We start from the raw sequence: 144,179 nt of genomic DNA on the forward strand, positions 1-144,179 counted from the left end.
AATAAGAGTAAAATAAAAGAACAACTGGCATGGGTTGTTAATATGACTAGGATTGTGTCTTTGGCTGCTGGACAATGAAAATAAGTTCATTTGAAATCCAACAGAATATGAGAGAAATGTTGGTTTCAATGGCAAAAGGGTCTGATTTTGCATAGGCTACTTTAAAACAAGACATGCCTCATAAAATTGCATAACACCTCCAGGTTTTAAACAATTAAATTTATGATTAAATAGTTTCAAAATGCTGACTGCTTCTGCTCAGATTGCAAGGTGGGTGATGTGTGCTGGCCTTTCTCCCCACTCTTGTGACCATTTGATCTGAACAAACTGTTCCTCGAGTATGTCAACAAAATCAAGCCTTTAGTCGTTAATGTTAATATAATCCTACATTATATTTGTCAAACTGGACTGGCGTTTAGGCAAAATTTATGTAATTAAAAGTTTGGCTACATTTTCTGGTGCCTCCCTCATATCAGAATCAATGTGTACATAAATCCTAGGCTACACTTTGAAATGTAGGCTAATTATTTATGTACAGGTAGGCCTAACTGACAAAATAAAGGGAACACCAATATAGTGTCATAATAGGGCATTGTGCCACAACAAGCAGCCAGAACAGCTTCAATTTGCCTTGACATAGATTCTACAAGTGTCTGTATTTCTATTGGAGGGATTGCAACACCATTCTTCCATGAGAAATTCCATAATTTGGTGTTTTGTTGATGGTGGTTGTCTCAGGCGCTGCTACAGAATCTCCAATAAGTGTTCAATTGGGTTGAGATCTGGTGACTGAGACGCCCGCCCGCCCGCATGCTCGCCCTTTAAACCCCCTATGCTCCTTTGAGACCCCTGAGCTCTCTTCTTTTGCCATGGTAGACAAAATAATGGGCAACCTGGCATTTTTATATCCTACACGTACAAAACCCTAAGCATTATGGGATGTTAGTTGCTTAATTAACTCAGGAACCACACTTGTGTGGAAGTACATGCTTTCAATATATTTTGTATACCTCATTTATGCAAGTGTTCCCTTTATTTTGTAAGTTACCTGGACATTTATGCAAAATAGACTTGAATATTATTCCAATGTTGGCCTTTTTAGAGGTGAATTTCTGGCTTAGAATTTCTGGACAGCCCCGTTTATTCATTTCAGTAGTACTCTTATTAGCCTTTAAAATCACTGTGAATGACCTACTGTAGGTCCTACGGTAGACATATGTTGGCATATCAAACAAAAATAAATGAAGTATTTTATTTTGGGAAGGTTAACATTGCACTTTGGGATGGTGATAAAAATGGTGATTGGGGTATATTGACAAAATTATCAGGACATTTTTGGATGTATTTTGCCTTCAAATTCTACAGAAACAGCTATTTAAAACAACAAATCTCACGGGGCACGCTCCAAACCCCCCTGGAGGGTTTTTTGACACTGGAACCCATTGACCCTGACCCCCCAATATCCAAAACAAAGTTATGTCCTTGACATCACTAGTCTAATGGGGGAATGAACGGTAGCTAACTGGGCTAGACAGGAGACTCGTTATTCATCGTTGCCTCCTATGCCCAGACAGACCTACTGATTCAGCACCGACAGTTTTTGTAAATGTTTGTGATGTTACTAGCGTGCAGGCTAAAATGTAAACATCAAATAATATTGTTAAGAAGTTACATTATATTGCCGACCTGTAGGCCAGGCATACCAAACCCCACATCTGTGTGTGGACAGGCAACGGGATCGCGCTGGGTGGTCACGTCCACATATCCAGCAGCAGGTGCGCGCGCTTTGTAATTAGAATGTTCTATGTTTAGGTGTGTATTCTTATTTTAGTCCTCAAATTTTAATGTGATATTATATCCCCATTTGTTGTAATGTATTATTTATTGGCTATTGATTTTGAAACTAGTGATACGTATTGATTATTGATTGATATATTAATTTAAATTCATGAAATAGCCTACCTGTTTAGGTGCATTTTGGATTATCCCAGTGTTTGGTATTGGATTTTATTTGGCTCCCGGAAAGCATGTTCAATTGACACCCTGCGTCCTACCTGAAAGGTAAGGAGGAGCTGTAGTGTAGGCCTATTGATAGTTTTCGATTTTTATGCCATTGCTCTATGCGTCTCTGAATATGGTCTCAATGTATTTAGATGCAAACTATTCTATCCCATCAGTATAATGGGCGAAGCCTTTATCAGGGAGCTTCTCTCTCTGTGCCTTCAACGGATTGCTGTGGAGGAAAATGCAATGAACAACACTGAACTTGGTAAGAATGCAATCTGAATAGCCGTTGTGAATTTGTTGCAGAATGCAGGTTTTTGTTTCTGGCTCTACACTATACATTTTGGTTTTGGCCAGAGTGTCTGTTTCACAGAATTAGAAGTCCTTTCTGCAATACCATATTCCTGTTCAGATGTTTACATTCCATGAGTTTACCTGGGACTTAAATAAGTGAATGTCCAGTCAAATCCATTTTTGTGTGTACATGCTATTTAGCTTTTTTTCAGCTCGGGAAGCGTCACGGCTCCTAAAATGTGAACAGACAATGTTGAATGGTACACTACAGTATAGTCTCAGACATGTGACTTGAGAACATTTAAGGTGTATTCCACTAGAAGATATGTTCATGTGGGATGTTATGGCCAGACTTGGCATGTACTCATTTCTTGTTATGGTATATCCTTTTTGTTCTGGCGTTATATACACACGGAACAGGCAATTCTTGCTGCCTATGGTGTTCAAATTGGTATCTGACCCAAGCCTCATCACTTGTCTTCTCTTTCCGCCAGAGTTTATTGAGGTAGTGAATAACTATGATGCCACAAGGAAGAAATGGCTACATACAGAGCTGGAGCTGAAGAGGCACAAGGCGCTACTGTTGAAGTCCGACATAGCCCAGGCTGCCCTGGAGGTCAAACTAAAACACTGTCGCAACCAGGTCGATGTGGAGATTAAGAAGCGCTATAAGGCTGAGGCAGACTTTCAGTACCTGGTATGGCTCCTTTTAACCTCGTTGCACTGTCCTATTGGAACTCATGATTTACACTGTTAGAAGTCCATGTCTTTCACAATGTCATGGCCGGTGTCCTATTCATGGAAAATGTAGTAGCTCCATTGTAAAGTATGTATGAAGACAGGACATGTCCTCCTTTAACTGTCTGTCATGTTGTATTCCTACACAGCAGCGGCAGATGCAACTGATGTGTGACATACTGGTCCACGACAGCAAGTCCAATGCGTGTCTGAATGACGAGCAGAGATCTCTGCTGGCCAACTTCAACCACAGGGGAGCCAACGTCACCCAGCACAAGAGCAAACGGTATCACACGTATAGCCATTACTTTTTAGATTACTTCATATTTCCTTTATTTATTTTTTTTGTATTTTGTTTCTTCTGCTTTCTCATTAGATTATCTGTCATCGATGAGTCTTCATTCCTGTCTCACTCTGATATTAGTTATGATAGAACTGATGATGACATGGTAGGTGTTTGTCGGTATTTACGACTGAACATCCACATAATTAAATGTCAAAGCTGGATGTGGCTTGTCCGTGTGTCACCTTTCGCCGTGAACACTTTATTTCAATATGAACAGGACCTGGATGTGACAGCTGTGAAACCACTTAAGTCGAGAGCAAGGGAAAAAAGGGTAAGTGTGGACCTCTTGAGGTTGAAGCTGTGGTTACGATGAAGCTTTGACCCATGTTCTGCACTCTTGGGCATTACCAGCGCTCCTCCATGGGACCGACTGTAGGGGCGCACGCAGGGAAGAGGGGAAGAGTAGGTGGCCGATCAGACGATCTCCTTGAAAGAAGACCAATGGAAAAGGTACGCAAAGGCTCAATATGAGTGATTTGACCAAACATTCTTTTCATAAACATAACGCTGCACCATTGAGGTTCGTGGATTTGTTAACTTTCATAATAAGAAAAATTCACTGGGGTTTTGGTTTCAACCACAAAAAAATGGACTCTGAATTGTTCATGTTGCAAATTGATGCTTATTCCTTTGTTTAAAAATGGATGCCCTCTGGTTTTACACAATCATCTGCTAAAACGTATTTGGCTTCACAATGCAATGGCAGTCTAGTTTTCGGGAAAGTTATTTGAATCAGCTGGAGTGGAACTAAGGCCTTTTCAGCGGGGAGATGGTGACTTGGTTCAGCCAGTCTATCTTAAGCCCTAAGCACAAAAATGTGAAAAGGTTTTTTAGTTCAAACGTATACATTCATTTTATCAGCAGGTCATTAGAGCTTGTGTCTTTTTGAAAATAAATCATTGAACATTTTGTGGGATAGAAAGAACCTTGCTGGATTAACAGAATTGTTAATTTGCACCCATGATGGTTTAGAATAGAGTTAAAACATTATCAGTTCCTGGTTAGACGTGTATTCTGCGGCATCATCTGTGTTCCTGGCCATTGGGTCCCTGGACCTACCCACTCTGCAAAAACTGTCTGAATCAATGTTGTTTCCATGTCATTTCAACCAGATATCTGTGACTGAATCCACATGGAAAACGGCTTGGATTTGAAATGGTCAACGCAATTTCATATTTTTAACTTAAATCCAATGACATGGTGACATTTGTTTGTTGCATTCGCGTTAGTTGACAACTCGGTCACCTAGCCGTTGAACTGACGTCTGTGCCCAGTGGGTTGTCACTTGCTATTAGGTGGTTCATTCAGTCTCCAGGCCCTCTGCTCGGTGTCATCCTTTCAGTGCACAGGTGGAAATGTCACCCTATTTCCTATAGTGTACTACTTCAGTATGTAAGAAATAGTGCCGTTTGGGATGCAGTCTTTGTCTACCTTGGTCACATTCCTTCTTCCACATGCGCTGTAGAGACCACTTCACTCTGAGGGAACAAACAATTCAGCACTGACTAACTCCGTTAGCATGGAAAGATCAGGTTAGTTAATGAAATACGAATCGTGACAATGGCAAGTGTTTCGCACTCTTATTCAGGAAGTTGAGACTACGATTGTGACCGCGTCCGTCACAACCCCAGAGAGCGGAGGTCAAATTCACATGGTGATCGACATCACCCAGGAAACACCTGAGAAACCACCCAGGACTTACCTGAAGGAGCACCAGATTTCATCTGTTGGCGGTAAGGGAGATGTACTCCACAGTCGCTGTGGCTCAAGTGGTGTTTCCCAATTCCCATTCAATAAAATTGTCAACATTTCTTCAGAGCAAACGTCCGTGTGGACTCCCAATGATGAAACCGCTGTTGATCATGAAACTACCGTGGAGCCTGAAACTACCATGGAGACTGACACCATGACAGAAATGGAGTCCACCACAGAGCCTAGATTTAACCAGGTGTTCACTCCCACTGTTAGCAAAACTTTGAGACACTACTTCCTGTCTAAAACGGTAAGAACTGTTTCATGGATTCCCGTCTCATGTTACACAACATATGGACTATTGAATAGGAATTGTTAGTACTATTTATAATGTGAATGCAACTTCTAACCATCTGGGCCCTTTCCAGGTGATTCGTCCAGAAACGTGTGTTCCATGTGGGAAGAGGATCCGGTTTGGGAAGATGGCTGTGAAGTGCAGGGACTGCCGTGTGGTAGCTCATCCCGAATGTAAACCGAAGTGCCTGGAAAGCTGCTCTGCCTCATGTGGAGCTCATGGATCTGAGGTACCTCAACTCAATATTTCCTAAGGTTCCAACCTTGCTTTGTTCTGTTTGAGAGAGATATATATATATATATATATATATATATATATATATATATATATATATATATATATATATATATATATATATATATATATATATATATATAATTTTTTTTTTTCTTTACATTCACTTGCAGGACACGTTAGAGAGCTTTGCCCCACCTACCCAGCCTAGGATCCCTCAGATTATTGTTCAGTGCGTGAATGAAATTGAGAAAAGAGGATTAGAGGAGGTATGTTCTCAATATGGAATACTTTCCATTCAGATGTTTTATATTTGCCTAGTTATCAACATAAGTTTGACTTCCTCCTCCCTCTGTTGCAGAAAGGCATCTACCGTGTTCCTGGGGGTGAGCGTATGGTGAAGGCGCTGAGGGAGAGATATATTAATGGGAAAAGGCCGCTCATGCTCAGTAGAGTGGGTGAGATCCACGTTGTCTGTGGACTTCTCAAGGACTTCCTGAGGAAACTGAAGGAGCCTCTCATCACCTTCAGGCTGCATAGAACCTTCATGGAGGCCTGTGGTATGTGTTCCCACACAGTTCCAAATGGCACACGGGCCCTGGTCAACAGTAGTACAGCAGTGCACTATATATAGGGTGCCATTTGGGACTCCTCCACTGTCACTAAGATGTCACACCACCAAATGGAAAGGACACTTGGCCTGCGTCGACAGACAAATTCAGATTTTTTTTCACAAATTTTGACCAAACGGATAAGCTCTGAAAGAGTTGATGTGAAGAGCTGACATGATTGGTCAAAAGACCAGTTAGTGGAAAAAATATCAGAATTGGGTTGCCTGTCTAAACGCAGCCATAGTTTTTCAAGTGGAGGGTATACAATAGTCAACCTCTCTTGCGGTGGTCTTAATTGCCTGTTGAGCAGCTGTGATTACAATTGTATTGGATTATTAACACCGAAGAGCACTAGGTTATAACCACTGTGCAGAACCAATACAGTAGTAGTCTGTCCACAAGATTTTTTTCAGACTACCTAAATGGTACCGTAGAGCTGTCATGATACAACGGGATGCATTAGTTCCGGTGCTTTGTATAAATCATGATTTCTGCAGGTGTTGGCATCTTTAAAATTTCAGAAGGGACATTTTGGCCCATAGACTTCCCCGTAACTTGAGAAGGTGGAATTCTTCATTCCACATTTTCTCTTCTCTTAACATGTATCGACCCAGAACTTAAAAGCAGGATTTGAGTGTTGAACTCACTTTGTGATTTGGCTTCTGGTTTTAAGCCGCACTAGAGTATCTGATTTATGTAATCTACATAAATGGAATGCATTTGCCAGTAACTCATGGATGGACTTTTAATGATCTCAATATCGCCTTGGAAAGCTTTAGGTATAAAGTGCTGGAGACATGGAATGCGTTTACTTAAGCTCATCCATTTAGGGCAGATGGTTATTTCGTTGTAATTCCTGACAAACTCCCTGATGACTGTAAAAACAATCAACGCTCAATATTTCTCCCAGCCCAGTATGTCTACTTTCAGCATATTCACTTCAATCTTGTATATGATCTTGAGTGAAGGGTAAGTGGTAATTTGCACCGTGCCGGGAATTATCCAATCTAAATCAGTCTTTCTCGCTGCCTCTTAGAAAAGCCGATTTGACTTTAGGACATAGCACCTCTCTTTTGTCAATTGCGTTGACGTCTGAGGGAGCTGAGGGTTGCTTTGTCTAACTTCCTTGGCAGCCAATAATAGATATATGCTAATGCTACAGAGAACTATAATTTCTACACTCTCCAGAGGCCTTCTCGGTCATAATGAAGTGAGCGAATCAACTGAAAGATTACAATCTGCTGAGTGAGTATAGATTTGAGGTGTACTGTATCTCTCAGCTTTGTTACGATGTTCTCTATGCTATGGTGTCCCAAGGGCCTCGCTGATGGGATGTGTATCAATTACAGAGATTCCAGATGATGACAACAGCGCAGCAATAATGTACCGGGCCATAGGGGATCTACCTAAGCCCAACAGAGACACACTGGCTTTCCTCATGCTTCATCTGCAGAGGTAACGCCTAATGGGTGATGGGATACCTCTGGCTTTAGTAGTGATTGGTTTCTCGCCATGATCGGGCACTGATTTGTGACGTTGAACCATTTTCTCAACTTGCAGTTCCATAACGTTTCACGATAATTGTAGTTAAGCAAAATTGGACCACTCGGGTGCAGTTTATTGCATGAGTAAACAGGAAGTCTATATTCAATAAGAGGTTGTCTTAATAAAAAATACTGCACACTGCCTTCCCCTCTCACCGTAGAGTCATGCAGAGCCCCCTCTGTCAGATGGACAAAAACAATTTGTCCAGAGTGTTTGGACCAACCATTGTTGGACATGGAATGGCAGAGCCCTCCCCGATGACCATTATGAGGGACACAAACATTCAGCCAATGGTGGGCACTGTCTTGTGCATGAATGTAATGCAATTGAGGTCACTATTCCAGTATTTAGCAGTGTTCCTGAAGTGCCACAGTATTTCCAATGATTCGGTGCTGAAACACTTGCACTGTCAATGTCACCCATTGAGATGGTAATACAATTTGAATTTGGTGTGATTTGTGAAACCGGTTTGTTGATTTAATCCTTCTTAGGTCATAGGCAGAATGCTGTCGTTCCCTGCTGAGTACTGGAAACGCCTCATCATGGTGGCGAGGGACCAAGTTATATCATCAGTTGTCGACGCCAACATCAATAGCGAGAGCCACAGTACAGACAAAGGTAAACGCACAACTTGTCAGTAACACTAAGCTGCTGTGCTGTTACATTTTTCCATCAATGGTGACTCAACAGCCCTCACCCAAATGTCACCGGAGTTACTTGTGTACATGATGCTGGACTATGACAAATGCTAAATCATCATGGTGCCTCTAACATGCTTCTCCCATCTCTTCAGATCGTCTGTTTAAACCGCTGACTTCCCCAGAGCTGAGTAAATACCCCAAGACTCCAACCAGTGGTTCCCTGAAGGGCAGAATGAAGAATGCCTTCAACAATACGTAAGACCACTTTTGATTTTTTTCTTAAATTAAAACATTTTTGTAATTTGCTCAAGTAGTTTTGTGGATGGTATGACAATGATTTGCTGGCTCTTATTTTTCCAGAACCAATCTTGTCACTTGTGGGTTTTGTTTTTTGCAGTAACAGGGCAAAGACTGACCCGGGCAAAAACAAGTTCTTCACATCCCCCAACTGATATCATTGGCTTCCAGACTAAGTTGGATTAGTTCTGTGGCATAGACTGTTGGTATATTCATGAGTAACTAAAGCACTTCACATTTTCACATCTTTTCAGTGTAAAAATGTTTCATATAACATGGAGTATAAGGGTTAGAACGGTGTACATTTTAGGAACCACACTAATGCATGAGAAACTTTAAATAAACTATGTTATGAAACTGTTGTAATACTGTTTCTAAATGGAGAGATCTGTGAAATGAGACTTCTGCATGAATGTGACAATCAACACCTTTTCTCCTATACTTGGCACAGACTGTTGTAATTTAGTTACAAATGGTGGTTTTGTATTTTTTAAACCAGGAACGCTTGATTTGAAGCAAATTAGGCATGCAGCAACAATTTTATACTGGGTAACAATTTCCCATTTGATTGTCACATGTACAGAATCAAAGGCAACTCATTAAAGTAAATCTCTCCTACAGCCCCAAATCTTTAGGTTCCCTGCCATGTTAAAATTGAAGGCAAACATTTCTTGATTGCAATTGGTACATTCATTTTTGGACAAACACTAGCCTCAAGGTTAAACTTTCTCATGGTTGGTCAGTCCTTGCATCCCTAGCGTTGTCTATTTGAAGTGGTACAGTTCAACAGCCCCATCCCTCAGCTATTTACCAAAACAGGCAGGGTTGCCGCTTTGTTATTTCGAACTGCTGCTTGCCCCTTTAACCAAAATAAACGAGTCATTTCTTTCAAAGAAGAATGTAAACGCTTGCAATTAATGGTCATATTTTAATCAAAGTAAAAGGCCCCCAAATTACCCCTCACAATTAAACAAACCAATTCTTTTAATTTTGCAATCTGACTAAATCAGCTGCAGACTTCAAGATTACATTTCAGTAACTAGGTTGACACCAACAAATGGTAAGTAATGCTAGCAAACCCTATGCCAAAATAACCATTGTTTTAATTTGCCTTACATGGTAGAGCTAATCATAGGGATAGTGCAGAAATGTAAAACTAGAATCCTTAGTTGCTACATCCATTTGACTTAATTGTGTGAACACACCCATTTTGATTCTTGAAGATTAATTTATGCATGTGCTTAGTTCAACTGTCGTACCCCATCAGAACCCAAAATAAAAGCTTGTTTTACTCGAATGTTTAAACACTGTCTAGCCTCAACATGGTTGCATCCATAGCTCTGAAATTGAGTGGTTACATTTCTCCAGGCTCATTCCTCAGCTTTACCGAAACACAGGCGGGTGTCCGCTTTGTTAGTGTTAGGTTACGGGATGACATTCACGTTGAGGTAAATAACCAACCCACTATCATCCTCCAAACATCCGTTAATTCATAAAGGCTAAAACCTACAATCTTTCCAAACACCTAGTGTCATCTTATATACAATAACCCAGAGGCAGTGACATTGTTCTTCAAGCTACAATCCTTAGTTTGACACTAAATGAACACAGAACGCAGCAAATTATCTACAGTATAATTTGGTTTTTGAAGCTCCTGTTGAGGTCTTTGTGTGGCAGAACAATTGAGTTGAGTATGATCACCTCAGATGGGATAGTCACATTACAACCTGGGGGGGGGGAAAAAGAGCAATATTAAAACCTTGTCAAGTGGAAATCAGCCAATCCTGTCGTACACACTAAATATTGAAAAAGCGTGGACGACAAACAAAATGGTGCAGTTTGAGACCATGTGGCAGAAAGTGATGAGTGGGCCTGGGCAGCTGATGTATGTAGTTTAACATGATCTAAACACATCCAATATCTTTTTCACTAACGTTGGACTGTGCTAGCTCTATTGTAGTCCTTTCCAGCACGGTTTCAGAAACTATGGTGTATGCGTAACCAAGCCAGCACAGCTCAACTCGGTGTTAAATGTAAAAGTATTTGAAACTTACCAAGAATGGTGATTGATGGTGTGAGTTTTCCATCTCTGAAGAGTGTTTCACTGTCTATTTTTGCATAGGGGTCATTTGGATTTGGGTCACTGGGAGTTCCTTCAACTCTGGCCCACTTGCCAATAGTGCTGTCCCACCCGACTATACAGTTCAACACACAACTGTGATCCTAAAAGAACCATATGACAATGGAATTGGGTCACTCAATTATCAATCCTACTTTAAAACACGGACATGATCATAGCTCACATTTGTATATTTATCATGGGAAGAGCCAGTTCAGCATTTGTTTTTCTCCTGGGGAACTGGCAAATTTAAACAATGACATTTGCTACTGGTAACTGCTTGCCTGTAGGGTAGCCCCGTGGAGGATGATGGACTCTCTCACACGCACCCCAGCCCCGATGGTCACTCCTGTGCCTATGGAGACGTTGGGACCTAACTATAGAAAAACATTATTAGGAAAATGTTTTTGTTGTCTTGTGCTGTGTAAGTAATACCGAGGAATAAGCACTTACCACTGCCGTAGTGTCAATGTTGGCTGTTGGGTGAATGTAAACATTTCCTGGGACACAAAACCAAATCACTGGTGTGTAAACAAAACAGAAACTGCAAAGCTAACAAAAGTACTGGATTAGTTTACCAGTTATTCTAGGCCCTCCATCCTCAGTTGTAGCCAGTCTTTCAGGATGTGTTTTATGGTACTGGTTAAGGTATAACCGACTGGCGTATATTGCAGACCTGTTAACAAAAATGAGACGAAGGAGATTCATGACAGTACACTACGTCTTCAGGTTTCACTGACTACACAAGTTTCACAGATGCAGACGACTTACTCACCCTGCAGATTTGATCTGGCTCCAGAAGGCAGGTGTTTTGTAGACATAGAGCTTGCCCAGCCCAGCCAAGGCTGTGAAAATGTCCTGTTCTAACCGAATGGCCTCAGCCCGATGCCAGCCGTTGCCATTGGTCTGCTCATCTCTGAGGAAGAGATCAATGTATGAGACTATTCTGTTGTAAAAAGTGTTTACCAAAGGTAGATCACAACTATTTCTGATTGAATTTTGAAAGGCTGTAAACAAGAGTAGAGGATTCACCAAGTGCTTAAGGATACATGGAGAGTGTTAAGTTGACAAGCACAGTAGTATTAAAATGGATTGTGACAGGAACATTTATTTGACAGAAGAATCAGAGACAAAATGTTTGACTTGAGTAATGGTACACATACTCAAAGAATCTTAATATACAAATATCACAACCCCTTTGAATGTGTCCAAATGTTATTGAAATGATTGTACATGTGATTAATAACCAATTGTATAAATCTATGCCAACTTATATTGAAAAGTGATGAGGATGTGCAAAGTTTGACAAAACAAGCAATGTAGAGGATAGATAATCATTGTACATCTAAATCGCTGTGAAATATTTTCAATAACCAAAAATATTGTGTTTGAAGCTGGTGTACAAAACACTTAAACACAGGAGGCATAGAAACAGTGCACATAGAACATCTACCGCTTCTTAGACTTGCTTTCCATGAGGATGACAGATCTATTAAACTCAATTCTGTGAATTGTCAGGTCGCCCAAAAAGTGCTATATTGCAGCTTTAAGAATCATCTACTGTATCACCCCATGTGCTGGTATTGACTCCATGAAGAAACACACTTTCTAGATACATATTTTTGTGTGATGTATTTTACTAATGCCCAGCTCTACAACCACACTGTGCAGCCTAGCTGTACCGACTTACCCCTCATATGGATATCTGGTGATGGGAAACGGAATGATGGCAGGAAAGGGGAAAGGGAAAATAAAGACATGAGGACAACCAAGGATAGGAATTGATAAAATGCACATGCACCACTCCCACACATAGAAATCCTAGGATCTTAATAGGATCTCTATGCTCCCGCGATAGGGTCCCCGAGGGATCCCTCCCACTCACAACAGCATGTCCTGCTGGTTCTTCTGGAAGACTGCCCCAATGTGTTGGAATATCTCTGGGGTAAACAGGTAGATTCCACAGTTGATGATGTCACTAACAAAAGTGCTAGGCTTCTCCACATAATGTAAAACCTGAAATAAGAGCAGGAGATTACTTTCTGAATCAAGTAAGAACTGTCAAATCTTCGTATAAGAGCAGGAGATTACTTTCTGAATCAAGTAAGAACTGTCAAATGTTTGTAGAAAAGCATGTAAAAGCACCAACATGAAGTAGATGGCAAGTAATCTAGCAATTAAGAGCGTTGGGCCAGTAACCAAAAGGTTGTTGGTTGAAATCCCTGAGCTAACTAGAGGAAAAATCTGTCGATGTGCCCTTGACACGTAACCCTAATTGTTCTGGATAAGTATGTCTGCTAAATGACAAAAATGTCAAATAAAAGGTAAGTCTACTTCAGAAAGAAATGGAGGCAGACATTTTTCAACCATTTTCCATCCTAAAAATTACAAATAAGCAAAGGCTTTGATTTTAGGTCAAATAGATGGATAAGGGGTCATAGAAAACATCTAGGAGAAAAAGTCTGAAGGTATTTACATCAAAACACAATAATGAAGTAAAGACCCCTGCCAACTAATATCAACACATGTTTAGTTTTGTTAGAATTTGCTCTGCCTTCTGTAAGTTTAAGAAACATTGCCTTAAAATTCCATGACCAAAAACCCATATCTTTAAGATACTTTCACATTTCTCTCCCTAATGAAAGTTCAGAAGGTAGACCTATCAATTAGTTAGTGTTTGTAATGATATCAATTTTGTTTATGAATTATTACATGATTAACGCAATTCCGTTACCAAACCAGTAACAGAATTTCTGGAGAGAGCAAGAGGACAAGTACATTAGAGTGTCTAGTTTAAGAAACAGACGCCTCAGAAGTCCTCAACTGGCAGCTTCATTAAATAGTACCCGCAAAACACTAATCTCAACATCAACAGTGAAGAGGCGACTCCGGGATGCTGGCCTTCTAGAGTTCCTCTGTCTGTGATCCTTTGCCCATCTTTTCTTTTTATTGGCCAGTCTGAGATATGGCTTTTTCTTTGCAGCTCTGATTAGAAGTCCAGCATCCCGGAGTCGCCGCGTCACTGTTGACGTTGAGACTGGTGTTTTGCGGGTACTATTTAATGAAGCTGCCAGTTGAGGACTTGTGAGGTGTCTGTTTCTCAAACTAGACACTCTAATGTACTACTCCCACTCCTCTTTTTATTCTGGTTAGAGCCAGTTTGCACTGTTTCATCGAAGGGAGTTGTACGAGATCTTCAGTTTCTTGGCATTTTCTCGCATGGAATAGCCTTCATTTCTCAGAACAAGAATAGACTGATGAGTTTCAGGAGAAAGTTATTTTGTTTCTGGCCAGTGAGCCTGTAATCGAACCCACAAATGCTGATGCTCCAGATACTCAACTAGTCTAAAGGCCAGTTTTATTGCTTCTTAAATCAGAACAACAGTTTTCAGCTGTGCTAACATAATTGCAAAAGGGTTTTCTAATGATCAATTAGCCTTTTAAAATGATAAACTTGGATTAGCTAACACAACTTGCCATTGGAACACAGGAGTGATGGTTGCTGATAATAGGCCTCTGTAGTCTGTACGCCTTGTATATATTCCATAAAAATACATATATATATTTTTTTTTAAATCTGCCGTTTCCAGCTACCATAGTCATTTACAACATTAACAATGTCTAGACTGTATTTATGATCAATTTGATGTTATTTTAATGGGAAAAATAAATACATTCTAAGTGACCCCAAACTTTTGAACGGTAGTGTGTATATAAATAAAAATTAATAACAGAATTTCTGCAATTGAATTGGCTACAATGGGAAATCATAGTAGTCACAGACCAGTTGGGTTCACAGTTGGGACAGCCCAGTACAGTAAAGAAAAGTATAGTAGAGTTCAGTACAATACACAGTAGAGCACACTAATGTACTGTATTTTAAAGTACTCTTCTGAACTATAGTGTACAAAACATTAGGAACACCCTCCTAATATTGAGTTGCACCCCCGTTTGCCCCCAGAACAGCCTCAAGTCATCGGGGCATGAACTCTACAAGGTGTCGAAAGTGTTCCAACAGGGATGCTGGCTCATGTTAACTAATGCTTCCCACAGTTGTGTCAAGCTGGCTGGATGTCCTTTTGGGTGGTGGACCATTCTTGATACACACAGGAAACTGTTGAGCGTGAAAAACCTAGCAGCGTTGCAGTTCTTGACACACACAAAACGATGCGCCTGGCACTTACTACCATACTCCGTTTAAAGGCACTTAAAATTTTGTCTTGGCCATTCACCCTCCGAATGGCACACATAAACGATCAATTGTCTCAAGGCTTAAAAGTCCTTCTTCAACATGTCTTCTCCCCTTCATCTACACTTATTGAGTGTAGATGAAGGGTATTTAACAAGTGACATCAATAAGGGATCATAGCTTTCACCCGGTCAGTCTAATGTTCCTAATATATTGTTCATCAGTGTATATTTTACTGAACTGTACTGAATTCTACTGTGTTGTACTTTGATGTCCAAACTTGTGAAACAGATGTCTATAATTGGTTCAGATTTCGCCAGTTTGAAGGCAGAGCTCATTAAAAGAATAACCAGTGTGTTGAATAATACCCAAATATGCTAAGGGGATATTGCCTATTTAAACCTTTGTGTACCTATTTAGGATACATCACCATGACGAGAATGACATTCATATCCTTAATTATGCATTTCTGTGTAGTAAAGATCAAGGACCCATGATAAAATTCAGTTACCGGGTGTAAATCCACTTCACTTACTGTAGTTCAATAACAAAGTAGATTTTTTTCAAAGTCAACGTATCATGTCATAGCTGACACCCCATTCTTTATGCAGACTTTGTTGAATCTAAATTTGGAGCAGATGTGAGTTTTGAAGACATGGCAATTTTACAGAAATTCCGTAACCTAACTTTGCATCTGCAAAATGTCCAGTGTAAATTGTTAAAAGTAGTCCTTGTGCATAGAGTTGTATGGTTTGTTAAACTTTGAAATCAATGGTTTTTGTTTGGCATACATAAAGTGAAAGATTGAGTCTCAGCTCAAATTCTGTTACTGTGAAATTGCCCATGACTAAAATGTGCTGCATCATCACCTCATTTGTTTGCTGGTTTTCCACAATACAGCCATAATTCATGGACTGCTTTCTGTTTGCCTGCAAAACAAAGAAACAAATGAAAGTCAAAGGAATTATACCCCAATGTCCCCATCAAACATACTCCCAACAGTTCATTGGCCAACTTTCCCTGTATTGGGCCACAGAAATCATAGATGTCTCCTCACAGTTGTCCCCAGGATGACGAAACTGCTTGGCTCTCCGTGTTCTTTCTGGAAGTTGAGCATCTCTGGTAGAGGAAACTCAGAGCACACGTCAGCATTCATGATGAAGAATGCCTCTGGGCCACCAGATAGAATCTGATCTCTGAAGTGGTAGATTCCACCCCCAGTGCCCAAAGCAGCATACTCCTGCAAATACCTACAGATGTTCAACAAGTTTATCAATGATCCATCCATTCTGAATGTGTTCTATGTTCTTTTTAGGACATTTCTGTAATATCCTCTTGTTTACCTGATTGAGATTTTGAATTCCTGCTGTGCGCTACAAATGAATCTGGTAAGTTCTTCATTTGGCTGGTAAAAGCCAATAAGCAAAATCTCCTTCATATTTGGCACCTATAGGGAAAATTAAAAACATGTTTCTTTCTACCAATGAAGATGTAGAAATTGATAATTTTATCAGTGCTAACTGACCTTGGCACATGCTTCAATGTGATGCTGTAGCATGGGCACACCAGCAACTGGAAACAAGGGTTTTGGGACCTCAAATGACAACGGTCGAAACCGTGTCCCTGTATGACAATGAAAGTCACCTGCTCAGTTGATCACATAACATTTTCAGAAGTTACCTTAGGAAAAGGAAAAACGTATTATTCCATTCTAGATTCTGATGTAGTAAAAAGCACTCCAACCTATTATATTCTACGGAGTTGAACGCACCCACCTCGTTCAATTAATGCCAATGCAAGTACTGGTAGTTAGCACAGAATGTTTATGCCAGGCTATCAACTATCTTGATGGTAAGCTGTCAGCCCATGTAATCGTTTGTTTGCTTGCTTTTTCGACAAAATGCTTATTGCTGGAATGTTTAGATATGCAATATGCACCTGAGGTTTTCCATGATCACTCCACGTCATTCATTACAACTAGCTAGCTAACGTTAGCCCTTTAGAGCAAGGCTGGCTAGCTAGCTAATGTTAGCAAGATACATGGCTATATAGTAGTACTGGAGAATGAACATGTAGGCATTGGTAAAATAGTGATTTATTTAACACGTACCTTTCTGCGGGCCTCCAATGAGAATCACAGCCTTCAGCATTTTGAATGTGTAGGTAGCTGTCTAACCTGGATCAAATATGCTCTTCCTGGGTTGTTTGTTATGCTCGATACGTCACCGCGTATAACTGAGGACTATGGGAATTTGAGTTATTTTGTGTGTCAGAAAGAGAACCTTATACCTCAGTCATAGAACAATAAGCCAGATATTTCAACGGATGTATAAATGTGAAGCATCCGGTTGTCGTTTCCACTTCCTACCAAATGGGAGAAGATGGAGAGGGGTGGATTTTGGCCGACATTCTGCAAATTTTCTAACCATGAAGCATTTGATCTCCATACCTGCAACAAACAGAGAGGAATCCGTTTTTGTAGACTTTACCCTTCGTCAAAGTTTCCCAAAATTGTGTTGTTCAGGAGCACTTCAAAGAGCAGGTATTCCCTAACGGAAATATGCAAATAATTGCTAGAACGAGCCCATTGGTTCTCCCTAGCTTCTGCTTGGCTCTGCCCACTGTGAGTCATTTGCTACTATTCAAAACGACAGGTGCTGCTCTATCTTGCATTAGTTATAAAAAATATTTGCCACAGTGGCGTGAATTAATCGGGATGAATGGGTTGTGACTGGATAGAGTACAGCTACGACCGGAAGTGACTTTTCGTAGCAGGTTAACAGAAAATGTTAGGTAACCCTAACCCTTTTTCTAACCCTAGCCTAATTATCCCTAACTGCTACGTTATGTATTCTAACCCGCTGCTTAAGACATCCATGTTCACGGTTTTCCCTCCAAATTGTGTTACTTTGAAAACAATGCTAGTGAAAATGTATTGGTCACAGGTGGTGGGTTTTTGAGCTACTTCAAAATTGCACTGCAATTGGCATTTCTATTTTTTTTAAAGGGTTTTCTTTATTTGTACTATTTTCTACATTGTAGAATAATAGTGAAGACATCAAACCTATGAAATAACACATATGGAATCATGTAGTAACCAAAAAAAGTGTTAAACAAATCTAAATATATTTTATATTCTTCAAAGTAGCCACCCGTTGCCTTTGACAGCTTTGCACACTCTTGGCCTTCTCTCAACCAGCTTCATGAGGGACGCTTTTCCAACATTCTTGAAGGAGTTCCCACATATGCTGAGCATTTGTTGGCTGCTTTTCCTTCACTCTGCAGTCCAACTCATCCCAAACCATCTCAATTGGGTTGAGGTCGAGTGATTGTGGAGGCCAGGTCATCTGATGCAGCACTCCATCATTATCCTTCTTGGTTGAATAGCATTTACACAGCCTGGGGGTGTTTTTGGTCATTGTCCAGGTGAAAAACAAATGATAGTCCCACTAAGTGCAAACCAGATGGGATGGCGTAACGCTGCAGAATGCTGTGGTATCCATAATGGTTAAGTTTACCTTGAATTGTAAATAAATCACAGACAATGACACCAGCAAAGCACCCCCACACCATCACACCTCCTCCTCCATGCTTCACGGTGGGAACCACAGATGCGGAGATCATCAGTTCACCTACTCTGCGTCTCACAAAGACACAGCGGTTGGAACCAAAAACCTCACATTTGGACTCAACAGACCAAAGGACAGATTTCCACCGGTCTAATGTCATTGCTCGCGTTTCTTGGCCCAAGCAAGTCTCTTCTTATTATTGGTGTCTTTTAGTAGTGGTTTCTTTGCAGAAGTTCGACCATGAATTGCTGCAATGTCTCCTCTGAACAGTTGATGTTGAGATGTGTCTGTTACAATGAACTCTGGAGCATTTATTTTGGCTGCAATTTATGAGGCTGGTAACTCTAATGAACTGATCATCTACAGCAGAGGTAACTCTGGGTCTTCCTTTCCTGTGGCGGTCCTCATGAGAGCCAGTTTCATCATAGCGTTTGATGATTTTTGCGACTGCACTTGAAGAATGTTTCAACGTTCTTAAAATGTTAATTGAAATGCATTCCAGGTGACTACCTCATAAAGCTTTTTGAGAGAATGCCAAGAGTGTGCAAAGCTGTCATATATTTTTGATTTGTTTAACACTTTTCTGGTTACTACATGATTCCAAATGTGTTATTTCATAGTTTTGATGTCTAAACTATTATTCTACAATGTAGAAAATAGTCAAAATATAGAAAAGCACTTGAATAAGTAGGTGTGTCCAAACTTTGACTGGTACTGTATATATACAGCTCTGGAAAAAATTAAGAGACCACTGCAAAATTATCAGTTTCTCTGGTTCTACTATTTATAGGTATGTGTTTGGGTAAAATTAACATTTTTGTTTCTATAAACTACTGACATTTCTCCCAAATTCCTAATAAAAATATTGTCATTTAGAGCATGTATTTGCAGAAAATGACATCTGGTCAAAATAACAAAAAATGATGCAGTGAAAATAATGCAAAGAAAATAAGTTAATATTCATTTTTAAACAAACCAATACTAATGCTTTAGTTCAGAAATCAATATTTGGTGGAATAACCCTGATTTTCAATCACAGCTTTCATGCGTCTTGGCATGTTCTCCACCAGTCTTTCACATTGATGTTGGGTGACTTTATACCACTCCTGGCGCAAAAATCCAAGCAGCTCGGCTTTATTTGATGGCTTGTGACCATCCATCTTCCTCTTGATCACATTCCAGAGGTTTTCAGTGGGGTTCAGGTCTGGGGATTGGGCTGGCCATGACAGGGTCTTGATCTGATGGTCCTCCATCCACACCTTGATTGACCTGGCTGTGTGGCATGGAGCATTGTCCTCCTGGAAAAACCAATCCTTGGAGTTGAGGAACATTGTCAGAGCAGAAGGAAGCAAGTTTTCTTCCAGGACAACCTTGTATGTGGCTTGATTCATGCGTCCTTCACAAAGACAAATCTGCCCGATTCCAGCCTTGCTGAAGAACCCCCCGGTCATCACCGATCCTCCACCAAATGGCACAGTGGGTGCGAGACACTGTGGCTTGTAGGCCTCTCCAGGTCTCGCACCCACTGTGAAATTTGGTGGAGGATCGGTGATGATCTGGGGGTGCTTCAGCAAGGCTGGAGTCAGGCAGATTTTTCCAGAGCTGTATATGGCACATAATAACAGCACAATTGCCAAAACATTGCCTAACATTCTGTTCTTTATATTCTTCCAAGTGTTGCTTGCACAGAGATTTCGAGATCCTCTGTCCACTCTTCTCTCTACTACCGCATAGCAAGCGGTACCGGAGTGCCAAGTCTAGGACAAAAAGGCTTCTCAACAGTTTTTACTCCCAAGCCATAAGACTCCTGAACAGGTAATCAAATGGCTACCCGGACTATTTGCATTGTGTGCCACCCCCAACCCCTCTTTTTACACTGCTGCTACTCTCTGTTTATCATATATGCATAGTCACTTTAACTATACATTCATGTACATACTACCTCAATTGGGCCGACCAACCAGTGCTCCCGCACATTGGCTAACCGGGCTATCTGCATTGTGTCCCGCCACCCACCACCCGCTCTTTTACGCTACTGCTACTCTGTTCGTCATATATGCATAGTCACTTTAACCATATCTATATGTACATACTACCTCAATCAGCCTGACTAACCGGTGTCTGTACTTAGCCTCACTACTTTTATAGCCTCGCTAATGTACTGTATATAGCCTCTCTTTTACTCGTTTTTATTTCTTTAGTTACCTATTTCTCACCGAACACCTTTTTTGCACTATTGATAAGTAAGCATTTCACTGTAAGGTCTACACCTGTTGTATTCGGCGCATGTGACAAATAAACTTTGATTTGAAAATCTTTATTGCAATAAAATCCAATTCATTTTCATCAAATAACCAGTGCTCTCAATCTTCTACCAAATATCAAACTTATTATTGATGATGACTTGTAATCGTCTCCTTCAATGCAATATAAAGGATATCTAACTTTTGTAAGTAACACGTTCAAGAAAAGTAGTTATAAAAAATATTTAACTTTTCAGAAGTCAGCCGTCACCTATAAAGAATATTGTAATTATTATAAACTAGAGGGTTTCTTGAATTCATTTCTGCACATAACAATAATAACTTAATCTACAGCCATTTGAAAAAAATCATAAAATGGCAACAATTCTTAATAATTATCACAGCATACAATGTCGAGATACAGTATCAATTCAGCCAAAATACAAGATAGAAACATGTGCCCATTGACTGAAGTGGTATCAATATGGTCCAGTAAAAACTGAGTTAACACGCATGTACCTGCCTGAAGTTTGTAATTGAACCGTAAAAAATATAATGCAGTTTTTCCAATATCAATCTGTTTACTCCTATTACACCGCGCGTCGAAAAAAATATATATAATAGCAGCTAATTAACAGTACCTATCCCTTGATCTTCATAGTTCAATATTAATGAAATTTGACAACAAATAACATGAATGTGCAAACAAGTCTTTTAGACACAGAGTCTAGTTTGAGTACCAGAAATGGTACAATTGTTTGAAAAGACTGCTGCATTACAGTAATACATTTGTTGGCCATGTCAACTTTTAGAATCACACACACAAGATCAACTTTACAGTGAGATACTACAACTAGTGTCCTGAACTAAACTTTTCTGTGTGCATATTTCAAGCAATAGGTTTCATATTTGTCACCTGCAATATTAGAGCTGGAAGGTAAAGAACAACCAACATGGAATGGAACGGAAGATGGCATTCTTTAAAAAAAAAAAGCCATCTGCCTATATTTGTTTTGAACCTCACATTACATCAATATAGAGCTCCCTATTGGCTTAATTCACCTAAAGGCATTTTGTTCAAATGTATTCTCATCTCTATCTGCCCTTGTAAATATCCTTGCGCCTTCGCAGCTCCTCCAAGACCCGAGCCCGGAACAGTGTCCAGTCCTCATCCTGGTCCTGCTGGAGGCCCAAAGCCTGGTGCAGCTCAGTGGAGTGGATACGCAGGAATGGGTTGTACTCCTTTTCCTCTCTAATGGTGGAGGGACTCTGAAACCACATGATTACGTAAACAATGTATGAAGAACAAAGAGTAATAGTAATTCTCTCAATTCAACATACTATAGGTTGTTTTTGCCTTAGCTTTTCCAAGTAGAGGTCTGAAATGTTTCTTCAATGAATGGTTTGATAGAAATGATCTGCATGCAATGTATGTATGTAAAGACAGAGAGGTATGCTCGTGTAGCACATGGGAATGTGGAAAATGTACTCCTCAGCCTGAAGGGTCACCACGTGCGGTAGCGGATAGCTAGCTTTACACCTGGCCCGATTGGTAAGACGCTTCAGGAGGGTGGCCACGTGTGCTGGCAAAGGCAGAGGTCCTGGGTTCGAGCCTCACTGTGAGCCGAATCAGGAGGAAGCGGTACTCGCGAAGCAAGCAGCGTGACGTCCTTTACACTAGCTGGTAGTCACAATAGGTTTCTGCCTGGGGGGTGACTTGTTAGCCGGCTTTTGGCCGTCAACTAAATAGAAAAGCCGATAAAATTGGAACAGGGCAACAAAAACAAAAAATCTGCCAAATAATCCCATTGCGAAATAACGCTTTTTAGCCTGTTCATTGATGGAAATACATTTGAGCCGTCATGCCGTAAATGTGCATATTTTAGTGGAATTAAAATATTCGTCATGTATCTCATCTATCACACGAGCACAGCATACAGACACAGAGCTTTTGAACGGAAAATCTGTCAAACAGTGATTTTATAAGCCCAATCATTGCATAACCATTCTAAATGCAATTGCGTGTTAAAAATTGTTTTTGGGCCACAATTAAAGAGAGCTACTAGTTTTATTTCTCAACTGGTAATTGAAGCGCGTCACAACACTTTGCAATGAGCTGGAGGCCGTATGCATTTTGAAAACATTTAGCTACTGCACACTGCCCTCGTCATTAAGCTCCAGACCCTGGGTCTCGACCCCGCCCTGTGCAACTGGGTCCTGGACTTTGACGGGCCGCCCCCAGGTGGTGCGGATAGGAAACAACATCTCCACCCCGCTGATCCTGAACACTGGGGCCCCACAAGGGTGCGTTCTCAGCCCTCTCCTGTACTCCCTGTTCACCCATGACTACGTGGCCATGCACACCTCCAACTCAATCATCAAGTTTGGAGACGACACTACAGTGGTAGGTTTGATTACCAACAACGACGAGACAGCCTACAGGGAGGAGATGAGGGCCCTCGGAGTGTGGTGTCAGGAAAACAACCTCACACTCAACGTCAACAAAACAAAGGAGATGATCGTGGACTTCAGGAAACAGCAGAGGGAGCAACCCCCCTATCCACATCCACGGGACAGTAGTGGAGAAGGTGGACAGTTTTAAGTTCCTCGGCATACACACCACGGACAAACTGAAATGGTCCACCAACACGCCTCTTCAACCTCAGGAGGCTGAAGAAATTTGGCTTGTCACCAAAAACACTCACAAACTTTTACAGATGCACAATCAAGAGCATCCTGTCGGACTATATCACAGCCTTGTACTGCAACTGCTCCACCCTCAACCGCAAGGCTCTCCAGAGGGTAGTGAGGTCTGCACAACGCATCACCGGGGGCAAACTACCTGCCCTCCAAGACACCTACACCACCTGATGTCACAGGAAGGCCAAAAAGATCATCAAGGACAACAACCACCCGAGTCACTGCCTGTTCACCCCGCTATCATCCAGAAGGCGAGGTCAGTACAGGTGCATGAAAGCTGGGACCGAGAGACTGAAAAACAGCAACAATGAGTGGCTGTTGCCAACATACTGACTCAAATCTCTAGCCACTTTAATAATAAAAAATTGGATGTAATAAATGTATCACTAGTTACTTTAAACAATGCCACTTTATATAATGTTTACATACATTACTCATCTCATATGTATATACTGTACTCTATACCATCTACTGCATCTTGCCTATGCCATTCGGCCCTCATCCATATATTTATATGTACATATTCTTATTCATTCCTTTACACTTGTGTGTATAAGGTAGTTGTTGTGAAATTGTTAGATTACTTGTTAGATATTACTGCATGGTCGGAACTAGAAGCACAAGCATTTCGCTACGCTCGCATTAACATCTGCATGTGACCAATAAAATTTGATTTGCTTCTTAACAATTTTTTTATGTAGCCTAAACCTACTGGTTTTATGAATTTGGGATCTATCGTCCCACAACTGTCCCAGAGTCTGTTGTTTGGGCTATTTCTTTCTCGAAAAGCTGACCAATAGAACAGGTAAACTTTTCTACTATGGGGGATAGTAGATTGACATAGCCTTATGAACATGCCACCTATGAACCTACGTAAATTGAATGAAATTGCCAAAATGATATAGCCTAATTAGCCTACTCCTGTCAATACAGAAATAAATAAAATCATTCAAAATAGGCTACTAAAGTATGACTTGGCAACAGAGGATTATTAGCTTCCCCTAGCCTTACAAAAAACAAGTTGTTGATTGTTTTATAATCGTATTGCCTACAGTTTATTTTTGTTTAACCTTTATTTAACAGTTGGAAGGAAAGACAGAGCGCTATTTATGCAGTGCGCCCGGAAAATACCAAATGCATGATTGTTGAGTAATGAGGCCCAGACAGGCATATCGCAATTCTTCAAAATTCAATTGACGCAAAACATTGTTCGTAAAGCAAATGGCTATTGCTGTAAAGAGAAGGCAATAAAAAGACTATTCTGTCTTTTAGTTATCAAAAGTCTCAACTTAATTGACCGAACAGCAGAAGGCCTATAGCCTACCGTATTGGCACCAGCGAAGAGCATTGGCCATATCGCCGGTAAGTGCGCACTACACATATTCACTCTATCATTGTTGGCTCAGTGCTACTTAAACGTTTGTTTTTGGACAATCATTTCCTCCTCCAGTTTAGACAGAAGTCATATTCTATTTGTGTCTCCCCTTCTCATAGGACAACTTCGTTTTGATTGATCTGCTTGTCAGTGTCAGCAGAGTAGGCTAACCTGGAAATGTGTCGTATTAAAAAAGATTCCGCTAATGTCTCCAGTCATATAAAGTGCAGTAGAATTGCATGAAATGTGTTTTTCCCGTGCAAAGAAACGTACCTCTAAGTCGGCAAATACAATGATGCATGGAATGCTTTATTATTATGGTGAAAATGCGCTTCCCCAAACTTGAAACTCACGCACCGTCCATACATAGACTAGTGACTTGACTGTCCGTTACTCGTCTTGTTGGCTGAGGATGTGGACCGTTACTCGAACATTTTCAAAGTGCGCGGTAAGGACACACGTCATTGCATCCTCAACTTGCATGTTATGTTTAACTACCATAATCTAAATGCGATTTCTATCATTCTGAGCACCGTTAGTGGACGCCTTAATTAGGTTACGCACCCAATGCATATGGGTCCAGTAAATTTCTCAAACGTCCGGTCAATTTAAAAAAATGTAAATAATGCAGGTCAAATGTTCAGCGCCACATTTTCATAACAGACACCCTGCTTGTTAGTAAAGCTTCCCCTGAGGGAAGAGGCATCAGACCCACACCCTGATCCCAGCAGCTCAGATTAGTCAAATACACAGCAAAAACTGAGTATTATCCTCCTGACCAAATGAAAACCCCACCCACAGCTCAAGTCTGGCATGCATTCCACCGTTGGAATCTGCATCCACTAACATCAAAGACACTAGGAGGATGGGGTCACTAATGGTAGGGCTATTTTTAGTCTCCTACATATAAAAGTTTCATAGACATGAGGTTATGAGAATTGATTCGCGCTGTTTAACACGTTCGGCATAGATACAGTAGTACTGTTGTACCACCAAAGATGGGAGCATTCAGTGAGAGGAGGGAGTGCAAAGGCATTCAGACAAAGACTGCCCTGTGGGCCGCTGACAAGCCTCTCTTCCACACAGCCCGGGATAGTGAATACCTTTGGGATTTGATGCCAGTAAGGAATAACAATGAGGATGGATTATTCTCCGTACCGTACACAGCTTTTGACCTCTCTGTTGTAGGACCCACTGATATTTGTTTTCCCTGGCAGCGTTGTGGGGCTCCACCTCGGCAGCAAACATCAGGTTGTCCTCTGCATACTCATGGCCTGGGAAATACAAGTCCGTACACACGGAACACAGACATCAATACAACTCTTACAGAAGACTGGTGCTGAAATATTTTGTCTGTAATTCTAATGCATACATTTGCACTTAATGCAAACAAAAAGGAGGAGCTCATTCCCCTACCAGGCCATAAGAGGGTTTCATCACTTAAGGAGCCGACCGTGTCTAGTGATGACAGCATAGTTAAGGCACTGCCTTCAAACATCCTCCCTGCAGACAAAGTAGATCATCTACCGCAATTACCAAGTTATATACACACACACGACACAATGGATGAAACTCAAAGCAAACATAGTGCATTACAGCTACAGAAGCCGAACAACTGTGAACCTGCTTTTCAATACGTGCACATTGCTCACTAAATGCTTCAAAATAACTAAACTACAGAGCTGATTTGGAGCTGGGCTTACCACATCCAGAGAGGAACACCAGGTCACCTGAGAACAGGCTGGAGGGGGCTCCTATGGTACGACCAACCAGGAGGTAGATCATATGACCCACTGTGTGTCCAGGTGTGAACAGTGCCTTGAAGTGCATACGGCCCACGTCTATGGAGTCTTTGTCTGTCAGTGGGCTGGAAACCAAGCAGAAGACAAAAGGCTTCATGCATGTGGTCATCAGATAAGTTCACGTGACCACCTGGCCAGTTGATGTGCATATTCGAGTCACATACCACTGCTTACCTCTTCACACCACTCAGATAACAGTGAGATGCTTCAAAGTACAAATAAGTCGCCTTGCACAAGCCTTGGTTTGTGTGAATTGGAACGGCTTAAAGGAGCAGGAGCCTGTCTTCTGTTTCTGTAGCGTGAGTCAGCTGGATGTACAAGTACATCCCCTGGACAGGACGCTAGTCTACCACAGTGCTGTACCCCCAATGTATTATATAAAGTGCTTGACTTGGGCTGGAGCTGTCCAGGAACACTGTACCGGCACTTCAGATTTTGTGTGATTTGCGTACTGACTCCTCTATAAAAACAAAGTAGCCTATCGCTGGCCCAGATTCACACACAGAGGCAATCAAGTTTGATCAAGGCGGAATGAAGGCGGGATCTTCATTGAATAGCAATGGAGATTGGGCATTCATTTCCTGATTCCGCTTTGTTGAAGTTTATTTGCCGCTAGTCTGTGAATCTGAGAGTGACAGTAGGCTGTTCAAGATTGCGCAGATTGAAAATGTGCCAGCCTGTATGGCATGATGCGCTGCTTCAAGTTGTCAAATGAGGGTTTGTAAGGTCATGAAAAGTCATGGAAATTAGGTTCCTAATTGTTGTTAATGTAGTTAATGAAAGCACACTTAAATATGATCAATCAATTAAAAAACGACATATCTGCCATTATCGGATTGACCTTTCAGTGCGTGTCTGTGGTGCTGCGTGTGCCAGTGCGAGTGGGCCGTTGCCCAAGGAGGGAGAGCGTGACATTTCAGCAGCAGGTATAAAATAATGACAGAGTAAATAGATCACCAATTCAAACACAACTAGCGAGATAACTGCTATACATTAACTATAGCTAACTAAGCATTCATTTTGTTGTTGCCTTTCCACCGGCACGGTGTAGCTTAAATAAATCTGCCACGTTGGAAAGCTGGAATTCCCCTCTATTAAACAGTAGCCATGTAATTGCAATGTTAAAAATATTCAAAAAAATTGCCTAATTGACAAAACTTGCGGCGCATAGATCTTCCCCAAAACAGGAATATTTTAGCCTTATAAAACTATGCAAAAAAAGAAACGTCCTCTCACTGTCAACTGCGTTTATTTTCAGCAAACTTAACGTGTAAATATTTGTATGAACATAAGATTCAACAACTGAGACATAAACTGAACAAGTTCCACAGACATCTGACTAACAGAAATGGAATAATGTGTCCCTGAACAAAGGGGAGGGTCAAAATCAAAAGTAACAGTCAGTATCTGGTGTGGCCACCAGCTGCATTAAGTACTGCAGTGCATCTCCTCCTCATGTATTGCACCAGATTTGCCAGTTCTTGCTGTGAGATGTTACCCCACTCTTCCACCAAGGCACCTGCAAGTTCCCTGACATTTCTGGGGGGAACGGCCCTAGCCCTCACCATCCAATCCAACAGTTCCCAGACGTGCTCAATGGGATTGAGATCTGGGCTCTTCACTGGCCATGGCAGAACACTGACATTCCTGTCTTGCAGGAAATCACGCACAGAACGAGCAGTTTGGCTGATGGCATTGTCATGCTGGAGGGTCATGTCAGGAAGAGCTTGCAGGAAGGGTACCACATGAGGGAGGAGGACGTCTTCCCTGTAACGCACAGCGTTGAGATTGCCTACAATGACAACAAGCTCAGTCGGATGATGCTGTGACACACCGCCCCAGACCATGACGGATCGTCCACCTCCAAATTGATCCCGCTCCAGAGTACAGGCCTCAGTGTAGTGTTCATTCCTTCAACGATAAACACGAATCCGACCATCACCCTTGGTGAGACAAAACCGTGACTCATCAGAGAAGAGCACTTTTTGACAGTCCTGTCTAGTCCAGCGACGGTGAGTTTGTGCCCATAGGCGACGATGTTGCCAGTGATGTCTGGTGAGGACCTGCCTTACAACAGGCCTACAAGCTCTCAGTCCAGCCTCTCTCAGTCTATTGCGGACAGTCTGAGCACTGATGGAGGGATTGTGCATTCCTGGTGTAACTCGGGCAGTTGTTGTTGCCATCCTGTACCTGTCCTGCAGGTGTGATGTACCGATCCTGTGTAGGTGTTGTTACACGTGGTCTGCCACTGCGAGGACGATCAGCTGCCCGTCCTGTCTCCCTGTAGTGCTGTCTTAGGCATCTCACAGTACATACATTGCAATTTATTGCCCTGGATTGCCCTGCAGTCCACATGTCTCCTTGCAGCATGCCTAAGGCACGTTCACGCAAATGAGCAGGGACCCTGGGCATCTTTCTTTTGATGTTTTTCAGAGTCAGTAGAAAGACCTCTTTACGGTCCTAAGTTTTCATAACTGAACTTAATTGCCTACCGTCTGTAAGCTGTTAGTGTCTTAACGACCGCATGTCTAGTTAGATACCTTGCTTCGCAGTAGCCTACCTTATCCATTTGATCCCTGATTTATTGAATGAGGGAATCATTTTATAAAGACAAAAGTATTTGGTTGTAATGTTGAAAAAGACAAGCCTGCACACCCAGGAGCTCTCCAGATGGAAGGTTGACCACTTGCGACTAACAGTGCAGTTCTATATGGGGGGGATAAGTGCCTTGATCAAGGGCACAACGGCAGGAGGTGGTAGGTTTACATGGGATCAGACACAGTAGCTTTCCAGTGTCAATAATGTTTACTTTTTCATGTAGGCTATAATAGTCGTCATGAAAATGTGGTTAAAAGTCACGGAGAAGTCATGGAAAATGTGTAAGAACTGTTAACAGAGACTACTCAGATCTCTTTCGCATAATGGAAAAAGACAGCTCCAGTACTTCTTCCATCCCAAGTCAAGCACTGATGATATATGAATATATGAATTACTGATGAACATGCTAAATACAAGCCAATACTAGTGAGAAGCTGTGATGTCACAGTGAATCCTTTGACCTTTTCTGATTTGATGTAATCTGAGACTGAGGATATAATTCTCCACAAATCCATAGTAGACATATTAAAGGACAGGACCATGGGAACTACTGGTGACATTCTGTTTAGCAAGTGAAATGCATGTTTGCCCTCTCGATCAATATCTTCAATGATACATACCAACCTCCTCTATGACTTTGAATCACAGAATTGGACAAATAACATGCAATTTCCCATATCATGTTGCCATAACTACAATTTTCACTAGAACATAATGACGTAAGATGAAGGCTGAAACTCCAAATAGAACGGAAAAGCTGTCAAAGATAGGATCGTGACTCACTAAGCAGCTGTAGCCTAGACTTACTGTGTGAGGCCAGGAATGTTATCAGTTGCATTTCCATAAACACGACATGAGCTGTACAGTTTTTTAAGTCCTTTGTTCCCCCCACTGTGGTCCCTAGGGATAAAACAAAATATGTCTATTAAAAATATTTAAAAAAAACAGCTACTTAATATCACATTATAAAATGTGTGTAGATGAACAACACAGAACATGGGTCACATTATGCAATGTGACCCATAACACTTGAATGTAGCGTCAACAACAAAATATTGAACAGGTCCATTGATATGTATGACATCTACAACCCAGTTCATCTAATACTCTATCTACAAGTATTTTTGCATTAAAAGTAATGACGCTCTCGGTTCTCACCAGTGTTTGTGTGTGCAGAGGATCGCTTCTAACATCACCCCTTCTTCCTCAAGGACTGCCTAAAGGATTACAGACAGAGGCATCAATTATCATCGACAGGGTATAAACATTCATATCACGACCGTGGCTAAAACCCACCACTTTAAAGCACTAGATAGATATAGGCTACACTAGATTGACGTAAAACACAGACTGGAACTGAAAAGTGCTGTTGTATTATATATAATAACTAGAGATGATATGAAATGTTTGAAGTCATTTGGGCAAAAATGTTATATGAAACATGCAGTTTTATATGAAACATGCTGTGGATATATCTAGGACACCATAAACCACAGTGTGGCCTACTCCAGACTCAGCAATCATTGTATGTGTATGGGACAGAGGCCAGACTGGCACCAGAGCCGGCTACATCCGATCAAAGAGGATCTTATTGAGGCCAAGAGGAAGTGCCACAGATGAGATGAGGCATTATGACAGTCAGCCCTTTCAGAGGCTCATCCATATTTACATTTAATAGTGTAGTGTTCTGGGTTTCAATCACTCAATGCCCCAAATGATTTTGTGAACTCTGACTTATATACTGAATATCCACTGTAGCATAGGCCTATGAAATGCTAAGCTCACCAGATGCTTTGTTAAGTTTACATGACATAGTCTTCATAGTGTCCCAACTATTTCAAGAGAGAGTATTAAAATGGTCAGAAAGAGTATCTTCAAAGAAGGCATAACCATGACCCGTCACCCACCTGAACTGTCTGTGGGTCTGCAGGGTCTACCACCACCGCAACGCTCGAGGCCATGTCAATGACAAGGTAGCTGTAGTTATCAGACAGTACTGAAATGGGCATGATTTTAATACCTGTAGATAGATGAGTGACAGGAGACGTGTAAGTGATGCACTGATCTTTATGCTAACTCACATTATTAAATGACTAAACAGGAGTAGCCAGTTGGAACCACAGCCAACGTTACCATTTAATTCCATGGGCTGTGCTCTGGAATGTCCAGTCGGGAACTGCTCGCGTGCCTTCCTCATCTGCCTCTTGTAGTACATATAACCAAGTTTGGTTCTTGTGTACAATGTATACCTAAAATGTAACAGCCTGTGTTATTTCAGTTATATTCATAGCTACATTATTTGCAGGCAAAAAGTATGACAGATGTAACTACTTCGCTAGCTAACAGAAGCATCGCTTCATTTTGTAAGAAGTGAGAAACGACAATGGAAAAAATACATTTTGATTCGGAAATACTGAAGCTTCAACCAACTTACGCGATCCGAAACAGGGGTTTGTCTGTGCGTGCCATTATTTTACCAAAAAAGCTTTTCCAAATGGTACGTCCTGTGCGCCTAAACCGAAGGCATAAACATAACACACTGCAAAATGATGCAGTTGCAATGAGGGTTACCGACCAGTCAGGAGGCGCCATATTGCGTGGGCGGTGCAACATATGACTCAATTTTCGTCACATTTCTCGGAAGTTTTTCACCAGTGTGTTGTGGCGTGAGCGTGAGCGTGAGCAACAATAGTGGAATCGTCGAGTCGCCTTCAAAATAAAAGTATCCAATTGAAACTAAAACTGTTGAAAACATGCAACAATTTGACAAGATAAACAAGGTTGAAATGTTGTTATATAAATTTAACAACAATGCAATTATTAGTTCATTTGACCCCCACATTTTAAAAATCTGTTGAAACCGCACTGTGGATGTATTCGACTTCAGAATAGCATTGGGGGCATACTTACAGTATGCACTGTATAGCCTAACCTATTGTGCACCCATGAAATGGGGTATCAGCCTACTCCAGTGACACCCAGAACACAGCTATGTAGAGTTTCCCCAAATATTAGCATCTTAGCTCTTATTGGGGGACTTTGACTGTGGGAAATCACCATAACAGTCAGTCTATTGTGTGTTTTGGACATTCATATTGCACTGTACAGCCTAACATATGGATTATGCACCCATGAAATTAGGTGTCAGCCTACTCAGTGACACCCACAGAACACAACTATGTAGCTATGTAGACACTAATAATTGTGTAAACTCTACATAGTTGTGTTCTGTGGGTGTCACTGAGTAGGCTGACACCTAATTTCATAGTTGCACAATCAGTGCTTGATGGTGAGGTGAGTACCAGCACTTCAAATGTTCTACTGCTACCTATTACCATACCCAGTTCAAAGGCACTTAAATCTTTTGTCTTGCCCATTCACCCTCTGAATGGCACACAATCCATGTCTCAATTGTCTCAAGGCTTAAAAATATATATTTTTACCTGTCTCCTCCCCTTCATCTACACTGATTGAAGTGACATCAATATGGGATCATAGCTTTCACCTGGATTCACCTGGACAGTCTATCTATGTCATGGAAAGAGCGGGTGTTTTGTAAACTCAGTGTATTTCAGTCCAAGTCAAGCACTGTGCATAATACATAGGATAGGCTGTACAGTGCATATAAGTATGCCCCCAATGCAATTCTGAATTAAAATACATCCACAAATCAAATCAAAATCAAATAAAAGTTTATTGGTCACGTACACAGTTTAGCAGGTATTATAGCGGTGCAGCGAAATGCTTATGTCATTAGCTTCTAACAATGCAAGTGAATGTCAAACAAACATTTTAAGAAAATCTAATAAAAAAGAATAGGGATACAATATTTAAATACAGTTTGAAACATTTTTGGGGGGGTCAAATTAACTAATAAATATATTTTGTTGAATGTATGTAACACCATTCAAACCGTGTTCAGCATTATCTAGTCACATTGTGGGATGTTTTCACTATTTGTATCCGTTTGAGGTGGTTTCAATTTGGGACTTTTATTTTGAAGGCGAATCGCCGATTCCACTATTGTTGCTCACGCTAATGTTTTTCACGACACACGTGTAGCCTACGTTTCTCCTCGTCTTCCAGTGTGTTGTGGGAGAGACTATTGCCGCGTTCAAAAAAACGGGGAGCTCGGAATTGAGAAATCTCTGACTTCCAAATTCAGTGCGTTCACGACAACTAGGATCTTGGGGGGGGAAAACGAGTTCCGACTAGAAAAAATCGTTTGACCGGTCATCAAACTCTGAATTCAAGTTCGGAACTGGCGCCTCTTACTAGAGCTGCGACTTTCCGACCTGAAAATCACTAACGTCATGATTTGACCCCGTTTTCCCAGTTTCTTTGAAAGCACAATTAGGACACCGCTGACGCTTAAACCGACTAGCAAAAACCTTAAACGGACCCTTATCTAAACCAAACCCTTAAACATAACCCTAACCTATACATTCTGAAATGAAATATAGGGTTGGGCGTCAGGCGTGTCCTTATAGGCGTTTTCATGTATTGTCCATGTCATTGCGAACCATATAGCCAAGTCTGAATGTAGTTTCTAGTCAGTTATATTAATTGAATATTGATAACACATACAGTTTACACCCGACAGGTCAAGAGCCTACAAACAAGTAAAGAAACTGACAACTAAACCCAAAGGTCTCTAGTCTAGACATCCGCGTTCCCACAATTTTCAAATGCTTCGGGTCTGTTTTTCGAGACTCGTGGTGTTGGGTGATTATGGGCCCAGTCACTTTTCGGTCACTATCGCCTAATTGTTATTTTCCACTTCTGCAGTAAGTATCTGAAACGATTTGGATGCAATACATATTGTGATGTTTACAAGACTACCAGTTAATAGAACATAGTGGAACTTTGGCCAAAATTGTGTACATTGTTTTCCTTTCAAATATATAAACATGAGAGTAGGAACTCGCGACAGGAATTGGGCCTGTGTCGCACTTTGTTTCCAAACAGCGATACTTAGTGACGCCTAAGTTACTAGTATGACATGTAACTAATATTGTATCGAACTATGAAACATTGTTGACACATTGTTACAGTGTAACTTCAGCGGAAATGTTGCTATTTGGTAGTGCCTATTGGAATGTATCTAGTAATCCTGCGTTATTCGGATAGGTATTAAAATAATTTATCCAGCAAATGGTCTCAAAATGTCTTAATAAAGGTGAATAAATAGTGGTTTTAATGACAGGCCTTAAAACTTAAATAATTGTTCATTTGGAACAAAACAAAAATAACCACACTTTTTTTCTTACAAATTTAGAATGCATCAGCAGGGGGCATGTTGGGTAAAGATCTCATTACAACTCCGTGAAATGTAGGCGACACAGGAACAGTGTCCTAGACTTGACCAAGCTAAATGATCAAACCATTTAACCGTTAGGTGTTTTACATCGCAGATCGATATCTCATCAGAATCCACTTGGTGAGTATACATGCGTCTTTATGTTTTTGCTAAGTTTTAGTCGAAACTACGTTATGAAATTTAATTTAGACTTTGTTATAACAATCTGGATGGCTATTTTGGACTCACATTTTGTACGATTATTATGGTGTTATACGCATTTATACAGTTGATGCTAGAAGGCTTGTCATGCCAGACAGTGTGGTCTGCTGGGTATTTGTGGTAAATGTGATGTCATCATTAACATCAAACTTGTCATCTGAATCATGCAGGAGTCCCTATCTGAAGTTACTGAGGCTGTATATGTTAAATCTTAAATACCCTGCTAGTCATAGTGTATTTCCAAAACGCAATATCCCCCAAAAATGTAACATTTGTGTTTTTTCATCAGAAATTATTGCTTATGGGTACCTTCATGTGTATGTAAAATATTACTGTTCTCAGATTTTTCATTCATAGATTTTAGATGTGTATGAACGTGTTTTTTTTTGCACAATATAGGCCTATCCATAGTTTAGCTGGAATGGAATGTTCTTATCCTGTACATTTGACTGTGATGTGTGGTTGTCTTACCTAGCTATCTTAAGATGAATGCACTTACTGTAAGTCGCTCTGGGAGAGCATCTGCTAAATGACTAAAATGTAAATGTTTTACGTACAGATATGACTGTATACAATATTGAAAACATTTTTATTTTTTGTATTGATGTCACAAATGTATCATCTGTACAGTTCTTTATAAAAAAAAAGTCGTTATTTGTTTCATTGGACTGTGCAAAATCTAGTAGGAGGCTACTACCTATTTCTCTGAGTGAGGCGGACATATAGCATTTAGCAAAAAAACTGGATTATTGGTCTCTGAGAAATGAACCCATCAAGTGATAGATTCTTAACAAATACAGCACATAGGCTATATGTCATTGAACATCATGTCATGATTAGATAGTGAGAAAACACACCTCTTTCATAGTTTATTTAAACAAGAAAAGCTAATTTACCAACATTTCTGAAAATGGATATATAGCGTTGTGGGAAGAAAATATGTGATGTCATTGGCATGGTCTAATGGTGCTTTCAAGACAACTGGGAACTCTGAAAAAAACGAGGTCAAATCTTTCTGAGTTGGATCACCCGTCAAAACGATTTTTCCCAGTCTGAGCTCTTTTTTCCCCCGCCAGTTGTCTTGAACGCACTGAAGTCGGAGATAGTTCGGAGTTGTTTTGAACGCGGCATAATGTTTCCCTCTTACCCCCTCTTACCCCCTCTTAAGGTGCCCATATCGCATGTCATAATGTCAAAGTCGGATTTCCCTCCAGCCTATGACGATGCACTACATGGGCCCAGGCCCCGGCATGGGAACTACCCACAGCCCCCACCAGCATATGGACCATACCCTGCTCAGTCCTCAGCACAATACCCAGGACAAGCAGGGTACCCTCTGGGCTACCCTCCATCTGGGATGCCTTATTCCATTCCTCTAGGAATGCCCACCTCCAACACAGGTTCTGGAGCTATTTACTGTACAGTATAATATATGACATATTATGTAACAGAATATAAAAAATATATACTGTTAATATCTGAAGTTTGTCAAAATAGTTTTACTTGGTCATTATTGACTTCATGTCTTTAATGCAGTGGAAGACGATGAATTTGCATATTCTACAGCATGGGAAAGCATTTCTACTCGACATGCATTCATCCGAAAAGTATGAGATCTTATACCTTTTACACATCGACTTCCTAATCACTCAGTCTACTTATACTGGCTGTGATCATGACAGAATTCACCCCCCTTTTTTTGTGTTGGAACAGGTGTACTTAATATTGGCTGCTCAGCTCATCGTCACTGTATCAATCGTGGCCGTGTTTACATTTGTGTAAGTGTCAACAGTGTGACATTGTATTATCTCTGTCATACCATGTAATATCAATGTGAGCTCTTTTCTGTTTTAGTTTTCTGTTTGTGTAATGCTAACGTTTCAGCATTTTATCTGTATTACAGTGAGGAAGTCCGTGCGTTTGTCATTAGGAACCCAGCCGTGTATTGGGCATCTTTGTAAGTACTTCATATTCCATTAAGGTTCCTAACTATATGTATTACTCATTCATTATTTTTGAATTATATATTATAATAAAACATGAGCAATATTTTTGACCTATCATAATAATGGCATCTTTTTCTTCCAGCGCTGTTTATTTTGTCACTTACTGCCTTCTTGTCTGCTGCAAAGGGCCAGGGTAAGATTATCCATGCCCTCTTTATACTCTGCATACAACAGTACACCGTTAAACATCAGATAATGATATTTATCTTTTGATCTTAATGATCTTTGTTTAGGAGACGCTTTCCTTGGAACTTTGTGCTGCTGGCCATTCTTGTAAGTAATGCTTGCAAAAAATAATCTCTATATCATGTCTTAACACATAATGGAACTAAACCTCAGCAAAAAAAGAAACGGCCCATTTTCAGGACCCTGTCTTTCACAGATAATACGTAAAAATCCAAATAACTTCACAGATCTTCATTGTAAAAGGTTTAAACACTGTTTCCTATGCTTGTTCAATGAACCGTAAACAATTAATGAACATGCATTTGTGGAACGGTCGTTAAAACACTAACAGCTTACAGACGGTAGGCAATTAAGGTTACAGTTGGGAAAACTTAGGATACTAAAGAGGCCTTTCTACTGACTCTGGAAAAACACCAAAAGAAATATGCCCAGGATCTCTGCTCATCTGCGTGAACGTGTCTTAGGCATGAGGACTGCGGATGTGGCCAGGGCAATAAATTGCAATGTCCGTACTGTGACGCCTAAGACTTCGCTACAGGGAGACAGGACGGACAGCTGATCGTCCTCGCAGTGGCAGAACACAGCAACACCTACACAGGATCGGTACATTCGAACATCACACCTGCAGGACAGGTACAGCATGGCAACAACAACTTCCCGAGTTACACCGGGAACGCACAATCCCTCCATCTGTGCTCAGACTATCTGCAAAAGGCTAAGAGAGGCTGGACTGAGGGCTTGTAAGCCTGTTGTAAGACAGGTCCTCACCAGACATCACCGGCAACAACGTCGCCTATGGGCACAAACCCACCGTTGCTGTACCAGACAGGACTGGCAAAAAGTGCTCTTCACTGACGAGTCGCGGTTTTGTCTCACCAGGGTTGATGATTTGATTCGTGTTTATCGTCAAAGGAATGAGCGTTACACCGAGGCCTGTTCTCTGGAGCGGGATAGATTTGGAGGTGGAGGCTCCGTCATGGTCTGGGGCGGTGTGTCACAGCATCATCGGACTGAGCTTGTTGTCATTGCAGGCAATCTCAACGCTGTGCGTTACAGGGAAGACATCCTCCTCCCTCATGTGGTACCCTTCCTGGAGGCTCATCCTGACATGACCCTCCAGCATGACAATGCCACCACGCAGGAAATCAGCCATACTGCTTGTTCTGTGCAAGACAGGAATGTCAGTGTACTGCCATGGCCAGCGAAGAGCCCGGATCTCAATCCCATTGAGCACTTCTGGGACCTGTTGGATCGGAGGGTGAGGGCTAGGGCCATTCCCCCCAGAAATGTCAAGGAACTTGCAGGTGCCTTGGTGGAAGAGTGGGGTAACATCTCACAGCAAGAACTGGCAAATCTGGTGCAGTCCATGAGGAGGAGATGCACTGCAGTACTTCATGCAGCTGGTGGGCACACCAGATACTGACTGTTACTTTTGATTTTGACCCCCCTTTGTTCAGGGACACATTATTCCATTTCTGTTAGTCAGATGTCTGTGGAACTTGTTCAGTTTATGTCTCAGTTATTGAATCTTTTGTTCATACAAATATTTGCACATGTTCAGTTTGCTGAAAATAAACGCAGTTGACAGTGAGAGGACGTTTCTTTTTTTGCTGACTTTACATTACTGTATAGATATGTTATGATTTTATTGTTTTATATGTCATATTTTAGACACTGGCCATGTCCTACATGACAGGAACAATATCAAGGTTTGTTATAGAATTTTCATATATTTTTTTATTTTCTTTTACATAATACTACTAGAAATACTAATGTAAGGTGAAGTAGTAATGTTTGTTTTGTGACTCAATATACTTTGCATTTCTTGCAGCTACTATGACACAAAAGCAGTGTTTCTGACCATTGGAATAACAGCAATAGTGTGCATAATTGTCACCATCTTCTGCTTTCAAACTAAGGTACGTATATAAAAAACTGCCTCTTTAGAACCTACAGCCTGTAGCTTGTGAGAGTGTCTTTGTTGTCAGTGTCAAATGACTCTTTTGTCTAGGATTACAATGGGCGACTGTCTTTTAAATATTCATGACATTTTGGGTAAGATCTTGTGCAATTCCTCCTTATGTAATCGATTGTCTAAATAAATAGCATACATTGATTCCCTGGGTTTATTGTGCACATTCCATGGTTGTTAATTTTTGTAGACCTTTCATATGAAGTTATTGGGGCGGCAGGTAGCCTAGTGGTTAGAGCGTTGGGCCGGTAACCGAAAGGTTGCTGGATCGAATCCCAGAGCTGACAAGGTAAAAATCTGGCAGTTAACCCACTGTTCCCTGGTAGGCCGTCATTCATGTGCCGTCCTATGAAACATTCCAACTATTGGGTCATTTGTGTACCTTAATGATTGTCGTTTGACCAATGTTGTGAAGAACATGTACAGTTGAAGTCAGAAGTTTACATACACTTAGGTTGGAGTCATTAAAACTTGTTTTTCAACCACTCCACAAATTTCTTGTTAACAAACTATAGTTTTGGCAAGTCGGTTAGGACATCTTCTTTGTGCATGACACAAGTAATTTTTCCAACGATTGTTTACAGACAGATTATTTAATTTATAATTCACTGGATCACAATTCCAGTGGGTGATAGAGGAATTTTATTCTTTCGTTTTAGGATTTTCATCATAATCTTCATGAAATAAACAGCCTTTAATTAAACATTGAAAACAGTCTCATCTACCATTGGCTCCTCATAATTAAAATACACAGAGTCTTCCCCTAGGCCTGGAAGTCTGCATTCTTCATCAAAAAATAGTCTAAACATAAAAACAATAAACAACCTAAAAAACCTAAACATTAAAAATTGTCTCATCCAGCTTAGGCTCCTCGTATGTGAGGGAGCCGGGTCCATCTACTAGGTCTGGGGACATGTATTCATCTTTCCACTGGTCAGAGCTCGGAATCGGTCCATATCTCATCATCTGTAGTGTCATTGATTTCTCCATAGTCCTGGAAATGAGACCTTTCACACCCAGAATCAAACAAAAACACTCATACAGGTGAAAGTGGCCCACAACACAGTGATTATGACAATTTTCCATTTCCCAAACATACTGTCAAATCAATTTGTAAGAGAATTATCCACCTGATAGTTCTCTGCCAGAGCCTTGGTCGCTGATCCGTCTGGAGCTGTGTTATTTCAAAAATAAACGTACAGCAATGAATCCCAATCATTCGACATACCCCACCCTTTTCTGCCAATTTACATATTGAGAGTCAGTCTATTTTACCAGGCCACCAGGGAGGTGGCGGATAATTGGTCAGAGAACCCTTCACTGCATCCCCAGTCTCATTCACGAATCTCTGTTGCTTATCATAGATGTCATTATTCCAATCCACATTTGTATTTATTGTATTTATTTGTATTATAATGTAGTTGTTAAGTCTTCACCTATTTGATCCATAGCTTTGTATTAATCTGTAACTTCCCTGAGGATGCCAATAGCATCCATCTAGACTCCCATCCTGGTCAAAACTCCTCCTGTACCTACTTTAGCCTCCTATTACTGGCCTCTGATGACTAACTCGAACTGGTTGGACCAATAACCCCTGGTCGCAATTTCCTAACCACCCTTCTGGTAGTTTCTGTCGTATGCGTCCTTTGCTGGTACGAGCCCACCCTACATCAGTTATAGGTGCTGTGAGGTTAAGAATTGTCTCCTGTCCTTCCAAACCTAAGTCTGTCACATTAACGATTACCTTTCAGCCATTCAAATCATCTAAGTTCTCGGTGCCATCCTTGTATCTTTAACACTGGCACTCATCAGAAGTTAAAGTGAACCGAGGTGGGTTGGCCGAGTACTTCAATCTGGCCATCCCAATCCCTGTACCGTTATTTGCTTTCCTAGGGAATTGTTTAATGTTTACCTTAAATCCTACATCTTGATCTTCTTATTTTGTTAGTAACTCGTTGGTGAATTATATAGTTTATCTTTTCCTTCTTATCAATGACAATGGCGTCATATAATTAGTACCTACAGGTGGTGGATTTGGATAATCAGAAAGGTTTCAAAGACTAGGATGCAGCTCAGAGCCCCTACTCTTCCCAAAAACAGCCAACCCCCTCCTGCCCTTAGTTGGTCTGCTAGGTACCACCCCATACTCACACTTCTAGGAGCGCACACAGTGAGGAACTGTCGGGGTAGGAAATCTTCGTTTAAGGAGGTAACCCCCGGACCCTGTTGGTTCTCGGTTCTTCTCCTAACTCTGTGTGATCAGCAGTGCTTATATGGGTACATACCTTCTTGCAGTGGGTAACGTGGACCCAAGTGACTCTCTCAGCTATTCTAATGGCAAAGCGGTGGTTTAACAGAACCTGGTATGTGCCTTCCCAACGGGGCTGCTTCCCGTATATTCTCCTCAGGGACTGGACCCCCCCCCCCCCCCCCCCCCCAGTCTCCTGGTTGGATTGAGTGAATCACCTTCTCCTGTCATTCCCCTGTTGGACACAAAATCTTGGGCATACGGGTTTGGTTACCAGAAAGTCTTCTCATGGGTTCTGCTAGTGTATCTTCAACTTCTATGTCTACGTGTTCTGGTCCCTAACTCTGGCATTTTATTTGTTCTACCTGATTAGCTAAAATGTCATCCATTATTTAAAGACATATATCCTAGTAAACCACTCTAGGGATAATATCTTGACCTAATATTGTAGCTTATTTATTACAATTTTATTTTGTATTTTTTTAATAAGTAGTTCATTATCACATAGGCCACTAGGCCACGACATCTTTCCTATCCTGCCTAGGCCACTGGGCCATCAATAGGCCACTAGGCCCTCATCCCTCCGTTGATACCTGGCTCCGCCCATGTATCAATCTTGATCACATCTAAACATTGACTTAGGTAAAAATAGAGAGGTTCCCTTTGTGCCAATCTAGTAACTTCCTTAACTGTGGCTCGAAGCTGACTTTCCTGCAGTAATTCTTTGTCTATACTAACTTCCTCCTTCAAGTGAGAATCTGTGTGTGTGGGTGTGGCTTTCTGACAGCCCTTTTTGCTTCCTCTTCTGTCTGTCAATTATATGGGCTGTTGCCAAATCTTGACTAAGTGTCTTACTGTCTGAACTCATAGATTTTGGAAAGATTACCTGTCTATGGTGGCCATCTCTAAAGTAATTACATTGATTAAGGTTATCTCTGTGTTCTCAATAATTCGGAATCAACACAACTGTAATTTATCCCTGTCCTGTTGGCCTGGATTATGTTCTAAATACTTAACATAAATCTACCATTAATCCAAGGCTGTGCCATTTCTTTCTTCTCATTGGTTCAAATTACACTATGTAAAAGAACTATAAACTTATTCATAATTATCAATTACTCAATTTACCTTAAAATCAGTATCACAAATTACCTCTAATTCTCCATCCAAATGGCCCTGCCATGAGGCTGATCAGACCACAAGGGAAAGCCATGATAGAGATCAAGTCATACCACCCTTTTACATTCATTTTCCATACTATATTAGACAAATTGAAGAAAAACCATCAAACAATTTCTTACATGTTGTATCCCAGGTTCCCAGTACATTCCCTTATCAAAAGAATTCACGTGTTTTAAAACTCAGAAAATAAAACTTCTCATATTTCACATGTGTGTACCCCTTTTAGATATCGTTTCTCTAGGAAAATGGAAACATCCTCAAACCCAAAGGCTAAAAACAAACATATCCAGGCCTTTGCAATTTTGGTAGAAACATGCCTCTGTCTCACTCGCTCCCTTCAAGATAACAGCCCCGGAAAACATTTCCAAAGAAAAACAATGAAGCATTCCTTTTCCCAGAAAAACCACTTTGTCAGACTACCCGGACTCAGAAATCCAACCTTTGACTACAAACAAAACCTAATAATCATTCCTTTTAAATTATTCTCCTCACTGGTCATATGTGAAACCCATTCAATCCGTTTGCAGACAGTCTCCCAAAATTCTTAATAGGAATATCCTTCCATTAGATACCCACAACTGTGATTAACGTGCACTGTCCCTTTAAAATAATATTAACTAACCTGCAATACCCTTTACTGACCGGACATGGTTCCACGTAATAGAAACAGATTATAATGTTTAGAATACGTTAACTTCCTCTTCAAATACACTGGTGTTACCTAAACAATCAAACCAAAAAGTTCTCTCTCTTCCTTTCTTCTCTTGACTTTTTTTTACTCGTCACAATGTTTACAGGGAGCCTTACACTCCCGGGCAACATGTCCTGTCTCATCGCAATTTAAACCTTTTCTATCCTTCTTGGTTAGACACTCTTGGTTATTATGTCCTGTTTTGTTACAATATTTACACGGTGCCTCACAATCCCTGGCAAAGTGCCCGCTCTGGCTACAATTATAACATTTCTCATTATTTCTATCTGTCCCCTTTCCTCCCTTGCTGGAAGGTTTCTGTTTACAATCGCGGTGATTATGGCCCTTTTTATCACAATGTCAACAAGGTTCATTACATTCTCTAGCGAAATGTACGTCTTTATTACAATTGAAACATTTTCTCTCTCCCTTTCTCCCTCCCTCTGACTTTCCCTTTCTGTCTGCCCTAGTCCTGTTCTCACTGTCTCTATCTCTAGTGGCTCTGTGTTCTAGCACTTCCATTAGGAACTCATCTTTCCTGGGCTTATGTCTATTCTTCTCTCCTACATCAGAGGTTTTTTCTGAATAGTCCTGATTGGTTCTGATTGGGTAAATGTGTCTGATATTTCCCCCTCCACGCTTGGTCTACTAAAGAAGGATCTAGTTTTTGACTCCCACCCCCGCCCAATTGGCTATCTTTTTCGGCTGCTGACCATCATTATGTTTGGAGGAAAAAGGGGGAGGCTTGCAAGCCGAAGAACAACATCCCAACCGTGAAGCACGGGGGTGGCAGCATCATGTTGTGGGGGTGCTTTTCTGCAGGAGGGCCTGGTGCACTTCACAAAATAGATGGCATCATGAGGGAGGAAAATCATGTGGATATATTGAAGCAACATCTCAAGACATCAGTCAGGAAGTTAAAGCTTGGTCGCAAATGGGTCTTCCAAATGGACAATGACCCCAAGCATACTTCCAAAGTTGTGGCAAAATAGCGTAAGGACAACAAAGTCAAGGTATTGGAGTGGCCATTACAAAGCCCTGACCTCAATCCTATAGAAAAATTGTGGGCAGAACTGAAAAAGTGTGTGCGAGCAAGGAGGCCTCCAAACCTGACTCAGTTACACTAGCTCTGTCAGGAGGAATGGACCAAAATTCACCCAACTTATTATGGGAAGCTTGTGGAAGGCTACCTGAAACATTTGGCCCAAGTTAAACAATTTAAAGGCAATGCTACCAAATACTAATTGAGTGTATGTAAACTTCTGATCCACTGGGAATGTGACAAAAGAAATAAAAGCTGAAATAAATCACTCTACTATTATTCTGACATTTGACATTCATAAAATGAAGTGGTGATCCTACCTGACCTAAGACAGGGAATATTTACTAGTATTAAATGTCAGGAATTGTGATGAATGTATTTGGCTAAGGTGTATGTAAACTTCCGACTTCAACTGTATGTCTATGCTTATGACAGGTGGATTTTACATCGTGTGGGGGACTTTTCAGTATTCTTGCCATCGTAGTCTTGGTTACTGGGATCATCACAGCCATCGTACTATCCTTTAAATATGTAAGTGCCTCAGTTTGGTCAAAAGTTGAACTGCATTAATAGTAATATGCATGCATCTTTCACGTTTGAATGCACTTTGATTGTCTCTATTTGCACGAATCTGAGATGAAGGCCTATACATACAAAATGTCCTGTGTTTTCTTTCACTCACAGGTCCCATGGCTTCATATGCTCTATGCTGCAATTGGAGCTGTCGTTTACACCCTGGTGAGTTTGTTTTTTCTTGAAAAGCCTCAGTATATCAAAGGGAATAGAATGGTGACTTTCTTAATTTCTCTTGAACCAAACCTGTATGTATGAAATTAACCATTTTTATTTTGTAGTTTTTAGCATACAACACCCAGCTTCTCATCGGAAACCGCAAGCTTTCCATCAGCCCAGAGGAGTATGTTTTTGGAGCACTTTCACTTTATGTTGATATTGTCCAGATCTTCATTTTCCTCCTGCAACTAGTTGGGGCTTCCACAGATTAAAGGCAGGAGGATGACATACGACCTAGTGTGGATAGATCCTACTTATATTGTATTTTTTCACCTCAAACTGTTGCTGCTCATACAGGACTGTAAATTATACTTATTTTTTTGGTCTTTTAATTCCATTAACATAACCCTATGAGAGTGCTGCAAACTTTCAATTAAGATTGTTATATATTTATAGTATATTTACTTATTATTCCCAGAATGGATGTTGGTTATGTGATGATTTGGTAAGTTATGAATGCAATATGCATACATGATTGTCTGAATCGCATTTGATTTGACCTACATATGTTTAAAATACATTTCTTGTCCTTGTTGCCTTTTTCCTTCAACTGTAAGAATGTAAAACTTAATTGTCAAAATGGCTCAATAAACTGTCTTTGTATGCATCCCTTGGTGGTGTTATAGTTAAACAAGGCCAGAGGGGGTGTGGTATATGTCCAATATACCACGGCTAAGGGCTGTTAGCGTTACGTAGAGTGCCTGGACAGAGCCCTTAGCCGTGGTGTTGGCCATATCATAAACCACCAAGGTGCCTTATTTCTATTATAAACTTGTTACCGATGTAATTAGAGCAGTAAAAATGTTTTAGCATACACGTCTGTCAGCCAATCAGAGCTCGAACCACCCAGTTTATAAAACAAATAACAGTATATTCTAACATCGCTTCCATTTTCCTCAATTGGAAATGTGATAACTGTAGAAAAGTTAACTTTTCTTGGTATACATTTCTGATTATCAGAACAAATAATTAAAGACAATATCACATAAGGTTCTGTTTGTCATGCAGTTTTTGTGTGAGAAAGCAATTATTGCATGGGGACTTTTTCAACCCAACTGGATCAGGATGGCATAGAGATGGGAAGTAATGAAAAAGGCATTTTATCTTATACAGATTATTAGTGTGTGAACTTTTCTAATTATGAGCCTACTGAGAAGGAGTCCTTCCATTGAGTTGATTTCATACACTATTCTTTTCAGGTGCCAGTTCAATATGGCCCTTTTCCTTACAAAAAGCACTTAATGTCCACCAATTTCAAAATGTAACAAACCCTGAAATGTTTCAAACATGACAGCATTCCTCCTGAAAGGTAATCAAAAGACTTCTACATGAATGTTTCTCAAGTGACAGGATTTATAGTGATGAACAAAGCAAGCTCCTTAGCACATTACCCATAGCAAAGAATGTGTAGAATATGATGGGGATTGTTTTCAATGACTTGGTTAGTGGCTCCTTGAGCGATCGAGATATCAGAGGGACTCCAGTAACCCAATACAGATGTATGCACCCCGAAACTAAGGATGGTCTTTGAAATAAGAGAGCAGAGATGGAAAGCGAAACAAGCTTTTGGAAGTACTTTTATTTATTTTTTCCTCCAATTACTTTAAAAACTGCAATAATTAAAAATTATGTCACCAGACCAAGACTATTTATTAGTCATACCTCTGTACTCTGACAAAGACTGGTATCAAAGTTGATAAACCCTATAGAAAAGTGTTATAAAACACAGATTTATTAAAACACAGATTTATTATCCCTATTGGTGAGCCTAGGGAAGCCTGGAAACTGTTTGTACTTTTGCCTACTCCATTGTCAAGCCAAACATGGCATAAGCAGTTGGCAAGATAGCAGAAACAGACAGGCACTCAAGCTAATTCTAAGTTATTACATCTCTAAATCATATTCCACTTCTATAATGTCTTCAAATTATTTATCCCTTATATTATGGTTCTATTTCTTCCCGTGTCATTTTCTATAACTGAATACTGGTAACTGTTGTAGCCTGGCTTGATTATCTATTATTCTCTTGTTAATCACAACACTTCAGTGTTGTGCCACTAATGTCTCCTCTGTCTGGTGTGTTGGAGATTAAAATGTAGTTTCCCCATGTCCTGCATCTGTGTCCAATGGCCATCGATGGCCGCTCAGGGGGTCAGGCGTTTGGGATCACGGGGAAACATGGAGGTCTGGCGGACGTTGTGAAGACCCAGGTAGAGCATGCAGACTCTCTCAAGTCCTGAGGGAAACAATTCACATGTCAGCATTACAGTATACTTACAATGAGTATATTTAGAGTACCTTGACAACATCTTCCATGCCGAGTATACTTACAATGAGTATATTTAGAGTACCTTGACAACGTCTTTCAGGCCGAGTATATTTACAATGAGTATATTTAGAATAGATGTACAATGGATTTCTTATTGAATATATTTACAATGAGTGCATTTAGATTAGATTGACAATGGTCTTTCTTATTGAGAGGGTATGGGCCAAGGTTTAGAGTCAATATTTTATTTCTTACCAATGCCACCACCTCCATGTGGGGGAGCTCCGTATCGGAAGGAGTCAATGTAGGACTTGATCTTCTCCAGGTCTGCAGCAACACAAATCATTGTAATATTTGATACTAGCATCACCACTTTACATATTAGCACCAGCCACCAGTATATTGGTAACACAGTAATAATATGCAGATTCTCTAGCAATCGCTTAAGAGAAGAAAAGAAGCTTGAGTTACTGATTGCCTTGTTATTCAGGGCAGCCATATTGGTCAGAGTTGTTTCATTACCAATGTTGTGGTGCATGGCCCTCTCAGTGAGCAGCTGGGCATCGTGGATCCTCTGGGCTCCAGAGAGGATCTCCTCTCCTCTCATGAACATGTCGTATGAGTTGGAGTATTTCTGGGAGGAAACATCAGTCAAGTCATTTACACCTCCGGTATAACATTGCCAATGTCCTGCCACAATGGTGTCATGACACCTTGCTGTCCCCAGTCCGCCCGGCCTTGCTGCTATTCCAGTTTCAACTGTTTCTGCCTGCGGTTACGAAACCCCTACCTGTCCCAGACCTGCTGTTTTCAACTCTTAATGATCGGCTATGAAAAGCCAACTGAGATTTATTCCTGATTATTATTTGACCATGCTTGTCATTTATGAACATTTTGAAAATCTTGGCTCTCTCTAATTTTCTCCTTCTCTCTTTCTCTCGGAGGACCTGAGCCCTAGGACCATACGTCGGGACTACCGGCCGTGGTGACTCCTTGCTGCCCCCAGTCCGCCTGGCCTTGCTGCTATTCCAGTTTCAACTCTTCTGCCTGCGGTTATGGAACCCCTACCTGTCCCAGACCTGCTGTTTTCAACTCTTAATGATCGGCTATGAAAAGCCAACTGAGATTTATTCCTGATTATTATTTGACCATGCTTGTCATTTATGAACATTTTGAAAATCTTGGCTCTCTCTAATTTTCTCCTTCTCTCTTTCTCTCGGAGGACCTGAGCCCTAGGACCATACGTCGGGACTACCGGCCGTGGTGACTCCTTGCTGTCCCCAGTCCGCCTGGCCTTGCTGCTATTCCAGTTTCAGCTGTTCTGCCTGCGGTTATGGAACCGCAACCTGTCCCAGACCTGTTGTTTTTCAACTCTTAATGATCAGCTATGAAAAGCCAACTGAAAATTATTCATGATTATTATTTGACCATGCTTGTCACTTATGAACATTTTTGAACATCTTGGCATAGTTCTGTTATAATCTCCACCCGGCACAGCCAGAAGAGGACTGGCCACCCCTCATAGCCTGGTTCCTCTCTAGGTTTCTTCCTAGGTTTTGGCCTTTCTAGGGAGTTTTTCCTAGCCACCGTGCTTCTACACCTGCATTCTAGCTGTTTGGGGTTTTAGGCTGGGTTTCTGTACAGCACTTCGAGATATTATCTGATGTACGAAGGGCTATATAAAATAAAATTGATTGATTGATTGATTGATGATCAACCTGGTGAAGTGTGGTGTGTGTATGTCTGTGTTTAGTGACTTGCATACTTTATCGTTAGGGTCAGGCATGGTGTAGAAGGGCCTCACTGCCAGGGGGTACTTGTCCAGCACGTAGAAGTCAGTGTCATACTAACAGAAAGGCAATAAAGAGATGAGTTAGTCTGCTTTGCTGCCTAAAATGCTCAGCACGTACCATCTACAATAATATAAAATCTGTTGACAAAGAAACTGAACATAACATACCTTTTCTTTCACCAGACGACCAAGCAACTTCTCATTGGGAGTGCTATGAAAAACGTTTTAAAATATGTTATTTTCAGTAGGTAAAAAAAAAAGGTATTTATTTGCTCTTTACATGTTTTTATTTTTCACATTTTAGTCATGAAGCAGACACTCTTATCCAGAGCGATTTACAGCAGCAATTAGGGTTAAGTGCCTTGCTTAAGGGCACATTGTCAGATTTTTCACCTGGTCGGCTCTGGGATTCGTTACTGGCCCAATGCTCTTAACCGCTGTGCTACTTGCCGACCCATTTTAATGTCTTATGTTGACCTGCTACTGACCTGAGGTCCTCCTCGTCTCCCATCTCCACCCCCGCTTCCCGGAGCATGGCCACGCCTTCCGAATACTCCAGCCTAAGAGTGGGCTCCAGGAACTTGAATGGCTCGCTGGGGTACTGCTTCCCCACCGTCTGGATCTCTGTCTGGAAACTGGCCAACACACACACGACACAGACACACGTGAAAAAGGTCATTCAGCAACTCTTGGAGGACAGTAGAAGTTGATAAAGTGCCTCTATTGTTAAAAGGAAAACTTTCCCTTAAAACACACAAGCGCAGACACAACTGGGTCACTCAAATACTAATCTTGGTTAACCCAGAACTAAAGTCTTGCGTAATTGGTCAGATACTCAATCAATTTCTGGGTCCATACGCGTTAAGAGAAGAGATCGAATGAGAATTGGGAACTGGAACGAAGCGCTCTACCCTATATTTGTAAATTACTGGCAAGTCGATGAGCCAAATGTCCCCTCCCCTTCCGAAATTCAAAAGATGCTAACACCTGCGAAATCGGGATTTGTCCAATGCGCCGGAATGAAAGCTGCTCGTTATCTCACGCATCCCGTTGTATCATGACAGATCTACGGCACCACTTATGTTTAAGTAGTATGTCCACGAGAGATTACCCAAATACCACCTGCTCCCTCAGCACAGATGCAATGCCATTTCATACCAGTAGATGGCGGTGGAGGCACGCATTTACTTTATATGGAGCTCATCCACTTGCTCAGTTGCAGCCCTGAAATAGGCCCACGAAAGTTTAAACCATACTAACTCACTTTGTTTGCAAATATGGGTTCAAAGTGAATCCCAGCTTACTTGTCTCGGAGTCCTTTGAAGATCTGAACCATGGTGTCAGTGATGGACTCGATCACTTCATGATAGTGGTAGTTGAACGCCAACTCAATATCCAGGCCCACAAACTCTGTCAGATGACGGTGGGTGTTGGAGTCTTCTGCTCTGAACACTGGAACGGAGAATATCTTCAGTTAGTATCAGCGACGTCATATTTCAGTATGAAGATTAGATCCATCACCCCAGAGATAAACTAGAGGCACCCTATTCCCTTTATAGTGCACTACTTTTGACCAGGGAATAGGGCACCATTTGGGACACAACCTAGACATGTGAGACTGCGGGGGGGGGGGGGGGGGGGGGGGGTCAATACTCCTCTGGTTACATGTGGATCCGGCCAGGTGAGGCCGTGTTGACCTAACTCACAAAGAGACATTGTACAACCAAGCACAAGCCAGTCAGATACATTATGTTTCCTATTGCTCAACATGAGCCCTATCACAACACCGTCTATGTGTAAAAATGTGTTGTGTTTGCAGTTATCTGCCCAGGTTTAATATTGTGTAAGCCACTGTTTGTTTGTTGACTACATAACTAGAGTGACTGATGTATTTAACCCAATATTCTAAATTAATTCCCATTATTGGATACAGGGAAGATAGGTGAACGGCTTAGAGATGTGGTATTATATATAGATTAATATTTTTTTATTTTTTATTACTTTATCCAGACAGTTGGAAACAAAGGGGGAGACAGACCAGATGGAACACATAAGTAAGGGTGGTCACAGGGATTGAACCGCGGTCTCCGGTGGTGAGTAGCGTACACGTGCCTGGTTAGTAGCATTCCCGCTAGACCATTGGTTCTTCACAAGGTGCTGCCTTACCTGGTCCCACACAGAACACCTTGTCAAAGTCAGCACAGATACACATCTGCTTGTAGAGCTGGGGAGACTGGGCCAGGTAGGCGCTGGTTTTGAAGTAGGACACAGTGAAGACGTTCGCCCCACCCTCACTGGCAGCTAGAGAGGAGAAAGACACCTTTTAGTCAACTATCCCAGGAGAGAAGCAACACATGGCACAAAAATCATCTGTCTGTAGTGAACGGCCTTTTTTCAAGTCGTCTATGTGATGACACCATTTCCTAACAATGCCATTAACTTATTTACGCACATGTTAGACGTTCATATCATATAGTAGATTGTCTGATGTGTTTTCCTTTACAGAAGGGTGGTCACATAGAACATTTTGTACAGGGTACGTGTGATGGGTGTTGGCAGAGGTGAATGCGGTTTTTAGATTAGCGCACACTGTTGATCCGCAGCTGCTCTCACCGAAAAGGCGGCAATTTTAAATGCGTCAATGCCAGGCTGGGTTGAATGCCATTGGCTCCTACCAAAGACGAGGAAGTGAAAGCAACACTTGTTTCACCACAGCTCAGTTAAAAAAAAACACATTTGGGGTTGTGGTAGCAAGTACTGTAGTAAACAACACTGTTGTGTTACACATTTCTATGGCTACAAAATGTGACACATGGTCACACATTGTCTATGTGCTCACGCTTGTGAAGTGCAATTGAGAGTCAGCTCATCAAAGAGCACAAATGGCCAGGTAGTCAGAGTCGAGCCTGCGCTGCTTTATATGAGCTCAGTGCTGGTACCTGAAATGATTTTGGGGGTCTGGATCTCCACAAAGCCCTTGTTGGTCAGGGTGTCTCTAAAGAGCTGGCACACTCCGGATTGCAGGCGGAAGATGGCCTGGCTGGTCGTTGTCTACCAAAGGAGAAACAAGCAGAAACACACACAATGCCAAAAAAAGCGAAAAAAAAGCAGTCAATTAAATTCAACTTCCTGAGAGGGAACTTCATGTGTGGTGACGGATTGCTACACAAGACACATAACATAAAACATGTACAGTATTAAGGATTGGAAGCATTCTATGCAATCGCAGGAGATATAAATATACAGTACCAGTCAAATGTTTGGACACACATACTCATTCAAAGGGTTTTTTGTATTTATTTTTTTACATTGTAGAATAAAAGTGAAGACATCAAAACTATGAAATAACACATATGGAATGTAACCAAAAGGGTGTTAAACAAATCTAAATAGATTTGAGATTCTTCAAAGTAGACACCATTTGCATTGATGACAGCTTTGCACACTCTAGGCACTCTCAACCAGCTTCACCTGGAATGCCTTTTCAAGTCTTGAAGGAGTTCCCACATATACTGAGCACTTGGCTGCTTTTCCCTTCACTCTGTGGTCCAACTCATCCCAAACCATCTCAATTGGGTTGAGGTCGGGTGATTGTGGAGGCCAGGTCATCTGATGCAGCACTCCATCACTCTCCTTCTTGGTCAAATAGCCCTTACACAGCCTGGAGTCATTGTCCTGTTTTAAAACAAATGATAGTCCCACTAGGCGCAAACCAGATGGGATGGCGTATCGCTGCAGAATGCTGTGGTAGCCATGCTGGTTAAGTGGCCCTTGGATTCTAAATAAATCACAGTGTCACCAGCAAAGCACACCCACACCTCTTCCTCCATGCTTCACGGTGGGAACCACACACGCCGAGATCATCCGTTCACCTACAATGCGGCTCACAAAGCCACTGCGGTTGGAACCAAAAATCGCAAATTTGGACTCATCAGACCAAAGGAAAAATGTTCACTGGTCTAATGTCCATTGCTTGTGTTTCTTAGCCCAAGCAAGTCTCTTCTTCTTATTGGTGTCCTTTAGTAGTGGTTTCCATGCAGCAATTCGACCATGAAGGCCTGATTGAGATGTGAGATGTGTCTGTTACTTGAACTCTGAAGCATTTATTTGGGCTGCAATTTCTGAGGCTGGTAACTCTAATGAACTTATCCTCTGCAGCAGAGGTAACTCTGGGTCTTCCTTTCCTGTGGCGGTCCTCATGAGAGACAGTTTCATAATAGTGCTTGATGGTTTTTGCGACTGCACTTTTTTTCCCAGATTGACTGACCTTCATGTCTTAAAGTAAGGATGGCCTGTCGTTTCTCTTTGCTTATTTGAGCTGTTAACATAATATGGACTTGGTCTTTTACCAAATAGGGCTATCTTCTGTACACCACCCCTACCTTGTCACAACCCAACTGATTGGTTCAAATGCATTAAGGAAAGAAATTCCAAAAATTCACTTAAGGCACACCTGTTAATTGAAAAGCATTCCAGGTGACTACCTCGTGAAGCTGGTTGAGAATATGCCAAGAGTGTGCAAACTCGTCATCAAGACAAAGGGTGGCTACTTTGACAAATCAAAAATATATTTGATTTGTTTAACACTTTTTTGGTTACTACATGATTTCATGTGTGTTATTTCATATAGTTATGTCTACTCTATTATTCTACAATGTAGAAAACAGTAAAAAATAAAGAAAACCCCTGGAATGAGTAGGTGTGTTCAAACCTGTATATACAATTGAAGTCGGATGTTTACATACACCTTAGTCAAATACATTTAAACTCAGTTTTTCACAATTCCATACATTAAATCCTAGTAAAAATTCCCTGTCTTAGGTCAGTTAGGATCACCACTTTATTTTAAGAATGTGAAATGTCAGATCAATAGCAGAGAGAATGATTTACTTCAGCTTTTATTTCTTTCATCGCATTCCCAGTGGGTCAGAAGTTTACATACACTCAATTAGTATTTGGTAGCATTGCCTTTACATTGTTTAACTTGGGTCAAACGTTTCGGGTAGCCTTCCACAAGCGTCCCACAATAAGTTGGGTGAATTTTGGCCCATTCCTCCTGACAGAGCTGGTGTAACTGGGTCAGGTTTGTAGGCCTCCTTGCTCTCTCACACTTTCTCAGTTCTGCCCACACATTTTCTATAGGATTGAGGTCAAGGCTTTGTGATGGCCACTCCAATACCTTGACTTTGTTGTCCTTAAGCCATTTTGCCACAACTTTGGAAGTATGCTTGGGGTCATTGTCCATTTGGAAGACCCATTTGCGACCAAGCTTTAACTTCCTGACTGATGTCTTGAGATGTTGCTTCAATATATCCACATGATTTTCCTCCCTCATGATGCCATCTATTTTGTGAAGTGCACCAGGCCCTCCTGCAGAAAAGCACCCCCACAACATGATGCTGACACCCCCGTGCTTCACGGTTGGGATGGTGTTCTTCGGCTTGCAAGCCCCTTTTTCCTCCAAACATAACGATGGTCATTATGGCCAAACAGTTCTATTTTTCTTTCATCAGACCAGAGGACATTTCTCCAAAAAGTATGATCTTTGTCCCCATGTGCAGTTGCAAACCGTAGTCTGTTTTTTTTTATTGGCGGTTTTGTAGCAGTGGCTTCCTTCTTTGCTGTGCGGCCTTTCAGGTTATGTCGATATAGGACTCATTTTACTTTGGATATAGATACTTTTATACCTGTTTCCTCCAGCATCTTCACAAAGTCCTTTGCTGTTGTTCTGGGACTGATTTGCACTTTTTGCACCAAAGTACGTTCATCTCTAGGAGACAGAACACGTCTCCTTCCTGAGCGGTATGACGGCTGCGTGGTCCCATGGTGTTTATACTTGCGTTCTATTGTTTGTACAGATGAACATGGTACCTTCAGGCGTTTGGAAATTGCTTCCACGGATGAACCAGACTTGTGGAGGTCTACAATTTTTTTTCTGAGGTCTTGGCTGATTTCTTTTGATTTTCCCATGATGTCAAGCAAAGAGGCACTGAGTTTGAAGGTAGGCCTTGAAATACATCCACAGGTACACCTCCAATTGACTCAAATTATGTCAATTAGCCTATCAGAAGCTTCTAAAGCCATGACATAATTTCAGGAATTTTCCAAGCTGTTTAAAAGGCACAGTCAACGTATACCATGACTACACCGCTCGCGTTGCAAAATAAATGTAGGAATATATGTTATTAAATTATTGCACCCACACTGCCAACGAGCGTCTGCGTTGCCAAGGGCTAAAATAGAAGTAATTGCTATTTCTGATGCAGATCACGCTGCAAGTCTGCCTCTCCCATCTCCTCATTGGTTTATAGAAGCAGGTACCCACGTGCCATCTCCTTATTGGTTATGCCAACGTGGGTGATTTAAAGACGAACTGTTTTGCCGGTTGTCGTGGTAATACTATGAAAGTGTAGATGCCAATCACCATATAAGTTCAAAGATGAAAATGCCTGGAAGGAGGAGAGATGACTAAAAATGATTTGGTTGACCGTTTTATGTGTGGATTAATTGTCGGAGTAGAGGACCTTGTGCATTTCAGGTAAAATAACAACTCAATGTCTATATCCCAGGACAAATTAGCTAGCAACAGCAAGCTAGCTAAATAGGACAAATTAGCTAGCAAGTGCAAGCTAACTAGCTAAATTGCCATACATGTTTAATGCTTTTCGACCTGTCCCCAAATTAATGTCATTGGTTCAGAGTTTGTTTTGATACTTTAACCTGCGTGTCGTGATCGCGTTTGGTGTATGGGGACAAAACACATTTGTGCACGATGGCGCACGCGCGCAGCCACTTTGGGTTCCGTGTTAGTGTATGTAAACTTCTGACCGACTGGAATTGTGATACAGTGAATAAGTTAAATAAATCTGTCTGTAAACAATTGTTGGACAAATTACTTGTGTCTAGAAAAGTAGATGTCCTAACCGACACCAGTCTCAACATTAACAGTGAAGAGGCGACTCCAGGATGCTGGCCTTCTAGGCAGAGTTCCTCTGTCCAGTGTCTGTGTTATTTTGCCCATCTTATTCTTTTCTTTTTATCGTCCAGTCTGAGATATGGCTTTTTCTTTGCAAATCTGCCTGGAAGTCCAGCATCCCGGAGTCGCCTCTTCACTGTTGACGTTGAGACTGGTGTTTTGCAGGTACTATTTAATGAAGCTGCCAGTTGAGGACTTGTGAGGCGTCTGTTTCTCAAACTAGACACTCTAATGTACTTGTCCTCTTGCTCAGTTGTGCACCGGGGCCTCCCACTCCTCTTTCTATTCTGGTTTGAGCCAGTTTGCACTGTTCTGTGAAGGGAGTAGTACACAGCGTTGTACGAGATTTCAGTTTCTTGGCAATTTCTCGCATGGAATGGCCTTCATTTCTCAGAACAAGAATAAACTGACGAGTTTCAGGAGAAAGTTCTTTGTTTGTAGCCATTTTGAGCCTGTAATCAAACCCCAAAATGCTGATGCTCCAGATACTCAACTAGTCTAAAGGCCAGTTAAATTGCTGCTTTAATCAGAACAACAGTTTATCTGTGCTAACATAATTGCAGAAGGGTTATCTAATGATCAATTAGCCTTTTAAAATGATAAACTTGGATTAGCTAACACAACGTGCCATTGGAACACAGGAGTGATGGATGCTGATAATTGGCCTCTGAACACCTATGTAGATATTCCATAAAAAATGTGCAGTTTTAAGCTACAATAGTCATTTACAACATCAACAATGTCTACACTGTATTTCCGATCAATTTGATGTTATTTTAAAATGGACAAACAAATAGCTTCTCTTTCAAAAACAAGGACATTTCTAAGTGACCCCAAACTTTTGAACGGTAATGTATATAAATACAATAAAGAGAAACTGAGCAGTTTGATGTTGGCACAAAACTAGAAGGTCCTCCACCAACAAACACCTTTCATTTTTCAAAAGGTTGCAAATCAATGGAACACTGATTTTAAACTTTGACGTTTCAGAGTGGGATGCAGCCGTTGCAGCTTCTATGATATGAAGACTGACGTACAGCATATAAAAGGTTCCTCTGGAAAAAAATGTGTGGAGTAGATAATGACCCACACAGAGATATTACACGATGCCAAAAAAAAAAAAAAGAGTGAACAGACAACACTGCTTGCGTCACATCTTGCCTTGTACAGTCTCGACACCTTTCATTTCATAAGAGGGAGTGGAAACAGGGTGCATTTCACATTAATCTAAGCCTTTAGAAAATAAACATGAGATAGAGCTCTTTGTCTTATTTTCAAAACCTAACATTGGCAATTCATTCTAGTTGTATACAGAGGTCAACTTAGTGGTGTAGAAAATAACCCAGTCATCAAAATGACTCGTGATGAGGCACGTCAATAGCTGCGTATTACACATAACGTCTGGGAACGAGCAAAGGAACAGCCAAAACCCCAAACCTCATGACTGTAAGGCTACTAAGAGCCAATAGGAGTGTTCTTCTCAGTTCTCAGTTGATCAGATTACTAATTTCCTAATATGACTGGTGTTATTACTGAGGATTTATTCAACCAGTTCTATCTGGTTTCATCTCGGGTTTTAGTCATCTACACAAAGAGTTGAATACAAAAAGCTCTGAGCGTCCTGATTGAAAGCTGAAGGCTCACATTTCTATCTTTTAAACATTCCCAAATGCCTGAACGGGAGCTTTCGGACTCTCTCATTGTCAGAGAATGAATCTGCAGACAACAACTCTGGTCCAGTCTGGCCCCGGTTGAAATGGTAAACCGATATGTAGCCTATAGTTGACTGTGGTTGGAATATAACTCCTGCTTTGATGAATAACTGCCACTTCTGGATAACACTAGACGAAATTGCTAAGCAGATACACCTAGTGAGCAAACCAAACTGACATGAAAGCCTGATTAGAAACAGACTTATACAAATAAGTTACATAATTCCTGTGCAAAAAACACTTCTCTCTACTGTGAGTTGGGAGGAGGGGTCTGTTATCTTTCTATGTCCTCACACCAGGGTGGGAGGTATAAAAGAGAGTGAGAGCGAAATAACTCCGTGCGTCACTCTCGTTGACATGCAAGCTCTCAAAACAATCGTGCCTAACAGCCCATGGCTTGTGGTTTTGGTCACACGCCACCACCACCACTCATATTGTGCCTGACGGATAGTACCGTATTTCCCTAGAGAGTATCAACCATTTATTTTCAACAAAATGGCTGGCCTGTAGGGAAGTTATTCTTTCATTTTCACTGAAACGGTTCTTGGTTGGTACGTGCCTTTTCATTATGGTTGTCCTTTATTGTTGACTGGGGTTAGGGATAGGGGTCTGTCTGTGTGAAACCCTGTTTATAGGTTTACCCTTCATTTAAGTGTGGTTGTGATAACAGGCCCAAGTCCTCAAGCTCAAAGAGACATTTTGTAGAAACAGGTGTTGTGACAAAGCCAGGGTGAGGCGAGCGGTAGGGCTGTTTTCCTGCTGCCACATCACTAGTGTGGGTACGCCTCAGAACAGAACAATGAGGCCTCTAGCACAGTCTGGTTTAGAACCCCTCTCCTAAAACCTCTGAACCCATGCACAGTTCTATACTCCACTCTACCAGCAGGCTAACTCACGGGCCTGCAAAGTGGGAAAGATACCATGATTGTCATTTTTCATCTCATCGTCACAATATTTTGTTGATACAAATGTAGCGTCTTCAAAACCCAATTTGAATCTAGAATAACTCATTATATTTGTGTCATTCATTTGTCATGGAAGAATGTAACACTGGTTGAAGTGTGATAGTGTCGTAGAACTTACCCTGAGATCAATGACTCGGTTGTCCAGTCTGGTGTCCTGGTTGACCGTCGCTCTTCCATCCTGAGTAAACGCATAACGCCAACATCATTTGACCACATTACAAAACATTTAAAGTATTAAAACACATCTGAAGTATATGGGAACAAACTATTGGACATGTGTGAAAACACAGTAGGACATTGAAATATAATGTGTGACATGATCCATGTGTTCTAATGTTTATTTATTCCCCCCCCCCCCCGGAAATGAATCACTATCCTGTTCTATTTTTAAACCTTATAAACCAGTTTTTTTTTTTTATTATAAACTAATACAACAAATTTACAATCCAATAAAACAGTAAGAGAGCACCGAAGCTCCTAAATGTTACATCACAGGATGTCAAAGGTTGTCAGGCTTTACTGGAGCTCATGGCGTTAAAACAGGCTGTGAACAAGCTCCACACATCCAGCTCATAATGAGTCAGAACATGAAGACGGAGACACAGACCGAGCCCAGTCCAGAGCCTCCTCCCCAACGGTAGTTCCTGTAACTGACAGACAGACTCCCCACAGACAAAACCTTAGACACAACTGCCGTTGGGGTTGGCATACTGCATAAACACTTACAAACTTCAGCTGTCTCTGAATCACACTGGAGAGTAGACCCTTAATACAGACACTGACTGAAAACATGGCTCCCGAGTGGCGCAGCGGTCTAAGGCACTGCATCTCAGTGCTAGAGACGTCACTACAGACCCTGGTTCGGTTCCACGCTGTATCACAACCGGACGTGATTGGGAGTCCCATAGAGTGGCGCACAATTGGCCCAGAGTCATCCGGGTTAGGGTTTGACCGGGTTAGGCCGTCATTATAAATAAGGATTTGTTCTTAACTGACTTGCCTAGTTAAATAAAGGTTCAATCAAATAAATGGCAGTATAGAACCAATAATATTCAAAAACAACAATCGAAGGCCTTGAGGGTGTGTATGTATTTTTCACCCAGCATCAGGACGGAGGAAGTTCTCCGGATTAAATGAGTTTGACCTTTGATCAGCTAAGAAGAGCTACCTGCGCGAGGCCCAAGAGCCCTGGCCCTCATCCTCACCTCATCCCCCTCTCCTTCCGGCCTCACGCAATCCTCCAGCTGCAGGGGCAGACGAGGCTCGGCCTGGCTGATGACAAAAATCTGAAACGGGAAAAGGTGAGATTTTTCTTTAGAAGGTTTGGTTCAACTAGATTCGCAGTTAGAAAGTCGCTCTAAAAACTCACAGTACTTTCCAGGTTCAACTGCTAGGCGGAACGGAAAGTACCACAACTCCAAAAAGAGAAAGCAGTCAAAAACCGTCGCAGACGGATATCTTTGAACCAGTAGCTCCTCTGATTCACGGCTGTCCTCCCTCTGTGTGCATGTCTGTTGGTCTGTTTGTCTGTGGTGTGGTCAGACAGAGCAGAAGACAGACCTACCCTCTCTATGTGCAACTCCACATCCTGCTGAGAGCAGCTCTCGATCGTCTGCTCCACCTTCTTCACCACCGCCTCCACGTCCACGATGCTCTCCTTGTTGATGCTGCAGACGGGGGGGGGGGGGGGGGGTAAAGAGGCACAGCCCTTATCAGTCTACACAGATCAATTGAAGTCAAACGAGTGGGGGTCTAGCTGAGAACTGAAAGTTTCCATTCAAAACCTTGATTCATAGTCACAGTTTTTAGTCACACTTTTCATGATCTGAAAGAATTGGTGGTGGTGGTGGTGGTGGGGGGGGGGGGGGGGGGGGGGGGGGGGGGGGTTGAGCAGTTGGTAACCGCGATATAAAGAAACAAAATACAAAAATGGTGGCTACATAAATTCACCTTGATGCTACTCTTCCTGAGGCAAAATGTCACAGGATAATGCTGTTTTGATCCACGGTTACCATGGTGTCAGACATTCCTATTCTCTTTTCACTTAATCATCCGATTGCGACAACGAGCAAAACACCTAAATCACAGCTATGAACTACAGTAAAACATCAGTGGCCTCACAACAATAAGACAGAGGTTAAACAACCCTTTGAAAGACATGCCGAGTGACTACCAGAGCAGGCCACTGCTATCCTATCCCACTGTCCAAGCCCCCAGGAGAGCCTCATAGAAATATGAAGAACTGTCAATAGCAACTGTCACATAGCACAGTGCCAGATGGAGCAAACCCGGTGTGATCCTTCACCTCTTCTCATTAAAAAGCAGTAATGAGAGACAGGAGCGTTGTGAATGGTGGACCCAGTCAGTCCACTGCAGCTGCCTCAGTCAGACGTTTCACACTATGGGGGGGAAATCAGCTAGACAAATAAAAAGCCCACATTAATAACCTCCTCCATCTAACACCTGGCCAGCCTGCCCAGGGACAATGAACACTGCCCATCAACTAATATGAGTAAGTCATACAAGTAAGACTTTTGATTACCTAGACTAGTGTCATGTCCGTGGGGTGTACTTGTACATCAAGATGACTCACACCACAGGAACAGGAGATCCTATGGTCCGCTCTGGCTCAAAACAAGGCAACTGACTAGGCTGTGTCTTATATAAAGATATGTGAAACCTTTCAATCTATTGTGTAATATTATGTTCTAGTAAGAGAAAGTTAACCAAGATACTTTGATGCAGAGGATACCCGAACCCTAATTTAACTCGGCACGAGGAAGTGGAAATATTATGTGACACAAGCATTACACACTCTTCCCTATAGGTCACCACTGGCCTGGCTTAACCTCTTGATGATTACGAAAGGACCCATGTGACCCAGAAGCTTACTCTGCTTCCCCAGAATTCAATCAACATAGAACATGTCCAACAGCTAGATTTGATTAACCGTTTAAGGCCAATAATTGTGAATTTTTTTTTTATTGTTGGGAAAAGTACAATATGCATTGTGTGGATTGATAAGATTTGGGAGCAGGATGTTTAGATCTCTGCGGAAGCTGCAGGCCTCAACCCGATCTGCATCTCAAATGGCACCCTATTACCTATGAGCTCTGGTCAAGAGTAGTGCACTTTATAGGGAATAGGGTGATATTTGGGACACAACCCGACTATACATTTGTCTTGAGTGTGTTTTGATGTAAGCTGGTTCATGACAGACGTTTCATCATGGATTTGGGGGTTGTGTGCAATAACGGCAATACAATAAACTGCCGAATCAAAACACCTATTTACACAAGCAAAGTAAAAACTAAAATTATTTTGGAGCAATCGAGCCACAGCATTTAAAAAAAATACATGATCTGATAGTCTAGATCTAGCCAAAGTGTGAGGAAGGGCGTTTGAAGGTACAGGTGAGTGAGTGGTAGCGATGTAGAGCACAAACAGGGACTATTATTGTCCTTAAACTAGAAAGAAAAAAATGTAATAGGAACTAAACGGGCAGAAACTATGAGGGGCCTACCTGAATTTGTCTAATAACAAATGATTGTTTTTGTTTTCAGTTGCAAACCTTTTGCTACAGTGTACACCAGCTCTGAAGCAACCTCCAGATTGTATCACAGACAAGAGGTTGAGAGGAAACAGTGAGCGGTCAAACCACTGACACAACTTACAAGGTCAGAGGGTCCTGTCAATGAGGTGAATGTTTTGACCATGTGACCTTGGCCTACATAACATGTGTGGCCTTTACTACTGGAGACACTGTCATTTTTAGAGACATGTTATTGACACGGAAGCACTACTGTAGCTAGCAATAAAGTGTAGGAGCAATTGCTAATTAACTGTAATCAATTTTAACTGTGGGGCGGAACAATTCACTAATTTGCCGTTAATTTGTCTCCAAAACGTCTCCAGTAATGTTAACTTTTTGACGTTTCCACTTTCCAAGCGTATTGGACTGGCCTACTGATCATAAAAGAAGTGGTGTTGGGCCTATATAGTCCTTCCGTTTATACTTCATTCAGCGTTTTTCATTCAAGTGTTTTAAGAGTCATTCATTAAGTGTTATCATGTCAACTTAGAGATTAGAACGTGTTTGACATACCGGACTTGGAAAAGTGTAGTATCCTCATGCTGTTATGCTTTTCATAAAGGCCTCCAGTAGCAGACTAAGTTGAGTCTGACCCATCGGTGAAAGCAACACGCTGACCCCACCGCTCGTGTCGCCTGCGCCAAGCGTTGCAAAATACATTTACGCATACATGTTATTCAATCATTATGCGCCTCAGCGAGCGTCGGCGTGGCCAGGCGCTATAAGAGAAATAGGTTCTATTTGTGACGCTCAACGCGCTGCAAGTCCGGCCTCTCCCATCTCCTCATTGGTTTTTAAGAGCATATACCCACGTGGGTGATTGAAAGATGAACTGGTGTCCACACTCCAGTCGGTTGTATAGTTGTGTCCAAAAGTTGAGAATGACACAAATAATAATTTCCACAAAGTGTGCTGCTTCAGTGTCTTTAGATATTTTTGTCAGGTGTTACTATGGAATACTGAAGTATAATTACAAGCATTTCATAAGTGTCAAAGGCTTTTATTGACAATTCCATGAAGTTGATGCAAAGAGTCAATATTTGATGTGTTGACACTTCTTTTTCAAGACCTCTGCAATCCGCCCTGGCATGCTGTCAATTAACTTCTGGGCCACATCCTGACTGATGGCAGTCCATTCTTGCATAATCAATGCTTGGAGTTTGTCAAATTGTGGGTATTTGTTTGTCCACCTGCCTCTTGAGGATTGACCACAAGTTCTCAGTGGGATTAAGGTCTGGGGAGTTTCCTGGCCATGGACCCAAAATATTGCTGTTTTGTTCCCCGAGCCACTTAGTTATCACTTTTGCCTTATGGCAAGGTGCTCCATCATGCTGGAAAAGGCATTGTTCGTCACCAAACTGTTCCTGGATGGTTGGGAGAAGTTGCTCTCAGGGGATGTGTTGGTACCATTCTTTATTCATGGCTGTGTTCTTAGGCAAAATTGTGAGTGAGCCCACTTGGCTGAGAAGCAACCCCACACATGAATGGTCTCAGGATGCTTTACTGTTGGCATGACACAGGACTGATGGTAGCGCTCACCTTGTCTTCTCCAGACAAGCTTTTTTAAGGATGCCCCAAACAATCTGAAAGGTGATTCAGAGAAAATGACTTTACCCCAGACCGCAGTCCAATCCCTGTACCTTTTGCAGAATATCAGTCTGTCCCTAATGTTTTTCCTGGAGAGAAGTGGTTTCTTTGCTGCCCTTCTTGACACCAGGCCATCCTCCAAAAGTCTTTGCCTCACTGTGTGTGCAGATGCACTCACACCTGCCTGCTGCCATTCCTGAGCAAGCTCTGTACTGGTGGTGCCCCAATCCCACAGCTGAATCAACATTAGGAGACGGTCCTGGCGCTTGTTGGACTTTCTTGGGCACCCTGAAGCCTTCTTCACAACAATTGAACCGCTCTCCTTGAAGTTCTTGATGATCCGATAAATGGTTGATATAGGTGCAATCTTACTGGCAGCAATATCCTTGCCTGTGAAGCCCTTTTTGTGCAAAGCAATGATGACGGCACGTGTTTCCTTGCAGGTAACAATGGTTGACAGAGGAAGAACAATGATTCCTAGCACCACCCTCCTTTTGAAGCTTCCAGTCTGTTATTCGAACTCAATCAGCTTGACAGAGTGATCTCCAGTCTTGTCCTTGTCAACACTCACACCTGTGTTAACGAGAGAATCACTGATATGTCAGCTGGTCCTTTTGTGGCAGGGCTGAAATGCAGTGGAAATGTTTTTTGTGGGATTCTGAGGGACTTTGCAATTAATTGCAATTCATCTGATCACTCTTCATAACATTCTGGAGTATATGCAAATTGCCATCATACAAACTGAGGCAGCAGACTTTGTGAAAATTAATATTTGTGTCATTCTCCAAACTTTTGGCCACGACTACAGTAATGCACCATAAAGTTGGTTTCCAACCGCCATATAAAGTCCAAAGAAGTAAAAAAGAAGCCCGAGGAAGGAGGAGAGATGTCGAGAAAGGAATATGGTTTACCATTTTATCTGTGGATTAATTGTCTGAGTAGAGGACCTTGTGTATTTCAGGCATAATAACAACAAAATGTTTATATCCCAGGACAAATCAGCTAGCTAGCTAAATTGTCATACATGTTTAATGCTTTTCGACCTGTTCCCAAATGAATATAATTGGTTCAAAGTTAGTTTTGATATTTCAACCTGCTTGTCCTGATCATGTCTGATCGTGTCCGGTTTGGTCAGCATGTAAGCTAGAAGGGTAAATAACAAAATAGTAGGGCTACACCATACGGGTTGAACATGTCACAATAATTAAAACAAAGATGGCAAGAAAAATAGTGTTAGAGCCTACAGTTATCATTACCGCAAGTCACCCGCATGAAACATGTGGTAAGGGACTTGAAATCATGTGGAATACTCTCAGAATGCGATGTGGTTTGACGATAACGGTGACATTTTTCAAAGGCAGAGATGAGTGGCTGAGACGCGCCGACAGTGGACGCATCATTTCAGGTTACAAGTGATAAACAATTGTCATTCAATAAACTTTTGGGTGTTTTGTTAGTTTCCAGTGATTGTTAGGCAATCAGATGAAAACAGCATGAGTGGTTACGTTAATGCCACATTAAAAGTTAATACTTTTAAAATGGTAAACAAACTTTCAGACCCATAGAGATCCTATTATATTAATAGGGATTCTACATGTAATTCTATGTTTCTGCTCCCCCAAAAACTCCAAATTGGAGGACCCAAGAGTGATTAATGATGCCCAGGCCCTTCCCATCTGATCTACTGTATTTACTCTGTTATCTGGGCAGGAATGGCTCCATTAAACACTGCTGTATCCCATCTGAAAGTGGCCGCTTTTGTCATGAGGTGAAAAATGATTGATTCCTTCAGAATGTGTGAAAATGGATTGGGCCCATTAGGAGCCAGCTTTTCCCACCATTGTTTGTCGGGGGCCTACAGGAAATTCAGTCTTGTACTCACTTGGCGGCAAACTTGACCATCTGCTTGCTGGCACGCTCCCCCACGGCGACCAGGGCCTGCACGTTAAACTGCTGCTGACGCAGGACCAAGAAGCACTGCTTGCCTAAAACGATGACAACAATACAATAGGCATCAGCAGGGGCCCTCTCATTTGGGCTAGCAACTCCTAACGCACTTGTCAAAACAGATGCCACGGTGGTTCTATACAATGCCATGTCACTCTCTCAGGCCAACAGGTCATACCTGTTTCAGATTCCACCTCTCACCCATTAAAACGCTTTTCACAGCATTTCCAGGTTACTGTCAGAACCGTGAACGGACGACCCTTTGAAGAACGGTGTATGGAAGGAGGCTGAGAGCTAATTCCCAACCAAACACCTTGAGACTGTAAACCAGGTTTGTCAACCATCAGACACCACCCAGGTGCTTTAATGTGGTTTCCTCTGTTCATTGACTAGGGGGGGGGGGGGGGGTGCTGCAATCCCCAAGAAACAGTCACTTCATCCCAGTGTAAATCAGGATGTTATTCTGCTCTTAAGGACATCCTTCACAGTGGAGCTGAATGAAGGTTGAGGAAAATGGATTTTGACACGGAAGTTGTCCTGGAAGGAAGCCGTCACGATATCATCATAACACGATGGTTTATTTATTAGCATATTGTTAGCACAGTTGTGTACGTGCTGGATGTTTCTAATAATTTTGGATGGAATCCGACAGTTCGCCAAGGCTCAATGAGTTCATTGTATTATAGCCTCAAGCTCTGACAAGATTGGAAAAATTTAACCCAAATTTGAAGTTCCATTTAAATAACTGAGCTAAGGTTGGAGTTTTCAAACTTTTCAAAAAGAAACTTGCTTGTGTAATGAATCTATGATAGCAAAAACATTGCACTCCACAACCCCCATCCCCTATGTCCCACATCACCTGCAAATAAGGTAAAAACCTCAAGTCTGGTGCCATACTGTGATTTTCCAAGATTGTGCACAATTCCTTTAGCTGTTTGACATTCCATATTTGCCAACCTGAGGAGAGTTGACTGAAAAAAACAAAGCTCTTCTCTGAATAGTGACTATTTGGCCCAAGGACAGTTGGTAATCTTTTTGGTAAACCCCAAGGTTCAGTTACGGCGCCATTTAGATTAGAAGGCTGGCTGTGTCCTGAGGACTAAAGGGAAAATATGATTGGGAGCTGGACAAAGATGGAGAATCTCACCTTTAGCTCTGCTGGTGTGAATCCGGGCGCGCACCCAGATCAGCTGGCCAGCCTTCTCAGGTGTCAGCTCCTGGACACGCACCAACCCTCTGTCTGGCTCACAGGGGAAGAAAAGTGTGCCTTTCAAGAAAACTTCAAAGACCATATACCTCCTTCCCCCTTCTGCCCACACACAGTCACACAAAGAAGCTCATGGGTTGTTCCACCAATTCGGTGCCTTTTGAGAAGTGTAACTTTGTTGTTTTTTAAGTCATAAAAAGCACATATTCAACTTACCAAAAAAATAGTTTTTCCATCTCAAGTGGTTAAATAAAAACATTACTATAGTAGGCCTAAGTGCCAAATAAAGTAACGGCCATAAATACCCTCTTGACAGGGGGAATGGAAACGTGTTGTGTGCTACAAGGAGCACCAATTGAATGTAGTTTTCCACCACAAAACTGAAGAAAAAAAAAGAGTAGAACCAGTTCACCTGCTTTTACACTCTGATTTGACGATTAGATGTTCAATGTTCCTTTTGAAAAACATATTTGAAAAGGAATAGTTTCACCATATTAAAACGAGAGTTCAGTTCACGTAACAGGGTGACCTTAAAATGAGGGACAGATGTAAATTAATCACATTTAGAAATGAGTGTCAAAGCAACAAAATAACAAGGGCTTTACAATGATGGTGAAACTTGAAGACATTTTGGGATGAAGGGATTACTTTAGCTAAGCCTTTATTCATTTTAAAAAATGTGATTGATTAAATTATTCATGTGGTCTATATTAAAAGGACACCTAATTTAATATAACAGGCTTTTAAATGCGATATCGGTGTGCAATTTCTCCTTAAAATATCAAAGGGACGCAAAAGGCACTCTATTCATGGAAAGACACTCATATTACAAGGAGAGCAGAAGTCATAAATATGAAACACTCTGCGGCCCTGCGTAGAAGTCGCCCCATTCTCTGTCTTATGACAAATGGACTCCACTTTGCCCTGTGTCACTGATGCATGCTTAACTTTACATGCACCCCGATGGCAGTGAGCCACCCATTTGGTTGAACCTGATTCCACCCACATGTAAGGCAGGCTGTCTCGCGCCATCTTTCCTCATCCCTGTGGACAGGCATTCAGGTGGGAAGGCAACTTTGTTGTATGCCATTGGAGCTGAAAGAGCAGGCAGACAGGTGGACGACCCATCTGTCACATTGATCTGGGTGTTATGGCACCACACAATCATCTTTGATATCTACGCCGTCTTTACTACTGCCACTGCTGGCGCCATGTCACTGAGTCACTCCGATATGATCACGTTATCTACATTACTTAACAGTGGGGGCTGTCTAAAAATGGGGATATCCTCTGTAAATAATATGTTGGAACAAAGAAGAGAGGAGTTAGTTGTTGACTGTACTACTGACCCAGTTTCTGCTGGGACTGTACCATCGGAGGGACACCGTACCGATCCTTGGCAAAATCCTGATGAATAAGAGAAGAGTTCATCTGCTAAGCAGTCGAATACAGTAGCTTTATAGGAAACATCACTAGAGGTGCATACATTTTGATTTTGATTTGGTATTGCGCCATATAGAAAAGGTGTAAATAAATACTTAATATCTGAAGCTAATTGAAACATGGAAGAATTGATCCTCAAGGATACTTACATCGTCATCTGTGCTTTGTTGGTCAGCAGACTGAAAAGAAGAGGCAAATCAATACAGTGGGACATAGGCCTAACATTGCATTTAAATCATGGTAAACTGCCTTGTATTGGGAACAGCAAGTGGACTGATTATCTGTGCAACGACTTCTTGGCGACCTTCAAGCAAAATCTCCATACTATGAAAGTTAGCATTAACGGTTAGGCTACCATTTCATTTTCCATGCAAATTGATATGTCTACGGTATTGGCTGGTGGAATAGAGGGAGAATGAGTGGAATGGCCATGGAAGTGGATGGATGCTTTTGCAGTTTCTAAGATTCCAGGGAGAATGTATTCCATCTGAAATATAGGTTACTTTAAGTGTTTCCCCTAAGATATTTTTCAGCAGCGGTGGTTGACACCATCTGAAATAACTGATGCGTGCCACTGCACTGTAGGGAGATGAGGAACAAGCGGTGGCTGTGCACTCATGGGTCTTACTTGTGCAACTGCTCACCCTGTTTGCAACTAATATAAGTTGTAACTATGATCTTAAAAAGGGTAGGTAGCATAAACGTAACCACATAACATACGGATTTGCATTAGTATACGCATCAAAAGTCGCAATGCAAAGTTACACCTCACTTTTACATTTTTCGAGTTATTACATAAAAACGATCCAAATTCAGAAGAAATGCCGAAAAATGCTGTTCCGGGGGAGGTGATGTAATATGGACCCGGCAAGCTAGCCTATTCCCTATAATGTAAACTCCAACAGAAATGTATAACTTCAAATTAAACCAAATCATTTGCACTCATGACTAATCGATTAAATTTTATTTTCAGACAACTTACAAGCAAATACCTTATTAAATTTGTTGTTACAAATCAACTTGCAAGGTTGCCTGCTAACGTTAGCCCTACTAGCCTGCTAATGTTAGCACTACCAGGCTGCTTACATTACATTAGCAACTTGCTGACTCATGTAGTGCTATCAACTGCTAGCTTACAGACACATTCAAGAAAGCCAAATACATTACACCATCTAACCAGTTATAAAGAATATTAGCTACATGCAGTTGTCTTAGCCAGCAAGCTAGCCAGCCTGCTAACATGATCTATTTTGCCAACTAGCTATTAGCCTAGCCAGCCAAGCCTCAGGATTATGGTCAGAATGCTAGAACCCAATTACTGGAGACCAGGTAGAACACAGCTAACACAACTAAAACAAAACCAAAGCTCAAAGCAAAGAGAAAGCAGAGACTTACAGATTGATAGCTGGGGCCACCCGAAGGGAAACATTTTAAAAGTGTGCAGGCTGAGTTAACTACCAAAGCCAGGGGGAGGCGGGTGGTTCACAGGCCTGATGGAGAGTCAGGGAAATACCAAATAGATTCCAGATGTCCGTCAGATGTCGCGCTAGCACTAAGCCAAGGTGGGAAAAGTTACAAAACTCTCATAGCCTACTTCACAGACAACATGCCGAAAAGTTCACATAACAAAAAGGAGAACAGACGAGGTACAACAAATTTAGAGCAAGCAATGATTTTCTCTTTTGTTTTGAGCCCACGGGAAGAAGGCACCAGAGCCTGTCGTGCTAACGGGTTCCCACTAGATAACCAGCAAAAAAGTCTGAGGAGCATGCTGCATGGCCAGACGTGCCCAATCTGCTTCTTGTTTACATTACACTTCCTGTTATTGATGGATTGTAGCTCACGACCACCAACACTTGGTCTGGAATTAAATGACATGCTATCATGACTAGTGGCTAACGTTAGCCAGCTTGAGCTAACTACTGAGGGCCATTCCCCCCAAAAATGTCCGGGAACTTGCAGGCGCCTTGGTGGAAGAGTGGGGTAACATCTCACAGCAAGAACTGGCAAATCTGGTGCAGTCCATGAGGAGGAGATGCACTGCAGTAGACATTGCAGCTGGTGACCACACCAGATGCTGACTGTTACTTTTGATTTTGACCCCCCCTTTGTTCAGAGACACATTATTCCATTTCTGTTAGTCACATGTCTGTGGAACTTGTTCAGTTTATGTCTCAGTTGTTGAATCGTGTTATGTTTATACAAATTAAATTTGCTGAAAATAAACGCAGTTGACAGTGAGAGGACGTGTCTTTTTTTTGCTGAGATATATATATACACACACACATACATACATACATACATTTACATTGACCTCCCCCCCTTGTACACTGCTGCTACTCACCGTTTGTTTGTTACATATGCATAGTCACTTCGCCCCCACCTACATGTACAGATTACAGATTATAACTAGCCTGTACCCCTGCACATTGACTCGGTACCGGTGCCCCTTGTATATAGCCTCGTTATTCTTATTGTGTTACTTTTTATTATTACTTTTTATTTTAGCCTACTTGGTAAATATTTTCTTCTTCTTGAACTGCACTGTTGGTAAAAAGGGCTTGTATGTAAAGCATTTCACGGTAAAGAATACTTGTTGTATTCAGCACGTGGCAAATAGAAAATAGTAACAAAGAAAACCCTTGATTGAGTAGGTGTGTCCAAAATGGCGGCAACGATTTAGCAGCGGCGGGGCACAACTGCTAAATTAATTTAGGGGCAACACTGCTACTTCATGAAAGCATCTGAACTGAGATTGTCCCTAATGAGAGAATGACCCTGTCAACTGGGTTAGGGCAGGGATGTCCTTGTCCCATCGTGCTCTAGCGACTCCTGTGGCGGGCCGGGCGCATGCACGCTGACACGGTCTCCAGGGGTACGGTGTTTCCTCCGACACATTGGTGCTGCTGGCTTCCGGGTTAAGCAGGCATTGTGTCAAGGAAGCAGTGCGGCTTGGCTGGGTCGTGTTTTGGAGGACGCACGGCTCTCGACCTTCGCCTCTCCCGAATCCGTACGGGAGTTGCAGCAATGGGACAAGATTGTAACTACCAATTGGATACCACGAACTTGGGTAGAAAAAGGGGTAAAAAAAAACAACAAACACAGTTTAACTTTCTCCCACTTGCTTACGATGCAACACTGATACCCGACTTAAGAAAATGGCTCTTTGTTTGAGTGGACAAAAACAAACCAACGACAGGAATCGCAAAACAATGGACACCCCCCCCCCCCCCCCCCCCCCCCCCCCGCCCGATTGTGTCACGTCAATAGCACTGAGGGGCAGAGAGGCATACAAAACCCACTGACCAGTTTGGCCTGCTTCTCAGCCTTCTTAGCCGCTTTCTCCGCTTCCTTCTGCTGTTTCTTCAGGCCTTTCTTCGACGGGGCCTGGTCCGCCTCCTCCACGACCCTGCAACAGGAAGTCCAGACCAATGCAAAACATAAGTCAACTAGCTACCTACATTTTTGGGGGCTTCCTGTAGGAAGTTTTTGACCGGTGGGAAAATGTATTCCAGCCATCACCACCACCTCTGAATGTGGCTAATGACACAAGTTGATGAGCCATGTTTCTGTCCAGGCTAACAATAAACACAGCTACTGGGGGAAAAATTAATCCCTTCAAATTCTAGGTCAATATGATTCATACGGACTACAAGGGTGTCTAGCCTTTGTTATGACTACAGTAAGCACCAAGGAGCGGTAGGCATAGGCGATTTGTCTCCAGACTGAGATCAAAGATTCCATGAAAAATAAGAACTTTGCACTTCCTCAATAATATTACTACGCATGTTACACATCCACAGCAGGTATTTTTCTCATCCACAACCTGTGATCGTGTCGGGTTGTGTCATTGTACTCCCTGACAGCAAGCGTCTACAGGAAATAACACTGATCAAAAAGGAGAACGGTGACATAAATAGCAATATAAACAACAATCACAACAGCAACAGATGGCGTTAAGCAATGACTTCAAAAGAAGGACCTGCCAGTGTTTTTACAATGTTTTCCCTTCCACTTGTTTCCTGTCACAAAGGAAATCATAATAGGCATTAGGCAAAGGCAATCCTTCACCGAAACTCTAAATTCTTGATGTTGAATCTTGAACATTTTCAAACAATACCATTCTTATCTCCTGTAATACTATAAAAGCAACCCCTGGGAACCATACGAGTATGTCAACAGTCAGGATGAGTGAGGGCAATTAAGCACATTTACACCTATATACATATCCAGAGGCATTAACACACAATGAGGAGAGGAGAAAATGGTGGTAAGACCCCCTTGACCAGGCTGCAACTGATTTAATGGAATCTAGCATCACTGATAACATAGGTCGTTTTCACAATGACGATAGAAAAGGGACATTTGAGAGGTCCTGGAAAAGGCATTGATGCTGTTTGTGTAAACTTGCGAAATGATCACGCTGCAAGTGCTAGAACAGATGTCGCATTGGGCCATGTTTTTGAAACAGCTGAAACGTATAGCCATTTTCCTTATATTTGAGACTTGTTTAATTGAGGTTTTACCTGAAATTACACTAACAGTCTATTACATTATGAAATTGGCACAGTAGCTGCCGTCTGCCAGCTGCACTGAGCCACGGAAAACTAGAAAACCATTTCCGCCACCATTTCTTTAAAAACATGTTGATACGATCTTAAAATGTTGACATAAGCAAGTCAACATTGAGAAAAGTCAAACAACGAAAGTCAAAAATGTTGAGATATTCTACTATGTTTTTCATTTGTGATTTCAGAGTTGGCACCACAGGTACCAGAGTGGTGGGGGGGGACATCGTTTTCCTGAGGACCAGAGTTTCTCCTGATCTGGTAGGCTAACCTAACCAGGTAAAACTCCAGGTATGACATAGTAATAATTCAGCAGTTGCAACAACAACCCCCCAAAAATTTATATAACTATGATGGGACTCGATTTTTTTATAATTATGTAATATGGAAAATTTTAAAAATATATGGAGAAAATCCTGGCCCTAGGGAGGATGAAAACATAACATTCCTGTCAAACAAATCATGAGGCGAATACGTCTAAAAAACAGTACTTTGTCCTTCTTTTCAATGGTTTTCTGGCAATATTTTTTTATTAAACCAAATCAAAATTGCCGGGGCAAATGGCAGCTCGCCACACGTTTGCCGGCGGCCCTGCTGTGCTGATCCCTGCAACGTGGATAGATGGAAATCGCCACACAATGATGCAAATTAAGAAACAACCTGTACGACCTATATGTATGTTCATTTTGGGTGGCGGGAATGGGCTTCCATGTACAGTGCATTCGAAAAGTTCAGACCCATTGGCTTTTTCCACATTTGTATTAAATTGTTTTTTCCCCCCTCATCTACACACAATACCTCATAATGAAAACGCAAAAACAGGTTTTTAGAAATTGTTGCTCTCAAGCTCCGTCAGTTTGGATGGGGTGCGATGCTGCACAGCTATTTTCAGGTCTCTCAAGAGATGTTCGATCGGGTTCAAGTCCAGGCTCTGGCTGTGCCGCTCAAGGACATTCAGAGACTTGTCCCGAAGCCACTCCTGCATTGTCTTGGCTGCGTGCTTTGGGTTATTGTCCTGTTGGAAGGTGAACCTTCACCCCAGTCTGAAGTCCTGAGCGCTCTGCAGCAGGTTTTCATCAAGGACCTCTCTGTGCTTTGCCTCAACCCCGACTAGTCTCCCAGTCCCTGCTGCTGAAAAACATCCCCACAGCATGATGCTGCCACCACCATGCTTCACCGTAGGGATGGTGCCAGGTTTCCTCCAGATGTGATGCTTGGCCATGTACCTGGTCACGTGGTCACGTACCTGACCAAGGCCCTTCTCCCCCGATTGCTCAGTTAGGCCAGACAGCGAGCTCTAGGAAGAGTCTTGGTGGTTCCAAACTTCTTTCATTTAATAGTGATTGAGGCCACTGTGTTCTTAGGGACCTTCAATGCTGCAGAAATGTTGTTGTACCCTTCCCCAGATCTGTGCCTGGAAACAAGCCTGTCTCCGAGCTCTCCTTTGACCTCATGGCTTAGTTTTTGCTCTGACATGCACTGCCAACTGTGGGACCTTATAGACAGGTGTGTGCCTTTCCAAATCATGTTCAATCAATTGAACTTCAAAGGGTATGAATACTTATGTAAATAAGTTATTTCTAGTTTTCAAACATTCTCAAAACCTGTTATCACTTTGTCATTATGGGGTATTGTGTGTAGATTGTTGAGGATTCTTTTTTCATCCATTTTAGAATAAGGCTGTAACTTAACAAAATGTGGAAAAAGTCAAAGGGTCTGAATAAGTTAGCTTATAACAGTGAACCTTTTTTTGTGGGATACACATAAGGCAATGCTAGATCTTGTAGCATATTTTGGTTAAACTATCCCCAAGTCAATGGAATTGCAAGCCTCTGCATGCACAGTGCATTCTTCCATCACATGTACAGCTAATTATCAAGATCTTGAGCCCACACTACTACACTGTCTGAGCCAAGGACTACATGCTTTCTGATAACAATACTGGGTGGGGTGAATATACTTTATATGACATTTTTTTGTTAACTAGTAAATAGTAGCCTACAGCAAAGTGTATTTAAAACATTTCCAACTTGTTAACAATTTCTGCTCGTTAGCTTTTGCTACCATGTGGGTTTCAGCTTGCTTGTGCCTGCTAACTGAGTGTTAATTCACCTGTTTCCATACGTTTCATTATAAAACATTTATCTTACAAAGGAGTTGTTTAATTTAACTGCTTAAGTATTTATCTGTACATGAAATTGTTTATTTTTTTACTCATTTTTTTCTAATCTTTACAGTAACGGGCTCTATCTGATGTGTGGAGACATTTCACTGCAGCTAATGTAGAAGGAAAAGCTGTGTACATTTGCAAATACTGTGCTAAATCATATGTGACGAATGCAACAAAGATGCAGAATCATCTGACCAAGAGCATAAAGTTCCCTCAGGGCTCACAACAAGCAACCTCTGACAAAAGTCCCTATACTTCTATTCGAGGTGAAAATTATGAAGAATCAGACACCTTATCGATAGCAACAGCTCATGGTCCTCCTGAAATCCGAAGTTTTTGTTGACTCAATGGAAGAACGTAGTCAGAGAAATGCTGATTCATGTCTTGCTCGAGCTGTGTATGCAACTGGTTCCCCTCTGATGCTCACAGGCAATGTGTATCGGAAGAGATTTCTGAATTTTCTTCGTCCAGCATACACCCCTCCAACCAGACATGCTTTATCTACTCATTTGCTGGATGCAGAGTTCAGAGTTCAAGTGAAGGTCAAGCAAATCATAGAGAAAGCAGACTGTATTGCAATCATCTCTGATGGGTGGTCAAATGTTTGTGTGCAAGGAATAATTAACTACATCATCTCCACCCCTCAACCAGTATTCTACAAGTGCACAGACACAAGAGACAACAGACACACCGGTCTCTACATTGCAGATGAGCTGAAGGCAGTCATCAATGACCTTGGACCACAGAAGGTATTTGCACTGGTGACAGACAATGCTGCAAACATGAAGGCTGCTTAGTCTAATATGGAGGGGTTCTACCCTCACATCACACCCATTGGCTGTGCTGCTCGTGTATTTAATCTGCTTCTCAAGGACATCATAGCACTGAAAACAATGGATACACTCTACAAGAGAGCCAAGGAAATGGAGGGGGGGGGGGGGGGCAGGTAACCTAGTGGTTAGACTGTTGGACTAGTAACCGAAAGATTGCAAGATCAAATCCCCGAGCTGACAAGGTAAAAAAAAAAAAAGTCGTTCTGCCCCTGAATAACGCAGTTATCCCACTGTTCCTAGGCCGTCATTGAAAATAATAATTTGTTCTTACCTGACTTGCCTAGTAAAATAAAATAAAATGGTTAGGTATGTGAAGGGTCATCTAGCAGCAATCTACCTCACCAAGCAAAGTGAGAAGAATAAGAGCACCACATTGAAGCTGCCCAGCAACACCAGTTGGGGTGGTGGTGTTGTCATCATGTTTGACAGACTCCTGGAGGGGAAAGAGTCTCTCCAAGAAATGGCAGACCCATCAAAAGGATACTCCTGGATGATGTATTTTGGGAGGGAGTGGTAAGCAGCCTGAAACCTATAGCAGAAGCCATTGCACGGATTGAGGGAGACAATGCCATCCTGTCTGATGTTCAGACTCTGCTTGCAGATGTAAAAGAATAAATCCGTACTGCCCTGCCCACTTCACTGTTGCTCCAAGCAGAGGAAACTGCAGTTCTAAAATACATCAAAAAGCGTGTAGACTTCTGCCTGAAGCCCATACACACCGCAGCATACATGTTGGACCCCAAGTATACTGGCAAGAGCATCCTGTCTGGTGCAGAGATCAACAAGGCCTATGGTGTCATCACTACCATGTCTCGCCATCTTGGCCTGGATGAGGGCAAGGTTCTTGGCAGTCCGGCGAAGTACACTTCCAAGCAAGGGCTTTGGGATGGAGATGCAATATGGCAGACATGCCAACATATCTCATTAGCCACCTGGTGGAAGGGACTTTGTGGATCTGAGGCTCTTTCCCCTGTTGCCTCCATCATCCTGATCCTTGATAAGCAGACCTGGGTGTTTCAGGGCCAGGTTGAATCTGCAGACGTGTTGCTTTGCGTTTTGTTGCTGTGCGTTTTACTGCCAACTTTACTTTACTTTGCTAGCTGACAACTTTACGTTTTTTGTTTTGTTTCTGTTTTTAATTACCGTTTATATTTTTAGTTTTTCCATCGCAACTTTTTTCCCTCATTCAACTTTTCACTCCGGACGCTTTATCTGGACATGGTTCGTCAACACCTTCAACAGCCGAAGCTAAGTAGTAACATTAACATGATGTCTTCTAATTGCAGTCGCTGTACTCATAATATACAGGAGAACGATCGCCTTACGGCGAAAATAGCTGTGCTGCAAGCCCAGCTTCAGACGCAATCGTTAGGCAAGGGTAATTTCAGTGTAGGAAAGGAAGAAACAGCGTCTGTGCCACCAGTAAGTACAGATAGTAACGTTAGTATAAATCCCCCCGCACAGTCCCCGCAGCCGGACAACTTTCTCATGGCTTCTGGAGGGAAATGCTGTTGGAATGCTCAACCGGTGTCGCTCATTCAGCCGACAGAAACTTTCAACCGGTTTTCCCCATTATGTAGCGAGTCGGAGTCTGAGTCTTCTCTTGTCTCTACTCCTCCCGTTACGGGGTCTGAGACGCCGAAGGCTCCCACCGTTAGCTCTGACAAATTGAAAACCCTAGTCATTGGCGACTCCATTACCCGCAGTATTAGACTTAAAACGAATCACCCAGCGATCATACACTGTTTACCAGGGGGCAGGGCTACCGACGTTAAGGCTAATCTTAAGATGGTGCTGGCTAAAGCTAAATCTGGCGAGTGTAGAGAGTATAGAGATATTGTTATCCACGTCGGCACCAACGATGTTAGGATGAAACAGTCAGAGGTCACCAAGTGCAACATAGCTTCAGCGTGTAAATCAGCTAGAAAGATGTGTCGGCATCGAGTAATTGTCTCTGGCCCCCTCCCAGTTAGGGGGAGTGACGAGCTCTACAGCAGAGTCTCAGCACTCAATCGCTGGTTGAAAACTGTTTTCTGCCCCTCCCAAAAGATAGAATTTGTAGATAATTGGCCCTCTTTCTGGGACTCACCCACAAACAGGACCAAGCCTGACCTGCTAAGGAGTGACGGACTCCATCCTACCTGGAGGGGTGCTCTCATCTTATCTACCAACATAGATAGGGCTCTAACTCCTTTAGCCCCACAATGAAATAGGGTGCAGGCCAGGCAGCAGGCTGTTAGCCAACCTGCCAGCTTAGTGGAGTCTGCCAATAGCACAGTCAGTGTAGTCAGCTCAGCCATACCCATTGAGACTGTGTCTGTGCCTCGACCTAGGTTGGGCAAAACTAAACATGGCGGTGTTCGCCTTAGCAATCTTATTAGGATAAAGACCTCCTCCATTCCTGCCATTATTGAAAGAGATCGTGATACCTCACATCTCAAAATAGGGTTACTTAATGTTAGATCCCTCACTTCAAAGGCAGTCATAGTCAATGAACTAATCACTGATCATAATCTTGATGTGATTGGCCTGACTGAAACATGGCTTAAGCCTGATGAATTTACTGTGTTAAATGAGGCCTCACCTCCTGGTTACACTAGTGACCATATCCCCCGTGCATCCCGCAAAGGCGGAGGTGTTGCTAACATCTATGATAGCAAATTTCAATTTACAAAAAAAAAAATGGCGTTTTCGTCTTTTGAGCTTCTAGTCATGAAATCTATGCAGCCTACTCAATCACTTTTTATAGCTACTGTTTACAGGCCTCCTGGGCCATATACAGCGTTCCTCTCTGAGTTTCCTGAATTCCTATCAGACCTTGTAGTCATAGCAGATCATATTCTAATTTTTGGTGATTTTAATATTCACATGGAGATGTCCACAGACCCACTCCAAAAGTCTTTCGGAGCCATCATCGACTCAGTGGGGTTTGTCCAACATGTCTCTGGACCTACTCACTGCCACAGTCATACTCTGGACCTAGTTTTGTCCCATGGAATAAATGTTGTAGATCTTAATGTTTTTCCACATAATCCTGGACTATCGGACCACCATTTTATTACGTTTGCAATCGCAACAAATAATCTGCTCAGACCCCAACCAAGGAGCATCAAAAGTCGTGCTATAAATTCTCAGACAACACAAAGATTCCTTGATGCCCTTCCAGACTCCTTCTGCCTACCAAAGGACGTCAGAGGACAAAAATCAGTTAACCACTTAACTGAGGAACTCAATTTAACCTTGTGCAATACCCTAGATGCAGTTGCACCCCTAAAAACGGAAAAAATTGGTCATAAGAAACTAGCTCCCTGGTATACAGAAAACACCCGAGCTTTGAAGCAAGCTTCCAGGAAATTGGAACGGAAATGGCGCCACACAAAACTGGAAGTCTTCCGACTAGCTTGGAAAGACAGTACCGTGCAGTACCGAAGAGCCCTCACTGCTGCTCGATCATCCTACTTTTCCAACTTAATCGAGGAAAATAAGAACAATCCAAAATTTCTTTTGATACTGTTGCAAAGCTAACTAAAAATCAGCATTCCCCAAGAGAGGATGGCTTTCACTTCAGCAGTAATAAATTCATGAACTTCCTTGAGGAAAAGATCATGACCATTAGAAAGCAAATTACGGACTCCTCATTGAATCTGCGTATTCCTCCAGGGCTTAGCTGTCCTGGATCTGCACAGCTCTGCGAGGGCCTGGGATCGGGAGAGACACTTAAGTGTTTTAGTACTATATCTCTTGACACAATGATGAAAATAATCATGGCCTCTAAACCTTCAAGCTGCATACTGGATCCTATTCCTACTAAACTGCTGAAGGAGCTGCTTCCTGTGCTTAGCCCTCCTATGTTGAACATAATAAACAGCTCTCTATCCACCGGATGTGTACCAAACTCACTAAAAGTGGCAGTGATAAAGCCTCTCTTGAAAAAGCCAAACCTTGACCCGGAAAATATAAAAAACTATCGGCCTATATCGAATCTTCCATTCCTCTCAAAAATTTTAGAAAAAGCTGTTGCGCAGCAACTCACTGCCTTTCTGAAGACAAACAATGTATACGAAGTGCTTCAGTCTGGTTTTAGACCCCATCATAGCACTGAGACTGCACTTGTGAAGGTGGTAAATTACCTTTTAATGGCGTCAGACCGAGGCTCTGCATCTGTCCTCGTGCTACTAGACCTTAGTGCTGCCTTTGACACCATCGATCACCACATTCTTTTGGAGAGACTGGAAACCCAAATTGGTCTACACGGACAAGTTCTGGCCTGGTTTAGATCTTACCTGTCGGAAAGATATCAGTTTGTCTCTGTGAATGGTCTGTCCTCTGACAAATCAACTGTACATTTCGGTGTTCCTCAAGGTTCCGTTTTAGGACCACTATTGTTTTCACTATATATTTTACCTCTTGGGGATGTTATTCGAAAACATAATGTTAACTTTCACTGCTATGCGGATGACGCACAGCTGTACATTTCAATGAAACATGGTGAAGCCCCAAAATTGCCCTCGCTAGAAGCCTGTGTTTCAGACATAAGGAAGTGGATGGCTGAAAACGTTCTACTTTTAAACTCGGACAAAACAGAGATGCTTGTTCTAGGTCCCAAGAAACAAAGAGATCTTCTGTTAAATCTGACAATTCATCTTGATGGTTGTAAAGTCGTCTCAAATAAAACTGTGAAGGACCTCGGCGTTACTCTTGACCCTGATCTCTCTTTTGACGAACATATCAAGACTGTTTCAAGGACAGCTTTTTTCCATCTACGTAACATTGCAAAAATCAGAAATTTTCTGTCCAAAAATGATGCAGAAAAATTAATCCATGCATTTGTTACTTCTAGGTTAGACTACTGCAATGCTCTACTTTCCGGCTACCCGGATAAAGCACTAAATAAACTTCAGTTTGTGCTAAATACGGCTGCTAGAATCCTGACTAGAACCAAGAAATTTGATCATATTACTCCAGTGCTAGCTTCCCTACACTGGCTTCCTGTTAAGGCAAGGGCTGATTTCAAGGTTTTACTGTTAACCTATAAAGCGTTACATGGGCTTGCTCCTACCTATCTTTCCAAGTTGGTCCTGCCGTACATACCTACACGTACGCTACGGTCACAAGACGCAGGCCTCCTAATTGTCCCTAAAATTTCTAAGCAAACAGCTGGAGGCAGGGCTTTCTCCTATAGATCTCCATTTTTATGGAACAGTCTGCCTACCCATGTGAGAGACGCAGACTCGGTCTCAACCTTTAAGTCTTTACTGAAGACTTATCTCTTCAGTAGGTCATATGATTGAGTGTAGTCTGGCCCAGGAGTGTGAAGGTGAACGGAAAGGCTCTGGAGCAACGAACCGCCCTTGCTGTCTCTCCAGGGCCGGTTCCCCTCTCTCCACTGGGATTCTCGGCCTCTAACCCTGTTACTGGGGCTGAGTCACTGGCTTGCTGGTGCTCTTTCATGCCGTCCCTAGGAGGGGTGCGTCACTTGAGTGGGTTGAGTTACTGACGTGAACTTCCTGTCTGGGTTGGCGCCCCCCCTTGGTTGTGCTGTGGTGGAGATCTTTGTGGGCTATACTCGGCCTTGTCTCAGGATTGTAAGTTGGTGGTTGAGGATATCCCTCTAGTGGTGTGGGGGCTGTGCTTTGGCAGAGTGGGTGGGGTTATATCCTTCCTGTTTGGCCCTGTCCGGGGGTTTCTTCGGATGGGGCCACAGTGTCTCCTGACCGCTCCTGTCTCAGCCTCCAGTATTTATGCTGCAGTAGTTTATGTGTCGGGGGGCTAGGGTCAGTTGGTTATACCTGGAGTACTTCTCCTGTCTTATCCAGTGTCCTGTGTGAATTTAAGTATGCTCTCTCTAATTCTCTCGTTCTCTCTTTCTCTCTGAGAACCTGAGCCCTAGGACCATACGTCAGGACTACCGGGCATGCTGACACCTTGCTGTCCCCAGTCCGCCCGGCCTTGCTGCTATTCCAGTTTCAACTGTTTCTGCCTGCGGTTACGAAACCCCTACCTGTCCCAGACCTGCTGTTTTCAACTCTTAATGATCGGCTATGAAAAGCCAACTGAGATTTATTCCTGATTATTATTTGACCATGCTTGTCATTTATGAACATTTTGAAAATCTTGGCTCTCTCTAATTTTCTCCTTCTCTCTTTCTCTCGGAGGACCTGAGCCCTAGGACCATACGTCGGGACTACCGGCCGTGGTGACTCCTTGCTGCCCCCAGTCCGCCTGGCCTTGCTGCTATTCCAGTTTCAACTCTTCTGCCTGCGGTTATGGAACCCCTACCTGTCCCAGACCTGTTGTTTTTCAACTCTTAATGATCAGCTATGAAAAGCCAACTGAAAATTATTCATGATTATTATTTGACCATGCTTTTCACTTATGAACATTTTTGAACATCTTGGCATAGTTCTGTTATAATCTCCACCCGGCACAGCCAGAAGAGGACTGGCCACCCCTCATAGCCTGGTTCCTCTCTAGGTTTCTTCCTAGGTTTTGGCCTTTCTAGGGAGTTTTTCCTAGCCACCGTGCTTCTACACCTGCATTCTAGCTGTTTGGGGTTTTAGGCTGGGTTTCTGTACAGCACTTCGAGATATTATCTGATGTACGAAGGGCTATATAAAATAAAATTGATTGATTGATTGATTGATCCTCCAAATCCCACCAACATCAGCCGCCTCAGAGCGCAACTGGTCCTTGTTTGGGAACACACACACACACCAAAGCACGCAACAGGCTGACCAATACAAGGCAAATGTGAGGCTTTTTGAGCCTGACAACGAGCCATCCTCTGCCAGGTTGGAAAGTAACAGTGAAGATGAGGCCTCAGAGTCAAGGATGGATCATGGATGGATCATTCAATATTCCCTTTCTTTTGTTGTTCAGTGAAATCATCCCATGTGAAGAGTCAACTCTTTTAATTAAAGTTAATTTCGTAACAATTTTTATTTAAAAAATTCTATTGGAAGGATTTAATAATTTGCAAATACGTCTACTTATGATAAGGTAAAATGTTTATGTTTCTGTCTCCATATATGGTAAATATATCCAATGCAAAAAACATCTACATTTAAATGGTAGTCATATTAATTTGCATATATTTCCATTAATTCCCATATATTCCCACGGAAAGTTTCCACCTCTGAATATTCCCCAAAATGTGCAACCCTATTCCCATGCGTAGCCTCCTGGCTAGTGGCTGGCTATTGTGACATTTACGGTACTTTTGAGTTGCTAAGCAAGAAAGTCAACCGAACCTTCTAAGTGTATGTACATATTATGTAAATAGAAATTTCTTCCTGATAACTCGATTCAGTGAGAATAAGCCCATATTCCTCCAAATGAAAGACTCAGAGAGTCACTGTGACTACTTCAACATGTGCCATCATGGATAGACTATGGGTTATTTTACAGAAAACAAAGGAAGACTTGATGTGTTGAATAAGTGAAAGTAAGATCGGACATGAACTGACTGATTATGCACCCTACTAATTTCAAATTTTCATCATATTTAGGCTTAGTTTAACATTTCTGTCTACACTTTTTGGGACAACTGCTGCCCCCATGACACCTGGGCCACGTTCAGTTACAAAAGCGTTACAGATATATTCCTGCAATTTATATATATATATATATATATATATTTTATTTTTTTTATTTTTTTTACCTTTTATTTAACTAGGCAAGTCAAATTCTTATTTACAATGACGGCCTACCCTGGCCAAACCCTAAACCGAACAACACTGGAACAATTATGCACCGCCCTATGGGACTCACAATCACGGCTGGTTGTGATACAGCGTGGAATCGAACCAGGGTCTGTCGTGACGCATCTAGCACTGAGATGCAGTGCTGCGCCACTCGGGAGCCCCTAAATAGAGCAGACGTGATTCCTTATTCAGGCATGTTTGTTATACTGTAGCATATTTCTATATGAACATTCCAAAATGTTGCGTCTTGCTGGACACCCCCCTGCCCTCATGTAAAATCAGTCTTGGGCTTCACCTGCTGTGAACACAGCAGGGCTTGACAGCAAAAGAAAATTGGCACTTGTCCTTAGGACAAATAGGACAGATTTTTTACTTGTCCAAAACTTCAAGTCACTTACAAGTGAAAAAACATCTGTAACACCATGGGCCAAAACAGTGCTTGAAAATTGTGTTGCATAATGCAAGGAACCACTTCAAAAGATAAAAAGCATTATTATCACTAGTATTGACAATGGAAGGCTGCTGGTCTCTGATCCCATGTATTATATCTCCTGCCTTTGTTGCCTTGAGAAAGCCACTAAACCCCCCCCAAAGTAAAATACTGCACTGATAGGCTTTTGATCCAACCCTGCTCAAACACAGTCAGCTTATCAAGTGACTGCTGAGCAGCTGTTTTTTTTGTCTTTATAAAATAATTCCCTCAGTCAATTACCAGGGATCAAATGGCTAAGGTGGGCGACTTCAAAGCAAGGTAGCTAACTCAGACACGTTTCTGTTTTCAGGGGAGAGCTTGGCAACATAGGAGTTACCTGTCAATGAAGCTATTTTTTTACGTTTTTAGAATTATATGGCCAGTATTGAATAGACGAGAATCCCAGCTTTCTAACGGTGTCAGAATTATTTCAACACCCAATTTTGAACACTTGAGAAGTTTTACAACCGGAGTACTCAGCATTGGTTTCAAACTCTGCACCCATATCAACTGTGTGGCGGCCATTTGCGGTTGTACACGAGTGCCGGGTGGGAAAGTTATATTTAGGACATGCCATCAATACATGCCAATACGTAAATAGTTAACTAGCGAGATAGCCAATTCAAAACACATTGTGTAGTTTGGCTGGTTATCTTGTTAGTCTATTGTATATCATTATTTTATCTGCTGCTAGGTCTCTCTCGCCTCTGGCAAAAACCCACTCACACTGCATCACCTGCCAAACACCCTGACTTTTACAGCTATAACTGGGAAAATAACTCACGGTGGCTCTGATCTCAAAAACGCATCTTGCATGATTGAAAGACCGCTCGTGCCTGTCAACGCAGGCCTAAAATAATTATACTGTGATGCGCTCTGCAGAGATTGGGAGGCCAGTGCACAACACACCGCATCCAGAGGTAACTTTGATCCAAATTGTTTTAATTGTCCAGTCGGGCAATTTAAATCTATAATCTGCTCGATTGACAATTTGTTTTACTTGCCTCGGCAAGTGGACAAGCGTTAATGTATACTATACAATGTTCAGCACTGGCTGTCAAACAGTGATCTAGACTTGTCAGTTTATTTCTGTCCCAAAATCAATTGTAATGCTTCCCCTACACTTGCCAAGCTGTTTTAAGGAAAACACTGAACTTTATGACATGGTTGTGCACTCTGACCCGAGCAGAAAACTGCCACTGGTCAAACAACTGGGGGAATGTGTATGGATGTACACGTTATGACACTTTCCCTTTTGCAGAGCCTTTACAACCACACTCAATAATGAATGGCACATGTCATGCTAACTACCTTTCTCACAAATAGGTTTTATACGATATACTGGTAGTTAACTATTTACGTAATTTAATTTTGAGTACGGAGGAATGCAAATTGCTAAACGAAAGTTCAACCACTAAATCAAGGCTTTGTTTTAACTAGCAAGCTAGCTACCTAACTAACTACTAGGTACAGCACGCATGAAAAGCAGCTGTTAGCCAGCTAAATTAAGTGGCATGTATTATTGAGCATGATGGCACCGTCAGAGAGCATTGGCATGCATGGTGGTTAGCTTGCTACTGTTACGACACTAGCAAGTTAGCTAGCTGTCAAACTTTAGCTGTAGAAGCTAGCAGAAAGAAGCGTGGACTTCACGGCTGTAGCTGCTATTCGTGACATTTTCTGTTTTAAACTGGCTAGCTAGCAAATTAGTTTACTATCTTCATGGAAAACTGATATATTAAATTGCTGATGCAATCATCTGCAAATACAACCGGCTTTAGCTAGCCAGCTAACGTTACAGTATCTAACTTTCGCGTTTAAAACATTCTGAGTCACGAGAAAACATTTCTCTTACCCTTGGACTCCATCTTTAGTCATGACAGTTATTATTCTTTTGAGATGGTTGATATCAAACGTTTCTTGACAGTTACTTCTGAGACAGTCAGCTGTTCAGAGAGCATTCATAGGTGGTAGAAGACGGGCCTATTTCTCTGATGCACAGAATTTTTTTTTTCTCAATCCGGCATGAAACTAGGTCAAAGAACAATTGTTCCGCCAGAGCTGTGGAAATCTCATCCTGTCATATTTCAAATCAAGTTGTATTTGTCATATGCACTGAATACAACAGGTGTAGTAGACCTTACCGTGAAGTGCTTACTTACAAGCCCTTAACCAACAATGCAGAGTAAGAAAATATGAGCTTAAAATAACATTAACGAGGCTAAATACAGGGGGTAAATAAATCCAAGTTAAAAATGTAACACTATAAAATAACAATAAGGAGGCTATATACAGGGGGTACTGAGTCAATGTGGGGGTATCGGTTAGTTGAGGTAACTGAGGTACTATGTACATGTAGGTAGGGGTAAAATGACTATGCATAGATAATAAACATTGAGTAGCAGCAGCATAAAAAAAGGGGGTCAATGTAAATAGTCCGGGTAGCCATTTGATTAACTGCTCAGCATTCTTATGGCTTGGGGGTAGAAGCTGTTAAGGAGTTTTTTGGACCTAGACTTGGTGCTCTGGTACCGCTTGCCATGCAGTAGCAGAGAGAACCGTCTGTATTATATTGGGTGGCTGGAGTCTTTTAACAATTTTTAGGGCCTTCCTCTGACACTGCCTGGTATAGAAGTTCTGGATGGCAGGAAGCTTGGCCCCAGTGATGTACTGGGCCATACGCACTACCCTCTGTAGTGCTTTGAGGTCGGATGCCGACCAGTTGCAATACCAGGTGGTGATGCAACCAGTCAGGATGCTCTCAATGGTGCAGCTGTAGAACTTTTTGAGGATCTGAGGACCCATGCCAAATCTTTTCAGTCTCTTGAGGGGGAATAAGTGTTGTCGTGCCCTCTTCACAACTGTCTTGGTGTGTTTGGACCATGATAGTTTGTTGGTAATGTGGACACCAAGTAACTTGAAGTTCTCGACCCGCTCCACTACAGCCCTGTCAATGTGAATGAGGGCGTGCTCGTTCCTCCTTTTCCTGTAGTCCACGAACAGCTCATTTGTCTTGTTCACATTGAGGGAGAGGTTGTTTTTCCTGGCACCACACTACCAGTCTCTGACCTCCCTATAGGCTGTCTCATTGTTGTCGGTGATCAGGCCTACCAACATTGTCTCGTCGGCAAACTTATTAATGGTGTTGGGGTCGTGCTTGGTCATGCAATTGTGGGTGAACAGGGATTATAGGAGGGGCTCCTGTGTTGAGGATCAGCGTGGTAGATGTGTTGTTGACTACCCTTACCACCTGCGGGTGGCCGGTCAGGAAGTCCAGGATCCAGTTGCAGAGGGAAGTGTTCTCACGTAGGTGTTCCTTTTATCCAGGTGGGAAAGAACAGTGTGGAGTGCAATAGAGATTGCGTCATCAGTGAATCGATTGGAGCGGTATGCAAATTGGAGTGGGTTTAGTGTTAATGGGATGATGGTGTTGTGAGCCATGACCAGCCTTTTAAAGCACTTCAGGGCTACAGATGAGGTGTGCTACGGGTCGGTAGTCATTTAGGCAGGTTACCTTGGCGTTCTTGGACACAGGGACTATGGTGCTCTGCCTGAAACATGTAGGTATTACAGATTCGGTCAGGGAGAAGTTGAAAATGTCAGTGTAGACACTTGCCAGTTGGTCAGAGCATGCTCTGAGTACACGCCCTGGTAATCCGTCTGGTCCTGCGCCCTTATGAACGTTGACCTGTTTAAAGTTCTTACTTACATCGGCTATGGAGAGCGGGATCACACAGTCGTCTGAAACTGCTGGTGCTCTCATGCATGCTTCAGTGTTGCTTGCCTCGAAGCTCATCTGGTAGGCTTGTGTCACTGGGCAGCTCGCAGCTGGGCTTCCCTTCGTAATCTGTAATAGTTTGCAAGCCCTGCCACATCCAACGAGTGTCAGAGCCGGTGTAGTAGGATTAAATCTTAGTCCTGTATTGACGCTCTGGGCATAGCGTGATTTCTTATACGAGTGTCCAGCTCCTTGAAAGCGGCAGCTCTAGCCTTTAGCTCAGTGCGGTTGTTGCCTGTAATTCATGGCTTCTGGTTGGGATATGTACGTACAGTCACTGTGTGGATGACTTCCTCAATGCACTTATTGACGAAGCTGGTGACTGATGTGGTATACTCCTCAATGCCATCGGATAAACCCCGGAACATATTCCATTCTGTGCTAGCAAAATAGTCCTGTAGCTTAGCATCTGCGTCATCTGACCACTTCCGTATTGAGCGAGTCACTGGTACTTCCTGCTTTAGTTTAGCTTGTAAGCAGGAATCAGGAGAATAGAATTATGGTCAGATTTGCCAAATGGAGGGAGAGCTTTGTATGTGTCTCTGTGTGTGTAAGATCATGCAAGATATGGATGTTTTGCTTACACTCCAATAATGTAAATGTAATATTTAAGCATTAAGGCATGAGGGGGAGTGGTATTTGATCAACATACCATGGCTGGGGGCTGTTCTTATGCACGACGCAAAGTGGAGTGCCTGGATACAGCCCATAGCCATGGTATATTGGCAATATACTACAAACCCCTGAGGTGCCTTATTGCTATTATAAACTTGTTACCAACGTAATTAGAGCAGTAAAAATAAATGTTTTGCCATACCCGTGGCATGCGGTCTGATATACCACGGCTGTCAGCCAATCAGCATTTAGGGATCAAACCACCCAGTTTATAATTATACACTGTATATATAATATATTTGGGGCGGCAGGTAGCCTAGTGGTTGGGCCAGTAACCGAAAGGTTGCTAGATTGAATCCTAGAGCTGACAAGGTAAAAATCTGTCGTTCTGCCCCTGAATAAGGCAGTTCCTAGGCTGTCATTTTAAATAAGAATTTGTTCTTAACTAACTTGCGTGGTTAAATAAAGGTAAAAAATATACAGTACCAGTCAAAAGTTTTGACACGCCTACTCATTCAAGGGTTTTTCTTTATTATTATTATTTTCTACATTGCAGAATAATAGTGAAGACATCCAAACTATGAAATAACATATATGGAATCATGTAGTAAAAAAAAAAGTGTTTAAAAAAGTTGATTATTCAAAGTAGCCACCATTTGTCTTGATGACAACTATGACGACTATTGGCATTCTCTCAACCAGCTTCATGAGGTAGTCACCTGGAATGCTTTTCAATTAACAGGTGTGCCTTGTTAAAAGTAAATGTGTGGAATTTATTTCCTTCTTCATGCATTTGAGCCAATCAGTTGTGTTGTGACAAGGTAAGGGTGGTATAGAGAAGAGAGCCCTATTTGGTAAAACACCACGTCCATATTATGGCAAGAACAGCTCAAATAAGCAAAGAGAAATGACAGTCCATCATTACTTTAAGACATGAAGATCAGTCAATCCGGAAAATGGCAAGAACTTTGAATGTTTCCTAAAGTGCAGTCGCAAAAACCATCAAGCGATCTGATGAAACTGGCTCTCATGAGGTCCGCCACAGGAAAGGAAGACCCAGAGTTACCTCTGCTGCAGAGGATAAGTTCATTAGAGTTACAAGCCTCAGAAATTGCAGCCCAAATAAATGCTTCACAGAGTGCAAGTAACAGAGACTGCGTAAATCAGGCCTCCATGGTCGAATTGCTGCAAAGAAACCACTACTAAAGGACACCAATAAGAAGAAGACACTTGCTTGGGCCAAGAAACACCAGCAATGGACATTAGACCGGTGGAAATCTGTCCTTTGGTCTGATGAGTCCAAATTTGAAATTTTTGGCTCCAACCGCTGTGTCTTTGTGAGACGCAGAGTAGGTGAACGGATGATTTCCACATGTGTGGTTCCCACCGTAAGGCATGGAGGAGGAGGTGTGGGGGTGTTTTGCTGTTGACACTGTCTGTGATTTTTTTTTTTTTTTATTCAAGGCCCACTTAACCAGCATGGCTACCACAGCATTCTGCAGAAATACACCATCCCATTTGGTTTGCGCTTAGTGGGACAGTCATTTGTTCTTTAACAGGACAATGGCCCAACACACCTCAAGGCTGTGTAAGTGCTATTTGACCAAGAAGGAGAGTGATGGAGTGCTGCATCAGATGACCTGGCCTCCACAATCACCTGACATCAACCCAATTGAGATGTTTTGGGATGAGTTGGACCGCAGAGTGAAGGAAAAGCAGCCAACAAGTGCTCAGCATATATGGGAACTCCTTCAAGTCTGTTGGAAAAGCAGCATCATGTTGTGGGGGTGCTTTGCTGCAGGAGGGACTGGTGCACTTCACAAAACGGATGGCATCATGAGGAGGACAATTATGTGCAAATATGGGAATCAACATCTGAAGACATCAGTCAGGAAGTTAAAGCTTGGTCGCAAATGGGTCTTCCAAATAGACAATGACCCCAAGCATACTTCCAAAGTTGTGGCAAAATAGCTTAAGGACAACGAAGTCAAGGTATTTGAGTGACCATCACAAAGCCCTGACCTCATTCCTATAGAAAATGTGTGGGCAGAACTGAAAAAGCGTGTGTGAGCAAGGAGGCCTACAAACCTGACCCAGTTACACCAGCTCTGTCAGGAGGAATGGGCCAAAATTCACCCAACTTATTGTGGGAAGTGTGTGGAAGGCTACCCGAAATGTTTGACCCAAGTTAAACAATTTAAAGGCATTGGTACCAAATACCAATTGAGTGTATGTAAACTTCTGACCCACTGGGAATGTGATGAAAGAAATAAAAGCGAATAAATCATTCTCTCTGCTATTGATCTGACATTTCACATTCTTAAAATAAAGTGGTGATCCTAACGTATTTAAGACAGGGAATTTTTACTAGGATTGAATGTCAGGAATTGTGAAAAACTGAGTTTAAATGTATTTGGCTAAGGTGTATGTAAACTTCCGACTTCAACTGTATAAAGCTATATAATATCAAGGACTTCATTTAGGGTCTAACTACTTCATAATTACTTTTAGGGGTTTTAGCGATGAATTAAAACAAGCAAACATGAAGTTGAGGAAATAATAATACATAGAAAATACCTGAATTTACAGGTAATGTCAAAATGTTTTCAAAACCGTGTACGCTTTTGAAATGCGTTTAGATTTTTGGAGGAGTTTGCACTTTTGGGACTATTCCATTTGTTCCCTTGTATTGGTCAAACTAAATCTCCAGTGTGTTGCCACGTGGACATTTTATTTTACATGAATGGCCTTTGCGACTAAATGACTTTGGCACCCTGCTCTTAAAGGCATCTAGTGGTCCATTGGGAGGGTTGAATACAGTCCGGGGAGGGGGGGGGGGGTAAGTATTTTCACAGGCTGTTGGCCACAGGAGCTCCTGATGCAGGAAACAGTCTTCCTGCTGGTCACTTCCCAACCAAAACAATGTAACCGTTAATAATAGGTTACTGTCCCAGAGGAACCCTGTCTGTTTGTTTTACTTTAACCCCCAACTAATAACACTTCCATCAGGTTAATATAAAGGACATCTCTATTACCCTATGCTTCATCTCCCATAAATGTAATCTTAGCTCAGTTAGCTGAGTCAAATATTGTAATAGATGTGATCTTTATATCTCTGTCGATCAGAACCTCTAAACAGTTGAATGCACATTGCTAATGAACCCAGGTTAGAAACAATTTCCTGTGCATGTCAACAGCTTTAGCCTTTAACCTCTTGAAATGAAAAAACATCCTATCCAAACCAGTGAATCATCACAGAACATTTTTGACTCAATGTGTTGACCATTTTCTTCCTGAAAACACATGCCTTTTGAGTTTGAAACCATTGGTATGCGTGATAAACAAGATGGATCTAAATGATTCAGTCTAAATTAGAGGATAATGATGATTATGATGATTGCGTTCAACTGAATTGTGCTTCTGTCGTACTAAACAAATAATTTCCGCATCATTTCAATATAATACATCTCTGATGCCATATCAAAAACATTGACCTTCAGATGGAGTATAAACATTAGTCTTTGATCAGTTCTATATAATCTCATATAGAGGTTTCCAAGTGGCAGTTAAGAAGCAGAAGTGGTGAGCCCAGCTGAACTCAATGGAGTTTGAATGGCCCAGTTCTCCCTCAGCTGAGTGGAACAATTAGCTCTTATGCTAATAGGTGGACCATTCCAATACATTTCCGGCAGGAAAAGCACTTCTTATTTCATCCTGTTTTATTGTGAGTAGACTGTGAGAACCTAGACTAAAAAATAACCATAAACTTATGGGGTGATTTACACCTTTTTTAAAGGTAAAGTCATGGTAATGCCTCCTAGTTGGACCCTGGTGCAATGACTGTAACCACAACAATGCAGTGAATCCCATTCAACATCTTAATTTACTACAGCATCCATTGTTGTTGGCTTCCTCCAGTCTCCAACTTGATCATCAGCCTTTCATCATTTCAAATGGATACATTCACTGTTCACATTTACCAATGGCTTACTATCAATTAATGAGTCTGTCTGCTTCTTTTTTCTGTTTCACTATCCATAGGCCTACATACTGTACATGAGCCATACTCAACAAGTGGACCACGGACCGGATCTGGACCCAGAACGGGCTCAATACCGACCCCGGGCCACAAAAAAGAAATTGTTATACAGTATTTGATTTGTAATAGTAGAAGCCACAAGGTGCAGCCACAAGGTGCAATGTCAAAAGTTGGTAGTGCATGAGTAGTTTTCCACTTGTCATGTCATTCACTGAAAGACAGAGAGATATTTATAACCTGTCAGAAATGTCCTGTTGATAAACTAGCCCATGTTAGCTGGTTAGACTAATTTACCTAGCTAGCTATCTAAATCTTGTAGTTATCAGACCAGATTAAATGCCCTGGGGCCTTGACCCCATGGGGGCACCCATTGATTTTTTGTGGAGTCACTCAGGTATCATATGAACACACATAAGAAATTGCAAAGTGTGTGGAATTGCAGGAAATTAGCTTATAAAATGGCACATTTTCTCTGCCCCAAGACAAATGTGTAGAATTTCAGGAAATGAGCTCTAAAACTGCAAAATGCTACCTCCGCCTACAAGAGGGGTGTTAACATTTTCGGGATACATGCATTGTGAGATGGGTGTTTGTTACTAAGCCGATAAATGACAATATCCACCCGGACCTTTTGCCACCTAGGGAATGTGTGACCGGACCTTCTTAAATAACAGTTGACCGCCCCTGCTGTACATCTTTTTAAAAAGTCCATGAAATGGAAATCATGTGTTCCCTATTGTATTATTATCACCAATATTGGATTGGAACGATGACATTGGGCAGTCAGCATCTCTATTTGTGTACTGATGCAGATAGATTGCTTTAAAATGTTATAATTAAGTTGAAACACACTGGATCATTACATAGCCACTACATTATTGGGGGAGGGGTGCAGTTTGTCTACCTAAACTAAACATACATTATTTTCTTACTCCAGAACCAGCCATATGGGTGCTCATCCTTCTGACCCGACCTCAGAGCTTTTGTAGTGCCGTGGCTGCTTAGGATATAAAAGTGCACAGATGTTCTTGCAATTACAAGACTCTCTGGTCAGTCGTCCTCCTCAGTCAGACAAGGCCCCCGGGGGACATTAGTCACTCATTTAGAGAGAAAAGGTTGAGAAGCAATGAACACCATGGTCATTACATGTAATTTATCAACATTTTATTTTAGAACACTTGAACAAAATAGCATTGACATTGAAATGATACAAACACTTATAACAAAATAGGAAATAATGATACAAAACGTTCAGTGTGAGCGACAGCAATAAATAATAACTTCTAATCACACAAGTTAAGTGCAAACAGAAAAAAGGCAAACAACTATCTACAGATATTTTAAACGAACAAATAGTATCCCTAAGCAGACATGAAGTAGTATGGTATGTTAGAACAATGTATCTTCTATGATAGTCCGCAAGGAATTGCGTCTGTAGCAGGATTGATATATACAGTTGACCAGTCAATGGACATCAGGCTCTGCCTGTAGATTAAATCTTCTTTGTACATAAAATTATTTTCTTGACAAGAAGAACAAAAAAATGTAAGTGGCAACTACAAATAGAAAGAGCGTCTTTTTTTTTCTTTTTTTTTTTACAAAGGTGTCAAAACTGTACAAAATGTAGTTTGTCCCTGAAAAAGAAAGCTTAGTTTCAACCTGAGATTTAATAGTCAAAAGATGGTGACTTTTAACTGCACAAGACACTTGAAGACTCAGATTCAGTGGATACAGATGAAATGGGTCCTCTTTTTTTAGTCAGTACTTTATGACTTGACCTACTGCTGACAGTCAGTGCATTCCGGGCAGATTTCTTGAACTTAACGCCCAGGAAAGCATAAAGGATGGGGTTGAGACAGCAATGAAAGTATGCCAGAGCCTCTGTGATTAAGATCCAGGTCTGCAGACTCTGCTCCAGGGCACAGCTATGGGAGATCACATTGAGCAACATTAGGGTGTCCAGAAAGATCCCCACACAGTACGGCAGCCAGCAGCTGAAGAAGCACATGATGAGGATTACGGTGGTCTTGAGAGCCTTCCTCTTCAACACTTGACCCTTGGCACCCTGGGACAGCTTGGCAATGATGATGCAGTAGCAGGTGAGGATGACCAAACCAGGCAGGACAAAGCCCACCAGAATGTGCTGGAAACGGAATGCAGCCATCCAATAGAAGCTAGTCTTCTGGGGGTAGATGCGATGGCAGATGGTTCTGGAGCCTCTATCCAGAGCTGTGGCAAACACTATGTCAGGCACAGTGAGAACAGCAGCAGGTAGCCATACCGCCACATAGATCCATCTGTCTGCAAGGAGCTTCCTCTTCCTGGTGGTTTGGCTGTTGGTGGCATGCACCACTGCCAGGTACCTGTCCACGCTGATGAAAGCCAGAATCAGAACACTGCTATACAGGTTGATGGTGTAGATCACATGCACAGTGGTACAGAGGAAGCCACCAAAGTACCAACTGCTGGCCGCATCCACCGCCCAGAAAGGTAGCGTGAAGACAAGTAGGAGGTCAGCCACAGAAAGATGGAGCCTGTATTTATCAGTCATCGTTTTGACCTTTTTCTGGTAGCCCATCACTGTTACTACCAGTCCATTTCCGACGATTCCAAGCAGAAAGATTATTCCATAAACTGTCGGTAAGAAGATCCTTTGAAAATCATCACCACCGACTCTGTTGCACGGCTCCTCGAAAACCAAATCCAAGTCAAAATCCCCTGAATCTTCATAGCTGGTGTTGTCAAAAAATATGTGCTGCAAAAAAGAAAAAACAAAGTGTAAGATTATAATCGTTTACAATAAGTCTATTAAAAATAATTGGCTATTTGTGAACATACTTAAAACTAAGTTAGTTATGACGGAATAGTTTAGGCCTATTATAAGGCTATATTTGTGTTATGAGAAACATTGATAAATTACTTAGAGAAAATAAAATACATACCAAAATTGCGTCGAATTATACAGAATAGTAAATTGATAAACATAGCCTCGTTTATTATATAGAACAATGTGTTATAGAACCTATGTCTATATTAAAGCTATAGATACAATTACAATACTTTAAAATAATGACTGAAATGGTAAACTCACTTCGACCTCGTAAAAAGTAGACATCGTGGCAACGCAGTGATGTGGGTTATCTCCTCGCGTCTGAATAACTTTAGTAACCTGAGGATTCGAATGCACCTAAATAGCCTACCCTCCTTGCGCTCCTCCCAAAGGAGGAGCCTTGGTCGCGTGTGACACAATGTCGTTTTTAGGGTTCTCACAAAAGTGGCCGACGTCACTTGAATGCGTAGACGAGGCTTTGAGAAATCTACGCAGTAGCCCGTTTGCAATATTTAAACATTGGACAGATTTTACACATGGAGTGTTGAATTAGGCATTAATTGTTATTGGAATCTCCGTGCACTTCAGTGGCGATTTTAGCATGTACATCTTGGTGGGGCAAACTCCCAAACATGTTTTTAGATGCATGCCAACAAAGCTACTACACAACACAACACTAAACAATACATTAATTAGACTATAACGGTGACAAGCGGTGCCCACAAACTGTTAGGGTCTACATAAAGCAGTCCCAACACCTTACCACTGCTACACCGTGCTAACAGCAAACAGTTCATTCAACCTCATTTAATGCCATTTTAAAAAAAACATAGCTGATATGGCTGACTCGCTTAAACAAATGTGGTTTCTATTGACAATTGAGATGTACAGGGGACGTATAAGGGGACGACGAGTGGATAAGAGGCAATCGTTAATTTCGATTGAGGCATTAATGACCGAGCTAGGACGGACATAGTCAATATAAATAACTATTTGTTCACTTTTGAAATGTACAGGTACAGAATTAAGAACATGGGCCGTTCTTACAGTATTCTCCCTGTACACCAAGTCAGAACCATAGCATAAATAAAAGGGGGCTTTAAGCAGACAATGAAAGCACTTACAATATTTGATGATGACATTTCTCTAAAACAGGCTATAGGCTACATGTGCACCACCAAATCAGAACAGTATGCTAAATTATGAGGGGAAAAGGGACCAAATTATTTGGGTGAGGCACATGGGCTACTAACACCTTACTAGGCAACATACACTTAGTATTACTTTCTTAGCTACAGTATACATATCTCCCCGGCATATTACATCATTTCTGCAGCAGCATACAATACATTTTTGGACTCATCTTCTTGTGCTATGCTCACTTGAACAGTGGCACGGCGGTCCTTTCATGGGCAAATTTTATCATCAAATGTTGTCATCAAAGTCTGGCATTCTCTGGACTTATGGTGCTTTCAAGACAACTGGGAACTCCGGAAAAAAAACAAGGTTGAATCATGGCGTTAGTGATCTCCAGGTCGGAGCTCTAGAAAGAGGCCCGAGTTCCTGACTTGGAATTCCGAGTTGGATGACTGCTCAAAATGGGGCTTGAATTTTCGAGCTCTCCCCGTAGATTTTGCTGTGACGTAGTGTCCCCATGAGTGACAGAACACTGAGCCAATCACAGCGTAACTAGAGAACATTACCAACTCCTGTGCTCCGTATTTTCCGCTGGCTGCCCCACCACCACAGAAAGCACTGAGCTAGGCTGAAACACTTGCATTTTGGAGCTGCCTTACTGAAGAAAGCCAAAAGAGACCATGTTTGTAAGCAGCTTTATTAACTCAATGATAAAACATTTTTTTACATTGTTTTGATGCCAAAATAACATGCAAAACAGGCAAAAATCTAAATTCAAGCCCCTTTGGTGCTACATTAGAAGTGCCCATCCAAGAAGGCTCAAGGTCATTGGCCACAGATAAAATTGTGTCAAATCCCGTTATATCTACAGTAGCTTTGATTGGACTGATGTCAACACCATACTTTCAAAATCTTAGCAAGCAAGCTAGCAGTCATCATCATGAATCAAGTCGACAATCTACTGGCAAATATTTTTTTACATTTGGTTTTGTAGCTAAACAAGTGCGGCTCAAAACAGGTGGGGCAGAATGACGGGTCGCCACTGATGCACTTATGTACTTTTCTCACTAAATCAACTATACTCCTCCGCGACAGGTAGCCCAGCAGTTAAGTTTATTGGGCCAGTAACCTAAAGGTTGCGGGTTTGAATCCGCAAGCCGGCAAGGTGGACAAATATGCAGTCCTGCCATTGAGCAAGGGAATTAACCCCCAACAACAACTGGTTCCCGGGCGACCGATGACATGGATGTTGATTAAGGTAGCCAATCCGCACCTCTGATTCAGAGGGGTTGGATTAGATACGTAAGACATTTCAGTTGAATGCATTGAGTTGTGCAACTGATTAGGTTTCACCTTTCTTTCATCCAGCCTGGTCTCATAGCAGCCCACAACATCATAGATAACATGGATTTGGTAGTGCTGATAGGCATTTTCTGGCATTCAATATGTTTGATAACAGTTTTTTCCACAGGTTGTCACTTTCTAAGTAGGCCTACTGTTATGTCTACACTTTCCAAGTGTTGAGTGACCCAAAGGATTTGAAATATCTCTCTCTATGTGCTCGTGCTTAGACAGGTCGTGGCACTCATTTTTCTCGCCCTTTTCTAACCAAACTACTCTCACCATCTCTTATTTCAGTTGAAGTAATCCCCGGCTAGTGTTGGGTGATGACGAGGAAGGTCACTATGATCTTTAGGTTTAAAAAAAAAGGGTTACTCGGTAACCAAATAGCTGCAGCCTGTAGCATGCAGTTATCCTCTTTGAAATCTGATATTACTGACTGATTGAATGAATCCACCAACTTGATCAGTTCAACGTATATTTGTGTTGCAATGCAAATGTTTTTATGTACCACACCAATCCCATCAGATACATAGTGCAGAGTACAGACTAGCAGTTGATGTGAATAAGAGGGGATGAAGTGGCAGTATTGTTAGGAACTCGACTCTTTTAACTAACACATTTTGGGGCTCTGTTTCCTGCAGATCCTGGACTCCTGAGGAGAGGGGCCTGAGAGCGAGAGAATGCCCACTGTAAAGGATTGGATTGGGTCCTCTTATCAAAGCCAGCCACGGGCAAACAGTTGTTTTCTGTCCCTGTGGTTGAAGTGTGTGGTGATGGATTAAATGTAGAGGCAGTGACTTACATGTTCAGTAAAAAAAATATGAAAAAAAAATATTGGCTCTACACTCAATGATGAATAAAGATTTTTATTACAAAAGCATACCTTCAGAAAATAACATTTTATTGATTTAGAATATTCTTGGGGGCCAATGATGAGTTCCAAAACAATTTCTAGGGCTAATAAGGGGTAAACAAGTCTGTTATAAACACCTTTTGTGCCTTCAGTACAAATGTTTACCCAACTATTCATTGCATTTTGTGCTCACTATCCTGTTTAAGTTGATAATTCACTAATCTATGCATGGAACGAGAGATAAATGACTGTGAAATACATTAGTGTTGCTCACATTGTTTCGAGTGCAAGTAAGAGACATTGAAGCCATTTTCGTGAAGGCCATTTAAACGAGATCAATTTGTGATGTTTTCACTCTTATTAGTTTTATTGGCATGCACTATTCTTTTCGCACAATGTATAACACATTTGTGTTCCAAAAGGTTATAGGAAAAAGTCTGCAGACCCCAGTGTAAGCAACGGGAGCTTGCAGATAGCATTTAACAATCAGAATACAAAAGATCTATGAGCTATTTAGAATACAAATCAGAAGTATAAACAGCCGTAAGAGGACTCTTCAGTCATGAATGGGTATTAAAATGAAGTAAGAATGCAGGGGAGATAAAGAGAAGAATGAGCCATGCCTTGGAGAGGTTGAGTCAACAATGGTTGTTTTCCAGTCAGAACTCATCCATGGCCCACAGCAAGTGAGCAAAGAGAACATGTTAATCATGATTGAAGCGCTCAAATATCACCTTCACTTTTTTTAATACCACATAGAAAATGAGATGCACTCTTTGTTGTTGAATCTTACTTTTGGGTTACCCCCTTAAACCCAAAATAAAGGGTTTAAGGTAGCACATATGATTTTTATCTCCCATCTGTTGGGCTCCTGAATGGTGCAGTGGTCTAAGGCAATGTATCTCAGTGCTAGAGGCGCCACTACAGACACCCTGGTTCTAATCCAGGCTGTATTACAACCGTCCGTGATTGGGAGTCCCATAGGGCGGCGCACAATTGGCCCAGCATTGTCTGGGTTTGGCCGGTGAAGGCCGTTATTGTAAATAAGAATTTGTTTTTAACTGACTTGCCTAGTTAAATAAAGTTTTTTTATTTTTTATCTTTAAGGAATGCCAACTTGTTTCAGCATATTTAAATGGGTGGGTCTTCAATAAAAAAATCTACATTTTATTCATTACACAAGATGGTTGGAAATGGATATTTGTCTTGAATGCATAGTAGGCCTACATACCCATTTGATTGCTACAAAAAAAATATTTGGAATGCAGTCTGGTTAACAGAGCATTTCATTTTCTCTCGGTTTATTATGTTCCCTTTGTCAACAGGTTGATTTAGCAACATAAAACATCTGTTAAAGAGTTTTGTCAATTTTAATTTTAAATTTCACAGTCCAAATCCTGATATTTGCATTGCCATACCCAAACAAAGAATCAAAGGAAGGCGAGCCCATCAATCTTCCTGTTGTCATGTGATTAAGCCTACAATAGTAAGAATTTTGAATTGTTTTGTGCATAAATCTCAGTTGCATTGTTTGTTCCAATATGTCTGAACTTAAAGTCATTCTCAGTATTCATATTAGAATGCACAACACCATTATCTGAAATGATTTTACAGGGGTAATACTGATCTTCGTCTGTGGAGTCTTGGGGGAGGGGAAGCTTTTTTGCCAGCTTGTAGGAGGTAGGGATCCCTCATGCTTGTTTTTGCCTGCCGCCTGTGCTTTTGTGCAAAGTTTGTCTCCTGTGAAGAGAGATGAGGTGCATTATGGGGTTGCATCAATAGAACATGACACCTATGGAGAGAGGTTCAGTTCTGGGACTTATCACTGCATGTCACCCATAAACAGTGGTGATGTAGACAATTAGTCATAAAAACAAACAGGTGTTGCTTTACATAGCTCTAAGTAGCTGGAGTTCATCAGAATTCATTCAATTCCTCATGAAATTGGCACTCTAAAAATCTTAAGCCTTTTCACACTGCATATTCTTAGCCCAAGGCTAAACTGGCCCTGGGATAGCTTAGCCTGTGTTCACACAAGCATTTGTTAACCATGGACTAAGTTTTTTTGCCTGGCTACCCAAGGCCTTTTCACACTGCATTGTTCTTAGCCCCAGGCTATCCTAGCCCCATGCTAGACTAGCCCTGGAATAGTTTGGCCTGTGTTCACACAAGCATTTGTTAACCCTGAGCTAAGCTTTAGCCAAGGGCTAAGGATTCACACTTTTATTCCAAAGCCCTCGGAAAACGTGGACAAACACAACATGCGACCAACAAGCATTTCGCTACACTCGCGTTAACATCTGCTAACCATGTGTATGTGACCAATACAATTTGATTTGATTTGATTATATCTCTGACACGTGACCAATGTTATAAGTAATGAGACATGTGCTAACACATTACCTTTCGCTTCGAGGCTAGCATTTGATTGTTTGATTGTGTAAAAATTGCCGCCTGTCTGTCTGACCTCAGACACAATGGTTTCACTTTTGAAATTCAATTTCGCCCTACACCTGAGAATTATGTGAACGAGACAACTTTTCTGAACAAGGCGAAATCATGAAGCAATATTATTATCATGGATATATCCAATAAAATGTCAACACAAAAGCTATGAAAACAGATGAAAATTGAGCATTTGCCAGCCTGCACAGCAGCCAATGTTTTTGCAAGGATGAAAGTATTACATTTTTGGTCTCAGATGGAAGGATGAAATAGTATGAATTTGCTTATCAAACTAACGTATAGAGCACATTACAGACATCACGAGCAAATGTTAATTGACAGTGCAGCTTTTGTGATTGGGACAGTGAGCATTCAAGGCATTGTTCTTGACCTTGTTTCACACTGGCTATTTTGGCACCGTGTTTCTGGGGCTAATCCCGAAATGTCAGTGCTAACCCTGCACCGGAACAGGTCCAGCTAACCCTGGGCTAAAGGTGATGCTTGCCCACTTTAGAATGTGCAAGTGTGAACACATGCTTAGCCCCAGGCTAAACTCTCCCTTAACCCTGTGCTGTGAATGGGCCAAAAGATTCTTCTTGTGTAGAAAAAGTCTTTCAGAAAGCTTCCGGAATGCATGTTTAAATACTTATGATTTAAAGAAAGCCCTAAAAATGTGAACAACAGACCCACTATAGCGACAAAGGGTGTCCTTATCTTAGGAAGGCACCTTCAGAAACTTCCTACTTGGGTGTGGGGTGGGCTTGGATTGGCTTTAGGAAAGTTCATCCAGGGGCATCATTGGTCATGATATCCTGGTTATCAGGACCGTTGCAGTATCTGAATCACCTGTCTGTCAGAGGAAAAAAAACGAATTTGTCAAGTTATGTTTTTTTATCTTTTTAAACAAACATATTAAACTGTACTTTAATCAGACAGTTGTACCACAACAAGTGGAGATAGGTAGGTGGAAGAAAAAGTAGGAAGGAAAGAGCTGGGGATTGAAGCCAGGGCTCCGGTGGGGAGAAGCATATGTATAGTTAAAACTGGGGAGTGTTCACTGCTACACCGCAGACTCCACATGTGAAGTTCAGTCTTGTCAATTGAGCAGATTCTCCGCCACCCAAAAAATAAACAGTAAAAATCTAATCAAATGTTATTTGTCACAGGCGTCCGAATACAACAGGTGTAGACTTGCTTGCTTACGAACCCTTCCTAACAAAGCAGTTCAAAAATAATAGTAATAATAAAATAGTAACACAAGAGGAATAAAATACACAAGAATGGAGCTATACAGGGAGTACCAGTACCAGATCAATGTGCAGAGGTATGAGGTATTTGACGTAGGTATTACATGAAGGCAGGGCAAAATGATTAGGTATCAGGATAGATTATAATACAGTGGCTTGCGAAAGTATTCACCCCCCTTGGCATTTTTCCTATTTTGCTGCCTTACAACCTGGAATTAAAATAGATTTTTGGGGGGTTTGTATAATTTGATTTAAACAACATCTTCACTTTGAAGATGCAAATTATGTTTTATTGTGAAACAAACAAGAAATAAGACAAAAAAATACGAAAACTTGAGCGTGCATAACTATTCACCCCCCCAAAGTCAATACTTTGTAGAGCCACCTTTTGCAGCAATGTAACGATGTTCGTCTGAGGAAGAAGGAGTAGACCAAAGCGCAGCGTGGTACGTGTTCATGATGTTTATTAAAACCTGAACATTGGAACAAAAACAAAAGTGGAACAAAACGCAACAGTTCTGTCAGGTACTCACACAAAACAGAAAACAACTACCCACAAAACACAGGTGGGAAAAGGCTGCCTAAGTATGGTTCTCAATCAGAGACAACGATAGACAGCTGCCTCTGATTGAGAACCACACCCGGCCAAACACATAGAAATAGACAACATAGAACAAAACATAGAATGCCCACCCCAACTCACGCCCTGACCAACCAAAATAGAGACATAAAAAGGATCTCTAAGGTCAGGGCGTGACAGTAACCCCCCCCCCCCCCCCCTCCCTCCCAAAGGTGCGGACTCCGGCCGCAAAACCTAAACCTATAGGGGAGGGTCTGGGTGGGCATCTATCCGCGGTGGCGGCTCTGGTGCGGGACGTGGACCCCGCTCCACCTTAAGCTTGGCCCACTTATGTGGCGCCTCTGGAGCGGGGACCCTCGCCGCCGAACCCGGACTGGGGAACCTCGCCGCCGTCCCCGGACTGGGGAACCTCGCAGCCGACCCCGGACTGGGGAACCTCGCCGCCGACCCCGGACTGGGGAACCTCGCCGCCGACCCCGGACAGGAGGGCGACTCTGGCAGCTCCGGACAGGAGGGAGACTCTGGCAGCTCCGGACAGGAGGGCGACTCTGGCAGCTCCGGACAGGAGGGCGACTCTGGCAGCTCCGGACAGGAGGGCGACTCTGGCAGCTCCGGACAGGAGGGCGACTCTGGCAGCTCCGGACAGGAGGGCGACTCTGGCAGCTCCGGACAGGAGGGCGACTCTGGCAGCTCCGGACAGGAGGGCGACTCTGGCAGCTCCGGACAGGAGGGCGACTCTGGCAGCTCCGGACAGGAGGGCGACTCTGGCAGCTCCGGACAGGAGGGCGACTCTGGCAGCTCCGGACAGGAGGGCGACTCTGGCAGCTCCGGACAGGAGGGCGACTCTGGCAGCTCCGGACAGGAGGGCGACTCTGGCAGCTCCGGACAGGAGGGCGACTCTGGCAAGTCCGGACAGGAGGGCGACTCTGGCAAGTCCGGACAGGAGGGCGACTCTGGCAAGTCCGGACAGGAGGGCGACTCTGGCAAGTCCGGACAGGAGGGCGACTCTGGCAAGTCCGGACAGGAGGGAGACTCTGGCAAGTCCGGACAGGAGGGAGACTCTGGCAGCTCCGGACTGGGGATCGTCGCTGGAGGCTCCGGCCTGGGGATCGTCGCTGGAGGCTCCGGCCTGGGGATCGTCGCTGGAGGCTCCGGACTGAAGGGCGTCACTGGAGTGGAGAGACACACACGAGGCTTCGTGCCATGGATCATCACTGGAGGCTTCTGCCATGGATCATCACTGGAGGCTTCGTGCCATGGATCATCACTGGAGGCTTCTTGCCATGGATCATCACTGGAGGCTTCTTACCATGGATCATCACTGGAGGCTTCTTGCCATGGATCATCAATGGAGGCTTTTTTCCATGGATCATCACTGGAGGCTTCGTGCCATGGATCATCACTGGATGCTTCTTGCCATGGATCATCACTGGAGGCTTCTTACCATGGATCATCACTGGAGGCTTCTTGCCATGGATCATCACTGGAGGCTTCGTGCCATGGATCATCACTGGAGGCTTCGTGCCATGGATCATCACTGGAGGCTTCGTGCCATGGATCATCACTGGAGGCTTCTTGCCATGGATCATCACTGGAGGCTTCTTGCCCTGGATCACCACTGGAGGCTTCGTGCCATGGATCATCACTGGATGCTTCGTGCCATGGATCATCACTGGATGCTTCGTGCCATGGATCATCACTGGAGGCTTCGTGCCATGGATCATCACTGGAGGCTTCGTGCCATGGATCATCACTGGAGGCTTCGTGCCATGGATCATCACTGGAGGCTTCGTGCCATGGATCATCACTGGAGGCTTCGTGCCATGGATCATCACTGGAGGCTTCTTACCATGGATCATCACTGGAGGCTTCCCCACTGGGCCGTAGAGACGTCCTGGAGGTCTGGAGAGCAGGGCTGACACACTCTGTCCTGGCTCGATGCCCACTCTAGCCCGGCCGATGCGAGGAGCTGGGATATAGTGCACCGAGCTAAGAACGTGTACTGTAGACACAGTGCGCTCCACCGCATAACACAGCGCCTGATCAGTACGACGCCAGCCACCGTCCCGTGTCCCGGCTGCCTCTCCTGGCCACGCTGCTTGGTCCTTTGTTGGTGGGAAATTCTGTCACGGCTGTTGAAAGGAGAGGACCAAGGTGCAGCGTGGTGAGCATACATTTTCTTTATTGAATAAAAATGACGCCGAACAAAAAGAATAAACACTACAAAAACGAACCGTGAAGCTCGAAGCTCTATGTGCCCTAAACAAAGTCAACTTCCCACAAAGACAGGTGCAAAAAAGGGCTACCTAAGTATGGTTCTCAATCAGAGACAACTATAGACATCTGCCTCTGATTGAGAACCACACCCGGCCAAACACAAAGAAATAGAAAACATAGAAATAAAGAAACTAGAATGCCCACCCTAGTGTACCTAGTGTACCTATGATAAAAATTACAGACCCCTACATGCTTTGTAAGTAGGAAAACCTGCAAAATCGTCAGTGTATCAAATACTTGTTCTCCCCACTGTATATAGTATTGTGAGTGTGCATAGAATCAGTGCAAGAAAGGGTCAATGCAGATAGTTCGGGTAAAAATTAATTAACTATTTAGAAGTCTTATGGCTTGGGGGTAGAAGCTGTCTCTGAGCCTGTTGGTCTGAGAGTTGATGCCCCAGTACCGTTTGCTGGATGACAGCAGAGTGAACAGTCTATTGCTTGGGTGGCTGGAGTCTGGAGATTTTTCGGGCTTTCCTCTGCAGTGGTGTAAAATACTTAAGTAAAAGTACTATAAAGTACTACTTAAGTCCTTTTTTTGGGTATCTGTACTTTACTTTACTATTTATATTTTAGACAACTTTTACTGTTCCTCCAATACATTCCTAAAGAAAAGAATGTACTTTTACTCCATACATTTTCCCTGACACCAAAAAGTAGGCCTACTCGTTACATTTTGAATGCTTAGCAGGACAGGAAAATTGTCCAATTCACGCACTTATCAAGAGAACATCCCTGTCATCCCTCAGCCTCTGGTCTAGCGGTGTAACGGTCGTCTTTCGGTGAGAGAGTGGACCAAGGCGCAGCGGGTGATGAATACATAATGATTTATTTGACAAGACGAACACTGATAATACACTTGATAATTACAAAATAACAAACGCACATAGACAGACCTGAACTAACGAACTTACATATACACGAAGAACGCACGAACAGGAAAACTGATTACACAAAACGAACGAACGGACAAACAAACCGAAACAGTCCCGTGTGGCGCAACATAGACACAGACACAGGAGACAACCACCCACAAACAAACAGTGTGAAAACACCTACCTTAATATGGCTCTCAATCAGAGGAAATGAAAACCACCTGCCTCTAATTGAGAGCCATATCAGGTCACCCTATTACCAACATAGAAACACATAACATAGACTACCCACCCAAACTCACGCCCTGACCGTCAAACACATACAAAATAACAGAAAACCGGTCAGGAACGTGACATAACCCCACCTTAAGGTGCGAACTCCGGGCGCACCAGCACAAAGTCTAGGGGAGGGTCTGGGTGGGCATCTGACCACGGTGGTGGCTCAGGCTCTGGGCGAGGTCCCCACCCCACCATAGTCAATCCCAGCTTACGTCTCCCCCTCTGAATGACCAACCTCCTAATCCACCCACTAAATTTAAATGGTACCGTCGAGATAAGGGGCAGCACCGGGATAGAGAGATAGCTCAAGACAGAGAGGTAGGTCAGGATAGAGAGGTAGCTCAGGATAGAGGGGCAACTCCGGACTGAAGGGCAGCTCCGGACAGAGAGACAGATCTGGACTGAGGGGCAGTTCTGGATGGCTGGCTCTGGCGGATCCTGGCTGGACAGCTCTGGCGGATCCTGGCTGGCTGGCTCTGGCGGATCCTGGCTGGCTGGCGGCTCTGGCCGGTCATGGCTGGCTGACGGCTCTGGCCGGTCATGGCTGGCTGACGGCTCTGGCCGGTCATGGCTGGCTGACGGCTCTGGCCGGTCATGGCTGGCTGACGGCTCTGGCCGGTCATGGCTGGCTGACGGCTCTGGCCGGTCATGGCTGGCTGACGGCTCTGGCCGGTCATGGCTGGCTGACGGCTCTGGCCGGTCATGGCTGGCTGACGGCTCTGGCCGGTCATGGCTGGCTGACGGCTCTGGCCGGTCATGGGTCGCTGACGGCTCTGGACACTCATGGCTCGCTGACGGCTCTGGCAGATCCTATCTGGTTGGCGGCTCTGGCAGATCCTGTCTGGTTGGCGGCTCTGGCAGATCCTGTCTGGTTGGCGGCTCTGACAGATCCTGTCTGGTTGGCGGCTCTGGCAGATCCTGACTGACGAATGGCTCTAGCGGCTCCTGACTGACTAACGGCTCTGACGGCTCGGGACAGACGGGCGGCTCTAATGGCTCGGGACAGACGGATGGCTCAGACGGCACTGGGCAGACGTATGGCTCAGATGGCGCTGGGGAGACGGATGGCTCAGATGGCGCTGGGGAGACGGATGGCTCAGATGGCGCTGGGGAGACGGATGGCTCTGACCGGATGAGGCGCACTGTAGGCCTGGTGCATGGTGCCGGAACTGGAGGCACCGGGCTAAGGACACGCACCTTCAGGCTAGTGCGGGGAGCAGGGACAGGGCACACTGACTTCTCGAAGCGCACTATAGGCCTGGTGCGTGGTACCGGCACTGGTGGTACCGGGCTGAGGGCACGCACCTCAGGGCGAGTGCGGGGAGAAGGAACAGTGCGTACAGGGCTCTGGAGACGCACAGGTGGCTTAGTGCGTGGTGCCGGAACTGGAGGCACTGAGCTGGAGACACGCACCATAGGGAGAGTGCGTGGAGGAGGAACAGGGCTCTGGAAACACACTGGAAGCCTGGTGCGTGGAGTAGGCACTGGTGGTACTGGGCTGGGGCGGGAAGGTGGCGCCGGAAATACCGGACCGTGCAGGCGTACTGGCTCCCTTGAGCATTGAGCCTGCCCAACCTTACCTGGTTGAATACTCCCCGTCGCCCGACCAGTGCGGGGAGGTGGAATAACCCGCACCGGGCTATGTAGGCGAACCGGGGACACCATGCGTAAGGCTGGTGCCATGTAAGCCGGCCCGAGGAGGCGTACTGGTGGACAGATATGTAGGGCCGTCTTCATGACATCCGGCTCAACGCTCAATCTAGCCCTACCAGTGCGGGGAGGTGGAATAACCCGCACCGGGCTATGCACACGTACAGGAGACACCGTGCGCTCTACTGCGTAACACTGTGTCTGCCCGTACTCCCGCTCTCCACGGTTAGCCTGAGAAGTGGGCGCAGGTCTCCTACCTGCCCTTGGCCCACTACCTCTTATCCCCCCCCAATACATTTTTGGGGTTTCTTCTCGGGCTTCCTTGCTAGCCGCGTACCTTCATATCTGCGGTTTTGGGCTGTGGCTGCCTCCTTCTCCTCCTCAAAGCGGCGATTCACTCCCACCTTAGCCCAGGGTCCTTTTCCCTCTATGATTTCCTCCCAACTCCAGAAATCCTGCAATCCTTTTTTCGTGGACCACTGTTCGTGGTCCCGCTGCTTGATCCGGGTTTGGTGGGTGGTTCTGTAACGGGCTTCCTCCTTCTCCTCATCCGAAGAGGAGTAGCAAGGATTAGACCAAAATGCAGCGTTGTGATAAGACATGATTCTTTAATAAACAAAACAGAAAACACGACGAACACTTGAATAATTACAAAAACAATAAACGCACGTAGACAGACCTGAACTAATGAACTTACTTATACACGAAGAACGCACGAACAGGAAAACTGACTACACAAAACGAACGAACGGACAAACAAACCGAAACAGTCCCGTGTGGCGCAGCATAGACACAGACACAGGAGACAACCACCCACAAACAAACAGTGTGAAAGCACCTACCTTAATATGGCTCTCAATCAGAGGAAATGAAAACCACCTGCCTCTAATTGAGAGCCATATCAGGTCACCCTATTACCAACATAGAAACACATAACATAGACTACCCACCCAAACTCACGCCCTGACCGTCAAACACATACAAAATAACAGAAAACCGGTCAGGAACGTGACAAGCGGACTCATTAAACACAAATGCTTCATTTTTTATTATGTTACAGTGTGCCCCTGGCTATCCTTTAATAAAAAAAAGGAAATCGTGCTGTCTGGAGGAATTTGAAACAATTTATACTTTTACCTTTTGATACTTAAGTATATTTAAAACCAAATATTTTTTACTTAAGTAGTATTTTACTTGGTGACTTTCCCTTTTACTTGAGTAATTTTCTATGAAAGTATCTTTACTTTTACTCAAGTATGACAATTGGGTACTTTTTCCACCACTGTTCCTCTGACACCGCCTGATATAGAGGTCCTGGATGGCAGGGAACTCGGCCCCAGTGATGTACTGGGTTGTCCGTGTCACCCTCTGTAGCGCTTTGCAATCGAGGAGTGGTTCATTTGCCATACCAAGCGGTGATGCAGCCAGTCAAGATGCTCTCCATGGTGCAGCTGTAGAACTTTTTCAGGATCCAAGGGCTCAAATCTTTCCAGCCTCCATAGGGGGAAGAGGCACTGTTGTTCCCTTCTCATGACTGTGCGGTTGTATGTGGACCATGTTAAGTCCTCCTCCGCTACGAGGCGACAGTCATTAAAACAGGTTACCTTGGCGTCCTTGGGAACAGGGACTATGGTAGTCTGCTTGAAACATGTAGGTATTACAGACTGTGTCAGGGAGAAGTAAAAAATGTCAGTGAAGACATTTGCTAGCTGGTCAGTGGATGCTCTGAGTACTCGTCCTGGCAATCCGTCGGTCTTGTGAATGATAACCTGTTGAAAGGTCTTACTCACACCGGCTATGGAGAGTGTGATCACACAGTCGTCCGGCATAGCTGGTGCTCTAATGCATGATTCAGTGTAGCTTGCATCAAAGCAAGCATAGAAGAAATTTAGCTCATCTGGTAGGCTTGAGTCACTGGGCAGCTCGCGGCTGGGTTTCCCGTTGTAATCCATGATTGCTTGCAAGCCTTGCCACATCCAATGAGCATCAGAGCCAGTGTAGTAGGATTCGATCTTAGCCCTGTTTTGACTCTTTGCCTATTTGATGGTTTATCACAGGGCGTAGCGGGATTTCTTATAAGTGTCTGGAATAGAGTCCCGCTCGTTCAAAGCGGCAGTTCTAGCCTTTAGCTCAGTACAGATGTTGCCTGTAATCCATGGCTTCTGGTTGGAATATGTGCGTACGGTTACTGTGAGGATGACCTCGTCAATGCACTTATTAATGAAGCCTGTGACTGATGTGGTAAACTCCTCAATGCCATCGAATGAATCCCAGAACATATTCCAGTCTGTGCTAGCGAAACAGTCCTGTAGCTTAGCATCCAATTGAGATTGCGTCATCTGTGGATCTGTTGGGGCAGGATGCGAATTGGAGTGGATCCAGGGTGTCTGGGATGATGGTGTTGATGTGTGTCATGACCAGCCTTTCAAAGCACTTCATAATTACAAATGTAAGGGCTACAGGGCGATAGTCATTTAGGCAGGTTTCCTTGGAGTTCTTATGTACAGGAACAACAGTGGTCAGCTTGAAACATGTTGGGATTACAGACTGGTACAGGGAGAGATTGAAAATGTCTGTGAAGACGCTTGCCAGATAGTCTGCGCATGTTTTAAGAACACTGTCTTCACTGTATTCTGCTGTTTTATGAACAACACCCTTTTTGTGTAAGATCTCTACATAGAGTAATGCCAGCCAAACGTGTGTAAATAGGTTTTGGTTTCACCACCTGTTTAGGGCGAGGCCTGTCTATATAATGCTTACAAGCCAGTTCCTTGTTGCTGCTGGCTTTGGAACAGCCAGACAGACTCGTAGGCGATGTTTACAGCTCATTGGTAATAAACCTAACACACTCGGAGTAACTCATTGTTGAAAAGTATTTTATCATTGTATTTTTCTGTGCTAGCAGTTGCCTACATCAGAACAGGCAGTGAAAGTGAAGTGATGACTGTGTCCATCCTTTACTACATGCTTATAAGCGGTCATTAGCTCTTCTCATACAGAAACATAAAGAGACCTGTATAAAGTCAGCAAACACAACGTTCTCTCTAAAGGCGGGTGAAACAGGAAGTGGGTGGTTTTAGAACATCTCTACCCTGCTGACGTGTGCCCTGACACGGGTTCACTCAGTAGTAGAAATTTGAAAAAAGGCACAAGCCAATAAAAATGTAAATGGGTGAAACTTCCCTTGGGGCTGTTGGGGAAATGCATATCCATTTGGCTCCGAGCCCAAGCACAAGCCACAAGAGTGGTTGAGAAACACAATGTTATGTTGTATAAGGGAAGGGTGTTTTTTTCTGTGTGTCCATGATAAATGCAACACGGGTTCCCTTTCCTTTGCTCCTAACGGCTAAATTGTGGTTTGCTGTGTGCAATAGCCTTAACAATAATCCAGAGAAGGCGCCAAGTCTTCTTTTTTGAGATCTCTGTGATACTGTATGTACAGTTTATACTATTTAAACAGACCTGATGCTCTAACCGTTTTGCATGTAGGCCTACACTTTTCAATGTAATCAGAAGTTTCAGTGGTTGATGCAATCATTCTAAATGTAGTTATTTTTTGTGCTCTATATGAGAACTGTTTTGTGTGTCAATGTTCAATGAAAGATGTGTGATTTAGCATATCATTCAATAGCTCCCTTTCAGTCTGAATGCTCCTCCTTCAATGCTCCTCTTTCCATGGGCAGGAGGAGAGCTTTTTGCGGCATCTATTCATGACAGAAGGCACTGAAAGGGATCACCACAGGCTGCCTTTCAAGCTTTCACTGGTCTGAGACCATCCATTTGGCTTTGGTGGCTTTTAAAGGAGAAGGATGACCCCATCCAACGTATTGGCAGGTCAGCACTACCTTGACCTACCTGGATAAAAGGAACTATGGTCCAGATGACAGTAAATAAGGTTTATAGACAACCTGAGTAGAACAAGTCATAAACCTGCTGTTAATCCAGACTGAATTCAAATCCACTGCATTTGCAATCAGTGAGATATCAACATGTGAATAATCATCACTATTGAATAAACGTATATCTTTATTATTGATTATAACTATTACAGAAAACGCCAAATGATACTTTACTTATTGAAAAGGGAAGACATATGTTTCAGTAATATATAGAGGACAAAAATAGCTTATAAACATCCAGTGAACATGGATGAAAAACATCAGACTATTACCACATAGTTTTACATTATCCCCCTAGAGTTTATGCGTCAATTTAAATGATATAACAAAAAAAAAACATCAAAATCCATCAGGTTTTTTTTGCACGGGATACGTCTCAATTCACCGCAGTGTCGCACTTCCGCATCTGTGGTGAAAGGTGGCAGAGCAAGCATCTGTCTGTAGCTTCTGAACGGTTTGACCTACAAAACTATTATGACCACTCTATGGAAAGGGGAGACTCTAACGTGTCAGGAGACTCAAGTGTCAGGAGACTCGTCTGAAGTCGGTACCATCGATGGGCCAACTTGTGTTTGGTAGTGTCCGAACTATTTGGGCTACAAATGAATGGGCTCTGCGACCCCACAAGCATCACAGGACTCATCCAAATCAAATCAAATGTATTTATATAGCCCTTCTTGCATCAGCTGATATCTCAAAATGCTGTACAGAAACCCAGCCTAAAACCCCAAACAGCAAGCAATGCAGGTGTAGAAGCACGGTGGCTAGGAAAAACTTCCTAGAAAGGCCAAAACCTAGGAAGAGACCTAGATAGGAACCAGGCTATGAGGGGTGGCCAGTCCTCTTCTGGCTGTGCCGGGTGGAGATTATAACAGAACATGGCCAAGATGTTCAAATGTTCATAAATGACCAGCATGGTCAAATAATAATAATCACAGTAGTTGTCGAGGGTGCAACAAGTCATGATATAGATATAACAAGTAGATGATATAGAGTACAGTATATACATATACATATGAGATGAGTAATGTAGGGTATGTAAACATTATATTAAGTGGCATTGTTTAAAGTGGCTAGTGATACATTTTTACATACATTTCCATCAATTCCCATTATTAAAGTGGCTGTAGTTGAGTCAGTATGTTGGCAGTGGCCACTAAATGTTAGTGGTGGCTGTTTAACAGTCTGATGGCCTTGAGATAGAAGCTGTTTTTCAGTCTCTCGGTCCCTGCTTTGATGCACCTGTACTGACCTCGCCTTCTGGATGATAGCGGGGTGAACAGGCAGTGGCTCGGGTGGTTGTAGTCCTTGATGATCTTTATGGTCTTCCTGTGACATCGGTGGTGTAGGTGTCCTGGAGGGCAGGTAGTTTGCCCCCGGTGATGCGTTGTGCAGACCTCATGGAAGCAAGCAACATCAGCTTCATCATAAGAGCTGTTTATGATGTGCTTCCATCACCAAAAAACCTACATCAATGGTATGGCGAGGACCCGACCTGCCCCCTCTGCCCAGCTCCAGCGACTCTCAGGCATATAATGACAGGTTGCAAGACCAGCCTCTCACAAGGCCGCTACACCTGGAGGTACAATCAGGTCCTCAAGAGCCTGGCTGCAGCACTTGAGACCAAGAGGAGTGCAACCAATTCTTTACCTCCAAAAACAAGCAATCCCGTCAAAACAACAACATTCATCCGGGAGGGACAGAAAAGGCCCAAGCATCCTCCTACAAAGCCAGAAACTGGACACCTAGGCATGACCCGGGACTGGAAGATGCTTGTCGATATTGGCCAGCAACTCATTTTTCCACCTGAGATTGCTTCTACCAACCTTAGGCCAGACATGGTACTCTGGTCCCCTTCACGAAAGGCTGTGTACATCATAGAGCTCACAGTCCCGTGGGAAAACTCTGTTGAAGAGGTCTACGACCGTAAGAAACTGCGTTACACAGAGTTGGCAGCAGACGCAACTCAGCGTGGCTGGAATGCAAAAGTCTGGCCAGTTGAAGTGGGATGCAGAGGATTCGTGGCTTCTTCCACCATCAGGTTGCTGAAAGAACTTGGAATCCATGGACAGGCGCTGCGGCAGACCGTCAGAGCAGTTTCTCAAGCAGCTGAAAGAGGCAGCCAGTGGATCTGGATCAAACGGAAGGACCCTTGCTGGGCTATAATTTCATGACCCCCCCCCCCACCCCCACCTGAGAACCCAATTCAGATCCATCCAACTTGAGGAGGGCATATGAGGTATGCGGTCAGCTATAGGGCTGGCTCAGGGAAGAGGACGCCCCTGCCTTGCATAGTCCCATGGGAAATCTTAATTGGGCATGGGACACAAGCTAAGGCTTGATCACCCTTTAGCTGGCCACCTTTGATGAGGGTGTTTAGTGATTAAAGGCCGAAACACCCACTGATTCGAAGGCACACTACTGAGGATGTGTCCCAAAATTGACATCTTAACCCAGTCTAAGAAATAAACCTCCCATGCCACTCTGTCAACATCACGGCAAATCTCATGTGAGTGCATACCATCTATTGGCACAATGGACAGTTTCAACATCTCGTCCCGTGTTTTATGATTCTGGAGAGCCTTACGGTTGTGGACGGAGCAGTTGCCGTACCATGCGGTGATACAGCCCGACAGGATGCTCTCGATTGTGCATCTGTAGAAGTTTGTGAGTGGAGAGTATCTCTACCACTCCTGCTGTCTCTAGAGAGTTAAAAACAGCAGGTCTGGGACAGGTAGCACGTCCGGTGAACAGGTCAGGGTTCCATAGCCGCAGGCAGAACAGTTGAAACTGGAGCAGCAGCACGGCCAGGTGGACTGGGACAGCAAGGAGACATCATGCCAGGTAGTCCTGAGGCATGGTCCTAGGGCTCAGGTCCTCCGGGAGAGAGAAAGAAAGAAAGAAAGAAAGAGAGAAAGAGATAATTAGAGAGAGCATACTTAAATTCACACAGGACACCGGATAAGACAGGAGAAGTACTCCAGATATAGCAGACTGACCCTAGTCCCCCGACACATAAACTACGGCAGCATAAATACTGGAGGCTGAGACAGGAGGAGTCAAGAGACACTGTGGCCCCATCCGATGATACCCCCGGACAGGGCCAAACAGGCAGGATATAACCCCACCCACTTTGCCAAAGCACAGCCCCCACACCACTAGAGGGATATCTTCAACCACCAACTTACCATCCTGAGACAAGGCCGAGTATAGCCCACAAAGATCTCCGCTACGGCACAACCCAAGGGGGTGCGCCAACCCAGACAGGAAGATCACGTCATTGACTCAACCCACTCAAGTGACGCCCACCTCCTAGGGACGGCATGGAAGAGCACCAGTAAGCCAGTGACTCAGCCCCTGTAATAGGGTTAAGGGCAGAGAATCTCAGTGGAGAGAGGGGAAGGTAAACGGTACTGGCGTAAAAATATGAATGGAAGTATGAAGGTAGTTTTGTGCCTACCCAAAAAAAGGGTTTAAATGTGTAAAATATATATACACTACCGGTCAAAAGTTTTAGAAAACCTACTCTTTATTTTTACTATTTTCGACATTGTAGAATAATAGTGAAGACATAAAAACTATGAAATAACACATATGGAATCATATAGTAAACAAAAAAGTGTTAAACAAATCAAAATATATTTTATATTTTATACTATTCAAAGTAGCCACCCTTTGCCTTGATGACAGCTTTTGGCATTCTCTCAACCAGCTTCACCTGGAATGCTTTTCCAACAGTCTTGAAGGAGTTCCCACATATGCTGAGCACTTGTTGGCTGCTTTTCCTTCACTCTGCGGTGCGACTCATCCCAAACCATAACATTTTCGTTGAGGTCGGGGGATTGTGGAGGCCAGGTCATCTGATGCAGCACTTCATCACTCTCCTTCTTGGTAAAATAGCCCTTACACAGCCTGGAGGTGTGTTGCGTCATTGTCCTGTTGAAAAACAAATGATAGTTGTCACACCCTGATCTGTTTCACCTGTCTTTGTGCTTGTCTCCACAAACCTCCAGGTGTTTCCCATCTTCCTCATTATCCCCAGTGTATTTGTGCCTGTGTTCTCCGTTTGTCTGTTGCCAGTTCGTTTTGTTTCCCCATGGTACTGTCTTTCTCTAGTTCCAGTTTTGACCATTCTGTCTGCCCTGAGCCTGCCTGCCATTCTGTACCTTGTCACACCACCCTGGATTACTGACCTCTGCCTGCCCTAACCCTGAGCCTGCCGTTCTGTACCTTTTGGGCTCTGCTCTGGATTACTGACCTCTGCCTGCCCTTGACATGTCGTTTGCCTGCCCCCCTGTTTTTGTAATAAACTTTTGTTATTTAGAAACTGTCTGCATCTGGGTCATTTGGGACAATAGTCCCACTAAGCGCAAACCAGATTGGATGGCGTATCGCTGCAGAATTCTGTGGTAGCCATGCTGGTTAAGTGTGCCTTGAATTCTAAATAAATCACTGACAGTGTCACCAGCAAAGCACCTCCACACCATAACACCTCCTCCTCCATGCTTTACGTTGGGAAATACACATGCGGATATCATCCATTCACCCACACCGCGTCTCACAAAGACACGGTGGTTGGAAACAAAAATCTCAAATTTGGACTCCGGACCAAAGGACAAATTTCCACCGATCTAATGTCCATTGCTTGTGTTTCTTGGCCCAAGCAAGTCTCTTCTTATTATTGGTGTCCTTTAGTAGTGGTTTCTTTGCAGCAATTCAACCATGAAGGCCTGATTCAAGCAGTCTCCTCTGAACAGTTGATGTTGAGATCTGTCTATTACTTGAACTCTGTGAAGCATTTATTTGGGCTGCAATTTCTGAGGCTGGTAACTCTAATGAACTTGTCCTTTGCAGCAGAGGTAACTCTGCCTCTTCCCGTGGCGGTCCTCATGAGACCCAGTTTTTACGACTGCACTTGAAGAAACTTTTAAAGTTTTTGAAATGTTCCGTATTGACTGACCTTCGTGTTTTAAAGTAATGATGGACTGTTGTTTCGCTTTCCTTATTTGAGCTGTTCTTGCCATAATATGGACTTGGTCTTTTACCAAATAGGGCTATCTTCTGTATACCCACCTACTTTGTCAAAACACAACCGAGGGAAAGAAATTCCACAAATTAACTTTTAAGAAGGAACACCTGTTAATTGAAATGCATTCCAGGTGACTACCTCATGAAGTGAGTAGGTGGTCTAAAACCTTTGACAGGTTGTCACGTGTGCTCCCTCTCCGGCCTCTAGGTCACCAGGCTGCTCGTTATGGTGCACACCTGTCACCATCGTTACGCGCATTATGTAACGGTCATCGTTGCATGAAGAGGAAGAATCGGACCAAAGCGCAGCGTGGTAAGTGTTCATGACTTTTATTTCAACTGAACATTAGAACAAAATACCAAAGTGCAAAACGAAACCGAAACAGTCCTGTCAGGTGCAGAAAACACTAAACAGAAAATAACTACCCACAAAACACAGGTGGGAAAAGGATACCTAAGTATGGTTCCCAATCAGAGACAACGATAGACAGCTGTCCCTGATTGAGAACCATACCCGGCCAAAACAAAGAAATACAAAACATAGAAAGATGAACATAGAATGCCCAGCCAAATCACACTCTGACCAAACCAAAATAGAGACATAAAAAGGGCGTGACACATTATGACACTCACATGGACTACATCACCTCCTTGATTACCTGCCCTATATATGTCACTCTGGGTAACTCTGTTGACATTAACCAAATTGGAACTGTGAGTACTACCATGAGTACAGTTAATGTACTGCCAATAATAAATGTACCGTTCGAACTACAACTGATGAACACTTGCCAAAGAAAAGGAAGTAAATAGATTTGTAATTCTGTTAACCACCGCTACATCAGCTGAGCGTAGTTTTCCGTCGGAGTAATCCTCTCAAGGTTCACTGTTTGTTTTATTGTTCATATTAATACTTGTTATCTAATTTGTGTTCTTTCTTTTTTAATGCAGGAGTTCGTTTTCAATTCACTCAATATCGTTAGTCTGAATGCTAGGGGTTTGAAAAATCCTACAAAAGGAAAGCTTTATTTTTATACTGTAAACGCAGTAACGCAGATTTTGTCCTTCTTCAGGAAACTCATTCAGGTGAAAGTGATTTGAAATTTTGGAAAGCACAATGGGGAGATATGGCCTATTTCAGTCATGGATCAAATCATTCTGCTGGTGTTTTGACACTTATTCACAAGTTTATAGGTGACATTCTAGAATCCACATCTTCACAAGACGGCAGATGGGTCATAGTAACTGTTAAACTTACAATGCTATTTTCATCATCTGTAATGTATACGGACATAACTCACATGCTCCTTATAAGACCCTTTTTACCCAATTTACCAGGAAAGTACAGGATTTAAGCAACAAATACTCAGAGGCTTTTCTAATTATTTCAGGGTATTCTTTTTTTTTTTTTTATCCCATTTTCTCCCCAATTTTCGTGGTATCCAATCGCTAGTAATTACTACCTTGTCTCATCGCTACAACTCCCGTACGGGCTCGGGAGAGACGAAGGTCGAAAGCCATGCGTCCTCCGAAGCACAACCCAACCAGCCGTACTGCTTCTTAACACAGCGCGCCTCCAACCCGGAAGCCAGCCGCACCAATGTGTCGGAGGAAACACCGTGTACCTGGCCCCCTTGGTTGGCTCGCACTGCGCCCGGCCCGCCACAGGAGTCGCTGGAGCGCGATGAGACAAGGATATCCCTACCGGCCAAACCCTCCCTACCCCGGACGACGCTATGCCAATTGTGCGTCGCCCCACAGACCTCCCGGTCGCGGCCGGCTGCAACAGAGCCTGGGCTCGAACCCAGAGACTCTGGCGGCGCAGTTAGCACCGCGATGCAGTGCCCTAGACCACTGCGCCACCCGGGAGGCCCTATTTCAGGGTATTCTAATGAAACATCTGATGCATCTGCTGATCGTTTTCCTCCTAGAACGAGTCAAAACCCTCAAAATAGTAACATTATCATTACATTATGCAAGGATCTCTGTGTTGAGGATGCCTGGCGTTATTTCAATCCGGATGCTAAGGGTTATACATGGACCAACAAAACTATGTCACTTAAATCTAGAATAGATTTATTCCTAATTTCCCCTTTTTTGTTACAATTTGTTATAGATGTAGATCATCAGTTGGCTCCCTTTTCTGATCATCACTTGATTTCCCTGAATTTACAAGCTACTAAAAAATCTAAAGGTACTCGAGGATCTTGGAAATTAAACGATACACTTCTTAAAGATACTGCTCTCATTGAAAACATCAAATCATTAGCTAAAGATATTTTTGCAAGAAAAGACTTGGGTCATGGGAGTAGATGGGAATTTTTCAAATATAAAGTCAGAGTGGTAGCCATTAAACGCGCCAAAGAGCTGATGCAATTAAAGAACCATAGAGAAAAGGAGATGATGAGCAAGCTTGACAGTTTTCTAAAGAAAGATAATCTATCTGAAGAAGAGGAGTCTGTGTTCAGGTCTTTACAACTAGAATTAGAACAGACTTACATGGATCTGGCAAAGGGCGCTTTTGTAAGGTCAAGAGCAAAATGGATTGAAGAGGGGGAAAGAAACACTAGTTACTTTTTTGCACTTGAAAAGAGAAACTACAAAAGAAAATCTATAACTACACTCAAAATGAACGATGTTTTATGCAAAGATCCTATTACAATATCATCATTTGTCAATTCCTTTTATGAAAACCTTTACAGCTCTCAATTTCAGGAAGATGGTTGTGAAAGCTACATTTGCCACATTCAGAATTATGTCCCTGTAATTGAGGATGATTTCCACTCAGTTTGCGATTCACTTGTGTCAATTGGAGAAATTAGAGAGGCTCTGAATTCAATGAAAAAAGGGAAATCACCTGGCCCTGATGACCTGTCAGTTGAATTCTATAGACAGTTTTGGGAGTTGCTAGAGGACACGATTTTCAATATGTTTCAAGATTGCATTAAAAATGGGGAAATGGTCTCTACTATGAAACAGGGCCTTATGTTATTGATTCGGAAGCCTGATAAAGACCCTTCTCTAATTGACAATTGGAGACCAATTACTTTATTAAATGTTGATTACAAATTGATTGCTCTGGTTTATACCAAAAAATTAAAGAAAGGAATAGATACCATTATAAATGAGACTCAAACAGGATTTATGAAGGGCCGTCACATAAGCTCTAACATTCGTTTAGTCTTGGACCTGATAGATTATTCAGATGCAATTGACTCAGATGTGGTTGTCCTATTTCTGGACTTCTGTAAAGCCTTTGACACAATTGAACATGAATTTCTCTTTAGTTCTCTTAAATTTTTTGGATTTGGTGATAATTTTATTAAAGTAATTCGCATGTTTTACAAAGATATAAATAGTTCTGTGCTACTAAACCTTAATACTTCCAAAAGATTTAGTATCAACAGAAGTGTACGACAGGGATGCCCAATTTCGCCATTTTTATTCATCTAGAGAACTTCTATCTCTAGATATTCTGAATGATGCAAATTTGTATGGCTTAACCATTTTTAACAAAGAAATCAAAATTTCCCAACTGGCTGATGATACTACTCTTTTCTTAACCCATTTAATCCCGAATTTTTCCCAGACATGAAAATATCCAAATCAAGTGTCATTAGTAACCATTTGAAGTAATCAATCATTATTTTTTGAAATTTTAATGGAAAAGTAGGTGAAAAAGTGTTTTATGGTCGGTCACAATTGTGACTGGTGGGATAATGTTACGTATACTGAATTAACATATTTCTCCTATGCAGTTATCAAAGTTCTTATATATCCCAACCCAGTTATTAACACATTTAAAACTAGCAGTCTTCAGCATTGCCACTAGAATGTCCCGTCACATTCTAGTGTGACTATTTTACACATCAAAAACCATTATACGACACCGATATGAAAACTGAGAGCAAAGTTTTAAAAAAACAACCATCAACGTATTTCAACATTGTTACTTTATTGTAACATACATTGTAACATTGTTACTTTAGTACCACATGTATTGAAACATTAATATTGTAACTTTATTGTAACATTTGAACTTGTACTTTAGTGCAATACTCATTGTAACATTGTCATCGTGACATTTAATTGCAACATTCACTAACAACTGTATTGCAGTCGTGTGATTCATTCCCACTGAACATAAAGGTAACATTTAGGAGAGAGGTAGCCTGTAGAATATGCATTCAAGTAGAGGCCTAAACTGAACAAAATACAATTATATATTATACACTGCTCAAAAAAATAAAGGGAACACTTAAACAACACAATGTAACTCCAAGTCAATCACACTTCTGTGAAATCAAACTGTCCACTTAGGAAGCAACACTGATTGACAATACATTTCACATGCTGTTGTGCAAATGGAATAGACAAAAGGTGGAAATTATAGGCAATTAGCAAGACACCCCCAATAAAGGAGTGGTTCTGCAGGTGGTGACCACAGACCACTTCTCAGTTCCTATGCTTCCTGGCTGATGTTTTGGTCACTTTTGAATGCTGGCGGTGCTTTCACTCTAGTGGTAGCATGAGACGGAGTCTACCACCCACACAAATGGCTCAGGTAGTGCAGCTCATCCAGGATGGCACATCAATGCGAGCTGTGGAAAGAAGGTTTGCTGTGTCTGTCAGCGTAGTGTCCAGAGCATGGAGGCGCTACCAGGAGACAGGCCAGTACATCAGGAGATGTGGAGGAGGCCGTAGGAAGGCAACAACCCAGCAGCAGGACCGCTACCTCCGCCTTTGTGCAAGAAGGTGCACTGCCAGCGCCCTGCAAAATGACCTCCAGCAGGCCACAAATGTGCATGTGTCTGCTCAAACGGTCAGAAACAGACTCCATGAGGGTGGTATGAGGGCCCGACGTCCAGCCAGGAAGCATAGGAACTGAGAAGTGGTCTGTGGTCACCACCTGCAGAATCACTCCTTTTTTGGGGGTGTCTTGCTAATTGCCTATAATTTCCACCTTTTGTCTATTCCATTTGCACAACAGCATGTGAAATTTATTGTCAATCAGTGTTGCTTCCTAAGTGGACAGTTTGATTTCACAGAAGTGTGATTGACTTGGAGTTATATTGTGTTGTTTAAGTGTTCCCTTAATTTTTTTGAGCAGTGTATATATATATATATATTTACAGATGTAAAAATAATATCTCCTAGATTTAGAAAATACACTTAAATACCTTGTTTCTTATGATATATTTTTGGAATGCCCTTTTTGCCATTTATGAATATGTTATTCAATGTGTTTCTATGGGCTTTAGTAGTAAAGGCCAAAATCAATATCTTATCAAATAATTTTTTCATATGTTTTTATATACCTAAATGGGTCCTAAAATGCTAAATCAAATAACTAAATGATCCATAGTATGACCATCTTAAAACAATTTCATTTGTCATCTTAGTACCCAACCTCCCTCAACGTCTTTGACACTAAGGAATTACATCAGATCCTCATTAGCTTTGTAAATGTTACGTAGATGGAGCATTTTTAACATCCTCTCGGGCCAAGACACTTAAAGTTGCATAAAATCTGTCGCCTCTGGCATTTGCTTTCAGGCCTGATTTATAGCACCACTCAACACATTAGGACTGATGACATTAACTATTTAACTCTGTATATGATCCTTTCAATGAGTAGATAATTGGAATATACTGTACTAAATCATGGATCTGTACAGAGGGACAAGTCCCAAACACTAGCTAAGAACAAAGTACCAATGGATGGATATCAGTCCAGCCAGAGGGACACTTTTAACTACTTTCTGGTGCCTTGAAGTCTGAAAGACGACACCAAGGGGCCTTCTTACAAATACACTGAACAAATATATCAACACAACATGTTAAGTGTTTCATGAGCTGAAATAAAAGATCCCTGAAATTTTCTATACGCACAAACACCTTATTTCTCTCGAATTGTGTGCACAAATTTGTTTATATCCCTAGTAGAGAGCATTTCTCTTTTGCCAAGATAATCCATCCACCTGACAGGTGTGGCATATCAAAAATCTGATTAAACAGCATGATCATTACACAGGTGCACCTTGTGCTGTGGAACAATAAAAGGCCACTAAAAGGTGCAGTTTTGTCACACAACACTATGCTACAGATGTCTTAAGTTTTGAGGGAGTGTGCAATTGGCATGCTGACTGCAGGAACGTCCACCAGAGCTGTTGCCAGAAAATGTAATATAAATTTCTCTACCATAAACCGCCTCCAACGTCGTTTTAGGGAATTCGTCAGTACGTCTAACCGGCCTCACAACCGCAGACCATGTGTATGGCATCGTGTGGGCGGGAGGTTTTCTGATGTCAGCGTTGTGAACAGAGTGCCCCATGGTGGCAGTGGGGTTATGGTATGGGCAGGCATAAGCTACTGACAATGAACACATTTTATCAATGGCAATTTGAATGCACAGAAATAGTCTGACGAGATCCTGAGGCCCATTGTGAGGCCTTTTTTTAAGGTATCTGTATTCCCAGTCATGTGAAATCCATACATTAGCGCCTAATGAATTAATTTCAATTGACTGATTTCCTTATATGAACTGTAAACAGTACAATCTTTGAAATTGTTGCATGTTGAGTTTATATTTTTGTTCAGTAAAGTTGTTTTAAATTTATTTTTCTGGTGTCTCCAGGAAAGGGTCATAGGAAGTAAAACAGGCACCTGCTAAGTTAATTTGTTTTTGCTCTCTTTTCCGGGAAGTAAGTTATAATTATGGGCCTCCAAGTGAAGCCATACTCCTAATTACAATGTGTTCAGCTGTCTTGTGCTTCCAGGGTGCCAGTTTAAATAGGTTGCCAGTTGGAGTTTGTGTTTGAGTAGGAACAAAAGCAGTTACTCAGATTTATTATTGGTAATGTTCGTTATTTTAGAAGATTTTCGTGATGGGAAGGTTGACGACGGATGTGACCATTGATTTAGGTGTCCTCTGTAGAAATCAAACGATCAGAAACGCACAGGGGAATGATATAACACTTGATTGCTGTATTCCGGGAGGGGGGGGGGGGGGGGGGGGTCTGATTAAGGGAGTTTCCCATGAGAATATCAAAGTTGGTGGGTTTCAAAACAAAGTAACCAACACTCACTCCCCCAGTGGTATAGTTTTCTCACCGTATAGTCTCTGTGGACATATCCTAAAAGATCTCACTCTGGGCCCGAGGGCTATGTATTCTGCTGGCTTTAAGTTTATTTTCCTATAGTTTGAGGCACAATTGAATGATTTTCTTTCCAAAGACAGTTAAAGACTTAAGATCCCTTTGCTGATATGGAGTGATTATTTTCCTTGCTTGCTTCCCTGAATCCTTTGAGGATTGTTTTTGAGTAAATAAAGATCAGGGCCCAGATTCACAAAACCTTCTTAAGAAGAAATGTCTTCTTAACTGCCATTTTCCCCCTTAACTATAGACCTATGAAGAAAGTTAAGCAAAGTTTATATTCCTCAAAAAGGTTATTGGAAATGTTCTTTCACTATTTCTTATGTTTCTCCTTAAGAAAAAGTTCAGAAGAAATTTGATTCTTGGAAATAAAGTTATTGGATTTGTTCTTACTTCCAAGATAGCTAAACCCTTGTCGTGAAATCAGGGCAGTGAGAGAAAAAGCTCATGAAAGCAATTGAACACGTTTAATTCACTCACAAACTTCGTCTGAAAGTTTCAGTATTGATTATTTTAAACCCAAGAACATGTATAAGAACAGTAATCTCAGTACGAAATATGCTAACATGACTGCCATAGCTAGCTAAATCGGTTGCCTAGCAATAAAATATGAAGATATTTAAGAAGTTTGTAAGAAGATATTTGAGAAGTTCAAAATAAATCGTGAAATCTTAAGATTTTGTTGAGGAATTGCACTTAAGAATTATCTCATGAACGTATTTTTTTCTTCTTCAGCAGCTTCTTAATTTTTGTGTAAGAAATGTTTTTTGAATCTGGGCCCTCGTGTAAATAATATATTTGGGTTTACCACTCATTGATCAGTGTCTACCTTGTCTCTTTTTATGGAAAGCAAACATAGCCCTTTAATGAGTCAGAGACTTTTCTTTGGTGGGGTAATTGTTTGGAGGTACATTTTACAGAAGACAAAGCTCACTCAATAATATTGGCAATATTTGTGTGAAATGTATTTTCTGAAGGAAATCTGTTTTTACTCAGATGTGAGGTGCAAGTATTTTGAGAAGGAAAATAGGACTGTCTGGAAGTTCGCCATAGATGCTTTGTTGAACTCTGCTTAATTAGACTTGTGAGTTTATTGTGGGGATGAAATTATCTTTTATCTAAAACTATCTTTCAACTTGAAGATTAACAAGTTGACAACAACCACGTATACGTGGATACTGTATAGACTGATTGTCAACTTTCAAGGACCCGGACACTTGAATGTTTGCTTTGAGCTAAGGCAGTGCCAGAGTAATTTTCAGACCACAAGCTTTTCAAAATTCTCAGCCGCAGACGCTCTGAGTTCATCTACCTTGCTGTAAGAGGTCCGTACTTCAGTTATATTTGTCAGTGGTCATGTGTTTACTTTGGTCCTATATCAAGAAAAGCCTTGAGTATTTGCTCCTTTTTTTTTACATACAGTTGCAAGAAAAAGTATGTGAACCCTTTGGAATTACCTGGATTTCTGCATAAATTGGTCATCAAATTATTTTGATCTGATCTTCATCTAAGTCACAACAATAGACAAACATAGTATGCTTAAACTAATAACACACAAATGATTGTATTTTTCTTGTCTATATTGAATACATAATTTAAACATTCAGTGTTGGTTAGAAAACATATGTGAATCCCTAAGCTAATTGGAGTTAGCTAACCTGTAGTCCAATCAATGAGACGAGATTGGAGATGTTGGTTAGAGCTGCCGTGCCCTATAAAACACTCACAAAATTTGAGTTTGCTATTCACAAGAAGCATTGCCTGATGTGAACCATGCCTTGAACAAAATAGTTCTCAGAAGATCAAAGATGAAGAATTGTTGACTTGCATAAAGATGGAAAGGGTTACAAAAGTATCTCTAATAGCCTTGATGTTCATCAGTCTACGGTAAGACAAATAGTCTGTAAATTAAGAAATTTCTGCACTGTTGCTACTCTCCCTAGGAGTGGCCATCCTGCAAAGATGACTGCAAGAGCACAGCGCAGATTGCTCAATGAGGTTAAGAAGAATCCTAGTGTCAGCTAAAGAAATCTCTGAAACATACTAATATCTCTGTTGACGAGTCTACGATACGTAAAACACTAAACAAGAATGGTGTTCATGGGAGGACACCACGGAAGAAGCCACAGCTGTCCAAAAAAAACATTGCTGCAAGTCTGAAGTTTTCCAAAGTGCACCTGGATGTTCCACAGCGCTACTGGCAAAATATTCTGTGGACAGATGAAATTACAGTTGAGTTGTTTGGAAGGAACACACAACACTACGTGTGGAGAATAAAAGGCACAGGACACCAACATCAAAACCTCATCCCAACTGTAAAGTATGGCGGAGGGAGCATCATGGTTTGGGGCTGCTTTGCTGCGTCAGGGCCTGGACAGCTTGCTATCATCGACGGAAAAAGGAATTTCCAAGTTTATCAAGACATTTTGCAGGAGAATGTTAGGCTATCTGTCGGCCAATTGAAGCTCAACAGAAGTTGGGTGATGCAGCAGGACAACGACTCAAAACACAGAAGTAAATCAACAACAGAAGGGCTTCAACAGAAGAAAATACGCCTTCTGGAGTGGCCCAGTCATAGTCCTGACCTCAACTCGATTGAGATGCTGTGGCATGACCTCAAGAGAGCAGTTCATACCAGACATCCCAAGAATATTGCTGAACTGAAACAGTTTTGTAAAGAGGAATGGTCCAAAATTCCTCCTGACTGTTGTGCAGGTCTGATTCACAACTACAGAAAACATTTGGTTGATGTTATTACTGCCAAAAGAGGGTCAACCAGTTATTAAATCCAATGGTGCACATACTTTTTCCACCCTGCACTGTGAATGTTTACACGGTGTGTTCAATAAAGACATGAAAACGTATAATTGTTTGTGTGTTATTAGTTGAAGCAGACTGTGTTTGTCTATTGTTGTGATCTAGATGAAGATCAGATCAAATTGTATGACCAATTTATGCAGAAATCCAGGTATTTCCAAAGGGTTCACATACTTTTTCTTGCCACTGTAGCTGTAACGGATGTGAAAAGGAGGAGGTTGAAAGGGGGGTGAGTGTAACGGATGTGAAATGGCTAGCTAGTTAGCGGGTGCGCGCTAGTAACATTTCAATCAGTTACGTCACTTGCTCTGAGACTTAAGTAGTGTTGCCCCTTGCTCTGCAAGAGCCGCGGCCTTTGTGGAGCGATGGGTAACGACCGTGCTTCGTGGGCGACCGTCGTTGATGTGTGCAGAGGGTCCCTGGTTCGCGCCCGTGTCGGGGCGAGGGGACGGTTTAAAGTTATACTGTTACATAGCTACTTCATACAGTATACATCTGTGTCATTCCCACAGTAGAAATATCTGTATCAAAACATTTGTGTGCATGTTTTAAGCACAATGCCCCAAAGGGCTCCTGTTTGTCAATGAATGGCACAGAAATTGTACATATGTAGTTACAGCCATTTTTTTTGTTTCTTCATGAAAAAGTGGTTCATTTATATTTCACACTTATTTGTACAAAAGGTGATTGTTCAGAACAGGCTGCCCGCCAACTTACAGTTCCTCAGTGAAACCTCTGGACACTCGTCATTCAATCATCGTTCACCTCTCCAACAGAGGTCACAGACGTCGGCTTTCACTCTTCCTTCAAATCAAATCAATGTCTGATCCATCATGGAGGCCCAGGGGCTAATAGGGATCAATCTGCAGGATGGTGTCTGCCACCAGCTAGCTGCTTTTATTTGGGACTGAGGCACGTGTGTCTGTAGACTAGTTGAATTATCAGGGGTAGTTTGCTCCCTTTGGGATGTTTCCATCTGGTGTCATATGTATCTGACGAGATTAGGTTATAGATACTGTACATTAGAACATGCAGTTGTTGTTCTGTCTTAGTGGAGCTTCTCAGTGCATATCAGGAGTCATAGTCCATGAACATCACGAAATGAGTGACATTATGATCCCTGGGGGATCTTTAATGTACACTACATGACTAAAAGTATGTGGACATCTGCTCATCGAACATCTCATTCCAACATAATGGGCATTAATATGGACTCGCCTCCACTCTTCTGGGAAGGCTTTCCACTAGATGTTGTAACATTGCTGCAGGGACTTGCTTCCATTCAGCAACAAGAGCATTAGTGAGGTTGGGCACTGATGTTGGGGGCTTAGGTCTGGCTTGCAGTCGGCGTTCCAATTTATTAAAAAAAAGGTGTTCGATGGGGTTGAGTTCAGGGCTCTGTGCAGGCCAGTCAAGTTCTTCCACAGCGATCTCAACAAACCATTTCTGTATGGACCTTGCTTTTGTGCATGGGGGCATTGTCATGCTGAAACTGGAAAGGGCCTTCCCCAAACTGTTGCCACAAAGTTGGAAGCACAGAATCATCTAGAATGTCATTGTATACTGTTGCGTTAAGATTTCCCTTCACTGGAAGTAAGCAACATGAGAACCATGAAAAACAGCCCCAGACCATTATTCCCCCTCCACCAAACTTTTACAGTTGGCACTATTCTTTCGGGCAGGTAGCATTACCCTGGCATCCGCCAAACCCAGATTCGTCCGTCGGACTGCCAGCTGGTGAAGCGTAATTCATCACTCCAGAGAATGCGTTTCCACTGCTCCAGAGTCCAATGGCGGTGAGCTTTACACCACTCCAGCCGATGCTTGGCATTGTGCATGGTGATCTTAGGGTTGTATGCGGCTGCTCAGCCATGGAAACCCATTTCATAAATCTCCCGACATATAGTTATTGTGCTGACGTTGCTTCCAGAGGCAGTTTGGAACTCGGTAGTGAGTGTTGCAACTGAGGACAGAGGATTTTTACGCACTTCAGCACTCAACAGTCCCATTCTTTGAGCTTGTGTGGCCTACCACTTCGTGGCTGAGACGTTGTTGCTCCTAGACATTTCCACTTCACAATAACAGCGTTTATAGTTGACTGGGATAGGTCTATCAGGGAAGACATTTGATGAACTGACTTGTTGGAAAGGTGCCATCCTATGACGGTGCCACGTTGAATGTCACTGAGTTCTTCGGTAAGGACATTTTACTGCCAATGTTTGTCTATGGAGATTGCATGGCCGTGTGCTCGATTTTATTTACCTGTCAGCAACGGGTGTGACTGAAATAGCCAAATCCACTAATTTCAAGTGGTGTTCACATACTTTTGTGTGTATATATAGTGTATTTCAAACAACACTGTTGCTATTGTCCTCTTCTGTGACCTTTAGCTCAGTCTGTACATTAGTCTTACTCATCTAACAGCGTCTATGTTCCCTGACAGAACTACAAAAATAGTTACTCAACTACAGACTCACCACTTTTGCCTCTCCCTCAAGACAACCATCTCTCATTTCCAAGCAATTCTCTTAGACATGATTCATTAGATTTAGTACTTTTAGTGCCGACAGGCAAATTTTCATAGTAGGCAAAAAAAAGGTTGTTTCGTAAATCATGTTTTTTCTCAGGCTATTTTCTCCAAAGGCATTGTGCTGGCATATTCCCTTTGTAACTGAGAAAGTTGACTACAATAATTCACATCATAAAATGAATACATTTTGTATACAGTTTAATAGCCTAATGTTGTGTCTTCGACAACTATTTCCCTCTACGCATTTCTACTGCTGCAAAATACTATTCTAGTTGTTTAACATTGGATGAGTGTGGTAATAAATAATTCTATCCAAACACAAAGTTTGATATTCAACAGGCCAAAGATACAAAGGCCAGAGGAGCAAACAGGTGTTTTATTTCAACATGCAGTTGTGTGGGAGCATAAACACATTACAACCCTTTTGTTCTCAAATAAGCAGACGAACCCACAGTGAGTTATGCCTCAAGATGGGTGCAGACATGCAGCTTTTCACTTTTACGCTATTCTCTTTACATAACTCCTACTAAACAGTCAGCACCTGTTACGTTGACGACAGTGGTGTGCCATTGGCAGAAAGTGTGAACTCTAACTGAACCTGTCCAGCTTGCTGTTGTTGTCTGTCTGCTTCATCATCACACAACAACTCTGTCTTTACTTCCCCTGTCTGTCTGTCTGTCTGCCGAATGAGGTGTGTCCTCTGATAGATAGATGAGCCAGACGCTGAGAGCCAAGGGGGCTGCTGTGAAATCCATAGACCTCACAGATTAAGTCACTATCTCACAGACTCATCTGCCCACACCAGTCGCACTTCCCTGATCTCAGTTTGCGTGAGAACTAGAAGAACAAGAAAGACGAAGTGAGTGCTCTTGTTTCTGTGTCTGCTGCATGCACACTGCCGAGCTGACGCTGGATTGTGTCAAACGGTCATACCACTGTTCCTCTTGACCTTAAAGGTATCTAAAGTGCAGATATCAAAATCCTAATACATTTGTAAACCAGTTTAAACACTACTTAAAAACATTAGTTTATCAAGATAGAGTCAGAACACATCATCAAATACATTAAGCTAAAGATATCTGTTTATTTGCATTGGATGCGTCTCAATCCACAGCATCTGCCGATGTCACACTTCCTCACCTGCAGTGAAAGGTGGCAGAGCTAGAGCGGTATTTGTCAGACTATGAGACATCCTGAAAATGAGTCTTCTCATGAAAACGTCTGTAGCGTCCGAACGGGTTGACCACTCAATGGAAAGGGGAGACACTCACGAACACGATGGTGGTCTCTGTTTCGGTGTGGAAGAATTTGAGTGACCTGCACAGAGCCCTGACCTTAACCCCATCAAACACCTTTGGGATGAATTGGAAGGCTGACTGCGAGCCCGGCCTAATCGCCCAACATCAGTGCCCGACCTCACTAATGCTCTTGTGGCTGAATGGAAGTAAATCTCTGCAGCAATGTTCCAACATCTAGTGGAAAGCCATCCCAGAAGAGTGGAGGTTGTTATAGCAGCCAAGAGGGCACCAACTACTGGCCATAATTTTGGAATGAGATGTAGACGAGCAGGTGTTCACATACTTCTGGTCATGTATTGTATGTGTACAAGAAAATACATTATTTTACTGTCTTTTTTTGCCATTTATGAATGTGCTGTTATTCAATGCGTTTCTCTGGGCTATAGCAGTAAAGGCCAAATTCAATATTTAATCAAATAATGTTTTCACATATATTTTCTTATAGCTAAAATTCGAAATCTAAAAGCTAAACGATCCATAATATGATCCTCTTAAAACAATTCCATGTCAGCTCAGAACCCCCCCCCCCCCCCCCATCAGACAAATGACTGTCGTCACTAAACAATAATGTGGTAACATAATTTACTTTAAGTATTGTTTTTTGCTTGCATTCCATTATTGCTAGCTAAACTAGCCTAGACCGTATTTAGAGCCTAGACCATACTTGGAGGGAGATGGCAAAGACGTCTTCTGATTGGTCTATCTGGCTTTTCTTCAGGCTTGTGATTGGATTGCAGATACTTGTGATTGGATTTCAGATAGAACCTTATAGTGACAAGTTCGCAGATGGGTTTATGCTGATAAAACGTTCTAGTTTTTCATTTTTTTTCACTTAAAACTTAGTATTTGAAAAATCTATCTTTACAGACATGAACCATCTAAAGATAAACTATAAGTAACTAACTCAAAAATGTCAGATAGAAACTTACACTCCAAAGTTCTCAAAAAGGTAGAGCCCATTTGGAAATGAAGGATCTGTCTTATCAGACTAACATCAGTAGTTTGTAAAAAGGTCATAACTTACCAAGGGAACACTATAAGATTGTGGTGCACAGTGGAAAGGCAGTGGTGAGTTTCACTTCCCATAAACGAACTACCAGTAAACCCAACAATCTAAGTATTGACAGCGTTAAGCCTTATAGACAGAGACACTGGATAAATATTTAACGCCTCTGAAGTCCCCCTCATTAGTGCATTCCCCTGATTTGGTCAGTGTGCATATGCAGAACCCTCTCGGAGGCAGATGGCCTCTTCTGGGGGGAAGGGGGGGGGGGGGGGGTGAAGTGTGTCTGGTCAGTAGTCAATGGCCAGTGTTTAGCTCAACAGGCCAAAGACACAAAGGCCAGAGGCATAATGGCGACGTCAGGGTGCTTTATGGCTCTGGACAATGCAGGACGGCACATCTGGAGCAGGGCCATACTTAGGTCCGTGTGGCAACCCTCCTACTGAGAGGCTTTACACCATTAGCTGTTCATTGGGCAGAAAAAGGGCATCTCCAAGGTTTATGTTGCTACCAGACGATTGGGGAGTGTTATGTGTCTTTGTTGGACTGAAATTATTTTAGTATTAGGAATACTCAGTAGACACACATTCGAGGCACTACAGAAATTAGACACTCAGAAAATACACACCGTTCAAGCATTTGTTTTGGACCTGTCTGGTGACAAATGGCTCTGTGATGGTAAGGGAAAGTTGACCCTGGCTGACCCTTTCAGGGATTCTTTGTTTACTCATTGTGTGTCAAGTCATTAGAGCATCTAACACGCTCTCACAGGTGCCTAACCCTAGCCCTCATAAGTACTTGAAGTGATCCGCAAATAAAGTACATAAAAGAGTTGTAAGTGTTAAGTATCTACCGAGTAGATGCTCTTCAACACTGTTACCCTAGTTCATCCATCCATACCCTGATTAGATTTAAAGCTTGGGCTAGTAAAAACAGTCAACTTTTTTAAGCACATCAATCATTTACAGATTATATCGCCCTCTAATTTGTAAAAAATAAATAAAAATACTGTCAGACCTCTGGTTTTGAATTAGTGATATATAACACCACAGGAAAATAGATAATAATTCAAGTGGTGGTTTAGCTCAGATGAATCACAGTAAAGTTGTGTATGCCTACTAGTTCTTAACAGTAGGACCATTGCGGTTGACATAACTACCATCACTAAAATACAATTGTTGGTAGAACAAGAACTGGAGTGGTTTTACAGTTTTTTTTTTCTCCAATTGTTATTAGTATGTGGTGAATGTTCAAAACTGTTAGTACAAAACTCCAAACTGGTAACGCTTGTAACACAGCAAGTCTTATATTCAAAACCTTTTATTGTGCTTTCATCTTTCACCACACAACCATTGATCCAAAATAAGTTTACTGTGAAATATCATGAGAACATTGATTTAATCGCCATAACATAATGATATCTTCTCAATTGAGTTGTTTAACAACCAGTTAATTTAATAATTTAAAAAAATTCAAGATACATGTTTAAAAATGGCCCTTTGAATGTAATAGACTACGGTACTGTAAATTACAGTACATTACACTGTTTTCACATTAGGCAATACACTTGCACTACCCATCAAAACTGACCCATACATTTGTTTAAATCAAATTTCCATCATTTCTATCCTGTGTGATCAAAGGTGTGATCTTTCACAATGATTGATGCAAAAAATACATGTATTGTTCAGGTATATTTACAACATAGGTAAAACTGTAAGCAAATGAAACATCATGTTTAGCAGGCGCTAGTTTGCGTCAAGCCTTGAGCATTTGGCCATAGGTTCTCAATGACGTCACAGTAAATGTCCTCATATGTCATGCAGCTGGTGAAAAACTTTTTGGGATGGTGAATCCAAGCCTGGTGGAGTGTGGCACGCTCATGGGGATGACGATCATACACCGTCCACCCGTATTGTAATCATGTATTGTATTTTACAGTATTGCGTTGTAATTATATATTGTAGCGGTCATGTGTGTCTCAGTTACTAAGAGCATGGCACTAGCAGCACCAGGGTGGTGGGTTTGATTCCCAATGGGGTCACATACAGATATGTGTGGACTCACTGTTAAAAACACCTGCTACGTAAATGGCATATATTACGCTATTACAGTACTGTTATGGCCAATGCAATTTTAGGAAAGCAATGTTTTGTGTGTGGTACTTAGTTATTTGAAAATGTGCTTGGAGTTTTGAAACAACTGCTTTTTTGATGATCTATTTTGAATTTTGTATTAAGCGTTGCGAAAATGTTCTCCATACATGTGAAGAAAAAAAAGTCAAATACACAACTAGATCTTTCACTTAGAAGTGGAACCAACAACATTTTTATTTAAAAGGTATTTAATCAGGTGCTTCATTTCTAGTGTAGTTGACTTGGCATTTCTTTTAAACTGGGATTTCAGAGAAACACAGTGTTTTAAAAGGTTCAATGCTGTTTTTGAGTTTTTATTCTTTAAGGACAATTATCTGGTTTCAGCTGAAGCAGTCTGCTGTCACTATACATTCGAATTTCAGTTAAATGTATTACCTAGTAAATAAGGCTGTGAGCCTCCCTCTCGGGTCACTCTAGGGTTGGACATATGACACAGTGACCATAAATCTCTGCCCCAGCGACCCCTTGTCACTCTCTAATGCCTGTGATTGGTTAACAAAGACAGATCAGGGTCAGGCCTGGTTGTTTTTGACTTCAGTGATAAAATGACTCTGCCTGTTCGAGTTTACCTCTACCTGCTCCTAGTCACACAAACACACAAGGAACATGTGCAATACCAGTTGTTAAACAAACGGTCTATTGCATCATCGTGTGTGCCCTGTCCTGTTTTTTTGTTTGTTTGTGTATGCATCCAGATACTTCTCGCTTTCTGAACAGAAGCATCAACTACACAGAGACAACTAAATGAAAAGCTGGCAGGATAAACTGGTATTCTATGATGCCTACTCCTCTGTTGTAAAGATAATCCTGTCTGTGCATTGAGTGCTCTCCTATTCACATCAGTTGTCTCATGTAGATTACTTGGAGGGACTGACTGCTACAGCATAAAGTTGCCTGTATTCTCCATTGTATCAGATGTGAATGATGTGTTAGGCCATAAAGAGAAAAGCCACCAGATGGTGCTCAGCGCATCCATACCATTTGGTTATTTATTTAGATACTGATTTAGTATTTCCATACTTTTTCTAACCTATTCTATTTAAGATATGTAATATTAGAAAACGTAATCTCTCTGATTAAATGTTTGAGTGCTAGTGTAGCTGATATTATGCATGCCTTTTTGACGAATGATTTCTTTTCATGTTAGAGTCCCACTCTCAAGAGTCCAGGCGCTGTCATAGTTGAATGTTTTACATCGGATACGATTTTGTAATGTCTTTATCACCATTTTCTATTTCTTTGAATGTCTTCAACTGAAAGTATATATCAGAAACCTTATTGGGTCATGTTACTAGAGATTTGTATACTACTTTGTAAACTCCAGAATGAAATGAGAGGAGCTCAAACCCTCAATAGAGGGAATAGGGGGGAGAGGGTCGAAATAGCATTACACTAAAGAGTAAACTTGCCCATGGATGAATGAAAGCTGCCACATCACACAGCTCCTTCATGCTCTCTCCTACGCTCATCCCTCCTGCCACTCTGTTTGGCCACGGACTCCATGCTTTCTCCTGTTTCCTTGTGATGAATACTTGGACCTCTCCCCTTGTTTTACTGGCCTCTTTTCGCCATAAATCAAGAGAGGAATTGTACCAACTCCAAGATAGAGCTCCTGTTATGCCCTGTAGCCATGACAGGCACTCTGCACTCCAGTGACAGAGTATTCCCATGTGTATCTGTGCATGGATCCTAGGGTAGCTGCTGCCAAAAGAAACAAAAGATGGCTTGTAATGTTGTGACCAAGTGCCCAAAGGCTAATTTGTAAGAAAAAGGGGACTTTCATCCAAATATGTTTATGAGAGGACTTCGGAGGCAAATACATCAAATTGATGAGCAATATATGTCTTGACACTAAGTAATGAATTTAATTTTCTCTCTTTCTATCTTGTTTAATGACAAATACAATGCACATCATATCCAGGCATTTACTGAGGTCCACTATGTAAGGGACAGCAGAGTTCTACTGAAGTCTACTCATCTAATATTCTAAGTGAGAATACTAGAGAAGACACTGTTGAAGGATTTCACTGTGAAACCTTTACGGATGATATCATGTAAAACAGTCTGCTGGGCAAACCACTTCCTGCATTGGGTAGAACATATTGTGCTTTGCCATGTTGTTACTTCTCCCACAACAGAACAATTGTTTGGTCTCACATAATGCTTTGTCTATGCAATGTTAAACAACTACTTTCTACTTCAGGAATTGACATCTAATACACAGGTGGATCTGATAATTGATCAAATTCTAGATTATTTTACTGAATAATTTCCCCTCTCTTTTCTCACAAACGGTGTACAATACAAAGGCTACTATCAAATCGCATCTGTTTCTATCTCCTGTTGGGGGGGGGGGGGGGTTGATTCAGAATAAGCTACATTCAAAAAATGTAATTTAATCTTTCACTATGTAGTTGAAAATTGAGATGAATGTATTTATGGGAGGAAAGGGATGATTGCATCAAGTGTCCAAGCTCAAATTCTCAACTTCACAATAAATGTTTTTACTTGGTATAAGGGCCATCTAGTGGAAAGACAGCTGTCATTACACAATGGGTGCACCCTACAACGTTTGCTTAGTTCTTTTGCTAAATGTTAATGTCATTTTCTCAGAATGAGTCTGAAATGTGTCCAGTCTTGTGTTTTCTATGAACAATTGGGAACCAATCCGATAAAATCCCCAGAGAAAACAAAGTGGTGTTGTGACTCTCGAAACAGACACATCAAAATGTGATACTATTAAGTTACAGAGGGACAATAGGTAGTTAGTGGTGAAAAGGTTTGTGAGCAGAAAATTAGATATCAGTTGAATAAACTACCTTAATGGTTGGATTGAACAGCAGATCAGAAACTCAATAAATACAGTAGATTACAATTCAAATTGTAATTGATTTACCAGTATTTATTATTAATATGTTTTTTAGGGGGTAGATAAGCTTTAATATTGCAGGTAAATTGTGGCTTCCGTCAATGAAATTGTCTGCATAATTTCCAATTCCCTATATTTTACAATATTACATTTACATAAGTATTCAGACCCTTTACTCAGTACTTTGTTGAAGCACCTTTGGCAGCGATTATAGCCTCGAGTCTTCTTGGATATGACGCAACAAGTTTGGCACACCTGTATTTGAAGAGTTTCTCCCATTCTTCTCTGAAGATTATCTTAAGCTATGTCAGGTTAGATGGGGAGCGTCGCTGCACAGCTATTTTCAAGTCTCTCCAGAGATGTTCGATCGGGTTCAAGTCCGGGCCCTGGCTGGGCCACTCAAGGACATTCAGAGACTTGTCCCGAGCCACTCCCGCGTTGTCTTGGCTGTGTTCTTAGGGTTGCTGTCCTGTTGGAATGTGAACCCTTGTTCCAATCTAAGGTCCTGCGTGCTCTGGAGCAGATTTTTATCAAGGATCTCTCTGTACTTTGTTCTGTTCATCTTTCCCACGATCCTGACTGGTCTCCAAGTCCTTTCCGCTGAACAAAATCCCCACAGCATGATGCTGCCATCACCATGTTTCCCCGTAGGAATGGTGCCAGGTTTCCTCCAGAAGTGGCGCTTGGCATTCAGGCCAAAGAGTTCAATCTTGGTTTAATCAGACCCGAGAATCTGATAGTCCTTTAGATGCCTTTATGCAAACTCCAAGCGGACTGTCATGTGCCTTTTACTGAGGAGTGGCTTCCGTCTGGCCACTCTACCATAAAGGCCTGATTGGTGGAGTGCTACAAAGATGGTTGTCCTTCTCGAAGGTTCTCACATCTCCACTGAGGTACGCTGGAGCTCTGTCAGATTAACCATCGGGTTCTTGGTTACCTCCCCCATTGCTCAGTTTGGCTGAGCAGCCAGCTCCAGAAAGTGTCATGGTGGTTCCAAACGTCTTCCATTTAAGAATGATGGAGGCCACTGTTCTTGGGTTCCTTCAATGCTGCAGAAATGTTTTGCTACCCTTCCCCAGATCTGTGGCTCGACACAATCATGTCTTGGAGAATTCATTCAACCTCATGGCTTGGTTTTTGCTCTGACATGCACTGTCAACTGTGGGACCTTATATAGACAGGCGTGTGCCTTTCTAAAACATATCCAATCAATTGAATTTACCACAGGTGGACTCCAATCAAGTTGTAGAAACATCTCAAGGATGATCAATAGAAACAGGATGCACCTGAGCTCAATTTTGAGTCTCGTAGCAAAGGGTCTGAATACTTATGTAAATATGATTTTTTTTTAAATAAATTAGCAAAAATGTATACAAACCTGTTTTCACTTTGTCATTATGGGGTATTGCATGTAGATTGATGAGGGGGGAAATTATTTTATCCATTTTGGAATAAGGCAGTAACGTAACAAGATGTGGAAAAAGTCCAGGGCGGAATACTTTTCGAATGCACTGTATTTAACCCTTTTATTTAGGGTAGGCACAACTACCTCCATACACCCATACATGTTTTAAACAAATACCGGTTACCAGACAAGTCCTGACACTTGTGGGGTCATAGAGCAAAACAGAGAACACCATCTTGTTCATGCAAATCTCCCCTTTCCACAGTCACATTAGTTTGTACGGTTCGGACGCTACAGGTGTTTTTGTGAGAATACCGATTTTTGAGATGTCTCATGGTCTGACAAGCACCGCAGTAGCTCAGGCACCTTCCTTCCACCGCAGATGCGGAAGGCCGCCATAGGGGTATAGGGAGGATTTAAGACGTAGCTTAGCAAAAAATAGGTATTTCGATCTAAAATGTAAGATTTTGATGGGGATTTTTTAATTATGTTACTTACAGTAGATTGACACACTGGTGCGTCAATAGACTAGTGGTTAATGGCAACGTGTGCCTTGTTGCAAGTGTTGTTACCAGGTTGCAGTTTATTAAGATCCACATATCAACATCATATCAACCCTGGGACTACGTGGCCCTGTGTAGTTACATGTTTGGCATTATTAACATGGTAATTCACAGACGACTTTCAGCACGTGTAATTACAAAACGTATTTGTTTCATAGTGGAACAAGAAAATGTGTAGTAACATGAAATAGATCATGAATAATTATACATGTGCTTGCTGGTGTGCCCACCAACAGACCTTAATTCACACTGGATGGAGAGAACGTCACCATGAGCTGCCGTCACAATTTCAAAGAGATCCCATTGTGGTGTGGTACAGTTGGACAACCAGACGGCAAGAACTCATCATGGACTCGCTTTACCCAACCAAACTTGGGGGAGATCCTTGGGCGGGACATTGCTCAAAATTCATTGCAAATACTGCACAAGTGTTGAGACAGCAGATGCTGTTTTGCGTAAGATTAACATGACTTTGCTTTCTTCGTTGTTGTTGCTTGAAAATTAATCATTGTTCCACTGTGAATTAGTTATTATTTAACTAGGCAAGTCAGTTAAGAACAGATTTTTATTTACAATGACGGTCTAGGAACAGTGGAACAGCCTTGTTCAGGGGTAGAACGACAGATTTTTACCATGTCAACTCGGGGATTCAATCTAGCAACACTTTTGGTTACTGGCCCAACGCTCTAAACACTAGGCTACCTGCCGCCCCAAGTGTTGATGCCATAGACTTTCACTAGGCACTGTATATTTCAAAATTGAAATAAATGTCATTGCAGTAATTTATCATTTTTAGTGTTTTTCATGATGTACTAGTAGTAGCAGTAGTGTAGTTCATTAGATTACTTTAGTTTTCAGTGATGTTCTCTGATGTGTCTCTTCAGAGGTATCTGTCACAATGAAGGATACACTAATAATTTACTTTGCTTTACAATTTGTAAATATCAGTAAACTGTGTTAAGTATGTCGGTAGAGCATGTTGTGTGCAACGCCATGGAGGGTTCGATTCACGGGACCATGTCTTGCTGAATTATGGTATTTATATTTGTTTTGTCATTGTAAGAAGCTGTTACTGTGTTTCAACGCACATACTTTTTGTTTCATAGTTGTACAATGGCACTCCACAAATAAAATGTATTCAACACTTGAAATTCTGTATTTTTGTGTGGGAGGGAGTTTACATATACAGTACATAATAAAAACTCTTGTTTTAAGAATAATAATAATCGTATTCTGTTACCTAAGACCTTCATAAACACAATCAAGGGATTATTTGTCCAATAGCATATATGGAATTGATTTATTGGACTGTTAGAATGTCGATGTCCAAAAGACGTGTCATTGGCTCAAAGTAGGGTCCCTTGAGACCTAGAATTTCTGGAAGTTTGCTTTAAAACTGCAACAAATGATCTCCACCCCGTGCAAATTATTCTCTCCACCCCATGGTCAAATGTATAGAATTGCAGGAAATTAACTTTAAAACATAAAATCATTGTCAAGGGACAATTTAAACATCTCCACCTTTAAAAAATGATTATAGTTACATTTGACTGTTTTTGGTACAGTAGGCTTGTTATGATAGTTGTGTAAGGATCAACGCTGGTAGAGACAAGAAGCAGGTACAGGGAGTGAACATTTAATGGCAATGGACATGGAACAGGACAGGACAGCGTCTGGACATGAACACATAACATTAATGCAGACACAGGGAACAAATGGGAGCAGACAGTTATAGACAGGGCAATCAACAAAGGGAAGAAGTCCAGGTGAGTCCAATGAGCGCTGCTGTGCGTAATGATGGTGACAGGTGTGCGTAATGTGAGCGGACCAAGTAATTGGGCGTCACTCTAAAGCGGAAAGGTGGAATAAACGAGTCAGGAGTAGGTTTTCTTGATTGAACATAGTTCTCTATTGAGGGCATTTGGTCAACACAAACACTCCAACATAAACAATGAAAATCTCCCAAGGAAAAAACATACATCTTCTTCTCCAGATCAAACAGGAACATAATACAATTATCTTTAAACTACAACAAAAGTCACGGGATTGTCATCGTCTTAGTGGTTCTTCATGGATCGCTCCTCTGTCTCAGTGGGCATCTTCCAGAGATAGTTTTTCCCCCTTCTCTGCTGGTTCCATACTCTCTCTTATAGGGGAAGGAGAATATCTCATTAGTACCGTCAGCTGTGCTTAATTGCCTCTGGTTACCTTGTATCCCATGCCTTGTTGGGCTACTATCCGTGAGCCCAGCCTGCCCTCTGGTGGTCCTTCCACAGTAATGTAGGGCAGCCTGGCGCCCTCGAGCACCAGGGAGGGAGAGCAGGCGTGACAAGTTGCATATTTGGGAATATTTTGCTTATTGTGTTGACTCTCATCATTGACATGCATCCTTATTCTATTTGTTTTCAATCACTTTGTTGCTATTTTACAAGTATATGGTGAATTCTCTAAACTCAGTACAAAACTCCAAACTGCTAACACAGCATGTCTTATATCCAAAACCTTTTAATGTGCATTCATTTTGCATTTTCATTTTGGAGATAAATTTCCATTTCGATCCCATGTGTAATCAAAGTGATCATTGAAGACAACTTCCACAATCGTTGATGTAAAAAATGAATGTCTTGTTCAGATATAATTAAAATGTACAGTATCAGTCAAAAGTTTGGACACTGACAGAGTAACTCATTCAAGGGTTTTTCTTTATTTTACTTTATTTTATTTTATACATTGTAGACGAATAGTGAAGACATCACAACTATGAAATAACACATGGAATAATGTAGTAACCAAAAATGTGATAAACAAATCAAAATAGATTTGAGATTTGAGATTATTCAAAGTAGCCACCATTTGCCTTGATGACAGCTTTGCACACTCTTGGCATTCTCTCAACCAGCTTCATGAGGTAGTCACCTGGGATGCATTTCAATTAACAGGTGTGCCTTGTTAAAAGATAATTTGTGAAATTTCTTTCCTTCTTAATGCATTTGAGCCAATCAGTTGTGTTGTGACAAGGTAGGGGTGGTATACAGAAGATAGCCCTATTTTGTAAAAGACCAAGTCCATATCATGGCAAGAACACCTCAAATAAGCAAAGGGAAACAACAGTCCATCATTACTTTAAGACATGGTCAGTCAATCCGGAAAATGTCAAGAACTTTTAAATTCTTCAAGTGCAGTCCTAAAAACCATCTAGCGCTATGATGAAACTGGCTCTCATTAGGACATAAACAGGAAAGGAAGACCCAGAGTTACCTCTGCTGCAGAGGACAAGTTCATTAGAGTTACCAGCCTCAGAAATTGCAGCCCAAATAAATGCTTCATAGAATTCAAGTAACAGACACATCTCAACATCAACTGTGCAGATGAGACTGTGAATCAAGGCTTCATGGTCGAATTGCTGCAAAGAAACCACTACTAAAGGACACCAAGAAGAAGAAGAGACTTGCTTGGGCCAAGAAACACGAGCAATAGACATTAGAACGGTGGAAATCTGTCCTTTGATTTGAGATTTTTGGCTCTAACCGCCGTGTCTTTGTGAGACGCAGAGTAGGTGAACGGATGATCTCCGCATGTCTGGTTCCGACCGTGAAGCATGGAGGAGGTGTGATGGTGTGTGGGTGCTTTGTTTGTGACATGGTCGGTGATTTATTTAGAATCCAAGGCACACTTAACCAGCATGGCTACCACAGCATTCTGCAGCGATACGCCATCCTATCTGGTTTGCATTTGGTGGAATTATCATTTGTTTTTCACCAGGACAATTACCCAACACACCTCCAGGCTGTGTAAGGGCTATTTGATCAAGAAGGAGAATGATGGAGTGCTGCATCAGATGACCTGGCCTCCACAATCACATAACCTTAACCCAATTGAGATGGTTTAGGATGAGTTGGACTGCATAGTGAAGGAAAAGCAGCTAACAAGTGCTCAGCATATGTGGTAACTCCTTCAAGACTGTTGAAAAAGCATTCCAGGTGAAGCTGTTTGAGAGAATGCCAAGAGTGTGCAAAGCTGTCTTCAAGGCAATGGGTGGCTACTTTGAAGAATCTCAAATATAATATATATATTGTTTTGTTTAACACTTTTTTGGTTTCTACATGATTCCATATGTGTTATTTCATCGTTTTGATGTCTTAACTATTATTCTACAATGTAGAAAATAGTAAAAATAAAGAAAAACCCTTGAATGAGTAGGTGTGTCCAAACTTTTGACTGATACTGTACATTTTACAGGCACAGTCTATTTTACAATAGTTATATTTGGTTTGTTTTTACTCCTGTCCTTCCTCTAACCTCAACCTCTCCCATCTCTTTCTTTCACAACATTTCTGAACCTATACATTTTACGTACACAGTATGCTTTACATGAATTATCTTGTTGTTATTAGTTATTATTCCCAACCTTCAGCTCCATTCAACCCCTCCCATATGTCTCTTAACACCATCCATATTGGATTTCTATTTGCCATATATTTTCAACTGTGCTGTGATGTTTCACCAAAGTTCTGAACCTTTCTATTCTCATAATTTCTACAGATTGTAAATTAAAAATTCAACATTTTCTTAAAAGTATTATTATATTATTGATCGATTGACTATGACTTTTCAGATCACCCAGTAGTGCTATCTGCAGAGTTGGCTCCAGGTGAAGGTTGCAATTCTTCAGCCATTCCTGGACATGTGACCAAAAACAAGCTACATATGGACAGCACCAAAACAAATGATCTAATGATTCTTTCTATTTGCAGCAAAATTTGCAGAGCTGGGAATGTTGTATCCCCAATATATATAACACTCTATTGGTTGCAATAATTTTTCATAATAATTTACATAGAAAAATTATACATTTTGAATCCGGTGTTATTTTGCGTATCAGTTCATAAACCATGTGCTGTGGAATCGGTATGTTGAAAATCTCTTCCCAACTATTTTGCAATCTATATGAATGGAGTGTTTCTGTATAGGGAACAGCATTCAATTGTTGGTCCTTAAATGAAACTGGTATACTTTTTTATTTATCACAATTTTCTTTAACCAATTATGGTCGTTAAGGCAGGGCCGACAGACATGTTCCCTACTTTTTCCCCCTTCCACTTCCCTCTTCCATTTCTGCGGTAATGCTGCAATTAGTTGGTTGTAATTTTGGGTAGAGCAGACGTTTCCATAGAGCAGACATTTCCATATATTTTTGTAAGCTACATGTGTGACAACTCCACCAGTCCAATTTATGATATCATTTACAAACATTCTTCCTTTTTCAAAATTAAAAAAA

The 144,179-nt window shown here is 42.1% G+C and overlaps 6 protein-coding genes across 9 annotated transcripts; 2 read left to right on the top strand and 4 right to left on the bottom strand.

Moving 5' to 3' along the window:
* Positions 1 to 2,080: 2,080 nt before the first annotated feature.
* si:ch1073-416j23.1 (rac GTPase-activating protein 1) lies at positions 2,081 to 9,612 on the top strand. Its single transcript, XM_055878947.1, has 16 exons — positions 2,081 to 2,269; positions 2,793 to 2,995; positions 3,186 to 3,322; positions 3,413 to 3,485; positions 3,600 to 3,653; positions 3,734 to 3,832; positions 4,971 to 5,115; positions 5,200 to 5,384; positions 5,503 to 5,658; positions 5,837 to 5,932; positions 6,025 to 6,223; positions 7,624 to 7,729; positions 7,980 to 8,112; positions 8,311 to 8,437; positions 8,613 to 8,715; positions 8,858 to 9,612. Exons 1-16 carry the CDS (start codon positions 2,182 to 2,184, stop codon positions 8,910 to 8,912), a joined length of 1,959 nt encoding a protein of 652 aa, XP_055734922.1. The 5' UTR covers positions 2,081 to 2,181; the 3' UTR covers positions 8,913 to 9,612.
* Positions 9,613 to 9,671: 59 nt separating this feature from the next.
* On the bottom strand, positions 9,672 to 17,371 carry gmppaa (GDP-mannose pyrophosphorylase Aa). Of its 3 annotated transcripts, none has more exons than XM_055878948.1 (13): positions 17,176 to 17,371; positions 16,591 to 16,688; positions 16,409 to 16,512; positions 16,123 to 16,315; positions 15,935 to 15,994; positions 12,762 to 12,892; positions 12,567 to 12,581; positions 11,652 to 11,792; positions 11,455 to 11,552; positions 11,330 to 11,376; positions 11,161 to 11,253; positions 10,812 to 10,980; positions 9,672 to 10,484 (listed from the first exon to the last, which is right to left on the bottom strand). In XM_055878948.1, exons 1-13 carry the CDS (start codon positions 17,213 to 17,215, stop codon positions 10,384 to 10,386), a joined length of 1,290 nt encoding a protein of 429 aa, XP_055734923.1. In that variant the 5' UTR covers positions 17,216 to 17,371; the 3' UTR covers positions 9,672 to 10,383. The 3 variants fall into 3 exon arrangements, with proteins under 3 accessions (XP_055734923.1, XP_055734925.1, XP_055734924.1); XM_055878950.1 differs by having other exon boundaries at positions 16,591 to 16,745; XM_055878949.1 differs by lacking the exon at positions 12,567 to 12,581 and having other exon boundaries at positions 17,176 to 17,369.
* A 3,564-nt stretch (positions 17,372 to 20,935) lies between these two features.
* pnkd (PNKD metallo-beta-lactamase domain containing) lies at positions 20,936 to 31,973 on the bottom strand. The gene is made up of 9 exons (XM_055878951.1): positions 31,787 to 31,973; positions 31,486 to 31,601; positions 31,260 to 31,372; positions 30,511 to 30,569; positions 30,160 to 30,252; positions 26,656 to 26,819; positions 26,369 to 26,455; positions 26,111 to 26,226; positions 20,936 to 22,146 (listed from the first exon to the last, which is right to left on the bottom strand). The coding sequence occupies exons 1-9, from the start codon at positions 31,963 to 31,965 to the stop codon at positions 21,973 to 21,975; spliced, it is 1,101 nt and encodes a 366-aa protein (XP_055734926.1). The 5' UTR covers positions 31,966 to 31,973; the 3' UTR covers positions 20,936 to 21,972.
* Positions 31,974 to 33,505: 1,532 nt separating this feature from the next.
* On the top strand, positions 33,506 to 45,981 carry LOC129821355 (protein lifeguard 3-like). 2 transcript variants are annotated; one of them, XM_055878954.1, is made up of 12 exons: positions 33,506 to 34,139; positions 36,042 to 36,273; positions 36,410 to 36,480; positions 36,587 to 36,651; positions 36,777 to 36,830; positions 36,962 to 37,012; positions 37,113 to 37,152; positions 38,737 to 38,774; positions 38,897 to 38,984; positions 44,636 to 44,731; positions 44,885 to 44,938; positions 45,055 to 45,981. In XM_055878954.1, the coding sequence occupies exons 2-12, from the start codon at positions 36,063 to 36,065 to the stop codon at positions 45,202 to 45,204; spliced, it is 918 nt and encodes a 305-aa protein (XP_055734929.1). In that variant the 5' UTR covers positions 33,506 to 34,139; positions 36,042 to 36,062; the 3' UTR covers positions 45,205 to 45,981. The 2 variants fall into 2 exon arrangements, with proteins under 2 accessions (XP_055734929.1, XP_055734928.1); XM_055878953.1 differs by lacking the exon at positions 33,506 to 34,139 and adding an exon at positions 34,196 to 34,792.
* Positions 45,982 to 46,551: 570 nt separating this feature from the next.
* Positions 46,552 to 86,236, bottom strand: dars1 (aspartyl-tRNA synthetase 1). The gene is made up of 18 exons (XM_055878952.1): positions 86,084 to 86,236; positions 71,789 to 71,891; positions 68,632 to 68,661; positions 68,389 to 68,446; positions 66,980 to 67,072; positions 65,768 to 65,870; positions 60,271 to 60,373; positions 59,912 to 59,992; positions 58,825 to 58,884; positions 51,993 to 52,104; positions 51,220 to 51,354; positions 50,358 to 50,505; positions 49,542 to 49,688; positions 49,222 to 49,264; positions 49,027 to 49,107; positions 47,784 to 47,895; positions 47,517 to 47,588; positions 46,552 to 47,228 (listed from the first exon to the last, which is right to left on the bottom strand). Exons 1-18 carry the CDS (start codon positions 86,104 to 86,106, stop codon positions 47,137 to 47,139), a joined length of 1,596 nt encoding a protein of 531 aa, XP_055734927.1. The 5' UTR covers positions 86,107 to 86,236; the 3' UTR covers positions 46,552 to 47,136.
* A 7,571-nt stretch (positions 86,237 to 93,807) lies between these two features.
* On the bottom strand, positions 93,808 to 95,835 carry LOC129821356 (C-X-C chemokine receptor type 4-like). The gene is made up of 2 exons (XM_055878956.1): positions 95,752 to 95,835; positions 93,808 to 95,415 (listed from the first exon to the last, which is right to left on the bottom strand). The coding sequence occupies exons 1-2, from the start codon at positions 95,773 to 95,775 to the stop codon at positions 94,351 to 94,353; spliced, it is 1,089 nt and encodes a 362-aa protein (XP_055734931.1). The 5' UTR covers positions 95,776 to 95,835; the 3' UTR covers positions 93,808 to 94,350.
* Positions 95,836 to 144,179: the final 48,344 nt, after the last annotated feature.

This window comes from Salvelinus fontinalis, chromosome 23, assembly GCF_029448725.1.
Source record: "Salvelinus fontinalis isolate EN_2023a chromosome 23, ASM2944872v1, whole genome shotgun sequence".
In the NCBI taxonomy this organism is placed as follows: domain Eukaryota; kingdom Metazoa; phylum Chordata; class Actinopteri; order Salmoniformes; family Salmonidae; genus Salvelinus; species Salvelinus fontinalis.

What these genes read in the sequence shown, in the direction of transcription:
- si:ch1073-416j23.1 (XM_055878947.1), top strand. Translation starts at nt 2,182, where the DNA reads ATGGGCGAAGCCTTTATCAGGGAGCTTCTCTCTCTGTGCCTTCAACGG. An exon ending in AAAGAAGACCAATGGAAAAG is followed by an intron (nt 3,833 to 4,970) that starts GTACGCAAAGGC and finishes ACTCTTATTCAG; the next exon opens with GAAGTTGAGACTACGATTGT. An exon ending in AAGAATGCCTTCAACAATAC is followed by an intron (nt 8,716 to 8,857) that starts GTAAGACCACTT and finishes TGTTTTTTGCAG; the next exon opens with TAACAGGGCAAAGACTGACC.
- gmppaa (XM_055878948.1), bottom strand. Translation starts at nt 17,215, where the DNA reads ATGCTGAAGGCTGTGATTCTCATTGGAGGCCCGCAGAAAG. An exon ending in ACATTGAAGCATGTGCCAAG is followed by an intron (nt 16,513 to 16,590) that starts GTCAGTTAGCAC and finishes TTTTCCCTATAG; the next exon opens with GTGCCAAATATGAAGGAGAT. An exon ending in ACCATCAATCACCATTCTTG is followed by an intron (nt 10,485 to 10,811) that starts GTAAGTTTCAAA and finishes CCCCCCCCCCAG; the next exon opens with GTTGTAATGTGACTATCCCA.
- pnkd (XM_055878951.1), bottom strand. Translation starts at nt 31,965, where the DNA reads ATGTTGCACCGCCCACGCAATATGGCGCCTCCTGACTGGTCGGTAACC. An exon ending in AACATTCCTGGCCTCACACA is followed by an intron (nt 26,820 to 30,159) that starts GTAAGTCTAGGC and finishes CTTGGTTTCCAG; the next exon opens with CCCACTGACAGACAAAGACT. An exon ending in TGAAACCCTCTTATGGCCTG is followed by an intron (nt 26,227 to 26,368) that starts GTAGGGGAATGA and finishes TGTATTTCCCAG; the next exon opens with GCCATGAGTATGCAGAGGAC.
- LOC129821355 (XM_055878954.1), top strand. Translation starts at nt 36,063, where the DNA reads ATGTCAAAGTCGGATTTCCCTCCAGCCTATGACGATGCACTACATGGG. An exon ending in TTGTGCTGCTGGCCATTCTT is followed by an intron (nt 37,153 to 38,736) that starts GTAAGTAATGCT and finishes GTCATATTTTAG; the next exon opens with ACACTGGCCATGTCCTACAT. An exon ending in GAGCTGTCGTTTACACCCTG is followed by an intron (nt 44,939 to 45,054) that starts GTGAGTTTGTTT and finishes TTTATTTTGTAG; the next exon opens with TTTTTAGCATACAACACCCA.
- dars1 (XM_055878952.1), bottom strand. Translation starts at nt 86,106, where the DNA reads ATGACTAAAGATGGAGTCCAAGG. An exon ending in ACAGTCCCAGCAGAAACTGG is followed by an intron (nt 67,073 to 68,388) that starts GTCAGTAGTACA and finishes CCTGTGAGCCAG; the next exon opens with ACAGAGGGTTGGTGCGTGTC. An exon ending in GTCGTCTGGTGAAAGAAAAG is followed by an intron (nt 49,108 to 49,221) that starts GTATGTTATGTT and finishes CCTTTCTGTTAG; the next exon opens with TATGACACTGACTTCTACGT.
- LOC129821356 (XM_055878956.1), bottom strand. Translation starts at nt 95,775, where the DNA reads ATGTCTACTTTTTACGAGGTCGAA. An exon ending in CTACTTTTTACGAGGTCGAA is followed by an intron (nt 95,416 to 95,751) that starts GTGAGTTTACCA and finishes TCTTTTTTGCAG; the next exon opens with CACATATTTTTTGACAACAC.